Here is a 144,179-nt window from a genome sequence, read left to right as displayed (position 1 = left end):
GTTATCACATCACTTCCACATAAAAAGACAAAGGCAAAAACAAAAACAAAAACAAAAAGAACTTGAACTTCCGTATCATTCTGTGCCACAAGGCCATCTATGTATGTGGACGACAAAAATATGACCTTAACCATCTGGGTATCCCGAACTTCTGCAGCAGTGGAGTTCAGTTAGTAGAATCTCTCTCTCTCTCTCTCTCTCTCTCTCTCTCTCTCTCTCTCACACACACACACACACACACACACACACGCACGCACATACTCACACCTCCTGAGTTAGCACACAAAGAGAATTGGATTTGGCAAGAGAGGACCAATTGGATTAGTTAGCCATTTAATTGGCTACCAAAACATAGTGTTAATGGCCATGGCAAGGCACCACCACCACCAGCACCGCCTCCTGCTCAACACTCACACAGTGGCACCACCACCAAACATCGGAAGCAGTACTTCACATGGCAGTGGTGGGAGTTTCGACAACAACATGATGTTAATTCTGGCAGCCTTGCTATGCTCGTTAATAGGTGCACTTTTGATAAACTCAATCATCCGTTGTGCCATACGGTGCAGCCAAAGACTTGCAATTGAGGACCCCGATCTGGTTCTATCTCAATTGGCTCCCACGGGGGTGAGTAAAGATGCACTGGGCCAGATTCCGGTGGTGGCATATCAGCCGGGAAGCGATATTCCGGCTAAGGAATGTTGTCCGATTTGCCTCGGAGAATTCGGTGGTGGAGAGAAGGTTAGGATTTTACCTAAATGTGGCCATGGTTTTCATGTGAAGTGTATAGACACATGGTTGTTGTCGCACTCGTCGTGTCCAAATTGTAGAGTCTATGTTCTTTGAACATGGTTTATGGAAATTTAGAAATAATGGATAGAATTTATTAGTCACAGAAGCTGGCAGTCTTGTTTTGGGATGAGCCGAACAAGTTTTGGGCCTTGTTTATGTGAAGGAAATTATGTATAGCTATCTTTTTACTTGTTTGGCATAATTTACAAGTACGAATTTTTCCGTCTTTAGTCAAGTTTTGGGCCTTGTTTATGCGAACTTTTCACAGAACGAAGACTTTTTCTGCTGTGGTTTGGAAGTTAAGTCTTGGCATCTCAAGGGCTATTTTGCCTCTGTCTCGGGGGCTGTACGTGTTGGGTAGTTCAGTATAGAAAGGGCAAAGGTTTAAGGAATGCCATTTATAAGCTTTTCTTTGTGAGGGTTAGCTCTTGGTCTTCTACGATTTCGCATCCCAGAATAGGAGGCCTCCTTGATTCTCGAATCTTTCTGATAAACAATTGTACTGTATATAGTTTTCCCCGTCTTGGTTGTTGTGGTGCTTTGGGCTTTAGGGGATTGTTGGGACTTTTGTGGTATAGGTTGTCCAGGGGATAGCCTCTGATTTTTTTTTTTTAGTGAATTGAATTTTTTGCTTAACAGAAAACGAAAGAAAGAAGGATTGTGTTCCCCAATATTAACTCTACTCCTACATAGGACTTGTGGAGGGAAAATATTAATTTCAGGGTCATAAGTGGTATTACAAATACCAACGATTACATCACTTTTTTTTTTCTTTTGGTCACATTATATACATCAGCGGGATTGGAAGAGTTAGTATGTTAGTTCACAGGGGGTCCAAAGGCTGTCTATAGCCCTAAACCCCACCCACACCCCTCGCGGGACTCGAACCCCTGCCTCCATTGAAGAAGAGGGTGAATTTTACCATCTAGGCCAGCATGGCAGTTCAACGATTACATCACTTGACTTCCCCTCCATTTCCTCCTATTTTTGGAGAAGTCATGAGCTCAAAATGGTTGTACTCTTCTCCCCTCCATTTCCCTTCAATCCCCCTCCTTTCCCCTCCTAAAATGCAATCCAAACAAGAAAATCACCCCTCAAATCCCTCACTTCCCCTCCGAATCCCTCAATCCAAGTGGCGTGCATGTCTTGGGCTCTTGATATTTGTGATTAATGGCGGAGGGAAGGGGATTCAAGAGGAGCCACAAGCCTTCTGGAATTGCATTATTCATTGGCGGGAGGTGACAGGGAATCATACCTGCACGATCAGTATAAAGCATAATTGTTTGCATTTTTGCGTATAATTCTCTGAGTCATCCACAAGTAAACCTTCCAACAATTATGTAGACTCATCCATCAAGAATGGGATATCGATGGATTAAAGACAATGTTAAGTTATGAATAGTAGACATGGAAGTAAGAGAGGTCGTCATACTTTTGCATGCTGAGTGCATACCATCAAGAGAAGTCCTCTCTCCTCTGTCAATCTTAAAATAATAAAATTCATTGCGAGGATGAAACTAATAGTGAGGAACGTGGTTACCGTACATGGTACGCACCCAAATAGTTTATGGCATGCCCTCTTGGATTTAGAGCCACGAAAATTCATATCTTCTCACAAAAAATCGCAATCAAACTCCATAAAATTCGTAAGTTGAACCACAAAGTTTCATTAATTGGACCACCACAAAAATTTAAATGTTGGACAACAAAACTTCGTGTGAATTTACATGTTTTTTTGACCACAAAAATCTCATACAGTACTTAACACGACCCACAAAAATTTATATGTTGAACCACTAAAATTCATATGTTGAATCACGAAAAAAATTCATAACGTTGGGCCACAAAAGTTGATATCATGAGCCACAAATGATAGCAAAAATCAATTTGTTTTGGCTTCTCTGAATGGGGTTTCAGCCTAAAAGCAAAAGAAAAATAAAAAAAGCTTGTTGGAACGTCACACCAAATAAAGAAAGATGACTTTGAATCACCCTAGTGGCAGTGGACAAAGCCTTTTCCGACAATCTAAGGATTAAACCCAACTAAACCAACTAGATCTGCGAGGACAACATCTTATATATTTATCACGCGCGTGTTATTAGAAGAATACAACCTTACTGCACCTGAGTGCAGCTACATAATTGTTTGGCTAAATAACTCGATTGGCGCGGGCAATTTGACACAGTTAAATTGTCATGAAACCGCCACAGTTCACAATACTTCTTGATTATTTGGGATCTTTCTCCCCAACCCGCTCTGTTTGAAGACTAAATATTTATGCGTACATGCTTTAAATGGGTAAATATGTCGCCTAGTTACAGATGACTGTCATGTGTATTTTTATCTCATTTTGATATTCCCATTCAAGTTGAGTTTGGCTGCTTCGGTGTATTATCTATGGAGAGAGAGAAACTAGAGGATTTTTCGCCAAATTGGTGAGGATTCATCTGCCCTTGGTAGAAGAATTGTGGATGAAGACTTGAAGTGAAGTTAACTAGTTAAGTATGTGCTCTTGGAGGAACCTGCCACGTTCTGGAGCCAATTCCTCTTTTTGTCAGGAATGGGGGATCCCTTCAAGTGCTTTTCTTCAAGTTAGCTTGAGTTTTCTTTGTTACTACTAGTATTGTTCTTTTGTATTCAGTTCCTTCTTCTTCTTTTTTTAACAAACCAGATTATCCCAGATGTTATATACGAGAAAAAGACAGTACAATAAAAACGGACACTATCAGTCCAAACATACAGAAGATAACAAATAAAAACAAAATACACCAAAAAAAAGAAAAAAAAAGGAAAAAAAGTTGTGTAGTTAGCCTGTTTGATAAAACTGAAAATTGAAAGTTGAAAGCTAAAAAATTAAGTACTGAAAGCTAAATTTTTTAAACTGAAAAGCTGTTTGATAAACATATTAAGTATTGAATTAAAAAATGATGAATTAATTTTAGTTTCGATTCTCTCATAATTTACTAATGGTCACAATGTACTTATAATAATGGTTGAGTGGTGATTTGTGGTAGTGGTGGTGTGCTAGTGGTGATGGAGTGAGGGTGGTGGTGGTGGTTGAGCGGGAGTGGCGGCGATAATGTTGTAATGGTGGTGGTGGCGGCGGCGGCGGCGGTGGAGTGATGATGGTGTAATGGTGGCAATGAGTGGTGTCGGTGGAGTGATGGTTGTGCAATGGTGGCGTTGTGATGGTGGTGGTGGTTGTAGAAGTGGTGGTGGTGGTGGTGGGAGCGGTTGTGGTGGTGATATGGTGGTTGAATGTAAGTACACAAGAATTCAGTCAGGATTAAGTAGCTCAAAGCTACTTAATTTTTTTCAACTTTTTAGCCAACATTTTAAATAATACTTAATTTATTAAGCAATGTAAAATGTCGTTATCAAACCTATTAAATCACTTATTACTTAATTGATTCAATTTTCACTACTGAATTTAAGTTATCAAACAAGCCCTTAATTTTGCAATTCAGCTGCTGGGCTGCTACTTTGTATTGTTGTCCAATTTTTCCTCCTTGGATTTTGGGCTTGATCTCACCCGGTTCCAAAAAAAATAAAAAAGAAGAAGTAGTAGGCTAGAAATTTACCTGTACTAAAATTTTCATGAACAAAGCCTTAGCCCACTCACCAAAAATCATTGGTCCATAGCGAGCTCAAAACAAACCCAAAGTTTCTGTAGATCCTACAACCCACTAAATCAATGCCAGCCCATGTTACCAAGAGGCCGATTCTTAACAAGCAACTTGGGCGTTAGACTTAAGGTTCCGTTTTGCTAAGATTTTTACTTTTTAAGTATATATTTTTCGTTTTATAAGATAGATCATTCTCTTATAATACATCACTTTTAATTCAAAAAATAAAACAATCTTTGAGCAAGGTCGTCGTTTGACGAAGGCGTGTTTTGGTTCCCGTCAGAGATTGTGGATGGGCCTGTGTTGGGGCTGGTGATCTGAGTGTGTATAGTTCGAAAGATGGTGTTTTGGGTGTTGACCCCGCGAGGATATATCTCGCAACTCCTGACCGTTCCATGTCTGTTTTTTTTAAAGACGATGTTTTGAGTGCTAACCCGCTGACAGATGAGGTTTAGGAGCTGATTGAGCTTTTATTGTTGGGTTTCACTCTTGTTTGGGTTTTCTTAATTTGCGTTTGTTTTTGCAGTCAACTTTTTTTTGGATTTCCCTCCTCTCCCCAGACTTGATGTACTTTTTGTCAATAAACCTTTTGTCTATCCCAAAAAAAAAAAAAAAAGATCTAACTTTCTCACCCTCAATTTTTGTTTTACGCCCTCGTTCTTAATCTTCGTTCTTGTGAATTTCAAAGTTTGGTATCTTTTCAAAAAACGCTTCCAAAGTAGTGCTCTCGCTCCTCGCACGAGCATTATCTGATTTAGCGTGTGAAAATGGAGAGATTATATTCGTCTTCAGTCATTGTCCCGCACCGGCACCATTCAACAGCTTGTTACGTGGGAGGGAGTCCAAAACTTAAAAACCTCATTCGCTGGCTTTAGTAGGTGGCCGACCGCCTCTTTCAGTAGCCTTGGATTGTGATTCAAGAATTTGAGTGCGATTCCTCTAAAAAGATCAGAGCCTTTTTGTTACTCCATTTGAGCAAAAGCTGCAAAATAATAGTTAAAACGCGGTCTACCTTATTGTTTTGAAATTTCTAAGGTATCCCGTATCCCCCCACTTTATGGTGTTCCTAATCATAACAATTTGAGGGTAAACTAACACCCCATGAGATTTTTCTTAATGAGATATATATACTCACATCACGTCGTATGAGAAATGACTATTAATCTCCATAATTTTGATGTTTATTTTACCGATACCCAAAACTAACATCTATCAATCAAACACGTGATGGAATCAACCAAAGTGACTTATATTGAGTACTCCGAAATTCAGTCTTTTTGAGAATAAAAAGCACTTAATACTCAATTATTTTGGACCCATGCCCTTACCACTTGCTCATGAAAAGTTATTCAATGGCTCTGGATACCGTCACGTGGTGCCTCAACCTCTTTTTTCACTACAAAGTATGTGGAGCCCACACCGTGTAATAGAAAAGAGTTTGGGGGCACCGCCACACGCATGGTGCCATAGACTCTTCAAACTTTAAATGCTTGAAGTATTATTTGTCATCTTATATACTAGTTGGTTGCGCAAACTGCAAGTCTTCAAACTTAACGAAAATTGGTATTCCAGTGTTGCTTCTCACGTACATGTCAAATTGGAAGATAGAGAGAAAAAATAATTAAGAAGGCGGTCAAATTTTTATCGGCTGGATCAACAAATTAAATACTATCTCAATTTGCAGTTGTCTTAAAATTTAGTAATATTTGAAGGGTCCAATCTGTTACAGTTTCTTGTATATACATGGAAATACATTTCGCTCAAACTTTAGACCACACTTGGCCTTTATTCATGTAGCTTTCAACTTTGGTAATTCAGTTTGCCCCTAAGCGCGGTAATTTTCTAGAAGCTGAACTTGTTTGATGGGCATATAATCAATTAATACATCAATTAACCACTTGTTTGATGGTAGGCCTTGAATGTGACGTCTGAATTTTATGTGTACATGATACCAAGTATTCAGGACCACACATTCCTGAGGTGGACGACTCGGCCGGCCATCCAATTCATCGCACCATATCAGATATCTAACCAATAAAATCATATGTTTGCTGATTATAGGAGTAAAAAGAAGTGGAATTAATCCATCTAGAGGTAGAATTTAGTCTCTGGAAGGTCTTCTCCTTTACATATTGTCAAATAGACTGTCGATGTCCCTTTCAACTTTCTTTTTATGCATTGCCTCTGTCCTGCACCCCACCAGATCCCAAATTCTTACAACTTCTCCAACATCCTTCGAATAGGCATGTTTATGGCTTGATTTCTTGCTCTATATATAGTCTCACGAAACGCTAGCTAAAGCAGCCACTCAAACACAAAAACTAGTGTAGTATTAGAGTAGAGATGTCTCCGATTGCCTTAGCTGCAATTATTGCTTTGGTTTCATTTCTTTTTCTTTCCAAGTTTCTCAAGAAAGTTCACGGTTCCAAGAATCTGCCGAAAGGATCTCTGGGCTTCCCTTTGATCGGAGAAACGATAAGCTTTCGCCGTGCTCACAAAAAAGAACAAGGCGCTGAATGGATCAACAAGAGGGTAGCAAAATACGGACCAATATTCAAAACATCCTTAATGGGTACTTCAACTGTAATCATCGTCGGTGTAGCTGGAAACAAGTTTGTTCTAGGTTCCGGCGACGATGTCTTTGCTACTAACCGACCAAAGCGAATAACTGCCCTCCAAGGAAAATACAACATTTTTGAGCTCTCTGGTTCAAGGTAATATCACTATGGTAGACCTTAATAATTTCTTGATAAAATTATACTATACTTTAAAGTAATGTCAAAATGATGATTGTTGTGCCGAACACAAAATTGAGAATATAATAAATCAACAAGCAATAAACAAGAACACAAGGATATACGTGGTTCCGTTCAACCACAAAGCAAGAACGTACTCTACGGAAAAAAGAGCAAGATGATTCACTATAAATGGGGAGAGAAACAAAGAGCCGGCTATACTCGTAACTCTACTTGAAGCACCAAACAGATATCTAGGGACAAATATCTGGTGGAACCCAGAAGGGAGACACAAACCCTTGGTGGAACCTTAAGAGCATAAACAAAACCCTAATATCTAAGCTCTTGAACAAAAAACCATAACACCCCCAAGGTCCCTATTTATAGAAAATTACTAAATAAACCTAAACCGAATAGGAATAGAAATCCTAGTCAATTTAGGAATTCTAGTCAATTTCCAACAAATCTCCACATTGACTTGAATTCCATCGAATTCAACACTATAGGCAATCATCTCCTTTAATCACTCATCTCCCTCAAAAGTCCCCCCACGGGGCCATCACCAACGGCACAAACGAGCAAGGCTCAAGCACACCTGCTTGACCTTGTAAACGCGACTCAGGAAACCCAGCCGCACATGCCTTCAAATTGAGCCTCTATCTTCCAACGGGCACCTCCCACCCAACGCATCCCTCCCGAATGCACTCGAAGATCTGCTCAAACTCCACACGGAGTTAATTACCGACTCTACCACAGAGTTAAAAAATCCAACACTGAATCAATCTCGAATTCACCGATGAAGAACCCAAAGATGTAGCACCCACAATCATACTACCATCAAGCATATAGAGGTTATTCGATTTTCGACCCTTCATCAAAACACGAGCACCCTTCAAAACCTTCAAGACTCTACCTTCAGTGGTATGCTTCCAACCCAAAGAGTCAAGAGTACCCAAAGAGATAAGGTTCATCTTCAAATCTGGTATATGTCGAACACCAAACAACATCCTCACAAACCCATTATGCATTCTGACTTTAACTGTTCCAATCCCAACAATTCTACAGGGCATATTATTCCCCATAAGAACTGTACCATAACTGACCGATTCATAAGTAACGAACCAATCTTTATTCGGACACATGTGGTTAGAACATCCGGAGTCCAGAATCCATTCGGTATTTGAACAGACATCACCGACACTCACAGAAAGAATCATAAGTGAATCGTCGGAATCTTCTTCAACAATACCAGCAACAACCTTCTCTTCAAAATTATCCTTATTTTTCAACCTAGGATAATTTCTCACCATGTGCCCGTATTTCCTACAGTAAAAATACTTTACTTCCTGATTTGTGGAACGAGAGCCAGAAACCCCTCTACTGCCATAATCCCTCTCAGAAGTTCTTCCTTGCACCATCAAACCCTGAGCATCAAAATCACCTCCCTCACCGGATACTTTTTTCCTCAATTCTTTCGAATACAAATTAGACTTAACGTTCTCCATGGAAATCGCATCTCTCCCATAAAGTAGGGTAGTAACAAAATGCTCATAAGATACAGGCAAAGAACATAACACAATAAAGGCTTGATCTTCATCATCAATCACAACATCAATATTTTTTAAATCCATAATAATTCGATTTAACTCATCTAGATGGTCTTTTACGGGTGTACCTTCCCTCATACGAAACGTATAAAAGCGCTGCTTCAAATACAACCGGTTGGTAAGAGACTTCGTCATATAGATGCTTTCCAACTTCAACCAAATACTGGCAGTAGTATCCTCCTCCCCAACCTTGCGAAGCACATCATCGGCTAAACACAACTGAATCGAACTGAGCGCCTTCGCATAGAGATCCTCAAACACACTATCCTGCATATCAGCAGGCTTCTTCGATTTTCCCAACAAAGTCTTGTGTAATCCTTGTTGAACAAGCAAAGCCTTCATCTTAATACGCCATAAACTGAAGCTAGTGCTCTGCCTATCGAACTTCGCAATTTCAAAACGAGTCGCCATTGAAACGATCACCAATTGCACAATACGCAACGGAAAACGAAAGCCTCGAATTGAAAACCCGGAGCTTTGATACTAATTTGTTGTGCCAAACACGAAATTGAGAATATAATAAATCAACAAGTGATAAACACGAACACAAGGATATACGTAGTTTCGTTCAAGCACAAAGCAAGAACGTACTCCACGGAAAAAAGAGCAAGAGGATTCACTATAAATGGGGAGAGAAACAAAGAGCCGGCTATACCCGTAATTCTACTTGAAGCACCAAACAGATATCTAGGGACAAATATCTGGTGGAACCCAAAAGGGAGACACAAACTCTTGGTGGAACCCTAAGAGCATAAACAAAACCCTAATATCTAAGCCCTTGAACAAAAGACCATAACCCTAGAAACCCCCAAAATCCCTATTTATAGAAAAACACTAAATAAACCAAAACCGAATAGAAATAAAAATCCTAGTCAATTTAGAAATTCTAGTCAATTTCCAACAATGATGACGCTCGTGAGCTTTGTACGCACAGGTACAGATTGGTTAAAAGGGCGATGCTAAGTTTCTTACAACCTGAAAGTTTACAGAACTATGTCAAAAGGATGGATGAATTGGTCACCACCTCGTTGCTGAAAGAAATAAAAGAGAAAGACAGTACCATCAAGATCGTGAATTTCATGCAGAAGCTCACATTCAGCGTTGCCTGTGACATCCTTTTCGATATCAATGACGAGGCAACAAAAGAGGCATTCTTAGATGATTTCCGTATACTTTTCAAAGCACTTGGCTCTTTTCCGATAAAGTTTCCCGGGTCGGCTTACTCTCGGGGATTGGAAGCCAGAGCAAGGATTTCTAATCGACTCTTACCGATTCTGAGGAAGAGAAAGGAGGAGCTCTCTACGGGTGTTTTGAGTTCAACGAACGATGTCGTGTCTTGTCTACTTGCACTAAAAGGTGAAAACGAAGAATCCATTTCAGAAGCAGAGGTCGCGGATAATTTCAGCATCCTTTTAATTGCCAGCCATGATACAACTGCTATTCTTTTGAGTTTGGTGGTATGGAAGCTATCTAGAGATAAAGAAACATACACCAAAGTTCTGCAAGGTAAAGGTTCTTCCACATGGAAATTAAACAAAAGAATGCATGCACATTTATATATGGACTACAATGCACACTCATTATTTGGATGTGTATAATATGCACCCCTAAAATATTATGAATTATAAAGAAAATGTTATGAATCGTATTGCTAAAAAGTTATGAATCGTATAAAGGTTACGAGATACACCAAAATGTTATGAATCATAATGAAAATGTTACGAATCGTATTGTTGAAAAATTATGAAGTATAGAACAAAAATTACGAAACATACTAAAATGTTATGAATGAACCATAAAATAGGTGCATATAGTACACCATTTTAAGGAGTGTATTGTAGACTTTTCCTTTATTTATATAGGTGCATATATATTTGCATTTATACTCTACGAGTAATTTCAATCACAAATCATCGATCCGTACTCTTTTAGAACAAATGGACATATTAAGAGACCGAGAAGCAGCAACGATAGAAGAAAATTTAACCTGGGTTGACATACAAAAGATGAAGTACACATGGCAAGTTGCTCAAGAAATGATGAGGATGATACCCCCTGTTTTTGGTATCTACAGAAAAGCACTTAAAGATACTAACTTCGGTGGCTATGATATCCTCAAAGGATGGCAGGTAATCAACCTTTTTACGTTTTGTTTTCTCGAATTTAACGTAATCTAATCTAACAGAATCGTACTCATTGTGAAACGAAATGTGTTTTTACAGGTCTTTACCGTAGCCCAGGGAACGCATATGGAAAAGGATATATTCAGTAGTCCCATGGAGTTTGATCCATCTCGTTTCGATAAGTCATCAAAACCAATACCACCGTACGCTTTTATTCCTTTTGGAGCTGGACTTCATAGCTGTATCGGGAATGAATTTGCCAGGATTGAAACCTTAACTACCATACATAAGTTGGTTACAAAGTTCGAGTGGTCACCAATGCATCCTGATGAAACCATTACTCGTAAAGCAATGCCGTATCCATCAATGGGTCTCCCGATCAAAATCAAACCAAGGATTCCGACATGAATGGCTTGTTTCCGTCGGTGTTTCGTAGCTTGTACTAATGTTCGATATACTCTATTGGTGGATTTAAGTTTGCAATTTGGTAGTGCTAGACTATCATCTATTGAATAAAATCCAATAATCAAGTGATCCAGTTTTGCTCTGTCGTACATGGTGTTTTTCTTTGCCACCGGGACAAAGAGAACACGATGCTATAACTTCCTAAGATCTCAGGTTCACAAATTCTAAAAACTGAATCCCATTATTGTTCTCTGTTGATAAATTCAAATTATACGTGCGAAAAATGAAGTTAACTTGAATGTGGTAGTGTCAGATCGGGCCATATGAGGTATATATATGTGGGCCTCCGGTTGCGTTTATGGACCAACCTTGCAAGTGTGAAGGTCGCCGTTACGCCATGGGCCTTACTCATTTCTTGGCCCACTGGGTTGTCATTAGTAGGACCATATTAAACTGATGGTTCTTCGACATTGCAAGACCCTTGTAGGCCCAAAGTCACCAATTGAGCCCACTAGAATATTTGAAATTTGAGCATTGTTAACGATCACCTCCACTCCTTTATTAGGACGCGGGGCTCTGATGTGCCAGGAGGCACAACACCCCCTACCCATACCCAGAAACGGTAGCGTTTTGGCGGGGGAAAAATTTTAGCCTTCCTATTTGCAATTTTATGGAGCAGAAACGTGATTATAAGAGTCTTAGAGATAAAATTTAATTATGTTTCTTTAGAATAATATGATCAAAATAATAAGATCTTCACACTGGTTTAAACGAATTGAAAATTGGAGTATTTTTAATATATAAACAATCTAAAAAAATTAAGTGTTCCAATTTTTAATCCGTTTGAATATGTGCGAAGATCTTATTATTCTGAACATATTATTATAAAAAGACATAATTAACTTTTGTCTTTAAGGCTCTAATAATCATGTTTATGCTCCATAGGATCCTAAATAAAAAGTAGATACTTAATTATGAGAGTTTTAGAGACAAAAGTTAATTATGATTCTTTTGAATAATATGTTCAGAATAATAAGATATTCGCACTTGTTTAAATGGATTAAAAACTGGAGCACTTAATTTTTATAGACGGTTTATATATTAAAAATACAGTTAAAAAATTATCTGCTCCAATTTTCAATTCGTTTAAACCAGTGTGAAGATCTTATTATTCTGATCATATTATTCTAAAAAGACATAATTAAATTTTATTTTTAAGACTCTTATAATCACATTTCTGCTTCATAGGATTGCAAATAGGAAAAATAAATTTTTTTTTTCCTCCAAAGGTATCATTTTTGGGTGTGGGTAGGGAGTGGGTGTGGGTAGGGAGTGTTGTGCCAAGAGGCACAACAGAATCCCCGCGTCCCCTTTATTAACTCTTCCGCTTCCGCAAGCAAGGGTAACCAAGTTGGTAGACACCATATATCCTCTTGCACAAGATCAATGGTTTTCACCAACAACTAAAAACTAACATTTCTTGCATATCTGAAAACAAAAAACTTCCCACCACAGATATTTCATTCCCGAGGCGCTAAGGCTCCGTTCCCGCTAAACAAAAAACTACAAGTTGTAAACTATAATTTTTTTTTTTTTTGTACTTATTAAATTTTTTTTCCTCGCTTTTGTTGATTTCATCATAGTTATTTTGCAATAAAAAAGACGGATGTAATATATATATATATATATATATATATGTATATGTATATATATATGTATATGTATATATATATGTATATGTATGTATGTATGTATGTATGTATCGTAATGGACCAAATAACATCTCCATTTCATCACACCGTATCTAACAAAACTTGAACTTACGTGGCGTATATATATTTTTTGATTAAATACGTGGCGTATATATTTGCTTTTACTTCTACATCTAGGAAAAAAAGTGTACATCATATTGTTTTGTTCCATTTTTTGTTTGTTTGTTCACTACCTTTTATTATCCCCTATATTTATGTTGCTTCAATTTCAAGCTGATATTAATTCACTTTATTTCACCACTACGCGTGGACTTTCTAGAAACCGGATTTGCAATGAGTGCATATATGTGACAAAATACATACTGTCTTTACGTAAAGGGTTTTGTTAACATATGCCCCTAAGGCACATTATAAAGAGTACATTAACTCCTTCATTTATTATATTTTGTATGGAAAATCTAAATTTGAAACAACAACCATTATTTCTTTTTGAAATGATTAACTTTTTACCGTTGGGACAGAAATACCCCCAGTTTCACTATTTAAATTTTCAGCCTTTTTTTTTGGTTTGTTTTTGCCTTTAAGAATTCCACATGCTTCCGGACTTTCACTGTTTCACAATTCCACCAAACACTCCACCAATCAAATAGGTAACCATTTACCTCCAAACTCTTCAGCAGCTAATTTGACTAATTAGCATTATCGAAATTCTTTCAAAAATTAAAAAACACATATTTGATTTTTTTTTTTGTCTTTATTTAATGCCTTTCGCATTTGTTTTTTTACGCATCAATTTTTTTAGATATTTGGTTTATCTCGATGCGAGCATTCATAAACAGTAAAAAAATGATGATCGGAACTCAATTTTTTTTGAATAAAGACAAAAACAAGGGAAAAGAAACTGTCTTCTTAGCTTATTTTGTATTTTTTCAAAAAAAAAAAGAGTTCCAATCATAATTTTAAAAATTTTCAATTCCTCTTATCAAGACGAAGTAATAATTGGCCACTTATAATTCATTAGATTGAAATCAACATCCAAATCATGTATGATTCTAATATTTTATCAACTACTTATATGCAAGGAGCTAATATTGTTCCAAAAGAAAACACAAACACTTTTTCATTTTAGCAAATATTTTTGATATGAAGAGAGACAAACAAGAGGTGGAGGAGGGAAAAAGGAAAAATTTTGATCAATTACTTTCACAAAAGTGGGGGTTAATTAATCAAACATGATAGGATTAGAAGATGGAAACCCAATTTTTTGGTTTGAAGTACTAGATGAATGTTTATGTTAATATAATTTTTTTTGAATAGATATTGCATTTGCTAATCTTTCTTATCTGATGACATGAGTTTGTTGAATATTGTATTCAATTCTTTAAAATAAAAAAAAAACAATTCGTATGAATATAATGGTCGTGAGATGGAAATATTTGCCGAAAGTTTTTGGAGGGAATCTGGTATGTTGGATTGGGGTACTTTTGTCCAACATTAAAAAATTACTCCTTTCAAAAAGAATTAATGAAAGAGTTTATGGCTTTAACTTCAACCTTAGATTCCCCATACAAAAAGTGTTAAATGAAGGAGTTAATATGACCTTATCATATGCCTTAGGGGCACATATTAACAAAACCCTTACGTAAATAGGCCTCTAATTAATTAGTCTATTGTCCTGATATCCACAACGTCACGGGCATCTTCGATTAATTCTTCCACCACCGTATGTAGTCTTCCAACAAATAAAGAATTTGCTATTGAGGTGGCCGCGTGTAATATATATAATCGGATAATTAGGAGAGAGATATGATATGTTAAATGTGAGAATTGAACTTTATTAGTGACAATATTGAGGTGGGAGTTTTTTAAGCTTCAATTGATAACACTAATTGCTGCACATTGAAGTCAAGAGCCGGTGCATTTTTATATGCAAATTGTAGTTTGTTTTTTTTTATTCCCTTCCGGTAATAGAGGATCATCCTTGCCCTTCCATTAACAAAATATAGTAATGATACTCCACTTTTCTTCGGTCCATTGTGAGAATTAACTTGCCGGTGAAGTATCGCCAGCCTCGATGCTTGGATTGCTCAAGTCCGATATTAAATTTGTGTTTTTTTTTCTTTTGTTGTTGTTGCCTACCTACTAGTATTAATCTATAATAATAAAAAAACATACAAGGCGAAAAGATAAAACAAAATTAAGGTAACAATGTGGTTTTAGTTTGGATTACATCAAAAAATCAAATTCAAAATGTAACCCGGGTGGACTGCTGCCGAAAGATTATTTTTATTGCCCTATGATGGGGGTTGCCCAAACCAGAGGTCTTGTGGGGCTTACCCCGGATCCGAGTGTGGTGCGTGTGGGATTCCATCACTGGGCATATTTAAAGTATTAATTCGAGCCATTAATTTGATAGTCTCTTTGGTAATTTTTTAGATGAGTGACGAGAAAAAATTTGAATCCTTCTAGAAGTAGAAGTCTCTGGGACAGGTAGCCACTAGTTAGAATATCCCTGTATAAGGATATATACTTGCCCAAAATTCTTCTAGAATGACTTGTCTAGAAGGAATTTTTTGGGTACTTTAAAAGGTTGGACAAGCTTGCTTGTAATTTGGATAGTTTAGTTTATTGGACCGTCACTTACAAATATTTTTTATTGAATGATGCGCTGTCATTCCAGCAAATTAATTTCTTGACAAAATAGTTGAACTTTTTTTAAAATACCCAAATCGGGCCCACCAATTGCAACTTTAGGTTGCGTGACCGGACTGTACTGCGTGACCGCAAAAGCGTAGTTGAATTTGTTCGATTCTTTCTCACGAGGCATACTTTAGCTCTCTAGCTACTCCTAATTGATTTCGTTACTTCTCTTTATTTGCGTACAGAAGCTATAATGTCTAGGTACGTCGTAAATTACAATTTTAACTTCCTCTCGCCTCTATCACCGTCAAATTAATACACACACAATCAAAAACACAAATGCGTACATTATTTTTACACACACACATATTTCAGTACTGATTATACATGGTATGAGGCAAGCAAGTTTCGGTACTGATTGCTGTTCAAAAAAAAAGTTTCAGTACTGATTATGAAGCTTCTTATATACCCCTCAAAGGAAATTACAATGAATAGGATATACGGAGTATATGTTTTCCATTCCATTTAAAATTAAAGGAAAAGCTAGGGAAAAAAAAAAAACGAAGAAATATGAAGTTTCCAATCCATTCCTCCTGCTTCCAAGAAATAGAGAAACACTTTTTTTTTTTTGACAAGAAATAAAGAAGCACTTTGATTTTCCTCAAGTCTGTTCTCTTTCAGGTCCTTGAAATGGACTTTTGAGAGATCGAACTTGAAATATATATATATATATACACGGACCTGAGAGGACGAAGTTGAGGGAATCGTACAGCTCACCACGAGTTTTGGTTCGATCATTTGTGCTATTAAATCTCTTAATAGTTTGAATCAACTCATGTACACATCGACTAATTCTGAGACCATCAAACCATCACTAAGTACTCTTGATAACTGCTACTTAAAATTTTCTTTCCCACTCGCCATTTAAAGCAGGTGAAAATCATTCTTTTGAGGTTCATAAAAACTAAATTAACTAATGTTATGGTAATAACGAAGTATCGTAGAAAAGCATCTAATTACGAGTTAACACGTGAGCTTGGAGTCGAAGTCGTCCCCTCCCCTCCCCTAGCCTAAACAAAATATAATACTTAGAGCCCGTTTCAAAACACTTTCTTAAAAAATAAGTATTTATTTTACATTTTCAAACTCAAAAATAATGTAAATAAAAAATAATTTTTTAATTTTTTTGCACTGTATAAAAGATCTCTTTCAAACAATATCCATATTGTATATTTTTAGATTTCATTAGGCCTATTATTTTTGAGCTTAAAATTATATTCTTAAAAAATAAGTACGTACTAAAAACCCGTTCTGGAACGGGGCCAAAATGCAATATAAATATTGATGTTAGACCCTTTTGAGATTATTTTTAATTGTCTATATCTTTCAGTGTGAATGTTAAAAAATATGCAATATAAATCTTAATTGATAGATTTTAATTAATTGTGGAAAGGCTCATATTTGTATGTGTAGACAAAAATCGCTCTGTTTTATAATATAGATAGATTCTCTCACCATTTTAACAAAAATAAAATAAACGAAAATCACGTGTTAGCAAAGTCAATTAATTCCACCACTGGACTACACAAATTAAAATACGAGAAATGATAGATGTACCGACCAAGGGGAGGGATTTCGTACCGACGGCCACCGGCGGGCCATCTCCGGCCACCAGACATCCGATCCGAGCCGTCCAAAAATTCTAAAAAAGAAAACCGAGGGGCCCTGCGCGGGAATCAACGGCATCCGAGATGTGTAGATACTTGATCCGAGCACCTCTTTTTCGTATGTATATGTATATACGTGTATATACACAAAAAAGGAGTGCTCGGATTAAGCATCCTACACACCTCAGATGTCATTGATTCTTGCGTAGGACCCCTCGATTTTTTTTTATAGAATTTTTGGACGGCTCGGATCGGCCGTCCGGTGGCCGGAGATGGCCCGCCGGCGGCCGTCGGTACGAAATCCCTCCCCCCAATCGGAACATATAGCAACACTCTTAAAATACTATGATAGTATATGTGTTACGACATATTAACACATAAGTATATCACACCTTCTGACCAATCTTCGCGGCCCATTCCAACTTTTCTTATGCAATTTATGTTCTTTCGTTAATGGCAAATGCTACAAGGTGTCCTGGGGCATAAGTTTGGGGCACTAGTTTGAAGCACTTTAAATGCTTTAATTATATTTTTTAAAACCCATTCTGACATTTACTAATAATGACGTCATTGAAAATATAAACTACTCCATTAAAAGAAGTTGAACAATATTTTAAATGACAAAAATGACTATGTGACTCTTCTCGTTCTTCACTCTATAAGGTGAGAAAAACAATTATTGTTTTGGAGGGAAATTTTAGTTCAACATATGACTCTTCATATGAAAGTTATTCGGAAGGATAATTGGCGCCAGTTTCTTTCTATAATAGCAGGTAATTGGAGCAATCTTTAGTTCCTCCCTTTGGTGCCAAACCGGGTGTTACCCGGCTGCCGTGGGTGGGCCTAGGAGCCGCGGTTTCAAACCAAAAAAAATTACTGTGTTCTTAAGGTCAAGTTGTTACAAATTGTGTTCTCAAGCTCGTTACATTTCTTTTCCTAAGGACATTACAAAGGTATGAACTTTTTCTTATGTTAATTTAATTTCTTTTTTTTTTTTAGTTATTTGGAAAGAATTTTATATTATTTGACTGGATAAAGACTTTTTTTTTTTGCTATTTTCACCAAATATTGGTATTTTAATTTGTAGGATAATAGACGATGAATGTTTGGACTGTGAGTTAAACCAAATGAAAAGAAGAAATATTTTTGACTTGAATGAAATTCCTCAAGAATATGGAAATATTGAATTCGGTGAAAGTATCGAAGAGATGAACAATTTAGTGAAAAATGGCTTTAAACCTTTTCCCGGACAATGTTTTCTCAGTGAAGAGGAGACTTTCGTTTTTTATAAAAATTATGCCAATAGAAATGGTTTTGCCATCCGAAAATACCAATTCATCACAAAAAATAGAGAAGTTAAAAGACGAGACTTTTTTTTGCCACCGTGAAAGAAAGACGCCTTCGAAAATTATGGACCCTTCCAAAGAACAACGTAACAGACTATAATTGAATTGTGGATGTCAAGCTCATATGCGTATCAAATTACGAAAGTCTTCTTGTAAATTTGTGAAAAAATGATTTTACGACTTCTTGGCTTGTTCAAAAGTCAAAACCATTAAGCAGTGGTTGAACCATTACTACGTGACCTGTCCGGAGAAGGTTAGGTTTTTTTTTTCCGATCATTGTTTTGATGTAGTTGACCCAACTGATCGAGCATCTTTCTCATATCACCAAATCGAAAAGTATTTTCCTCTCCTTGTAGCTGACCAAAAAAAAAAAAAATTGAATTCTTTTGCATAGTACGTAATCTTTTTATTTGCACTGAAAACCTTTCACCTACCTAATTTTTACTAAAAGGAAATGAGGGTAGTATTTTACCATTAAAAAAATGGTATTACAAACATTTATGGGTAGTTTAGAAAAGAGAAATGATCACTACAAGAAAAATTCAATTGGGTGACGAATGAAAATCGTCACAAATTGCATGTTTTTCGTCACAAATAATATAGGTGACGAAAAAAAAATTGTTGACTAACGGTTGTCGAGGATTCCTACCTGGTGACGAAATCTCGTCACCTATAGTGTCTTTTGATGACGAAATATTTTGTCACCAAAAAGTGAATAATTGGTGACAAAATTTTTTTCCTCACTTGTTGTGCTTTTTGATGACAAATTTTTTTGTTATCAATTATTCATTTTGGCGATGAAAAAATTCGTCACTGATGGGTCACATCGGTGACGAAATTTTTCGTTACAAAATATGTTTTCATATGAGGAAAAAAATACTTCTTTCTTGCTCCTATTGGGTTTCGAACCCGAATCCCTTGAGTTTTACGCGCACGTTCCAACCAACTGCACCACACACGCTTTTCAATATATAGTTGAAATATCTAATATATAACACATATGTTTAACATGAAAATATATTTTGAATGTAATTTTGAATCTTTAAACATTAAAATTAGTAATTTTGATAAACATGAAAGTTGTAGGCAATTGAGTTATTGTTCAAACCCAATTTGAATTATCTTAATCGGAGTTTTTAGTAAAGAGTTATGTCCGAAATACATTTAGTGACAAAGCGCAATTCATAAATTTCGTCATGAAAGGTATCCATTTGACGACGAAATATATTTTTCGTCGCTTAAAGCGTTAAAATGGTGACGAAATTATTTTTCGTCACCAAAGTTAAGCATTTGGTGACGAAATAAATATTTTCTTACTAAATTGCTCTCATTTGGCAACGAAATATATTTTTTGTCACCAAATGATTATTTTTGGCGACGAAAAATAATTTCGTCACATTTTTTAAGCTTTCGGCGACGAAAAATGTATTTCATCGCCGAATGGGTACCTTTGGTGACGAAAATATTTTTTTCGTCGTTAAACAGGTATAATTGGTGATGAAATTATTTCGTCACGGAAGTTGTCAAAACAATGACGAATTTATTTTTTCGTTGCCAAATATACTCATTTAGTGACGAAATTAAATTTCGTCGCCACTTTTTCGTCACCGATTTTCATTTTTCTTGTAGTGGATATTGGCACTCCAAAAATTGATACAGGCAGTTCAAAATCAGTGTAACACCAAAGCCACTTTCCTTTGTTTTTTGGAGTGTCTGTATCAATTTTTAGAGTGCTAGTGGTGAAAAATAATGTTTTGTGAGTACCCATAAACACAACGCATGAATTAAGAATATTTATTGCACCTAGAGCATTTAAGAAACCGTAAACTAGTGCCCCAAACTTATGCCCCAGGGCACCTATTAGCGGAACCGTAAATTAATACTAGTTGTATAGTGAACAATGAGAAAAAAATGGATTAGGTTTAAGAAAGGAATGTGATTTATGAAATCCTCCACGTTACTGTTGGGGGTATGGCCAAACTAGCAGGGAAAACGCGAAGAATAATCAAGAACATAAAAAAATAAAACACAAGACACAGAGATTACTAGCATAGTGAACAACTAATGAGAAAAAAATGGATGAGGTTTAAGAAAGTAATTGGTGATTACTTATCCAAAAAAAAGAAGTAATTGGCGATTAATGAAATCCTCCAAAAAAACACTGTTGAGGGTACGAACAAACCAACGAATACGAAACGCGCTTAGAATAATCAAGAACATAAAAAAAAATAAAACACAAGACAGAGATTTTACATGCATGGTTCCCCAACTGCATAGTTTAGTACATCCACGCCTCACACCAATTCCACTACGTAATTCGAATTAAAAGATAAGCATTGAGATCGACTAAAATAAAAGAGCAATGCTACCTAGGTACATTGATTTATGTACACAAATTTGAGCACAGATGCATCTAAAATCTTTCGATGCACGTGGATCCCTAATTATGTCGAACATACATACATGCATCGAAAGGCTAGAACACACCAATTTTTATTTTCCGTCCACATCGACACTCTAAAATAAAAATGAGAAAAAGAGTAAAGGTACTTATATGAAATATTTTTATTTCATATATATTTTTTCCAAATTCTCCCTAGCTAAATTCTTTGTGAATTATTCCAATTGTCAGAGGCGGATGCATGAATTAGCGAGAATGGAGCACCTAGTAAATACAGTTCACAATGACCTGTAATGAAAAAACAATCACATTAAAACTACTTTGTAATCACTAATTGCAACCTCAAATGGACGGGTGTGGATGGTGTCGTGGTCGAGCGTTGCATCCCCATCATTAACCGATTTCCCATTCCTGTCATCCACGTGGACCACGTCACAACTGATCATGTCTTGTTTGTATTGTTCTTGTCTCTGACTAGTAGTATTAATTACTTGCTCTTTTTACCTGGTAAAGGTCCTTTCTTTTTCGAGACATGCGCTGGTATCGGTTGCTTTTATTAAAAAATTACTGACGCATTCTAGAAAAAAAATTAAATGGCGTTAATTTGGACTCTAATTAATATAGAATCTGTACAGAAAAGGACATTAAATTATTGTTTTAATCTCCCCTAAAAGTCTTTTAACAGAAATGCTAGGGATACAGCAAACTTTGTACAGTAGTCGCGCACAGATCCATTTTACGTCCGTCTCGGATTTTACAAAGATGATCAGAGCCGCTTATTTTGTTCAAAATATTTTGTTTAAGATCCCTATAAGAAATTATCTAAATTTGATATCGATAAGAGCGTTTATGAATCATACAACTTTGCTTCAGAATTTGGCCTGAATTTCTGAAGCAAAGTTGGATGATTCGTAAACGCATTTACCGGTATCGGATTGAGATGATTTTTTATAAGGATTCTAAACAATTTATTTTGAACAATGAGCGGCTCCGATCATTTTTATAGGATCCGAGATGGACACAAAATGGATCTGTATACGGCTGCTGTACGGAGCTTGATGTACCTGTAGCACTACTGGTCCTTTAAATAGGGGTACCCATGATTGCTTCCTGTACACAAAAACATAGCCAAAGAATAAAGAAAAATGGAGATGTCTTTGATTGCCTTAGCCGCAATTACCTTGGTTTACGTTATTTTCCTTTTGAAGTTCCTAACGATCAAGAAAAACCGTGGGTACAGAAATCTGCCGAACGGGTCTCTTGGCCTGCCGCTGATCGGAGAGACCCTAAGCTTTTTACATGCTCACAAGAAAGAACAAGGCGCCGAATGGATAGACAAAAGGGTGGCGAAATATGGACCGGTATTCAAAACCTCATTGTTGGGTTCTCCGGTTGTATTTATTATGGGTATTGCCGGAAACAAGTTTATACTTGGCTCAGGCGAAGATGTGTTTGCTACTACCCGGCCGAAGAGAATATCTGACCTCCAAGGAGAAAATAACATCTTTGAGCTCTCCGGGTCGAGGTAATATACATCTCTCCGCTTGACTGATCTTTTAGGTAAAAATTTCTAGCTACCTCGAGACTGTTCTTTTACAAGTTCTGAGAAAAACTTTTTACTCTTTGTATGGTTCTCAATAAATTTATTTATTTATCTATCTTCACTCATTACCATCTATTACATGAATTTTTTTTCTCAAAACCGAACATAGTGTTTTCATAGGTTAAATTTTTATAAATAATGTTGGTGTTGAGATTTGTGCACGCAGGTATAGATTGATTAAAAGGGCAATGTTAAGCTTCCTAAAACCTGAAAGTCTACAGAACTACGTCAAACGGATGGACGATTTGGTCACCGCCTCATTACTGAGAGAGATAAAAGAGAAAGGCAGCACCATTAAAACTGTGAGTTTCATGAAGAAGCTGACATTTAACGTCGCCTGCGACATTCTTTTCGGCATCCATGACGAGGCAACGAAGGAGGCATTCTTGGATGATTTCCATATCCTTTTCAACGCGCTCGGGTCTTTTCCCGTAAAGTTCCCAGGGTCTGCCTACTCCAAGGGCTTGCAAGCCAGAGCAAGGATCTGCGATCGACTCTTGCCGATTTTGAGGAAGAGAAGGGAGGCGCTCGCCGCAGGCGCTATGTGTCCGACAGACGACGTAGTGTCGTGCCTGCTAGCACTGAAGGATGAGAACGAAGAACCCGTTTCGGAAGGCATGGTGGTGGATAATTTTACAATCCTAATAATTGCCAGTCACGACACAACTGCTGTTCTTTTGAGTTTGATGGTGTGGAAGCTATCCAACGATAAGCAGATATACTCCGAAGTTTTAAAAGGTAATGGTCATGCTTGATTTGTAAGCTAATTATGTTCTGCAACTAATTTCAATCGATCGTCACAATTCATTTGTCCTGTTTTAGAACAAATGGATATATTGAGAGACAGAGAAGCAGGAACAGAAGGAAAGTTAACATGGGTTGACATTCAAAAGATGAAATTCACATGGCAAGTAGCTCAGGAATTGATGAGGATGATACCCCCTGTTTTTGGTACCTTCCGAAAAGCACTGATAGATACTAGCTTTGGTGGCTATGATATACCCAAAGGATGGCAGGTGAGAAACTTCGTTACGGCCGTGAATTGTTGTTTACGGAGGTGCATCGCGGCCGTCCGTTTTGACATTGGACGGTTTGGATTTAATTGAGATTGGCTTATTCACGGACGAGCCATGAATAAGCCATTTGCGAAACTGAACGATCTTAGTCGTCCGTTTTGACATTGGACGGTCCGGATTTAAATTAATGTCAAAACTAACGACTGAGATCGTTCAGTTTCGCAAATGGCTTATTCATGGCTCGTCCGTGAATAAGCCAATCTCAATTAATTAACCTTGTTAGTAAATTTCATTTTCTCGGATACAAGACGATCGAATTATATTAAAAAAAATAATAATAATAATTGTGGGCGTATTGAAATGAAATGTGTTTTCCCAGGTGTTTTCCGTAACCCATGCGACACATATGGAGAAGGACATCTTCAGTAGTCCTACGGAGTTTGATCCGTCCCGTTTCAACAAGTCCGCGAAACCACTCCCACCGTACGCTTATATTCCTTTCGGAGCTGGACTTCATAGCTGTATCGGGAACGAATTTGCCAGGATTGAAGCCTTAACTACTATCCACAACTTGGTTACAAAGTTCGAGTGGTCACAAGTGCATCCCGATGAAACCATTACTCGTAGAGCAATGCCGTATCCATCGATGGGTCTTCCGATCAAAATCCGTCCAAGGGTTACAACATGAATGGTCGTTCCGATAGCTGCTCGTATACAATTTCTTCTATAGTGTTCAAGTTCCTGTGTTGTCCCAATAAATTTGCTTGTTCTTAGTCACATATATGCTACTTCTTGCGTAGCCAACTTTTCTAGATTTTATTGTTGTGTTTTTCATGACAAAGGCATGCGTGCGATCCTAGTGTACGTCATAGCAAGTATCATTGGCACGTTTAATTCTTAGATTAATTTTGGAAAAAATTGGATAAGATGATATTAGAAAGTAAAATAAAAAGGATATGTAAATGATTAAGTTTAGAGGAGCTTTACTCAGAATTTGATTCTGAGTCAATTAGAAGAGTTTAGGACCAGTGATGCTCTAGTAAAGGATTAACTTTCTTTTTATCGGAACTGATAAATTTACAATCCTGATATACGTAAATACAACTATACAATAGTTAGGTCAAATGGGTCAAGAATAACCCGGTGATGTCTAGAATCAAAATGAGTGGACAACGCTTGCCGCTACTTTGCGTTATGAACTTGAGAGGGTGCGCCGGCCTATGGCCTCACTCTAATTATCCTGCCCTAGCTCAGTCAAGGAAAAAATCGAATCTCCCCAATTCTCGTAATCGTATGATGTTGGCAAAGGTGTCTTCATAACAAATGAACAAGTAACATTAATTTTAAAGTTAAACCATTAAAGATCTGAAGAAAATCACGATCAGATCAAATAACCACGATTTTGGAATCAATACACGGTTTTATTTTCCATTAATTATATCAAAGAGATTTATAAAATAAATAACTCGGAGAATTTCGTTAAAAAATTTATTTCTATACAGAAAAAAAAAATGAAAAGAAAAGAAATTAATCACCGTTGAAGGCATCTAGAAATCTGCAAGGACAAGTTGAAACTATTAAGAAATTACTAAGTATATTTTAGACTTGTTTGGGGTTCTATTTGGATAGGTAAGATAATCTTCGTAAACAAAATAGATAAGTCAACTAATTAATGGCCCTTCTCAATAGGCAATCAATATGATTAATATAATCTTTTTTGGGTGGAGGGTTTCGTTTTCAATTACGTTCTTATTAACCGAAATAGTCAAGTCAACCAATCTCCCTTAATAAAAAATAAACTTATCTCCATTTAATCAAAAAAATTGGCTTAACCAATTAATCAAGAAAATTGGCTTAATTACGATTGTGTAACTGTACGTAAACCATGATGTCTTACGATATGAGTTAAACAATTCAATTGGTTTTTTGCCACTAACGAACAAGAATTTTATTAAACCGAATCGAAATGGGGCCAGAGGCGCTAACATCATCAAGGGCTAGGCCTCTAGGGCCTACCCTATTAGTACAATAGAAAAATTAATTCACAATTAGAAAAGAGTAAAGAGTGATTTAGGAGCCTCGCGATTCATGTGTGCGGGTTTATGTGCCTTTTTCTCATTTACGCATTTACTGACAGAATTGAAATATAAGAATATGTAACGTGGACATCTCAGAGCATTATGAAGGCAAGATAGGATTTTAATTTATTTGATAGTGTCATCACATAATCAAGTTGCTCTCATGTGATATCTTCTATCACATGTAACTCTCATGTGAGATAAATTGAGACTAGGGTGGAGCTAGGAGTTACACAGAGGAGAGACTGGAAACTTAGAAGTGGAAATTCCACATATTCACATGGTTTGAATTATTTAAGTTTTCCTTACATATATAGTTTGAAAATTAAAGCTTGAAATCTGACGAGCAATAATATTCCACAAGAAAAATATAGCCTTTATACTTGGCAAAACACATACGTACAAATAGTCGGTAGTAATTATTTTTCACTACATTACCACTTTTAATTTTATTTTGAAGGTTTGGAGAAGCGCTTTTTTTTTTTGAATGGCGAAGCAAAAATATTTTTGATAAGAAAAAGGAGTAAAAAAAAGCTCTTGTTGGCAAGAAGCCAACGAAGAGAACCTCTAATGGGCCAAGCCCAAATCACATAAAGGGTCTAAACAGTGATAAATATAACATTAAAGCCCATAAGAACCCAAAACCCAAATACAACAAGAAGCCCAAGATGCCGAAATACTAGTCCCAAAACTAAAGGAAAAATGACGGCCAATGAAGTGTTTTGATAATTAATACCCGCCAAGGACTTGCTGAGAACACTTGTTAATGTGGAAAATGTTGTTGGCAGGTATTAATTGTCAAATCACGTCCTGGACCGTCATTTTCCCAAAACTAAAAGGCATAGCCCATGGATAACATAAGCCAAGTTGGAGACCAATCCATAGACAACATAGGTCAGCCTAAAACAGCAACCCTACTCCACCACCCACCGCAGCCACCTGGAGTAGGATAGACCGCTGCCACCACCGTTGCCGGAACCCGGGGAACGAGCCCCCTGTTACTACCCCGAAGAACAGCCCGACATCCCCACTACAAGCAGCCCCACCAGAACCAGCCACCTCCAAACATGGACAACCCAAACCTGGCCGCCGCTGCACCACCACAACCACCTTAACTTCGCAGTCCCTTCACCTCCACTGTTCCTTCACAGCCCCTCTTCCTCTGACACCACCCAAACAGATCCACACCAGCACTCGATGGGAAGCCAACGCCGTTAAGCATCGCCGAAGAAGCTGATATAGTACATTGTGAATATTTAATGTAAATTTTATACTATATACTAGGTTTGGCCCGCTCCAAGGACAAGGAGAAATCACTCAAATTCGATCCAAACGGAAACAATGGAGTTTTGCGACGTATAGACTCTCTCTGGATTAAAAACAAGCATATAAATAGGCAAAGCAGAAGGAGAAAAGGCCAGAGGCATTCAAGGCTCCGTCAACGAGTGGGTAGCAGCAGATGGCACTGAACGGCACAGGTTGGGCAGCTTGACTGATAGCTGGAGACCCATGTGCTATTTCTCCACATCGATCCTCTCACTCCTCTCACACTTGAAAGGTAAATCAACAAACTGGTACCTACCAGGCTACCACAACTTCATGTTGTTTAGTGAGTTCGCGGAACCTAATACAAAATGTCAGAGATATGAACACAGAAGAAAAAGAAAACCAAAGCACAATCTTAAAAGGAACAACATTGGATTTATGTGGGTTCATCTATGTAGGCTTTGGCCACCATAGCTGCAGCAGTTTCACTATAATAAAGAACAACGGAAGGCATTCCTCTCCCTACAATGTACTATATAGCTAGGTGAACAATAATATCCTATTGTTTCATGTGATGTATTATCCAACTTTTTGTTGGATTTCTCTTTCCCTTTTCCCCGTTTTTAATAATTTTTTTGCCTATTAAAAACAAAAAAAAAAGAATAATGTCCTATTGTTCCCGTTGTTATTAGATTCTAGAGACATGCCTTGCTATACCATACTAACAGGCTCCACATTCCATAACATTTCAACGAGAACTTAACATTTTCAAAATCAAAATTCTGGAACGACGCTATCGTAATCGGATTTTTCTCAAATCCCATAGCTCAAGGAAATTTCTTACCAGCCTGAGAAAATAAATTAAAAACACACAAACCATTCGCAAGTAGCTCGAGGCTTGTTAAAGGTTCAATTAGTAAATGAGCCAAACTCTGGTTAACTGTAGCTCGACTCGTTGGAAATGCACTCACCTTTTTTATAGAGGCTCGTTTAGTACTCGAACCGAGCTCAAGCTCTTAAATACCAATAGAGCTCAAATATTTGGCCTCGACTAACTCATTAAATTTAAACTAACTGAGGTCTAACACCTTAACAACCCCTTTGGATGGAGTGATTTTAAGAGAAAAGAAAAGAAAGGGTTTTGATTTCTAGCTAATTCACTTGTTTGGATTGACTATTTTGGTGAGAAATGGAGAAAGAAGTACATAAATGAAATATTTTGACTGGCTTCTCCCATTTCTCACCCAATCTCACCAAAAATGGCGAGATTTTGTGAGAAAGGACTTCCTTTTCTTATCTCACCCTTTCTCACCATCCAGAGGGGCTGTAAAGCTCATCCTAACTAACTACTCAAAGGCATTAAAGTCACGAATGAAAATAAATTCACGAAATCGCACCGACTTAAAATTCAATCTGTTGGAACTTGAATGTGTATTTGTAAAACATTGAGTTTTTCACTAGTCCCACATTGGTTAGTCACAAAACTTTTATCTACTTTAAATGACTTTGCACACTAATGGGTTTGTGAATGAGGACCCAATGAGAGGTCCTGCGCGCTCAGGAAAATGGGCGGCAATTTGGAGAATTGACCCGGAAACCAATTAACCGGGTGTGTGTGCGTCACGAGTTATTCGCGCAGGGGGGTGCAAATCCGGGATTTGAGCCTCGCAAACATACTAGTAAAACCCACATTTTTGCTAAAGTAAATTCGGAATTTGAGCCTCGCGCATGATCAACGGGATTTTGATTTGTGGCTGATTAAGAAGTGATTTTTGGATTGATTAATCAAGCCCAGCCTGCTCCTATAAATTCAGAGTTTTGGAATTGGTTTTACAACAGAAAAAACAACTCTTACTTCCACCCCAAAAATGTTTTCTGAGTTCGAGCAATAAGTCGATTGTGTGTTTTGTTTTCGGTTTTCGTCTGTGCACAGAAGGCCGAGCAGAGGTGGTGAATTCTGGGCTGTTTTATCCTGGGGACGACGTGGTGCTCAACGAACTGCTTGCACAATCTGGACAGAGCCGTGAAACGTCTTAAAGAGAGCGACCTAGTCCGCGACTCAACCCAGCCGTCGTTCTTCATTTTGGTATTCCATATTTCAGTAGCAGATTCTGAGGTAATACGTTCTTGTTTTTTCGAGCAGTCAATCCAACACAATCAATCAATGAATCCACAGGAATTTTCTTTTATCTGCGAATGCACAAGAATTTTACCAAAGCCCCAAACAAACAACAGTTAACAATAAGGAAAAAATGTTAAGAAATAGAATCAGAAGATGTCAAGAATCATGCCTGTTCGATCAAACAGTGCACAGGGCTACCATTCGAAGTGAGATTCAACGTCTCTCTGTACGTATTCCAGAACGTCACCAGATCGTACGTGAACTTCTTCGGCATCTCGTAAACGTAAACCCTAAGAGGAGGAAGAAACAGATGGCCGTAGAGCCTTTCGGTCTCTGTTTTCCAAATCATATCGTCCAGCTTCTTCACGTCTTGTTCGCTCGCTGAAGCCACGGCGTCATCCAATAGAGCGCGAGGTTTTTGGCGAGGAATTTCTCGAGGGAGGCGACGAAGGAGTAGTCGGCGCTGGGGTTATGGTTTGGGGAGGAGCGGAGCGGGATGGGATGGAATCGGAAGGAGATGTGAAGAGGGAGATGGTGTAGAAGAGGAGCGAGAGGAGGGTGTTATAGAGGAGGAATGTTTTCTGGCCATTTTGAGAGAGAGAGAGAGAGAGATGGGGTTCTTCCGGTAAAGTGTAGAAACAGAAACACGCGTGGCTTGTTACCGCATTATTTGGAAAGCGTGAAACAGAGCAGCCAAGAGGCATGTAAACATACGAGATTCGTGAATGAGAATCAAATACATCAATCATTATACAAAAATGTTCTACTCCGTATCTCTCTTCCTTTTTCTTATCTCTCTTCTTTTCGAACAATATTTTTGAAAAAAAAAATATTTTACTAAAAAATTATTTTTGTTTTTTCGAAAACTGTTTTTTAAAAAGAGTTTTTTTCCAAAAAAAGTTTCAAAAACTATTTTCTATTTCAAGTAAACAGTTTTTATTAGTTTTAAAACTATTTTAGAAAAATTATTTTCTATTGTTCACAGTTTTTTATTTTTTGTAATTTGATAATATGATGTGATAAATTTTGGTTATGTCATTGTAGATATCTATATTGCTAATTTTAACAATTTCTTAAATGAATAATCAAAAACTGATATTACAACTTTTGGTTATTAATTTTTGATTATAGCATTGTAGATACCCTTACACGTAAATAGGTAGTTGTTGTATAAATTTTTTTTTAATCATTATTACCTTTAGATAATCAATCTCGGCCGATAAGGTTGCAATATGTTGTATTAAAGGTAACTTTAGATAAAAGTCAACCGAAGATTTGTACCCTCATTAATTTGTTCGAAATTAAGGAAGGTTTCCTTTCATCCTTCATTCTTTTCATTCTTTCCAAATTTATCTCTAGCTCTATTACCCGTGAATCTTAGCTATAGAAAACATATGTACCGATCTAAGGATAAAAAATATAGGGAATTTGAGCCCATATTACATAGATTGAAAACCACTCTCCCATATTATATAGATTTAGGCAATCCTAACAAGTTTGGAGGAGGCCCAGGCCTACCCTCCGTCCGTGATTGAGACCGACGATGGTCACACTTGGCATCCAAACCATTCATGTTACAAATATAGATTTGTTTGTAGTCTGTCAAAAAAAAAAAAAAAAAAACAAGTTGATCAGACATTGATAAGGACTTGATCGAATCAGTATCGGGATCATAAGAGAAATGGACAGCTTGAACAAATTAATATTGGTCATAAGAGAAACGACGGTCAAACACTGATCATCGTTCCTTTCTTATGTGCCAAATATAAATGCTTCTTTAAGTGGATACTGATGTCCAATGAATTCAATGTTTTTCATAGACGAAGCATGCATATGACTCACAAAAAGCCGATGGTTTTGTTAAGTAAGACCATAATTAGTCCCTTTTTTGCATCACATTGGAATTACTGGAGATGAGAACCTGTGCTGTGATTGTCCGAACTCCGGATCGTCATGACACAGCACCCTTGTCCTCTCATTGTATATGCGTGTCTACCCTAATCCAGAATAGGATTTTGAGCAAGCAAAATTACTGGGTCGGAAATGTAGGGGAATTGTGTTAAAATTAAGGGAAAATGACGGCCCACGACGTGTTTTGATAATTAATACCCACCAAGGACATGCTTAGAACAATTGCTAATGCTGAAAATGTCCTTGACGGGTATTAATTATCAAAACACGTCTTTGGCCGCCATTTTCCCTAAAATTAATGCTTTATTATCTTTTTGTAATTGGACCAAGTGTTATGTATGTGTTTGGACTATATTTTATATTTGTGATGGGCTAGTTTTCTTTGTTTTGTTATGGGCCCAATTGTTAGGTAAAGCCCAAGTCTATGTTATGTAATGAACCTAGTATATAAAGTGAAGTTGAATGAGAAAGGCATTAGAGCTGCCCTATTTTTTTGTTTCTTTCCTCTGATTTCCAGGGGAGCCCTCTTTTCTCCCTGTTTAGCCGAGAACAGTGACTGCATTTGAGCAGTCCATTTCCTCCCATTTTCTCTTGGTTCTTCCACTAAAATCAATAATAGCATTTAGGGAAAAGCCAACAAATTGTTGGCTTTCAATTCAAATTATGTAGGTATCGTAGGATCAACTTGACCCGACAATTGCGTACGTATGTACGTAGCGAACGTTATCAACCTCGTAGGTTGTCTAACAGGGACAGATCAAGATTATTTTGTAAGAGACCTGATATATATGTATAGTTTCCTGTTAGAGGGTGAGCAAAGCATATAATAGAAGATCGTGAGCCATGGCCCTGGTGAGGGTTCTGGGGGGTTACTGGGCTTCAACATCATAGCAGTACGTACTTCTACTGTGCTGTCTCTCGACATTCTTCTTGAGCCTTTTTTCGGACCACTTGAGCTGAGCTCTTAATTACCACATCACCCTGTGTGGGCACATGAACATCGATCGTGCAACAGGCTCTTGGTACGTACCTGCATTATCGAATTCAATAAAATACAATACAATACAATACATAATTCTTTTCGCTTTTCATTGTTGAATCAACTGGAACTAGTACGAGAACTAATAAACAAATTAAACTTGAACCCGAGTACGTAGTTTGATTAATTCTTCAACAAATATTATATATCCAACTATGAACCGGACTCGATCGATTAGTCCAGACTCCAGTGTACTATATATATAGAATGAAATTAATCAACATGTAGGTCAATTAGGATGATCAATACCTTTGGCTGAATCTTCTTCCTAAGCACTCGATGCACTTTCTTCCTTCTGTCATCTCTCCCATTCCTATGCCCACACATCGCCTGCAGTAGGCTCTCCCACATACCTGCACCCACCACGTTTTTAATTTTTAGACAAATTAAATCCACCACGGATGAAAAATTGGAAAAATCGAGTCTTTTTCTTGGTACAAGACTAAAGACGCGGTACTGATCAAGGTTTTTTTAATACTAAAATTATCCAAGTACAAAAGGGTACGGTCACGGTGCAATAATTTCGGAAGTACCAAGCGATAAGCATCAGGAATCAGTTTGAATACTCGTGAATTTGTAAAAAGGAAAATTTTAAAATTAATAAGTGTGTGAATGTGTATTAATGAACTTAAAAAATACACAAATTACATGTTTTTCTTGTCTTCTAGAGTACTTATCGTCAACCTAGTGGGTTGACAATAGCAAAACCATTGTAAAAATCATTTTTCATACAAAAAAAAAACCTGCAGTGTGTGACTGACTGAATCAGCCGGTGGAGTATTGGATATGTAACGTCTGTAAATGGGTCCTTAAATTAGAAACACATAGATGTGACTCTTAGCCTATTTGCTTGTACTCATTAATTGCCTTGCAAGGAAGAGAGGTCTAGGTTTCAAGTTTATGGAGAGATATCGAACCTTATTTGATTGTTAACACATTAATTCTCCGCTGATGTAAACAAATCTGAAAAAAAAACAAAACTAGAAACAAACAAAACTAGAAACAAACAACTATATACGTGTCGGAAACCAGTCCAATATATACTCGTGTTTTTCTCAGTGATATACTGCGATGTAACGGTGTATATCAAAAGGCGCGAGATGTAGTTATGTGTAACCGCCTATATTTAAACCTCATATTTAAACAACATACTTCATTCGTCCCATTTTTATTGTTCATTATTCTGCTTGTCTCTTTTATGTCTCTTGCCTACATCTTTTAGTGTGAATCTTGAAAAATATGCAATATGAATCTTATTTGATAATTCTCGATTAGCTTTATAATACAAAATTTTCAAAATTATCAAAAACATTATAGATTAAAAGATATAAGCAATTCAAAAATGACATGTAATTCAAAAATGAACGATGAAAATGAGACGGATGGAGTATATACCAGGAGAAAAACTTATTTACAGAGGAGCCATAAATTAGTTTTACGGCACTCAATCTCGACCGTCCATAAGTGTTTTGGACGATTCAGATTGAAAATAATTATCTATTACAGTTAATAGATAATTATTTTCAATCCGAATCGTCCAAAACACTTTTGAACAATTGAAATTGCGCGAAGTCATGAATGAAATTAAGTTTTTCTCAGAGAGTACCAGGCACCGGGTACGGAAAACAAAGATGTAATCGCAGCAAATAGTGCATATATTTGAGTGAGGAATCCCTGGCTGCCTCCGTCCCTCTTCCCCTCTCAGCGGATACCGGCTCATGGACCCCACCCTAGTCATCCCGCTCATCTCATCATAAACCACGCTACTCTCCACCGCGTGAGATCTAAACCCTCCCCTGCCCTCTCTTCTCGTACAGAGATTGTTGACTGCATGTGGTGCTCTAGATCCTTTTTCAGCCGCACATTGCAGTGGCGAGACCCATATGGTTTGTCTCGGAACCAACACTATCTGTGATGGAAAAGAAGTCTGAGGCACCACATGGCCGAGGGATACTGCATCATTTATCCTTTGGGAACTAGAAGGTGGCGTGCTTCCGTGATCGTCCTCCCTATGAGGGTACTGATGTGGTCCTTGGGAGGCGCGACGTTCGTTGCTGCCACTGGCACGGTGGTTCCGAAACGAACAGCCGTTTGAGTCATTGCTGACGGGGCGAAATTGGGCGGATTGTTCTTGTTTTCTGGGATTAGTTTCCGCGGTAGGATCCGATGGGCCAGACTTCTTTATGTCGGATGATGGGCCGGCCTTTCGCTGTTGCGCTTGGGCAAGGTAATCGAAACTGAGGTCTTCGGAGTCATCCGGGACTCCGAGATAGAAGTCCTCCAGCTCTTTTCTTGCCTTCTCCAAATGAGATAAGTATTCCATAACTACAGAGGTAATGCAAGTTCGAGAGAGGGGGCAGTCTGTGGGATTGCTGAACTTAAGTAGCAAAAGGCCATACGGCAAAAACACGTCCCGTCCCGTTGCCATTTCTATTGGCTGGTCAGATTTTTCTATGATTCTCATGTAACAGCAAATTGACGGTACATTGGTTGATCAGTGCAAAAAGTCTAAAAAAAATAATGCTGGATTTCATTTCACGATCAATGGTTATGTGAGAGAACCATTAGCAAGTAGCTGAGAGAGAAGACTCAAGACTACGTTAATGTCTTGATGCTTTCGTCATGAGATCAAGTTTAGTTTGACTATTATTATTTGTAAAAGAGATCAAGACTACGGTAATGTAATGAGGCTTTCGTCATGAGTTTTCTTCATTGGCTTAAATCGAGTTTGTCTAGTATTAAAAGTATGGGCAGGACAACTGTAATATGTTTTGTTACTTTTCTACGAAGCAACGACACTAATATTTTTCTTCCTGCGATAACGACACTTAACATATATCTTATATCTATATCTATATAATATGATAGAGAGGAGGAAGTGTTTGAATTCAAAAGACAACCAACGGTCCAGATTTATTCCCTCTTTCTGCTTAAATCTAGACCCTTCATTCATTATTTTTTCTTCTTTCCTTATTTTCAGAATCCTAAATTTCTAAGATTTGTATTACTGTAGAAGAGAACAAGAAGATCGGCCATATTTACACCCTAAAATTAAGGAGATAGGTAAATAAAAAGGAAACATCTCCTAATATGGTATATGTGCATATCTATATAGTAATAAATATTCTTTTTCTTCTATTCTCAGCCTTCATTCCAAAACAAGAAATAAAGGATAACTGCGTCTCTCCCTCATTCATTCAAACGAAGACCTCTCTTTCTCTCTGTATTTTCAAAATCAAAACGAAGCTCATCAACCCATGCACGTTTGCCCCGTCTTCTCTCTCTCTTGAAGGGAGATGGTGTGGGAAAACCCATGCACGCTTGCTCTAATTTTTTATTTATTTTTATCTCTAGGGATTTTATGATCTGATTTGTGCATTTTCCTTCTCCTAACTGCAGATTTGCCCATCTTCGCAGCTCTCCCAACGTTGCAGCTCTCTCACAGTACCAATAACATCGCGACCGCGTGCAACAATGCTTTGGAGGGTTTTTGTTCTCTCTCTCTCTCTCTCTCTCTCTCTCTCTCTCTCTCTCTCTCATATTATATACTGTAGTTCCCTTCCCCATTGTCGTGTGGTGAATGTTTGGTAGCCATAGCCTTAATTACTACAGTATTTTGGGTTCTCTGCATTTTTGGTTTAGTTTGTTGGGACTACTTTTGTGTTTTTAATTTTAAGATTGTGTCTAGCCACATGTGAGTCTTTTTCTTACCCAAATAGAGACCTCTTATTTACGTGTTGAAGTTAAAAATTTTCACTGGAATTGTAAAAATGAGCATCCATACAAAGTGAGCTCCCATTTTTATTTGTATCCTTTGTGTTTGAAAAAATATGTGAGCGACATAGGTGGGAATAATTTTGTTGCTTACATTCTACTTGGGTGTTTGGATAGCACCTTTTCCCATTTTCCACTTCTCTGTTTTTGTGTTTTGGGTGTTTGGCTGAAAGAGGCAAAATGGGTTTTGAGGAAAATGAATTCTCCATTTTCACGTTTCTAAAACAAAAGGCAAAAAGAGCTCAGAGGAGCTTTTCCCATTCTCGTTCACCAGCTGCGGCAGAAGACCTATATACCCTCTCCATTTTTTGATTCTTTTCACCGTACGAACAAAATCTGATTAGATAAAAAATCAAACAAAAGAGTGTTCGAAAACACTTGAAAACCACCGGGGTCTTGTTCGTCTGGTTGAGACGTCGACACTGGTGGTGGTCCACCATGGAGGAGGAGAAGCCGGAAAATACATCTCGGAGTCTCTGTTCAGTTTGACCAGGAGAAAAAGTTGGTCAAAAACAACTTTGGACCACAGATTCCTTTTCGTCAAGGTGAGACGAAGAGATTGGTGGTGATCTGCCGTCGAATATGATGCCAGAGGAAGGCTCATGCGCCGATTGGATAAGGCGCGTGGCCGGCGAGTGAGATCCACTCTCAGTGTGTTGTTTACGTGCGATTCCCATGAAGAAAAGGCCAGGCGGCGAAGGGTTTAAAAAAAGTTAAAAAAGAAATTAATTTCAAAATACAATAAAACTTAAAACAATTAATTAAAATATTATTTATACACATTATACAAGAGTATTATATATAATCAGGGGCAACATAGTAAAAAATCAACCCATAATTCATTTTCATTCTATATCTCCCAAACACTACTCCTGCTGCAAAATCCATTCTGTACATATCATCCAAACACTTTACCAAATTAAAAACACATTCTAATCATAATTCAAAAAGTTAAAAAGCCAAAAAATTAAAAATGAAAAACCAAAAAATAGACTCCCAAACACCCGCTACGTGTTTGGCAAAATATGAAAGACAGACACATATATGGCAACATACCTTGCTTCTTTGCCCTTTTGTGTTCGAAAAAGCATACCTTGCTTTGGTCGGTTATGTTAACGAATTCCGGTTTTAATTGAACTTAGCTGTGTTGATTATATTTGGTGGTTTTTCAGCATACCTTGCTTTTTTGGTGGTTTTTCAGCTTCCTTAATAATTGTGTTGATTATATAAGCCTTGAATTATTTGAATTTCAAACTGTTTGTGACTCCGAGCGTGTTGGATTTTTTGTCCTTGGCTATTTGGTTTGTGCGTTACCGTTCTTAATAGACAGGTAATGTTTAGTTACAAATTTTGGATAATGTCATTTCTTAATTGAATTTGGGGCCAATGAGATTGATACCAAGCCACCGGGTGTGGAGACACTTAGGGGGTGTTTGGTAATCTTTTTATTTTTAATTTTTAATTTTTATTTTTATTTTCATTTTTTTAAAACTAAAAGAGAAAACTTGTTTGGTAACATATTTTTACTTTTTTGTTTTTAAAAAATATTTTTAGAATTTCTGGAAATTGTGAAAACTAGAAAACAGAGTTTTACACAGTTTTCAAAACAAAAATTATTTCATCCCGTCCCGATTTTTTTGGGAAGCCTCCTATCCCGATCGTTTCTTCTTCTCCGTACGCTACTCCCTCCCTCTCTCTCTCTCTCTCTCTCTCTCTCTCTCTCTCTCTCTCTCCTGGAGCTACAGCGGCTGTGGCGCTGTCTTCTCCCCAGCATCTCAGCGTTACAGCAATCGGAAGAAACGCAAACGACTTGATCGTCAGGGAATGACGATTCGGATACCGACGGAGATGACGACAAAATTACTACTGCGAACCAATAGATAAGGGGCAAATCTGCAATTTAAGTGTCAAATCCTAAAACCTTACAGCTAACCCAGTGAATGCTGAGAGAAATTGGTGCTCCCTAAGTATATTAACTCATTAGGGAGATGAGTTCCAAACTATCTTTCGTCCGGCGAAACGGAGTTCGGAGAGATTTCAGGACGGGTCGGAGCGCCAGTGGAGCTTGGTGGTGGGAGGTGATTTCGGCCGGAGAGTGTTCAGTGGAGGAGGATGGAGGTGGTGACGCTGATCGGCGGTGGTGCGGACCGGAGGTTTTGCCGGCTGCGTCCTCTCTCTCTCTCCTCTGCCGTGTGATGCTGGGAAACAGAGAAGAAAATGAGGAGTGCTGCTATTGGTATACATACATACAATGTACATATAGATTTTGTAGGGCTCAATTCGGGTCCCATAAAGATGATACGAACTGCTCATTATTTTTAAAACATCTTTTATGGAGCCCTAAAAAAATCAGCTCAACTCGATATCGGTAAGGATTTTTTCTGAATTTGTAGGGGCGAAACTAAGCAGTTAAGTAGTTTCCCCTCCACAAATTAAAAAAAAATCCTTACCGATATCGGGTTGTGCTGATTTTTTACAGGGCTCCATAAAAAAATGTTTGAAAAATAATAGACGGTTTGAATCATCTTTGTAGGACCCAAGGTAGGCTCCACAAAATTGATATGTACATAATATGTACATTTCATATGTACCCCTAGCATTTTTGAAAGAGAATGGTAGAAGGAGATATAAGAGTGGGTTTGCATGGGGTAATGACCCATGGACAATATAGTGTTGTCGCATTGGGAGTGAATCAAGGAGAAATTTGTGGGATTATGGTACTCCCTCCATCTGCCGAAGTAAAAAGAAATGGGGAAAGGTTGGGTTTGAAAAAGAAATGGGGAAAGGTTGGATTTGGTCCGACCATGTTTCTACCGAAGTACAAAATATGTACCTTGTTTTCAGTTTTTACTGTTTTCAAAAAATTATTACCAAACACGTTTTTTATTTTTGTTTTCATGAAAACATAAATCTATTTCTACTTTTAGTTTTTTAAAAATAAAAAATTGAAAACCGAAAAGATTATCAAACGCACCCTTAACTTTCCATCATATACGAGATCGATTTGAGGCCACCGTCCTGTTGTTTATTTTCAATAACTATACAAAATATCATATCAATTTGACTTTGTCCATAAACTCCATAGGCGAAGCACTTCATTTTTCCCTTCAAACTCCAACCTCTACTATGATATTTCTACATATTTTTTCAAATACATTTCGTTATGGATGGTGAGGATGCTCTGTTTTGATATCATTTATTCATCTTTGTATCATCAAGAATAGTTTGCTACTACTGACAATTTGCTTGGACGATAATAGACAGGCGATACTGCACCTTTTTGGTTACTGCTAATTTTGAGCAAGTATGCTTCCTTGATTGACTTGCTTTTTCTAACAATATTACCTCAAGTAATCCCTTTTAACCATCCATATTTCCTGCGTGAATCTTCTTCGTTGAATATTTTTTGTGTGTGCCTAATTGGTTGGTTCAATTTCATTATCAATTACTAGCTAAACCTAAGCAATAAGGATGGAATTGGCTTTCTGCTCTTTCCTTGAGCAAAAAAATAATAGGTTAATTGAGCTATATGACAGAGACAGTTGTCAACAACATCTTACGCTGTATGTTCTTATTGTTTTTGTTTTCGTCCAATTCGTAAGAGGAAATATAAAGCTTTGATTTGCTTTCTTTTTTGTCAAGATTTATTGTTGCGGTGGTACCGTAGGCATGCAAGGTTCAGTAACTATAGTTGCCGGGAGAAATCAACCATGAGGTTGTGCCCAAGCAGGAAAATTACTTGGAATTGGTATATGCATTGGTTAGTTGTGTAAAGCTAATTGATAAAATTGATTTATTGTGGCCGGCCCAATCCCCCAAGCTATTATGCTGCCATTTTTTTTCTTCTTTTTTGTTTCCTACTTTTGTAGAGTTAGAAACTCAAAATACCCTGTACAGACTAATTCTTATGCAAGTGTGAGATCACTAATTTCTTCAGGCATGTCGTTGGTGCGTCATAGGTATTGAACATTGATCTTTTTAGACATTTCCTATAGTTTTCATGCGCAATGCAATCGTAGTAGTGTAATGTGGTTCATGGTTAACCTATTAAAAATCAAGTTTTGTATATCTGTAGGGTATGGCTTAGTTGAATAGGTTGTTGGAAGTTACCATATTTATTGGTGTAGGTACTTGATTTGGTTTGGTGAAATGCTATAAAGCACCAACGCTCCTAGAAATTGATGTGTGAGTGTTGGACACTCTGAAGACACGTAACACGTTGGGAACACATTCATGTCCATTAAATTTTAATATTTTTAATGGTGGCAAAGCCGGGGACACGACAAGATGAATTATAAAATTTCAAAGGTTTTGTGGTGGAGTAAAATCTATTTGTTGTGTCCTTGGTCATGTTAGAGCAAATATTGAATCTTCAAGAAATGTGAGTTTTCATTCATTCCATCAAATTCTATAAGATTATTTTTTTTTATCAGAAAAAAAAATTTCATTAACTCATAACACGAAGTATAGAGATAATAGGGACTTGGGTACACCGATCTAACCACCCAAGACCCTCTTCTCTTAACCACACAGAGAAAACTGATTTAGGCCCAATAGGCTGAGCCTAAATCAGGAGGAAAAACCCTAAAAAACCAACGGTTCTATAACATTGTTTCCATAACTCTTTACTTATTTTCAATTTCAGCTATAGTTGCTAATTATTTTTGATAAATTGTTTTTTACTTTCCATGGTAGCAGGAAGGAGATGATGATCATGCTTTTTGAGGGAGTCCAACGAGTTGAACGAGAAGTATTCTCAGTAGTGTTTTGTTGTGTTTTTGAATAAATTTTTTTTAAACAATACTCAAATTACCCTATTTAATACCGTTGCACCAACGTTTAGATTCGATATGCAGGTGTCTAGAGATGGAGGTCATACTATTGAATATTCTCTTCCTAATCGTTTAGGTCTTCCGAATGACTCCCATTCTATCTTCTTTTTCCACTACAAGAAAAAGTATGTTTAGTGACGAAAAAGTGGCGACAAAATTTAATTTCGTCGCTAAATGAGTATATTTGGCGACGAAAAAATAAATTCGTCATTGTTTTGACAACTTCCGCGATGAAATTATTTCGTCACTAATTATAACTATTTGACGCGGCGGAATTCACGAGAGACTAGTTAGCGTACTAGTCCAAACGAGATTAACAACTCGTCGCAACGAGCAATTCTTGCGCACAAGAAAGAAAGAGAAAATCTCTGTAATATTATTGATAAAAATTTAAAAGTCTTCTTAATTGAATAGGTTACAGCCCTTTTTATAAGACCCTAACCCTAGAAATCCTATTGTAAAAGAAATAATAAATCATGCCAAAACAAGCGGCATTAAATAAAAGATATTTCTTAATTAATTAAAATAAAATCCTAATTCTTGTAGACCAAGAATCCTAATAAAGGCAGAAATCAAAATCAAACTGAATACGGAAAGTTAATAATTCTAACCTAAATGAAAATATTCCTAGCTAAAATCTTATTCTAAAACAATAAAAATAAAATACAAAAACTCTCCATTTTTGTCCTACATCAGTCTCCTTTTCTTCAAAAGAACTCGCCCTCGAGTTCTCATTAGAAACTTGCCATCTGCCTTTCCAAATAAATAAATATTTGGAATACTTCAACTTCTCGCTCGTCTTCCAATAAAAGTACACTCGCCAAGATAGTTTTTTTGCACACTTCAATTGATTGACAATTTTCACAATACGAGAATTGAGTGAAAACTCAAACTGCTCCAACCCAAGAAAATCAATAAATTGAACGTCATGCAGAAATTCCAATTTCTCTTTATGTTGATCCATAGCAGAATTAATTGGTACATCATGTATGAATGATGTAGCATTAAGAGATCTTGTACCAAATTCACCATTGGGACCACTCATACTTCCGTGTGGCTCACAAGGCTCAATATTAGGGAAGACATCATCATGTCGAGAAATTATAGGTCTTGATTTATGACTTTCCTCTTCCTTTGGTTCTCGTACTTGATACAATGTTGCGATATTTTCATCCTTGCTTGCATTTACCTCATTGGTTGCACCTCCATCTAAATCCAACCGATGTTCGAGCATAGGGGCACTCAAACATTCCTCTTTGCCACCAACTTCTTCATCGCCAGTTTCTTCTTCGTCACCAAGTTCAATCCGATCTCCCTCCTCTTTTGCAACTTCTTCAACATCTTTGACAATAATGGTTGTATTCTGTTGCTTTGGCCCATATTTTTCCTTCAGTAATTCCTCATAGTTCCAGGGCAAAAATCTCTCCACCAAAAGTCTTTTAATTCTCGACCATGCATGAATTCGACGCTTGCCCAATCGATCTCTTGACGATTGTAATTTTAACCACCATTGTAGCGCCGGGCCCGTAAGCTTCAATAATAAAAACCTCCACCTTTGTTCAAAAGGAGTTTTCGTATACTCAAAAAAATCATCAATGTCCAATATCCAATCCAAACGATCTTCAAAAAATTCAAGACCACTAAATTTTGGCAACTTATTGTAATACTTGAAATTTGTTTGTCGCTTTATCGACTGATAATCATCATGGCCCTCGAATAACTCGCCTTCAAATTCATTCCTACTATCGTAGTGATAATAAGAATATCCTCCGGAGACGTTTTGGTGAATAGGTTGGTTGCGGGCAAATCCCTCAACGCGGTTCCTATTCTGGTTAAGAGGTTGGCGATGGGCAAATCCCAACGCGCGATTCTTCTCAACCCTTTCTGGCCTTTGGCGAATTTGTAGAGTCAACCCATGCAGTAAATCACGGATCTCTGCAAACTGAGTGCGAGTATCTTGACGGATTTCGGCTAACTGAGTGCTTCGATCCTGCATTTGTGTTCGGGTATCCTCCATCATCTTCCTTAGGTCAGCACGCCCACGACCAACGTCAATGGGTGTGTCTTCAACTTTGTTTGGTGACATCGAACCAGGCAAAGCCTTGCTCTGATACCACTTGACGCGGCGGAATTCACGAGAGACTAGTTAGCGTACTAGTCCAAACGAGATAAACAACTCGTCGCAACGAGCAATTCTTGCGCACAAGAAAGAAAGAGAAAATCTCTGCAATATTATTGATAAAAGTTTAAAAGTCTAATAATTGAATAGGTTACAGCCCTTTTTATAAGACCCTAACCCTAGAAATCCTATTGTAAAAGAAATAATAAATCATGCCAAAACAAGCGGCATTAAATAAAAGATATTTCTTAATTAATTAAAATAAAATCCTAATTCTTGTAGACCAAGAATCCTAATAAAGGCAGAAATCAAAATCAAACTGAATACGGAAAGTTAATAATTCTAACCTAAATGAAAATATTCCTAGCTAAAATCTTATTCTAAAACAATAAAAATAAAATACAAAAACTCTCCATTTTTGTCCTACATCACTATTTAGCGACGAAAAAGACATTTTTGTCACCAAAGGCACCTATTTGGTGACAAAATAAAATTTTCGTCTCTAAAAGAGTAAAAAAGGAGACGAAATTATTTTTTGTCGCCAAAGATAACTATTCGGTAACGAAAAAAATATTTTGTTGCCAAATGAACCAATTTGGCGACGAAAAATATTTTCGTCTTCTTTTTACGTTTTCAGTGACGAAAAATTTATCCTTTGATGACGAAATTTATGAATTACGCTGTCACCAAATATATTTCTAGCATAACTCGTTGATCAAACTCCGATTGAGATAATTTAAATTGGATTTGAACAATAACATAAAGAGCTACTACTTTAATGTTTATCAAAATTGTTTATTTTAATGTTTAATGGTTCAAAATGCCGTTCGAAATATATTTTAATGTTAAATATATGTGTTATATATTAGATATTTTGAACATATGAATTACGCTTTGTCACCAAATATATTTCTAGCATAACTCGTTGCTCAAAACTCCGATTGAGATAATTTAAATTGGATTTGAACAATAACATAAAGAGCTACTACTTTAATGTTTATCAAAATTGTTTATTTTAATGTTTAATGGTTCAAAATGCCGTTCGAAATATATTTTAATGTTAAATATATGTGTTATATATTAGATATTTTGAACATATGCTGAAAAGTTTGTGTGGTGTAGTTGGTTAAAGCTTGCGTGCAAAATTTAGGAGACTCGGGTTCGAAACCCAGTTGGAGCAAGAAAGTGAGATTTTTTTCACATATAAGTATGTCTTCTGTGACAAAAAATTTCGTCATCGATGGGCCACCTTTGAGGAGCCAAAGGGAATAATTTGTGACGAAATTTTTTGTCGTCAAAAAAGCACAATAGGTGACGAAGAAAATTTCGTCACCAAGTCATTTTTCCGTGACGAAAATTTTCGTCGCCAAAAGCCACTATAGGTGACGAAAAATAGATTTCGTCACCAGGTAGGAATTCTCGACAACCTTTAGTCAACAAATTTTTTTTCGTCACCTATATTATTTGTGACGAAAAACATACAATTTGTGATGATTTTCATTCATCACCCAATGCAATTTTTCTTGTAGTGTTCTTTTTATACTATTGGCTACCATTAGTATCATTTTTGTTAGTAGCTGTTAAGTGCTGCATCAACTATGGTGGCTTCAAATTTGTTGGGTAGTCCCCCACTATGCACTAAATGCAATAATCTTTAGTGATTGAAAACTCTTTTGATTGACTTAGTGAATGCTTTGTGATTTGAATAGCAGCTTCAAAACGGTTTTGATTCCTTAAGTAATATCTTTGGTTGAGAGTAGGCAATTTTATTATTGACAGTGCAGGAAACCGTTACATTAGGTTAATGCTTTTTAATAAGTGCCTTCAAGCACGGGCTCATTTGTTAAGAATGTGTTGCGTCGTGTCTTTAGGCACGGACCCAATCGCTAGGGATCAGAAAATTGTTTGTTCTTTATTGATGATTCAAGTTAAATAAGTAAATGAATATGCTTGGGTTATTATTTTCTGCATAGTTAGATTCGTTGGGCAGGGGTTGATATATTGCACGTGAGTCCAGTATTGATTTATGTGTGCTGATCGTTTGAGCCGTGCTTTCAGGCACGAGCATGCACTAGTATATATATATAGCTTAAAATTTGTTGATAGGATAAAACCTTTGATTGGTCAATTTTTTTTTTTTCAAAGATCATCTTGTAACGGTGAATTGAGGCTACGTACGCGGGTGCATATCAGTGCAAAGAGTGTAGAAAATTGCCAGACACATTGCATGATCAATGGTCGTAAGATATCATTAGCGAGTCATAGACAGAGGAAATTCAATACAGCATACGTTGAAGTCATCAGGCCAGGCTTTACTCTTCATTGGATTAATTGAGGATATTAGTATTTGTAATGAACGGCCGGGAATGTACTAGCTAGGTTAGCCTTAGTCCTAGTTAGAGGTGACAAATTGAGCCCAGACTCATTAAGAAATCCAAATCCACATATTAAAAAATAGACCCAACCCAACCCATTTATTAGTTGGATTAGAATGAGTCCAAACTTATATAACCTATTTATTATTGGGTCAACTTAAATGTCCAATGGGTCATAAACATTACCGAACAAAAAAATAGAACTACCACATAAATGAAAAAAACAAAAGTAAACATGTTACGTGAAACAAACCTTTTTCTTGGTCAAATCGGAAATTGGTGGCTCGGTTTGAACGGTTTCATGTTACGAATTCCAGTTACAGTACAAGCCGAGTTGAGCCGAGTTTTGAAGTGAACTCGTACACTAAATGAACCAAAAATTCAAACTCAAACTTCGTTTGTTTGTAAACGAGCCGAGTCCGGTTCGAGCCGAGCTTATACAAAACTAGCCGAGGATTTAGAGTGTTGAGCTCGACTCATTATTGTACGAGCCTGAAACTTGAGTTTGAACTCGACTCAATTACTAAACGAGCAACGAGCTAAAGTGCCAGCAGGCGTTCCATCCCCTTCAAAATCAAGGGCCCCGAACCTACTTCCATCATACTCCAGCACAATTAAACACCGAATTTCCAGATACAATTGTTAAGGCGAAAGATGAATCCTGTAGTTGCATTATTTAGATCCTACTATCAAAATAGGAGAAATTTTTGGGTGCCAACCGGGTACTATATGGCGGTACTTTTCGGCAATTTTAGTCGTCTAAATGTGTTTTGAACGATAAAAATTTTCTCCATTCTCTCTCACCCGACCATTCTCTCTCCTCTTTTTCTCTCTCTACACTTTTCATCTCTCTAAAATCCGGACCGTCTGGAATCAGCGATTGGGTAACACAGGTGTGGCATCTGGCCGACACCCAAAAACTTCTCATTAGAGTGTTGAAAAGTGTCGCTTTTGCGAGTAAACTCCCCAACTCCTCCACCATATATAGCATCCACTCATTTCATCTTTCACCGAATTTCCAGATACGATTGATAAAGAAGAGCTTGTGGAACGAGGAATCCTGTAGGGGCTCCCCAGAACAGATTTGAGCTATTCATCTCGACAATATACGGCATGGATTTTAATTCGATCAATGAACGGTCTAGATTAATAGGAGCTTAGATTAAATCTGATCAGTCCGTGCCAAAATGGACTGCCAGATCAGCCACTTATAATTTTTCGATATGCGTGTAAACTGATTTGGACATCTGAGTTATTATCAAAAAATGAACAAATGCGCTATTAGTTAGCTTGTTTTTCATTAGGTCTTGTTCCAACTAAGCTTTTTGAACTTTATTTTTTATTTTGTCCTTACTCAATTCTTTTTCGCGTTTGTTAGTTTTGCACCTAACGTTTGTGGATTATTGATTCGTCTCGAAAATAGGAATCGGAAAAGTAAAAAATAATGACTTTTATCCAAATTTTTTTGAAAATATCCAAGAAAAAGCTCCAAAAGCCGGTTTTTTGGGCTTTATCTTAGATATTTCCAAAAATATTTGAATAAAAATCACAATTTTTTACTTTTTCAATTTGTCTTGACGAAACGAATCAATAATTTGTAAAAGTTAGACGCAAAATTAACAAATGTGAAAAAAAAATTGAATAAAGACAATAAAAAAAACTTGAACTGCTAAGTCCAAAAATTTCTAAAATTTCAGTAGAATCTCCATTCGGTTCAGCAATTTTATCATACAGGGGTAATTTGAGTATTTAATACGTACTATATGTGCTGTATCTCCTCCTTCATTTAAATGTACATGTGTGATATGGTCATTCCAGTGTATATGGATATTTTAGTCATTTTAAATTTTAATTGGGTTAATGGGCGGGTTGTGTTTGATTTTAAATAAATGGGTTGGGTTGGGTATGGATAATTAGACTCCTAACTAATTGGGTCTAAATGAGTCAATGACCCATTAAAGACCCAACCCACATATAAGTTACCCAATTTAGCCCAAATCCGTCCATTTGACACCTCTAGACTCCTAGCTACTACTTTCCTATGAAACCTTAGACATTTCAGAAAACTATGATTTTAAAGTGAGATAACGTCATGTTAACATATATAGCTTCGATCCTTGAGGATTAATGGAAGCCACGTATTTTGAAGAAGAATCAGACGAAGAAATTACCCTACGCTTTCATCTTCCTTCTGCTTCAATAGTATGTCATTTATCCGCAATCCGATTCAAGACTGGGTCCACGTACATATCTAAGCTAGGTTGTGGGTCCTTGAGGTGGCCTGTGTTGGGTTTTGCCCATGTGATGTTGAAAACGAAAAAGAGAATAAAAATGGATGGTTTGTTGGTTGGCTGGTTATGCATTTATTGGCTTCTGCTCATTGGAAGAGGGTATTGCCGGCTGTTCATGTTTCGGATCTCAAAAGGAATTTGTGATGCTTGAAATTTCAAGAGTCAACTGTGTAGATCCTTCTCTTGTTTTTTTTCTCTATTTAAATGAGGCAGTGCTTGATTGCCTTGTGTGTGTGAGACTAAAGAAAATAGATGAGAGTGAAAGCGGCAGAAAGCATAGCGTGAGAGAGTGAGAATATTATTGGTGAGTGTGGGAGAGATAAAAATATCGAGAGCTTGAGAGTTAGAGTATGATATTTTATATCTTTTTGTACTCATTCAATATTAGTGGAAGTTGTTCTTTCTCCGTGGATGTACTCGAGTTTAGGAAACCACGTATTTGTGTGTCTCTTTAGTGTGAGATTGTTTTTCGTTACGCTTCCGCTGCGCGGGTGATCGGGTATTTTATTCAATAGCCTGCGATGGGTATTAGGAGTCAAGGCTTACCCAAATCCTCAACCAGACCAGCCCTGATCGTAGTTAGCATTTTGTGTACATAAAATCCTCAGCCAGACAGCCCTGATCGTTATTTTTTTTTTTGAAAGGCAAAAAATTTATCAATCTTTGGAAACAAATTACAAAGATTAAAAGGATCCAAGACAGCTTCAAGCTAGAGAAGAGAAAACCCATGCGGGAAACCATAGCTCTAGCAATCACAAGCCAACTCAAACCTAAGGGAGAGAATAACAAACCAAGGTTGACAAGAAACCAACAAAAATACCACTATCAAAGAGACACCTAACAGCGGATCAAAAAAAAGAGACACCTAACACCTAAGACCCAAAACAAAAACTCAAAGGGGATACACAAACCTCAACCAAAACAAAACAACAAATACGGAACCTAAAGCAACAAGACAACTCCTAAATAGACACTTAAGAGTCAATCCTTACGTTGAAAATCATGCGCTTTAGCCCTTTCCTCATCTTCGACTTCCATAATCGCGATTCGACGAATAAAACCAGTCCTGATCGTAGTTAGCATTTTGTGTACATAAGGGTAGTATCGAAGGATTGGAAGAGACTAAGTGTTCGCGTGGTGCGATAATATGTGATTAAGACGAATACTGCATAGAAATAATTTAGCAAAATTCCTATCAAAAAATAATAATTTATCAAAATATAAAAAAGAATTCCGCAACAATATCCAACTTTGAATATAGATTCCCATTTGCCAACGTTACAATCATGCATCCGTACGTGCACTTTGGGTAGCTGCATACAATTACAATCACAATAAGCGTTATAAATACGCCAATTTTGCCAGGCAAGCATTAAACTGTTAGCTCAATTATTTGTTCACATATTTTATTTTATTTTTTGGGTCAAACCGAAATTCTTCACATATTTCATCTGGATTTAATAGAACCCATATTGTATCAACTATTATTCTCAAAGTTCACCCATATCAACAGGTCCAAATCTTTCACGTTTCATGAATCCTGAATCCAAGTACTTAACGGTCAAAAGAAAAGCATTTTCAACCGAGATTAAATTCTTTTCACCGGCGGTGGAAAATTTCACTTTTTCACCATCACCTTTTTCGGTCCTACCGTGTGTTTATTGTTGATCTGAACCGTTCATCTTGTAGACCCCAAATAGTAGTGTATCCATGCAAAAAATAAACTTGATCGGACATAGATAGGAGTATCAAAAATTAAATTTTGCTTTGTAAAATGGATAGTCTATCTTTATTATTATTGACAGAAATCAGATCATTCATTTTATAAATCAAAGTTCAAATTTTGATATATTTATCGACTTCCGATCAAGTTGGTTTTTTGTATGGCGATACTATATTGCGGATCTTAAAATATGAACGGTTTAAATCACAACAATAGACACTCGGTGAGACCTATGATAGACGGTGATGAAAAAATGAAGTTTTACACCGGTGGTAGATAGAATTTATTCTCTTTTCAACCTTCTCTCTACTAAACAGTGGCTAGGAATTCTTCTTCCTCTTCTATCCTCCCCCCCCCTTCCGTTTCTCTTCGCCTTTCCGGTGTGGAGGTCCAAGAGGTCCAAGATTTGTGTAGATTAGCGAGTAGGTTACCAGCTGTGGGCCGGCGGTTGATTTGTCTTGGTTCTGGCTCCTCTTTGTCCTCTCAGATCTGGTAGTGGAAAGGCGGCATTGGGGTTAGGGTTTGTTTTCGGCTAGTCTCGGTTTCTTTTCTTCTTCTTCCACCAGCTCGTTTTCCCAATCCAGTTTGATTCCGGTTTGGGTTTTCCCATGAAAAAAAAATTTATATTCTCATGTAAGATTCTTACAAACGTTTTATTTTAATCAAATGGATAGGTGAAAATAAATTTTCTTTTCAGTTCACTTTCTCTCTCATTTTTACTTCCTAACATAATTTTATTTATAATTAGAACGGACCCTGATGTTTTGCATGACCCTAGATTCACTTATCATAATTGAACAGCATTTACTCAAGGTTAATTTATCCGTATATTTGTTTACTAGTAGTAATTTAATGAAAAACCATCATATGGTTATTTCTGATGATGAATGAGCTCACGAGAAAAGCTTCTTTCATTCAGTAATTCCAATTCAACTACCAAAATATGAAGCAAAGTTATAGCAAAACAACAAAAAGTCACAACTAGATGCTTACCATTGTAGTGCAAGTGATGAAAAGATAACAACAAAAGAAAAGAAAAGCTGGTGTACTTAATTAACAAGTGTCATTAATAAGTGGGAGCGTACGTGGGTGCCAATTTTGCCTTCAGAATTTTGCGCGGCGACGTAATCCTTGTAATCTCCACAAACTTTTTTGGAATTCATAAAATTTTCTCTTTTCGCTGTTAAATGAAAGAGTTCCATAAATTAAATCTGTCGGCGAAATCAACTTTTGTATCTCCTATAAAATGATCCTGATCTCCATTCCCCTTACCATTACCAATTACCCATTAATCTTCCCCATAGCCATAGCCACAGCACTCAATGGGCTTCTTCTCATTTGCTCAAACCTTTCCCCCATGGCTTCTCACAGCCATCTTCCTAATCCTTCCTATTCTCTACACCTTGTTTTCTCTTCTGAAACCGAAGAAAAATTCAGCCAACCAACCCCCAAGCCCTAGAAAACTCCCCATCATAGGCAACCTCCACCAACTAGGTGAGATCCCTCACTATTCCCTATGGAAACTCTCACACAAATATGGACCCATCATGCTTCTGCAACTGGGTCGGGTCCCGACCCTGGTCGTCTCAACCCCGGAATTAGCTAAAGAAGTTCTAAGGACACATGACCTTGATTGTTGCACTAGACCTCTTTCCCGTGGCCAAAGAAAACTGTCCTACAATTTCCTAGACCTGGCCTTTTCCCCTTACGGGGAATACTGGAGAGAAATGAAAAAGCTTTGCACTATCGAGCTCTTAACCAACAAAAGGGTTCAATCTTTTTGGTACGTTAGGGAATCCGAGGTGGCCCACTTGATTAGCACCGTATCGCAATCGATCCCCAACCCGGTTGATCTAAGTGACTTGATCTTTTCTCTAACGAACAATGTTATAGGGAAAATAGCATTCGGGACGAGCCACAGGGGGAACCAGTTTGAGTATGGAAAGCTGAAAGATATCGTTGACGACGCCATGACTTTGCTCTGTGGGTTTTCAGCATCAGATTGTTTTCCGGGTATCGGATCTGCTCTCGATTTGGTCACGGGGCTGCAGTGGAAGCTTGAGAGGTGCTTTCGAAATCTTGATACGTTCTTCCAAAAGGTGGTGGTCCATTTTTTTTCATATCAAAATTTTTTTTTCCAGCTTTAGACTTCTTTTGCTCTCATTAGTTCAAATTATCTTCCTTTTGTGTGTGTGTGTGGGTATTTTTACAATGAGAAGGTATTGGAAGAGCATCTTGATCCGGCTAGGCCGAAGCCACAGCGCGAAGATATCATTGATGTTATGCTTGGATTGGCTAAGGATCGAACCACTGTTATACATCTTACAAAGGATCATATGAAGGCAATCCTCTTGGTAAGCCACTTCTCTACCTTTCGGATTTGGAATTTTAATCCCACGTTAATTAAGGCTGCATTTTTGTATTTGCCAGGCCAGAACTTATTTTGGTTTTTTTATTTTATTTACTTTTCGTAACTTTTTTTTAGCTTTTCGTCGTAATTTTTAGGATTAATCATTCGTCTCGATGAGACGAATTGAAAATTTTTAAAAATATGGACCGATTTTGGAAAGTTTTCATATAAGATGACACTTTAGGCAAAAAGAAACAGTTGTTTGATATTTTTTCATCTTTAGTGAACATTTTTATTGCTTTTGATCATAATTTTTTTTTTCAAGACTCCTCTTGTTAAGACGGATGATTTATCCAAAAAGTAGAACACAAATATAAAACGAAGAAAAAAAATTATGTTTACAAGAACTCACCCTAATGGCTAAGACACAACGTCAACACACATTCACACCACACTTAAATCAACGTGTGGGGTTTAAGCAGTATAGGGGGGGTACGCCCTCTCAAAATACTACTTACTTCCAACTTTCATAAATACTCTCGTTAATGTGTATCTACTGGACACACTTTACACACATAAGTCATGTTTGGTAACCATTTTATTTTCTGTTTTCATTTTCAGAATTTTCAAAAATTAACTTGGGAAGTTTGTTTGGTGCACTATTTTCACTTACAAATTTTGGTAATCACTTTCACTTAAGGGTCATCATTTAGCCCGAAGGCCCGTAGTTTGTAATGGGTGGGCTCGAGCCTATGAATTTTTACTCGGCCTGTCTGTAGGCCCAGCCCGTGAGCCCGCCCGGCAGCCCGCCTGTGGTACCCGCCCAAAAGCCCTCCAGCGGGCCAGCCTATTAGCCCAAAATCCCACAAAACCCTTTCTTTTTTTCCTTGGTTTAGTTTTTCCAAGGAAATTTAAGCCCGCCCGTTGGCCTGCTCGGCTTTCGGCCTGCCAATTGGCTAACCCGTGGGCCGGGCTTGGGCGTCAATTTATCGTAGGTAGCTTGGCCGCCCGGCTGCCCAAAAAAAAAGCCCAGTCGGCCCGGCCCTTGGATGGACTTGGGCAGCGACTTGGCGGGCTGGGCCGGCCTGGCCCGATGATGACCCTTGCTTTCACTATTTGTGAAAATTCTGGAAGTTGAAAAACCACGCTTTCACTTTTTGCAAAAGTAAAAACAAGCTGCCATTTTCTTCCACTACAGTGCCAATTGAGCACCTTACCCACGCCAGACGCAGTCTTGGCTGGAGGAACTTCCTTTTTTTTAAATTTATTCTCCGGGTCTCAAACCCAGGCCAAGGTTCTCTCTTTCTCTCTCTCGAATCTGTTGAAAGAAATCTACAAAGAGTTGTGGTTGTCACTCTCGATCTGATTCTCTCACCCTCGATCTGATTGACGAACTCCATACAAGGCTTGGATTCTCTCTCTCTCTGTGATTAAAACTCTGTCAGTAGATGCGATTTTGCAAACTCTTATAACAACTTATCCATCCTTTTTTTGCTTATTTGAGCTTCTTTTCATTCCCTGTGAAATCGGCTTCAATTCTTTTCAATAACTAGGCCAGATTTATAATTTTCAGTTTGCCTGAATCAATTCATAGCCATAGGATGTCCATTAGATAATGGGTTTCAATTCTTCGAAGAGAGTAGTTGTGGCCTTGTGGCTTTAGGTAGAAATGTCTACGGTAAGATGGTAGTGGCCGGCAATGGAAGGCTTATTTTATTCATTTCAACCATGTTCACGTATTTTGTTTTTTTTGGAAAATAGGTTCACACAAATATGTTTTTCGCTTTCACTTTTTTTAAGAAAAAATAGAAATTGATTTTAGCAAATAGAAAATAAGAAACAGAAAAGTGGCAATGTTACCAAACATAGCCATAATGTGCGGGGTCCATATTAATTTGTATACTCTAATTAATGGAGTTCATTGTTTGTGGACACCACACATTAATGATCAGATACTCTCACTCGGTAAAATGTATGAGTTCAAATGTTATTCCTGCGAAATGCAACATCCCTTTCCCCTATCCCTTCCAATCGATTGACAAATTAAAAAATAAAATAAATAAAGATACGCCAAAAATATATGCAGTTTATGAGCTCTTTCCGGACCAACTTTTTTTTTTATCATCTTTCGAGACCCACATTAATGGAAACTGTTCACTGTCTAGAGGTAAGCGCGCTGACATGGTACAACAATTGCATCTAATTAATTTCTCTCATTTTCTGGGAAAATTAATAAATGGAAAAACTAAACCTCATATCAGCAAGCTTACCAAAAACAATTGCCGAGCAAAAAAAAAAAATGCTTACCAAAAACAAATGTACGTCCTCATTTCAGGACATTTTTCTGGGTGGCGTAGACACCAGTTCTGTTAGTATAATTTGGGCAATGGCCGAACTTGCCAACAACCCAAGATGCATGGAAAAGGTCCAAACCGAAATCCGAACCTGCATCGGAAGAAAACCAATGGTGGACGAATCCGAACTAGACAAGCTCAAATACCTGAAACTAGTAGTCAAGGAAACACTCAGGCTCCACCCTCCTGCCTCCCTTTTGATACCCCACGAAACCATAAGGCAGTGCAACATTGGGGGTTATGATATTGCCAAAAAAACAAGAATCCTAGTAAACACGTGGGCAATCGGGAGAGACCCCAAGAGTTGGGAAAACCCAGAGGAGTTTTACCCGGAGAGATTTGAGGGCAGCGCAATTGACTACAGGGGGCATAATTTCGAGTACCTTCCGTTCGGGTCGGGCCGGAGGATGTGTCCGGGGATTAACATGGGTTCCACTTCTTTAAAGTTTACTGTGGCCAATTTGCTGTATTGTTTTGACTGGAAACTGCCTGATGGGATGAAGGAGCTTGATATGGGAGAGGAGTTTGGGCTGAATATAAGGAAGAAGGTGGCTTTGAAGCTTGTTCCTGTGAAGTATAATTGGGAGGACTACAAATGCTGAAGGAATGTGGAAGGGGACTTTTGCTTAATTTTCTAGTGCTTTGGTGCTTTTAAGTTTTAACTAATGAACATCCTTCTGTTATTTGGTATATATGTATTTATGTGCTCAGATGATCTGATTTGAGTTCAGTTTATTCTATGTTGTGAGAATATTAAATATATGTTGGCTACAGAACTTAATTGATTAAGTCATCTCATTTTAGGAATTGGCTTTGTTCACTGGGGTTTCCAGAACCACCATCTATCTCTCAGATTTTCAATAAATTTTCGCTCCATTTGTAATTGTTATCTCTCTATCCACTTATTATCATAAAAACCTCTCTCAAAACTTTTACCAACAAAATAGCCTCACCACAAATATATTCAGGTGCACTCATGCGAATTGAGAACCGTGATTATCTTTGAGCGGGGAAGTTAATTAGTACTACTCCATGCGTCCCACAATGTTTGGGCTTTTTTTGGAATTTTATCTCTTCAAGAAACATCCTCATTACAAACTAAAACTAATTCAACTTTGAAACAAACAATCAAATTATTTTTATAAGTCAAACAACTAAATTAAGGAGCGGGAATATGGCAATAGAGATTGTTAGCTGGTGTGCTCTTAGTAAAGGCTTTTTTTTTTAATTAGCCTTTTGTTTCTTTGGTTTGTCTACTTGCATGTGAAATATGCATTATCTTAATTCCCAATTTTACTAATTTCTTTTTCTAAGCACTATTCACTTTCAGTTATTGCTAATATATTAACTTCATGACAAAAGCGGTTAAGGCGACAGCTTTATACTCTCTCCGTCCTAATTTACTTGTCTCAGTTCTATTCTAATTGGATAAAAAAAATTAGTTATATCTTTAAACTGGTAATGAATTTTATATCCAATATGGATCTTGTTTGATAGATCTCGATTTGTTCTATAATACAATATTTTCGAAATCACCTAAAATATTATAAATTACAAGATATAATCAATTGAAAAGTGGCACGAACTCCCAAAAAAGACAATTAAATTAGGACAGAGAGAGCAATAAATAATTTTTCATTAAACAGTGGTTATTTGTAATGCCATCTCATATGGAGTGCATTTTAAATTCAAATGTATAACGGCAAGTCATATCTGTCTCATATATATATATATATATATATATATATATATATATATATATATATATATATATATATATATAATCCCCCTTCTCCTAAGGACCACATTAACTTAATAAAATGAGGACCTCCTTTTTTCGATAGCGATGATCCAAGCAGCTCAATGTGTTTAGAACGTGATTTTAAGAGTGCACGCGAGAAATCAGCAAAAAAAACAAGAACGGAAAAGCTTCATCCAAGCAGTTTTTGTTTGTTTTTTTATCTAATGGTTCAAATAAAAATTGCTCGGATGAAGCCTTTTCTGGTCATTTTTTTTGCTGATTCCTCGCGAGTATTCTTAAAATCACGTTCTGAACACATTGAGCGACTCGGATCATCGAAATTTGAACGGAAAATGAGAAAAATGGAGAGGTCCTTATTTTAATTAAAATAAAGACCTTCTCATTTGAAGATGACTATGTGTGTGTGTATATATATATATATAATGAGTTTGGAAGGGATTCCATCTCCAAACGGTAGAAATTTTTGGTTGTTCTTCTAAAAAAGCCAATGGCTTTTCCGCCAAAATAAGCCAAATAAAGCTACATAAAGATGAAAATAAGCCAATAAGCCAATTTTTTCGTCTTTATTTTAAAAAAATTGAATTTCGATCAAAATTTTTTAGTTTTTAGATTTCTCTTGTCATGAGGATGCAATAATTCCCAAAAAAAATGATGCTAAGCCAAGTGATACGAAAAAAATTTAAATAAAAACTAAAAATAAGCCATTTTGACTTTTTTATCCAAACAGGAAGTTAAATAAACTCATCCATATTCAAACTCCATTAATTACCGGCCTTTTTAATGGTCATGTCATCACAAATGATCACTTCGGAAAGATTCTTCCACTTCCTGAACTGTACGCTTGTTGTCGAAATGAACTTCATGACAAAAGCGGTTAGAACTCCGCTTAATTAATTAACTTCATATTTCCAGCTTGTACGAATGTGCTTTTGAATGTAACAAAGATTAACACGTGTCAATACAAACACATAGTAATTCACACAATAACACGCACACACAAAAATTGCAGTTGAGTTCAAGGATGGAACTAATTGGGGTCTAGTGGCGGCGGCCGCCACGTCAATAATTTTAGAAAATACAATTATTATATGTGATAATTTTTTTTATCCTCAACTTATATAGTCTCGCCACTGCTAGGTTTTTTTTCTTATTTTTTATTATATTCTAGTCATAAATCTTCTATTTTTTTTTTCAAGAAAGGAGACCTAAAAAAGTATTTCAAAACTAAATTCAATTGGCCAAAGTGAAATAATATAAATGATGATGTGTAATTAAGAAAAAAAATTCCACACTCAAACCCTAAAACAACTTAACCTAAAAAAATTAAGAAAATTAATTATTATGCCATTATCAATGCCCAAAATTAAAATTAATCATTTTTCATACTCCATGTGTAAATGATAAACATCATTTAGTTTAGTTTTTGTTATATTATTTTAATTTTTTTCTGGAGCCGATGACTATTAATATTGTAATGCATTTTTGTATTGAGGATCAGTCTTTATGAACTTTATCTCGACTTTAATTGAATCCCCACTAAAAAACAGTGGATGAGATCTATCTCCAAATTAGTTGTTCTATTAGGTTGGATATCGAGTAATGCAGAAAGATACCCCATTGAGTCTTCAAGTCAGTAAGGAAATTAATGAGTATATATATATACACACACACACACAAACAGATTTTTCAGTGCTTCGGGAACACAACCACGTGGATATTCTTGTATTCTTAATTTATTTTACTTTTGCTTGAACCTAATCAAATCTACAACTATGACTATGCAACCAAAACTAATGAGCTAACCAAGATTAAGAGTGACCAATCTGATTCAAATATAGCTCGGTTCATTAGAAAACATTATTTGGAGACAGCTGCATTCCTTACTTTTTATAATCACGTATATCTCAGTGTCTCGTGCCACTTTTAATTAATTAGTTGGAGATAGAATTCTTAAATTGTCTTTCGAGACCATTCCAACTATAACATTCACGAGATCGAGAATTAAGAACCAGGTCAGAAGTTACTATGGGAGGATTTCTTGACCTGGGAATTATCCTGCTGACAACTATGTATGTGTACTATTCAAATAGTCTTGGTCTCTCTTTTTGGTTTTATTTAATTGAGAATGATGGTTTGGTGTCTAATGAGAGAATATTATCAACTTATTGTTTAACGAGGGAATCAAAAGGATTGAATGAAATTCATTTCCCACTGAATTAATAGGTCCCCACTTTATCAGCTGGTGGCAAACAAAGGCCTCATACGTTGTTATTGAAGCTGACTGCAGGAGTCTTCACTAAAAGTCTGCTAAAATAAACAAACGAAATGTCTTAATTACACATTGAATGAGCTTATCCCCACACACAGTCATTCTTGTATTTGAGAAGGATTGTGTGTGGAATTTTTTTGCTCAAATCCAATATTGGAAGACTCCGCACTTCATTAATTTGTTTGTTTGTTTGATTGAAGATTCGTCCATTTGGATTGGAGAAGCCAGTCAATGTTGTTATTTATTTATTTTTTTTGTGTGGAAATTAGTATTTTGCAAGACTTGATTTAAGAGAGGGTTTTGGTTAAGAGTTTCTGATTGCACTTTTGGTGAGAGAATTTATAATAAATGGCCATACACTATAATATTGCAAAATGAATGAGCATTGGACCCACATTATAATATTGCATCATTATAATGTATGACCTATAATGACTTGCGCCAGCTGACATGCTAACTAAGGATGGAACAAAGAAGGTCTAATAGTGGCGACCGCCATGACAAGAATTTTAAAAAATGCAATTATTATATGTGACAATTTTTTTTATCCCCAACTTATATAGTCTCGTCACTGTTAGGTTTTTTTCCTCATTTTTTATTATATACTAGTCATAAATCTTCTATTTTTTTTTCATGAAAGGAGACCCAAAAAAGTATTCCAAAACTAAATTTAATGGGCCAAAGTGAAATAATATAAATGATGATGTGTAATTAAAAAAAAAAAATTTCCACACTCTAACACTAAAACAACTTAACATCGATGCCCAAAATTAAAATTAGTCTTTTTTGTACTCCATGTGTAAATGACAATCATTTAGTTTAATTTTTTCTGGAGCCGATGATTATTAATATTGCAATACATTTTTTTTTTATTTTTTTAGTATACATTTTGCCACTGCTAGGGTAAAATCCTGGTTCCGTCCTTGGTTGAGTTTAAAGCTTGCATGCGTCCACACAAGTACGTACTAAGAAAAGCATAGAAATTTGGTTAATTTTGCTACGAAAACAAGAGTAGAACGAGCTAGTAAGGGGAAGTGCTACAATACACACCCCTTATTTGGGTGTGTATCATATGCACCCTTATTAAAATACATCAAAATGTTATGAATTCCAAAATGTTACGAATTTATTGCTAAAAAGTTACGAATCATATTGTTGAAAAGTTACGAATTTTTAGTATAAAAGTTACGATACAAAATAAAATGTTATGAATGACCGGTCCTACAAGTAATTTTTTATGAGGTGGCACAATATGAACCACACAATAGGTGCATATGGTACACACCTTAAAAGGGTGTGTATTGAAGACTTTTCCGCTAGTAAAATATGAAACTCTCTAATGGAAAACTCTCTAAAGCCTCGAAAAATCCGTATCTCTATAGGAAAAACCCAACATAACGAAATATGATCTTCACCAAACTGGACGAATTTTACAACCTCGATCAAGTTCTCGTTTTTCAATCCTCAACTGCAAATTTCACCTCCGCGAGTTACGAGTTAAAATTTTTCAATCAAGACGAATAGGGCTGGGGGCTGAAAACAATGGATCTATCCCTCTTTGTTATTTTCTCAATTTTACTAGAACCCAATCCACTTAATTTGGTACTCGGGCTCTTACGTATCCGTTAAAATTCGGAAGTGTCTCTTCCTCAACTCAAAGGTCATTCGACTCGACAATGAAAACAGTTGAAGTAAGTAGCTCTTTGTTATTTTCCCTATTTTGTATGGGAATTAGTAACCCGTTTTACTTAATCTTGTATTTGGGCTCTTACTTATCCAGTAAAATTTGGGAGTGGCCCTTCCTCACCTCAAAGGTTATTCGATAAAAAGCCCAAAATTAAAGTTCCATCTTATTACATGAACCCATACACTTCTGTAAATAAATATAGTACCAATTTAAGTCGAAGTATAACTAGCCTGGTTCAACCGGGTAATATGATGTATACCTCTCCCTAAAAAACGGGACCACTTCTCTCTGACCCTAAAACAGCCGCTGCACTTCCTCTTCTTCTTTCCCTCCTTTTCCCTTGGGTTTATATCCAAATTTGGGCGGCGGGAGGGGAGGGACCAATCCCTTTCTTCAAATCTGGTTTCTCTTCTCCCTTCTCTACCAAAACTGCTTGCCGTTAGCCGCCGCACTGCTTTTGGGTTTGTAGCCACGCGGTCGTTGGTGGCTTCATGGGTCGTCGGCTCGGGAGCTTGATCGGTAGGGGACTAGGTAAGAGAAGAACTGCTCAATGATAGAGAGAAGTGTATTTTTTTTGCTTTATTTCATTTTTTTGTCCGAATTTAGTCTGGTTTATGTCTAGATTTAGTCCGGTTTATGTCCGGATTCAGTCCGGTGGTTTGTTGGTCATGTGCTTAGTATTAGTTTAATTTTCTACGAACTTGATCCCGGTATGCAAGTTTGAAATAGGGTTGCACATGCTCTTTAATTGCCCTCTCTAATGATTTGTTCGGTCTGTGGACGCTCATTTGCCCCCATGAGATTCCTTTCTGTTGTGTAGGCTTTCGTTTCACAGTTACTTTCGCCTCATAGTTAAATACAACTTCTCATATTTGAAAAAAAAAAAAAAAAACTAGGGCGCCCCTGTTTTTTTGTAGCTCAAAAGCACAATAGGTATATTATACAACAAAATTTCGCTATATTGGCACCTCGTATACAAGGCTCAATGCCAATTAGCGACATATAGAAGAAATTCGTATTGGTTTTTGATTTGGGTCTAACCTCATAAGTTGGGCTTTTATTTTGTTTCTCTTAAATTCTAATCTTTCCGTTTTAAATTTTTTGAGCTTCATATTTTGGCACTGTGAAAACTTTACATCTAACTCAAAATGGATTAATAATGAGTGAAGAGATCCCAACAGTTATATTAAGTGATCACCGATTTCACTCCCAAGCAATGTGGGACAGTTTTTCCTTAACAAGCGCTGCCTTAGCCATAAGGAAATCTTGGTTCCGCGGCTTCCGCCACTGCACGCAACCAACCCCACCAAATAATACCTGGCTCTTGAGATTATAATTATTAATTCGGGTTTCATTCGAGACAAGCCGTGTGATCCTATAACTTCATCGAAACAGAAAGATATCATTTTCATGATAGAGATCCCTCACTACTTTCACAGGTACTTTGATGATCAAAATCCTTCAAATTAAAACTCAATATAAGTACTAGAACCCAGCATGTAATTGAGCACCTGGCCTGAGCTACCTAAAGTACTGAATACATTGCCATGACCAAAACATTCATGGATTTCCTCTCTCCTACCTCTCTCATCCTCCTACTTCTTTCTTCCCTAATCTCCATCTGGTTTTCCATCAGAATATTCAAAAAACCATCAAACCTCCCTCCAGGCCCGCCGCAGCTTCCGATCATAGGCAACTTGCACCAACTCATGAGTAATCTCCCACACCGGTCTTTGTACGAGCTATCAAAGAGATACGGGCCAGTTATGCACTTGAGGCTCGGCCAAGTTCCAACCCTCGTCGTTTCCTCCCCTGAAATGGCCAAACAAGTCCTAAAGACACATGATCTTGTTTGTTGCAGCAGGCCGGTCTCCCGTGGCCCAAAAAGACTTTCTTACAATTTCCTGGACGTAGCTTTCGTGCCGTACAGCAATTACTGGAGAGAGATGCGTAAACTTTGTATCATCGAACTTTTCAACGTCAAAAGGGTACAGTCATTTGGGCACGTTCGGGAGGAACAAGTTGGTCAATTGATAAAATCTCTCTCTAAAGGGTCGGGAGATCCGGTTGAGCTTAGCGAGAGGATATTTTCTCTCACCAACAATGTTCTTTGTAGGATTGCATTTGGGAAGAGTTATGAGGGGAGACAATTTGCGAGTGGTAAATTTCAGGCGACTATTGACGAGGCCATGGCTATGTTGAGTAGCTTTTGGGGGTCGGATTTTTTCCCATATGTTGGGTGGATTGTTGATGTTTTAAGTGGGCTCCATTCTAGGCTTGAAAAGTTGTTCCATGATTTTGATGGGTTTTTCGAAAGGGTAATTGAAGATCATGTTGATCCTACTAGGAAAAGGTCTGAGAATGAAGATTTTACTGATATCTTGCTGGGACTAGCACAAGATCAAACGGCTTCGTTTCGTCTCACCAGAGATCACATAAAGGCAGTTCTCATGGTATGTTTTCCTTTATTTATTTCTGGCTCTCTAATGGAACTGTCTGGCATTTAAACTACTTTCATCTCGTGTAAAAGTTATAAACCCATAAACAAATTTTTAAAAATTTTCAAGAAATTTGGGGTCGTGCGCATATGCTTCCATACCATTTGACTTATGCTTCTATGAATTTTGCCTATAAGTGTCGTTGGTAATTGAAGTGATTTCAAAATCACAACCTTCCTCCAGCTTGGACAATGTGTTGGACATGATACAAGTCCAATGATTTAAATTATTTCACGTCCATACTCTCTGTTTTGTGTTTCAGAACATATTCCTCGGTGGGATAGACACCAGCTCACTCACTGTGGTATGGGCCATGACCGAACTAGCCAGGAACCCAAGAGTGATGCAAAAGGTCCAAGCGGAAATCAGAAGTCACGTCGGTAAGAACTCAAAAGTAGACGAAACCCTGGTCGAAAATCTCAAATACTTGAAAATGGTAGTAAAAGAGACCTTCCGTCTTCACCCAACAACACCACTCCTAATCCCTCGCGAATCAACCCGACACTGCCAAATTTCCGGTTACAACGTTTACCCAAAAACAAGGATCCTAGTTAACGTGTGGGCGATTGGAAGAGACCCAGAGGTTTGGGAAAACCCAGGTGAATTCTGCCCAGAGAGATTTGAGGGGAGTGAAATTGATTTCAAGGGCCAGAACTTTGAGTTGGTGCCATTCGGGGCGGGGCGGAGGATATGCCCCGGATTGACTATGGGCGCGACGGTGGTGGAATTTATACTGGCTAATCTGTTGCACTGTTTCAACTGGGAACTGCCTGAGGGGATGAAGAGGGAAGATATTAGCTTGGAAGAAGGGGGTGGCTTGACTGTGCACAAGAAGTTACCCCTTTACCTTGTGCCTGTTGGATATAAGTGGCAGGACTACAAAAGCTAATGTGGTTGCTTGATTTTTCTATCTATGATTCGATAGAGAATAAAAATTGAGCCAATTATGTGGGTTGTTCTTTATCCAGTGGATCAATCAAGACAAAGCTCTACGCTGTGCTCAGGCTCAGTTTGGTGTGTTTTTCAGTCTCTCTATCTAATGTTGTACGCCTAGCAAATAAAAACAATAAATATGTGTGGTTTAAGAATAGAAATAAAGTTCTTATTCTATGAAATAAACTTATGAGATAATAGCATCTCCAATCTTCTTAGCTAAATTGTGTCAAAAAATGAATTGTTTTTTTGATAGCTATATCATTATCTTTCTGTCTAGAAATGTGGATCTCTCATTGTCAAATTTTGCTCAAGGTTATCATTATCTTTCTGTCTAGAAATGTGGATCTGTCATTGTCAAATTTTGCTCAAGGTTCGGCAAGTGGTAATTGACAATGTGATGTCCAAATCCGAAACAAAAGGGAAATAGCTTACAGCTTCCCAAAACTAAAGCATTGTTTAACTTGCTGTATTATCGAAATTTTGCTTTGATAGCTTAAATTGCTCATTGTTAAACGTCTTGGATCCTATTGCTTGCTTGCAATGTCCGATCACGCAAGTAAGCACCTACCAAGCACCTTAGACATATGGTGTCAAGCAAGTAAAAGGATTGCAGGAAATAGAACAGAAGTAAGGAAACGCTGATAAGAAATCAACCTAAATAGCTTTGGGCGGGGCGCACAAAACAAGTAGCCACAAAAACCAACACTAGCAGCAGCAGCAGCAACAGCAATAGCAACTGACTGAGCAGGAAGGATGATCCAAAGCAGCAGAAGCAGCAACAAATTAACTGAACCAACTTGGTATATATAGCAGCAATAGCAACATATATATTGAACCAATGTATTGGACCCTCCCAGCCGTAGAAGACTTTAGACAAATAGCAGAGCTTGCATGATTCAAAACAGTAGGCATTTAAGCACTCTTTATTGCCACATACTGTGAAATTATCGTGTTATTGTGTAGATGAGAGTCATGAGAGACTATTAAGCCATTATTTGGGCTGTCTAAATGGTCTGACATAACAAGCTACGAGCATTTCGAATGGTTCAAGTGATTTTTTTTTTTTTTTCTAGTCAAACTAACAACGTACCTTTTAAATTCACTGCAGTTTTATTTTGTCAAATGTTTTGTTTTCTTGAAATAGCAAAATCTTATTAGGAAAAACTTGACAATTGGTACATCAACTTGGGGAGGGAGGAGAAGGGATCTAATCAAAGGTAGGATAAAAGAAAAACACCTAGAGGGCCGAAGCCCAAAACACCCAACGGGCCAAGCCTAAACATCTATGGGCCTCAATCCGCCAGATCAGAAACTCTTTAAGTCCAAAGAAAACAAAAAAGCAAAACCCATACAAATAATGGGTCAAGCCCAACCCAGAATCCCAAACCAAAGCCTAATCCTAAGCAGACCAAAAGCGCCGCTGCCATCACCAGAACTCCACTGGCCACCACCCCAAGCAAAAACACACCACCATTGAAGAAACCCCACCTAGATCGTGAATCAAATTCACCGGACACGAACACGACAGCCAATGCCGCTGATAGCCCCAAACGATCCCGGACCCAAAAAATGTATTTTTAAAGCATCCAACTCCAAATCAATTGACAAAAAGTGGAGAGGCTATCCAGGCTCATATACTAGTTTTGGAAGAGATTATTAACCGATGTGGGACAAACTCCAACATGTCAGATGTTGCAACAGCCATTTTTAATCTCAACCCATGTTGAGCCACTTGAGAGTAATTTTATAAGAAAAAGCAACACACAAATGTTGATGCGTCCATAAATGATTTTGTCAAATCTTTAGCTAAATTTTGCATGAGTATTGGGAAAGCTATTTTTGGACTTGAAAAATAGCTAACTATTGGAGATCATTCTTTTAAGGCCTCTTGTTGAATTATAACTTTGGATTGAAAATGACTCATATATCGCTCCTCCTGCATATTAATCATAGGTCAAGAACCAGATTTAAATTGTTGACACGGGAACACTCAGTCCTCTACTCCACTTGCTACACTATCATGCATGGCCATAATTCTAGATGCATTGAGGCACGTATTGCTAAAGTAACTTTATGATTTCTGTCTTATGCTCAGCAAGCCAGTTGCGCTATTCTGACCATCATTAGAGATACTTTAGCATGCATTGGGCACGTATTGCTAAAGTAACTTCAAGACAAAGGCGGTTAAGATTCTTAATAAAACTTGCGACTCGATGATCACTCCTATACTCTGCCAGTTGTGCTACGCTAGTCATCAATTGAGATGCTTTAACATGCATTATGACACGTATTGCTAAAGTTACTTCATGACAAAGGCGGTTAATTAAGATTCTTAATTAAACTTGTGACTCGAGGATAACTCCTCTACTCTGCCAGTTGTGCCACGCTAGTCATCAATCGAGATGCTTTAACATGCATTATGGCACGTATTGCTAAAGCAACTTCATGACAAAAGCGGTTAAGATCCTTAATTAAATGCACATACAAGCGAATCTCATTAACTGCAGTAACAAAGAATAAGGTATAGTAGAACCTATCAAAATACACAGTGCGATCACTTGCAAGGGAAATCACTAAAAATCCCGATCTTTCATTGCATCTGGATTTCGCGACGCGGTGCCCCAGGCGCACTAAATAATCACTTCATTGAAGGGGTGTATTACTGCCTACTGGGAAGAACCTCACTTCACATGATTCGATCAAAATCGTTCTGTTTATTGGGTGCATTGAGTTGATTGTTTGAGCAAAAAAATAAATTGTAGATTGAACCTTCTTAGTCATATGTGTTGAATTTCCCACGTGGAATTCATGTTTGTTGGCTCAAATTGACCCAGATTTAGCATAGCCCCTTTTGTGGACCTTGGGAGCTTTGAAGATAAAAACTCCATTAATGAAGAAGAACTCATTTGAGAATTCCCTTCTCTGGCATGGCTCATGAATCGTTTGGTTTACGCCTATAAATTATTGGAGCCTCTGTCTTTTGTATTTGTATCTCTCTTGAGTGAGAGACCAGAGAGGGAAATTTGTGAGGTCTGTTTGTCGTAGCAATGTAGGTTAGAGATGAGAGAGTGTGGTAAGGTGAGGTGAGAAACCTCACTTGTAAAGCTTCCGTAGTCTGAATAATTGCTCCGGTTTACCTTCGTAGATGTACCCAATTTTGGGAAACCGCATATATTCTGTGTTTGGTGTGTTTGGTTTTGATTTTTGGGGCACAACAATATGATGAAAGCACATTTATCTTAACAATTGAACGTGCATAGCTTGATTTTGAGAGTAAATGAAGAAATCACATTTGCCGTTACAATATCACATGACTATTAATGTTCGATCCACTTGATTTTTTCGTACAGAAAAAGTCTACACGACTTGCAAACCTATCATCTTTGTACACTTTGTTGATACAAACATGGTTTTGTTGATAGTTGTACTACATAGTACTCTTAGTAACACATATCGTACGCATTAACTCATCTGTAACAACTTTTAAAATCGTTAATTACACCTTAATTACCAGGTGCATGCCTCGGTGTCACTTGTCAGCATTAGGCTGGATGGAAAACAAAAGGATTAGTTACAAAAGATGATAAGCATGCTCACATTTATTAGATATTAACCGTTCACTTTTAATTTCACATCTACTACTAGATTTACTAAATTAGTATTAACAAATGTTCAAATCATCATTTATAACAATAAGACTGGGGATGGTGCTGTGAACGGTATTACAAAATACGCCTATCACTTGTTTACATTAACCTCTAACAAATTCAAAGGATTTGTCACAAAAGATGCATGCATGGTAGTAAAGACCAAAGACTAATTAGCTAGGCTCTGTTTGGCTTGGTCTAAAATGACTTCTTTTTTTTTTTTATCGGAGCTTGGTTTAAAATGTTGCCTTCTCTTTTTTTTTTTTGGGGAAAAAAAACCATCTGAGGACATAGATAGCCCAAACAGCTAAGCAAAAAACCACTTAAAAAGCCTCTTCAAATATTAAAAAACTGGACCTTTGATACATGCGAACAATGTAGAATTTTAGCTTCACTACTTCTTATAGCAAAAAGCCGACTATTTGCACATCCAAAACGAAGCTTTCGCCTGAAATGGGCAAGATTTTTTTTCCTCGAAAAAGTATGATACCCTAGTGAAAAAATTAATGTGTGATTATTTAGTAATGAATTGAACTAATTTCGGAGGATAATGCTGCAATCAAATCTCCAAAACGTGATTTGTGTGAAACTAAATGAAACAAATACTGTACATGTTCAAACAAAATGAGTTATCTGTAATTTGTTTGAATCACACGTTGCATTGATTTGTTTTGGCCGTGAATGCATGCAAGCACATTGCTATCGGGCTGTGGAAAACCTCTATAAAAAGGCACCACAGGAAAAAAATTTAGAACAACAAAAACTTAAATCTTCACTGATCACTGCAAAAACATAGATCTTCACTTCACTGCAAAAACATACATCTTCACTTACTCAAAATGGCAAACTTTTCCATCTTACAAAATTTCTCGAGCTCCTGCTCCACTCTTCTTCTCCTTCGCATGGCAATGGCTTTCTTCAGTCCTATACACACTGCAAACCCTGACATTGCCTCCTCAACACTCGAAATGCCAACCAGCGAAAGCATTGCACCATTTCTCTTGAGCTTTTGCTCAACTCTGCTTCTTGCGGCTTCGCTTCTCTTCATCCTTTGGAAGAGACGAGCAACGCCCCTCGCGCTTCCACCAGGCCCAAAACCATGGCCCATTGTCGGAAGTCTCCCAGGACTACTTCTCACAAAGAAGCCCGCGTTCCGTTCGATACACAAAATGATGGAGGACATGAACGCCGAAATCATTTGCATCAGCCTATGGGGTGTCCACATCGTCCCCGTCACCTGCCCTGAAATTGACGTCAACTTCCTGAAAAGACATGACGCTGTTTTCTCCTCAAGATCGGATGTCTTATCGGCAGACATCACGAGCAGAGGATATCTAACAACGGCCTTAACCGTGGGTGGAGAACAATGGAAGAAAATGAGGAGAGTCCTCGCTTCCGAAGTTCTCTCAGCACAAAGGCATCGGTGGCTCGAGGGCAAACGAACCACGGAAGCTGACCACCTCGTTGGGTTCGTGTATAATCAGTCCATGGACTCGACTACCGGGGGTGTGGTGAATGTGAGATTCGCAGCCCAACATTATTGTGGGAATGTGATAAGGAAGATGGTTTTCGGGAAGAGGTTTTTTAGGAATGGAAGGGCGGATGGAGGCCCAGGAGTAGAGGAAGAAGAGCACGTGAGTGCCTTGTTCACAATTCTTGCATACCTCTACTCCTTCTGTGTGTCTGATTATCTCCCATGCTTGCGTCGCCGTCTTGATTTGGACGGTCATGAGAAGATTATCAGGACGGCCACAGCAAGTGTGGCTAAGTATCAAGATCCTGAGATCGACGAGAGAATCAGACATTGGATAGAGGGTACCAGAACTGAGCAAGATGACTTGCTTGACGTCCTCATTGGGCGCAAAGAGAAAGATGGTAGTCCCTTGCTCTCACCAGATGAGATCAAAGCCCAAATAGTTGTAAGATCTCTCTCTCTCTCTCTCTCTCTCTCTCTCTCTCTCTGGCACAAACATAGAGTGTATGCCTCATTCGCCCCCTCCTCCTCCCCCACCCTCTCTCTCTTAGACACACGCAGAGTATTTTCCTCCTCCTCTCCCCTCCTCCTCCCCCCACCCACCCACACCACCACCCCCCCCCCCCCCCCCCCCCCCCCCCCCCCCCCAAAAAAAAAAAAAGGACAAAAAGCCCTACGTTACACTCTAGAAACCTCACTTTCACCACTCACTCACTATGATACTAGGAGGCAGGTTTTTATAGACTTACAACGTACGACTAAGGCCACAATTTTTAGTAGTAACTTAATATACATTTAAGCTTGTTCAACTTTTAGTGTAGTACAACAATAACAAAGAATAAGTATAACGTTCAGCGCATGCAGTACAATCGGAGTACTGTTTAAACTAGTACACACACACATATAGCACGTGGCGTGACTGGAAAAAAATGTCACATTATCTATTAACCTACTCCGATCCTAAATTATCCCCGTGGCATGCGATTGTTTCATTCTTCAATTTTCATGTTACTAGATACTTAAATTAAGTCACGAACATCGTTAAAAAGTTTTTTTTAGACTCCTACGAGGTTTCAATACAATTGATGCACGTAAATACTTGTCTTTGAAGGAAATTAAATATTTTGCATGTTAACGTTAGAGCCTATAAAGTACAATGTGGTTTCCACCTAATTAAGAGTTTGATCCTAATAATTTATCGTAATTTGAACACACTTTACATTTCTGTCCTCTAAATGATTTTTCAAATTTCCATAATTCGCCAAGTTGTAGTACTTAGTTTGGTTCAGACTTCAATAAAGTTGTTTTTCATAAGCTGATTAAGTGACTTTAGATGCCGCCACTAGCACAAGATATTAATGGCTGGTAAAAAAATTTATGAGATCGAATGATGCTAATTAAACTTCTCTACAATCATTATTTGAAACGTATCAAGAAACTTCAACAGAATCCAAAACATGGTAGCATTTGCTTAAAAGAATCAAAAGTCTTCGAATATTTTGACAAAAAAAAACTCGCCTTTCGGAATCGGTCGACCTGGGTGTGTATGCATTCTATACCCAAAATGCATGACACATGCAGTTTATTACATCATTTGTTCCATAATTTTAAAGGATCATGTAATTAGGCTGGGGTCTGAACACCAATTCTTATTCCAAATTCGAGTTTGAAACTCATGAATTCAAATTGAGATGTATTAACGCTTATAGAGCTCTTTTGATTTCAAAGTTTTTGTGATCATGTGAGTCTAGAAAGAAGAACATAAGTCCATATTTTCATTGCGTAATAAACAAGAGGAATATCTTTGCACTATACGATATATTTTTGAAAAGGTATTCCGTTTCAAAATAAATAAATAAATAACTAATTAAAAGTATTACTTTACGACATGCAACCCATAGGCGTTTAGCGGATCTGGTCCGATTGTGGAAGAGAAGTTATGTGATAGACATAGGAGATGAAAACATGAAATGCAACCAAATGGAAAATGGGTATTTCGGCTCAATTGAATGGTTTTATATAGTAGCATGCATATCGATTCTTCCCTTTGAAGAAGGAAATTAATTAAGACTCAGAGAGGGACCCTTCATGCAATATACATAGGTAGGAAATCTGAAAGTTATGTGACTGTAGATGCATATATATTCTCTAACACATTATCACTCTCATACTCTCAGGAGTTGATGATAGCAACGGTAGACAACACTTCAAATGCAGTGGAGTGGGCACTTGCCGAGATGATAAATCAACCAGCACTACTTAAAAGAACCATGGAGGAACTGGACAGAGTGGTGGGGAGGAATAGACTGGTCCAGGAATCCGATCTCTCACAACTCAACTACGTCAAATCATGTGTGAGAGAATCGTTCCGCCTCCACCCCATCGCTCCCTTTAATGTCCCCCATGTCTCCACAGCCGACGCCATTTTTGCTGGCTACTTCATCCCCAAAGGTAGCCATGTTTTGCTGAGTCTCCCTGGGCTTGGGCGCAACCCAAGAGTTTGGGATGAACCTCTCCAGTTCAGACCAGAGCGCCACCTCAAGAGAGACGGCTCCGATGTAATGCTAACGGACCCCGACTTGAAAATGTTGTCGTTTAGCATTGGGAGGAGTGGTTGCCCAGGGGTCACTTTGGGGTCCACAATGACAGCCATGCTCATGGCTAGGCTCTTGCAAAAGATGATAAGCATGCATTTATTAGATATTAACCTCCCACTTATAATTCCACATCTACTACTAGATTTAATAAATTAGTAACAAATGTTCAAATCATCATTTACAACACATTACCAAGTGCCTCGGTGTCACTTGTTTACATTAGGCTAGCTGTAACAAATTCAAAGGATTTGTCAGAAAAGAAGCATGCTAGCTAGGCTAGGCTAGGCCAATTAGCTAGCTAGGCTCTCTTTGGCATGGTTTAAGGATGCATAAGGATCATGCTGCTATCAAATGCTCCAAAACGTGATTTGTGTATACTGTACATGTTCAAACGAAAATGAGTTATCTGTAATTTGTTTGAATCACACGTTGCATTGATGTGTTTTTGCCGTGAATGCATGCAAGCACATTGCCATCGGGCTGTGGAAAACACTCTATAAAAAGGCACCACAGGAAACAAATTTATTACAACAAAAACTTAAATCTTCACTGATCACTAGCTGCAAAAACTTAAATCTTCACTTCACTGCAAAAACATACATCTTCACTTACTCAAAATGGCAAACTTTTACATCTTACAAAATTTCTCGAGCTCCTGCTCCACTCGGGCAGTGGCTTTCTTCAATCCTATACACACTGCAAACCCTGCCATTGCCTCCTCAACACTCGAAATGCCAACCAGCGAAGGCATTTCACCGTTTCTCTTGAGCTTTTGCTCAACTCTCCTTCTTGCGGCTTCTCTTCTCTTTATCCTTTGGAAGAGACGAGCAACGCCCCTCGCGCTTCTGCCAGGCCCAAAACCATGGCCCATTGTCGGAAGTCTCCCAGGATTACTCTTCACAAAGAAGCCCGCATTCCGCTCCATACACAAAATGATGGAGGACATGCATGAAGGCCGAAATCATTTGTATCAATCTATGAGGTGTCCACGTCATCCCCGTCACCTCCCCTGAAATTGACGTCGACTTCCTGAAAAGGCATGACGCTGTTTTCTCCACTAGACCGGATGTCTTATCGGCAGACATCACGAGCAGAGGATATCTAACAACGGCCTTAACCCCGGGTGGAGAACAATGGAAGAAAATGAGGAGAGTCCTCACTTCCGAAGTTCTCTCAGCACAAAGGCATCGGTGGCTCGAGGGCAAACGAACCACGGAAGCTGACCACCTCGTTGGGTTCGTGTATAATCAGTCCATGGACTCGACTACCGGGGGTGTGGTGAATGTGAGAGTCGCAGCCCAACATTATTGTGGGAATGTGATAAGTAAGATGGTTTTCGGAAAGAGGTTTTTTGGGAACGGAAGGGCGGATGGAGGCCCAGGAGTAGAGGAAGAAGAGCACGTGATTGCCTTGTTCAAAATTCTTGCATACCTTTACTCCTTCTGTGTGTCTGATTATCTCCCATGCTTGCGGCTTGATTTGGACGGTCATGAGAAGATCATCAGGACGGCCACTGCAAGCGTGGCTAAGTATCAAGATCTTGGAATCGACGAGAGAATCAGACAATGGACCGAGGGTACCAGAACTGAGCAAGACGACTTGCTCGACGTCCTCATTGGGCTCAAAGAGAAAGATGGTAGCCCCTTGCTCTCACCAGGTGAGATCAAAGCCCAAATAGTTGTAAGATTTCTCTCTCTCTCTGGCACAAACACAGAGTATAGCCTCATTCGCCCCCTCCTCCTCCCCCCACCCTCTCTCTCTTAGACACACACACAGAGTATTTGCCGCCGCCCCCCACCCCCCCCTACAACTAAAGCCACATTGCTCGTACAACAATTCGTGTAGTACAACTAAAGATTAGATTAACGCTCGTACAATGTTTAGTGTAGTATGGCTGAAAGAATCTTTAGGCTTACAAAATTTTTAGAGCAGTAACTAAATATACATTTAAGCTTGTACAACTTTTAGCGTAGTACAACAGTAATAAAGAAAAAGTATAATGTTCAGCGCATGTAGTACAATCGGAGTACTATTTAAGCTAGTACATATATAGCACGTGGCGTGACTGGAAAAAAATGTCACGTTATCTATTAACCTACTCCGATCCTAAATTATCCCCATGGCATGCAATTGTTTCACTCTTCAATTTTCATGTTACTAGATACTCAAATTAAGTCACGAACATCGTTAAAAAAAAAAATTTGGACTCCACATGGGTTTCAATACAATTGATGCACGTACATACTTGTCCTCGAAGGAAATTAAATATTTTGTTCTTTTTTTTTTGCTCGGTGTATATTTTGTACGTTAAAACCTGTGAAGTATGATGTGTTTTCCACCTTAAGAGCTTGATCCTAATTTATGATTTTTTAAAGTTCAATGATTCACCAAGTCGTAGTACCTAGCTAGTTTGGTTCACACTTCATTAAAGTTATTTTTCATATGTTGATTAAATAACTTTAGATGCCGCCACTTGCACGAGATATTAATGGCTAATGAAATGACACCACGTCAACATGATAACAGTGGTGTTACAGTTGCGTCCAAAGTTTTAGAGATTACATTTTCGTTGCACCAAATGTCAATATGATAGATATGGTTTAAAGGGACACATACGTGCAGTTTATTACATCATTTGTTCAATATTTTTTTTCTATTTTTTTTAGAACTTTTTGATTTTAAAGGATCATCAAGTAATTAGGCTAGGTTCTGAACACCGATTCTGATTCCAAATTCAAGTTTGAAACTCATGTATTCAAATTGATTTGTATTAATGCTTATAGAGCTCTTTTGATTTCAAAGTTTTTGTCATGTGAATCTAGATATATAAGAAGAACAACAAGAATATCGTTGCACTCTACAATATATTTTGAAAAATGACAGTAACTAATTAAAGGTTTTTACTTTACGAAATGCAACCCCAAGGCGTCTAGTAGCGGATCTTGTCCCATTTTGGAAGAGAAGTAATTATGTGAATAGACATATATAGGAGATGAAATGTACAATGGGTGTTTCGACTCAATTGAATGGTTATATATAGTTGCATGCATATCGATCGTTCCCTTCGAAGAAGAAAATTAATTAAGACTAAGAGAGGGACCCTTCGTGCAATATAGGTAGGAAATCTGAAAGTTATGTGACTCAGTGACTGTAGATTCATACATATATATATATTCTAACACATTATCACTCTCATTCACTCAGGAGTTGATGATAGAGGCAGTGGATAACCCTTCAAACGCAGTGGAGTGGACACTTGCTGAGATGATAAATCAACCGGCACTGTTTGAAAGAGCCACGGAGGAACTGGACAGAGTGGTGGGGAGGAATAGACTGGTCCAGGAATCCGATCTCTCACAACTCAACTACGTCAAATCATGTGTGAGAGAATCGTTCCGCCTCCACCCCATCGCTCCCTTTAATGTCCCCCACGTCTCCATAGCCGACGCCACTGTCACTGGCTACTTCATCCCCAAAGGTAGCCATGTTTTGCTGAGTCACCCTGGGCTCAGGCGCAACCCAAGAGTTGAGAATGAACCTCTCCCGTTCAGACCAGAGCGCCACCTCAAGAAAGACGGCTCCAATGTAATGCTAACGGACCCCGACCTGAAAATTTTGTCATTTAGCATTCGGAGGCGTGGTTGCCCAGGGGTCGCTTTGGGGTCCACAATAACAATCATGCTCATGGCTAGGCTCTTGCAGGGGTTTTCTTGGGAGGTACCACCAACCATGTCGAAGATCGAGTTGAAGGAGTCTACAAAAGACCTATTTCTTGCAAAACCACTCTTTGCAAAAGCACGACCACGGTTGGCTGAAACCTTGTACCATCAACTCTGAAACTTTGATGGGTTTAATAAGATAGTTGTACATATATATTTAATTTTTTTTGGTAATTAATAGTTGTACAAATTAATATTATTTGCTTTGATTATGCTATTTTCTTCTTATGAAGTCTAGTTGATTGATAAGTGCCAAAATATACATATTTTGAAGCTCTAAACTATATTTGTTAGTCATTCATTTTGGTTAATTGATATTTATTTATGTTCTTTTGTGTTTATTGGTTGTTCAAGCTAGTTTTCAAGAATTTTGGATAAAAACAGAAGTTAAAGAAAGTTTGAGGTTAAAAGTGCAAAGTACTTTAAAATTGATTTTGTGAATTGTTATTATACATAGCCCGATGGAGCTTTGTGTAATTAAAGCATGTTTACCCTATATGAGGAATAGAATAATGACTTCAGCAGCAAATTGGAAAATAGGGGAATTGGGTTTCAACGAAAAGTCGTGAACAACAGTTTGGACGCAAAGCTTACGACAAAAAACAGTGAACGAAGAACGGGGCTGCCAAGATATTGTTTTGAATATTGTTAAGTTTTCTTCTGAGTTTTTTTTTCTTCAAGTTATTTTAAGTTTTGCTCAATTACTTGCACTCCGATCAGTGGCGGAGGGAGTAAGGGACGAGCTGGGACAAGTGCCCCTGCTGATTTTTTTTTAATTCAAAATTTAAAAATTTATATTTGGCATTTTGTCTTGGTAATTGTATTTCATAAATTTACTTTTAATTACTCTAAGACATTTCGAATATCATTCATTCTCAATCTTATTTCACATATTAGAATAATGTCATTACACTTACGAAATGAGATATCTAATGCAAATAATAGCGGCCACTTACTCATTGAAACTCTTTAATGCATAATGTCCACGGTTCAAAAGTGCCTAAACCATGAGCTATGGGTTTTATACTTTAGAATTATTAACAATGGAAGCAAGATTGCTAAATATTGTGTAGTAAATCGCTCTTAGACTTGATCCGCTAAGACAATTCAAATTTGTTTGTTTTATATTTTATGTATGTTACTTTCTTAATAAATAGGTTAGGTTTTTCAATTCTCAGCACAAACGTTAATTATTTATTATTCTAACATTGTTTGGTATGAATTTTTTTGGTTGAAATGTGTTCAAAAGATGCATCCACTTGTATAGATTCCTGGCTACGCCATTGACTACGATAACTTGTTTTAATTTCTGTTCTTAATAAAAGTTATTTGTTAGTATATGATTAGTTGATATTTCTTATTTATTTTTTTATGCCGCGTAATAGAAGTATGTTTCAAACTAAGATTTCTTTTGTTTCTTGCTTAATAATGAGTGATTAGTCATATAGGTAGGATCGCGGGGTGATTAATGTTTGAAGAAAACGTCTTGATCGCAGCCCCCGTTTTCCATCTGCTGCGTCCTGTTCTTCGTTCACGTGCTCGAAAAAAGATCCTGTTGTCAAGAATCGTCGCTGTCCCCCTTCCCCCCGCCCCCCGCGCGCACGCACACGCGATCCCTATAAAAGTTTAAGAATAATTCTAATACCACACCCATTTATACACCTATTTACATACCCACACTCACAACAAGAATGCAGCTCACACACACAAGTATGTAAACATGTGTGTAAATAGATGTGAATGAGTGTATAAATGAATGTGGCGTTAGAATTATTAAATTTTAAAACCCTTGCCGTGTAACACTTGTAAAGGTCTTTCCTTCCTATTCTGGCCCACCATATCAAGTGCAAGGCCAATACATAGTACTATGCCTTTTCCCTATCGGACCCACCAACACATGCATGTGTACTTTGTACCCTATCGAACCCACCAACACATGGATGTCTATTTGGTAAACCAATTTCAATTTTAAAAGCACACGGACGTACGTCGATGGACAGCAGCAGTAAATTTCAAAACCCAATTCATGATTCAATCCTCTCAGCTTTGGCCGCGTTCATTGATTTAATAGGCTTTCACAATCTAAACTTTCAAACACCTACAAGACAAAAATCACATTACTAATCTCCAAATAACAATATAAATAAATTTAACAAAAATAAATTAGGGAGCGCTAATGTGAATATTTACGCGCCTATCAACAACGTCGAAAAGGTTCGCATTTTCTATATCTGTCATTATTCTAAAATCAAGTACTCCTTCCATCTCATTTTCATCGTCAAATCTCGAAATACTACAAATTTAAGAGAACATCATGATGACCTTTCCAAAACTTCACATTTCCAATAATACCCTTTGAGTAATTTTTCTAGCCTCAATTTGAATTTCTCACTCATGCACTTAAAGTTAGAGTCAGAAATTTTGGTGGTATCAATCCCTAAATTTCGGTAACAATTCGGAGGTGCCACATTTGACCATTCCTTGCTTATTTTGCCGGGGCACTTAAAAAATCACCTTCTATAATTTTTAAAAAATTAAACGATAAAACTAATTGACATATATCAATGATCCTTAATACATAGAACTATAAATAAAAAAAATGGAAAACATTTTAAAATGTCTAAAATAATGAAAAAAGATCGACAAATATATATCGAGTTGTATGGGACCAACTTCGGGTTTCATAACCTGTGTGATCCTATGACTTCATTAATGGAAACAGAAAGATGTACTTATCATTGTAGAGATCCCCCACTACACACTTTGATGATCAAAATCCTTCAAATACTCGTTAGAGCATCCACATTGTAATAAGTAAATTGGTATGGTTAACAAACTTAACAACAATGCTAAAAAATACCTCATATTGTAATAAGCAAAGTTACAAGTCTTTTAACAAATAACCAAATTCCATTCATTCCATAACCAAACTTAACAACTTTTACCAATAACCAAAACTCAATAACCAAACCCAATAACCAAATTCAAAATTAAAAAACACCTCACATTAGAGTCGTCTCATCGAGACGAATAATTTGGTGTGGTCGGGTGCGTGATTGGAACTCGTTTGCAATTGGACATAGGTGCATTGCGTATTGTGGGGGGATTTTTTATAAGGATACAAAAATAACCAATGTGGAGGTCAAGTTTGTTAAGTTTGATTATGAACTAAATGGATAATCAAATGCTGACGTGACACATTTTGGTTATCGATTTTGATTATTCCCATTGCGGATGCTCTTATAAGGGAAATTTTTTAAGTGCCGATCGAGCAGGTACCACGTGGTGCCCGTTCGAGCATCGAGCCGTATATTGCGTGTTTGAACGGCTCAGGTTTGGAGAGAAAAAGGAGAGAGAAAGTGTTTGGTGAGAGGAGAGAGAGTGTTTCAATCCGAGCCGTCCAAAAGTGTATTGGACGGCTCAGATGCGCTGAGCGGGTACCACGTCGGATATACCCGCTCGGCACTGAAAAATCACTCCATTATAAGTACTCGAACCCAGCATGTAATTGAGCACCTGGCCTGAGCTACCTAAAGTACTGAATACATTGCCAATTTGCCATGACCAAAACATTCATGGATTTCCTCTCTCCTACCTCTCTCATCCTCCTACTTCTTTCTTCCCTAATCTCCATCTGGTTTTCCATCAGAATATTCAAAAAACCATCAAACCTCCCTCCAGGCCCACCGCAGCTTCCGATCATAGGCAACTTGCACCAACTCGGTAATCTCCCACACCGGTCTTTGCACGAGCTATCAAAGAGATACGGACCAGTTATGCACTTGAGACTCGGCCAAGTTCCAACCCTCGTCGTTTCCTCCGCTGAAATGGCCAAACAAGTGCTAAAGACACATGACCTCGTTTGTTGCAGCAGGCCTCCCTCCCGTGGCCCAAAAAGACTTTCTTACAATTTCCTGGACGTAATTTTCGGGCCTTACAACGATTACTGGAGAGAGATGCGCAAACTTTGCGTCATGGAGCTTTTCAACGTCAAAAGGGTACAGTCATTCAGGCACGTTCGGGAGGAACAAGTTGGTCAATTGATAGAATCTCTCTCTAAAGCGTCGGGAGATCCAGTCGAGCTTAGCGAGAGGATATATTCTCTCACCAACAATGTTCTTTGTAGGATTGCATTTGGGAAGAGTTATGAGGGGAGACAATTTGCGAGTGGTAAATTTCAGGAGACTATTGATGAGGCCATGGCCATGTTGAGTAGCTTTTGGGGGTCGGATTTTGTCCCATATTTTGGGTGGATTGTTGATGTTTTAAGTGGGCTCCATTCTAGGCTTGAAAAGTTATTCCATGATTTTGATGGGTTTTTTGAAAGGGTAATTGAAGAGCACGTTGATCCTACCAGGAAAAGGCCTGAGAATGAAGATATCACTGATATCTTGCTGGGACTAGCACAAGATCAAACGGCTTCGTTTTGTCTCACCGGAGATCATATAAAGGCAATTCTCATGGTATGTTTTCATTCATTTATTTTGGCCTCTAATGGAACTGCCTAGCATTCAAATTACCTTCATCTCGTGTAAAATTTATAAATCCATTTGGGGTCGTGCGCATATCTGGCATTAGGGGTCATATAGCTATGTGTCTTTTCTTTTGTACCAAATTTTTTGATAATCCAGTTTAGAATTCAGATTTCGCGCATCTCGACTAGTCGTAAGGCCATTCCCACCCCCCAAAAGTTTCTCTTGTCGTACCATTCAAGTAATGCTAGGGTGATCACCTACATGTAACAGTCACGAACCGTTTTGACTTGTGCCTCTATGAATTTTGCGTATAAGTGTTGTTGGTAGTCGAAATTCGTTTAAAAATCACAACCTTCCTTCAGCTTAGACAATGTGTTGGACATGATTTCGATTATTTCACGTCCATAGTCTTTGTTTTGTGTTTCAGGACATATTCATCGGTGGGATAGTCACTAGTTCACTCACTATGGTATGGGCCATGACCGATGTCACGCCCACGATTTTTAACTAAAATAATAATATATTTTCTACAAACCAAAGTCTTTCTCTCAATTATATTTACCCTTGAATGTCGTGTAAAACCAAACAGCAAATCAAGTCGCTTCTTCTTCTCTCTAAATTTTTTTTTTTTTTTTTTTTTACATAAAGTCTCCCAAACGTTTACACTTAAATGGGTTTCATAATCATCAAGGAGAGGAGTTTGTACATAGCTTTACATATGATCTAATCAAAAGATACAACCTTCAATTGCAAGTAAAGTACATGACATGAATCAAACTTGATGATAAACCACTCCTTAAAGGTTCCAATGAAGCGCTCAAGAGACGTCTCAATGTGCACTCCATGCAATCCAAGCTACGTGTCATGACAAGTACCTGAAAGGATAGGGTGAGCTACACTAGCTCGTAGAGATATCCATACCTAAATTATATGCACAAGTGAAGACAGACATCAAGGAAAAACATATTTTTTTTTCAAAAGCATATTTGTTTTATCAAAGGTGAAACTCAAAATACTATACTCACGCTGGGAAGTATTTAACTCCATTTCTCAAACATTGACACTCTCACCTACACACACAAATATTCTTAAAATCTCAGCTTACCATTACGGCATTACCCAAATCAATCCTTGCTTTTTCATTTCCACATTTCAGAGACCTAAAGGTTAATCTGAGTTCTTTAATGGAAGCATCATTTTTCTTGTCTCAAGTAACGAGCCCACCACTCACCAAAAATACACACACTATGCATAGTTAGAGTACGAAATAACAATGACACATCGAATAGTACCGCACCTCGACAATAAGGAAACTCACCCGTAAATCCCAAATCCTTTTCATACACCACAACTCCATGTTTTAAGGTAAACAAAATATAACAACTCTAGTAGAGAATGAACATAACTCCTTTGAATTTCCTCGTAGTTACCAATAACGTCATCGGTGTTCCACATTAATTGCTCCTCATTCAAAATCATCTTTCACTCTCCAACTCTCATTTATGTTTTCATGAGTGAATGCTCCTGCCAGGCGTTATGGGACCCGCTTCCCCTGCCCTAGCACCACACCCGTTGGTGGGCCTAGTTGGTATCATGAGCGAGTGCTCCTGCCGGGCGTTATGGGACCCGCTTCCCCTGCCAAGCACCCACCTTGAAGGTTAGGCCTTGAAAGTTCAATACGAGCGTTAGCTCCTGCCGGGCGTTATGGGACCCGCTTCCCCTGCCAAGCACCCACCTTGAAGGTTAGGCCTTGAGAGTTCACGCATCGTTCACATTCTCAATTGTATCGTTGTGCAAATGTCGTGCAAGAAACTCATACTTATCATGTCATAGTTCCACTTATTTGAACAAATTCATTAGACTTTTCCCACAATTCTCATCATTAATCTCGTCACCAACCCATTTACTCTACTACCAAGTATTTACTAAGTGGTCACAAGTTCAACTTCATGCAAGTTGCTAGGCACAACGACTTCACCTTCCGATTCATAGTTCAAGAGGAAATTAATAGTTGTAACTCACATTTTCAATTCATAAATATAATCAATCATCGTCATTCAAGTATTCCCAATCCAACATTAATATACAATCAACCATCTCAACCTCATACTTTCACTAGGTGTCGACAAACATTTTTCAAGTATAATAGCCTACTACCCTAAAGCTCGGTAGACCATTCAAATAGTTAAACGCACATTTGTGTCTCACTCAAATGATTCTAAGGGCAAAGGATGCCCAATGCATATAACGTATCTACCTCGAGCACTTAGGAGTGTACCAAATCACCCGTAATATTCAAATACAACATAACCTCCAAAATCGGTATGGATTCCCACAACCAACCTACCGTACTTTAACTATAACTTCTTATAGGCTTAGAATTTAATTATAAGGCTACCACCATTAGAAAGTATAGTTTTCCATACATCAACTTCGATATATAATATGCCCCAAACGGAGTACAGATGTTTAAGTTATGATCGTCCGAAGTTTTAAAAAAATGGATTTTTCATTCCCTACCGGTAGGACACAACCTCCTACCGGTAGGAGACCAGAATTTCACAAAAGACACTACTGGACAGCACCTCTACCGGTAGAGCCAAAACTCCTACCGGTAGGACTTGGGTTTTCAGCATACGATTTCTAGTTTCGACAGATTTCTCTCAACAACAAATACGGACGTTTAAACATTCTTAAACACATCAAACCAACTCATAAATGCATAAAGGAGGAGAGAAATCCCTACATGTCAAATTGGCGAAGTTAATCATTCACATTAGACTATATCCAATTAAACAACATGAATTCCAAGACGGAAACAAGTAAAATTGATTGAATAATCATAACCCTTTTATCTTAAACCCAAAAATATTGAAACCAACGCCAGAAGTTGCACAACCACAAGCCCTACGCTCAGTAAAAATCCCAGGTTCAAAAACGAGAGGAGATTAACCCAAAAATCAAAGGAAAAACAGTTTCGCAACCATTTTCGCCCTAGTCGACTAACCCTACTTTAGAAATTCACCAAAAATTGTATACTTAACCGAATCACTTGATTCCAACGCCAATCCCTTCCTAACTTAAATATGCAGCTCCTGTAAAAGACCCAAAGCCACCAAATTGTTCATCATACCCAGAAAATTAAAAGAAGACAGCCACGCACAGATTCGCGTATCCAGGGGAAACAGCCGGTATTCAAAAATTCATAACTAATTGTGTGATTATCGGTTTTTCATGATCTTGGTACCGAAATGTTCGTATTGAAACGTACTTTAACTGTTATGAAAGCACCAAAAATTAATTCCTAGCAGAAAGGCTCCAAAAAGACAGATTAGCAGAACCCACGAAATTTTCAGCATACAAGATTTATTCAAGACTCAAAATAGATGATCAAACTTGATTCTTGTACATCAAACTAACACTTAGACATGTAAAGAAGGTAGGAGATCCCTACCTCGAGGGTTAGAAGCAAGCCCGAATATGGAGGAAACTTCGAAGTGCTCCGATCGTGAATTTTCTTCGATGGATAGGAAGCTCTCGTCGCGTAGAACAACTTTAGTACTTGGGATTTTTCAAAAGTCTCACTCGTGGTCGATGAAATCGAAGAGAGAAGGTGAGAGAGGTGAGAGCCGAGAGAGAGAGAGACGCCAGAGAAGAGAAAAAAAAAGAAAAGGGAAAGTGAAAAAAAATGGTTTCCTGCCCCATTTTTTTTGACTTATATAGCACAAATAACACTTACACCCTTTCACTCCTATTGTATTACGTCAACTCCCACAACTTACAAGTCATCTCACATTGACCCAACTCATATCTACATTGTTATCCCAACTTTGATAATCCAAATACATATTAAACATTTAAAATTTGAAAAACTAATTATGGGTCTCTACAACCGAACTAGCCAGGAACCCAAGAGTGATGCAAAAGGTCCAAGCGGAAATCAGAAGTCATGTTGGTAAGAACTCAAAAGTAGACGAAACCCTGGTCGAAAATCTAAAATACTTCAAAATGGTAGTGAAAGAGACCTTCCGTCTTCACCCACCAGCAACACTCCTAGTCCCTCATGAATCAACCCAACACTGCCAAATTTGCGGTTACAACGTTTACCCGAAAACAAGGATCCTAGTTAATGCGTGGGCAATTGGAAGAGACCCCGAGGTTTGGAAAAACCCAGGTGAATTTTACCCAGAGAGATTTGAGGGGAGTGAAATTGATTTCAGGGGCCAGAACTTTGAGATGCTGCCATTCGGGGCGGGGCGGAGGATATGCCCCGGATTGAATATGGGCGTGACGGCGGTGAAATTGACACTGGCTAACCTGTTGCACTGTTTCAACTGGGAACTGCCTAAGGGGATGAAGAGGGAAGATATTAGCTTGGAAGAAGGGGGTGGCTTGACTGTGCACAAGAAGTTACCCCTTTACCTTGTGCCTGTTGAATATAAATGGCAGGACTACAAAAGCTAATGTGGTTGGTTGAATATTTACCAGGGATTATGTGGGTTGTTCTTTATCTAATAATAGACCAATCAAGACAAATCTATCGTTCTCAGGCTCAGTTTGGTGTGTTTTTCTGTCATGTTGTCTCCTTAATGCATGTTGTATGCCTAGTAAAGAGAAAAACAATAAACATGTGTGATTTAAGTACTACAGAAATAAAGTTCTTCTTCTCTTTAAATAAAGTTCTGAGATAACGTACAGCATCTCCAATCTTCTAAGATAATTAATTGTCTAGAAATAATTGATTTAATTTTGGATAGCTGCAACATTATCATTCAATGTAGAAATGTTGATCTATCAGTGTCAAGTTCTGGCTTAAGATTCAACAAGGGGTTGACTTGACGATATGATGACCAAACTTGAAACAAAAGGGAAATAGCTTACGGCTTCTCAAAACTAAAGCATTTTTGAACTTGCTATATTGTCGAAATTTTGCTTTGATAGCTTAAATGCATGGCTCATTGGTAAAAATCTTGGCGTTTGGCAAATAATATGTTTTGCATTAATAACTTGAAAGTAGTTCTTTTCCTGAACGGCAAAGAAAAATATATTGATAAGAGTGGAATTAGGACTACATGAAATAGAGCAAGTAACGAAAGGCCGATAAGAAATCGACCTAAAATACATTTGGGCGGGCAAAACTATTGTAGCCACAAAAAACAAGACTAGCAGCAGCAGCAATAACTGACTGAGCATGAAGGACGACCAAAGCAGCAACAAACTGAACCAATGTGTTGGACCCTCACAGCCGTAGAGCTGGATTCAAAACTGTACTAGTATTTAAGTACTCTTTATTGCCACATACTGTGAAATTAATTATCGTGTTATTGTGCAGATGAGACTCTCGAGACTACTAAGCCATTTACTTGGGCTTTCTAAAAGGTCGACCGACATAACAAGCTGCGAGCATCTCTAAGGGTTCAAGTGATTTTTTTTCTAGTCGAAGTGACAAAGTACCCTTTTTTTTTTTTCTCAGCAAAACGAAATGATTTTATAAAACTCGAAACGGGGTAAATCGAGGGGAAGAAAGAGAGAAAAACAAAAAGTACCATCCAACCGAAAGGTGGATGTTACAACACCACAAGGCCAGACCTCAGAGCTTTAGTTTACGGATTCCACCTAGAAAGCTCTTAAACTCCTCCACCGAGTACATCTTGATGTCGAACTTTGTTTTCATCCACATAGTCACCCTCGTTTTGACTAGATCCCCTACCTCACTCGCTAACCTTATTACATTGTTGAAAATGAGGTCATTTCTCGCAAGCCACAAAGATCACAAAGTAGCAAAGAACGTCACCTCGTAAATGTGCCTTTCAAAATTTCGAAAGCTGTTGCCAAACCACCAAGTTGCTAAGTCTGCCAGAGAAGAGGGGCATACCCATTCCAACTGCCACGACTGCATTATTTTCGACCAAATGTTCCAAGAAAACAAACAATGCAAAAACAGATGCTCAGGGGTTTTCTTTTACAGAGAGCAAAGATGGCAGAGAAGCATTTGACCATCTAGAATTACATTTCTGCTAGTAAGAATTGATCTAGTAGCTACCCTACCTTGTAGAGCCAACCAGGAGAAAATTTCCACCTTTGGTGGACTTAGGTTCTTCCATAATGACCCCAACACCTCATCTCTAACCTGAACAGCTTGCTCCCATTGTCCATAAGCTGATTTCACCAAGAAACACTTATTTGCTGTCCATTTCCATTGCAGCGAGTCCTGTTTAGATGGGTCCAAAATCGTACTTTGCAATCTTTGTTGCAACTCCTCTTCTTGGCATTTTTCCCAATCATACAAACGCCTTTTGAATAAAAGATTCCATCTACCAGCCCCACCCTCTTCCTTCATAGCGTTGACCACTTGCTCTTTTTGGGTAGATATTAAAAAGAGTCTAGGATATACTTCCTTGAGTGCTACCTCCCCGAGCCAAACATGATCCCAAAACTTCGTTTTCTGACCAGAGCCCACTTGCACTTGAAAGCCCTCTTGAATTATAGGACCAATAGACAAAGAGACATTCCCTATGGAGCAAATATCTCTCCATATGTTTGTGATTTGACTTGAAGCAAGAAGATGAGGAAGCCAGCAGCCCTGAGCAAGATTGTACTTCCCTCGAATGACCTTCACCCATAAAGAATCCTTGTCGTTCCTAAACCTCCACCACCGCTTTGCCAGCAGCACTAGGTTTTGAATCTACAGGTTCTTCACTCCCGATCCTCCATTCACTTTCTTCTTAGTAATCACCTCCCATTTTACCAAGTGCATCTTTTTCTTGTCCACAGAATCACCCCAGAAAAATTGTCGCTGCAATTTCTCAATAGAATGTGCTACAGCCACATGCATTTTGAATAAAGACATATAGTAAATAGGTAGATGACCAAAGTTAGAGTTCAATAGAGAGAGTCTACCTCCTGTTGAATTAAATCTCCTTCTCCAAATGCTCAATTTCTTACCCCTCCTGTCCAAGACTCGTTCCCATGTTTTATTAATCCTCTTCAGATTAGCACCCAACGGCAATCCCAAGTATTTGATTGGCAAAGACTCAATTTTACACCCCATCATCTAAGCAAGATCTTTCACATCCTGATGACAAATCTTAACACCACACAAAGAGCTTTTGGAAAAATTAATTTTCAAGCCTGACATAAGCTAGCTGGAAACATCTGAGCACCATTTTTATATTAGCCAACTGATAGGCACGTAATTGTTCACATAAGCGCCTCCTAATCTATCTTTGTTAAGTCCATTTATATTGTTATTTGGAGATCAATAATGTGATTTTTTGTCTTGTAGGTGTTTGGAAGCTTAGATCGTGAAAGCCTATTAATTATTGAACGTTGCCAGAGCTCAGAGGATTGAATCATGAATTGGGCCTTGGGATTTACTGCTACCGTCCAACAACTTCCATGTGCTCTTAGAATTGAAATTGGTTTACAAAATACACATGTTGGTGGGTCCAATAGAAAAAAGGCACATTCGATCATGTATTGGCCTTGCTATGGTGGGCCAGAATAGAAAGAAAAGGCTTTTTTCAAGTTTTACCTGGCAAGGGTTTTAAACTATTATAAAAGGAGAAGAAAAAGGTAACGGAGAGGGAACAGGGCTGCCGAGAACGTAGAACGGGGCTGTCGAGGTCAATATTGTTTAGTATTCTCTTTTCCTTTTAAGTTTTTGATGCTTGTTCAATTACTTGCACTCTGATAACTAGTTTTAATTTCTGTTTTCAATAAAAGTTATTTGCTGGTATTTGATTAATTGATATTTCTTGTTTATTTTTCATCTTACTTGATAGAAGCATGTTTCAAATTAAGGTTTCTTTTATTTCCTGCTTAATAATAAGTGAGTAGTCGTATAGGTAGGGTCGCGAGATGATTAGCACGCCGTGATCAGTTTGGGTACTGCTCCTATTTTCAAACAATAAAGAAAAAGCAATTTTAGGTTAATAAAGAATATTCGTTAGATGAACCCGGGCATTATCGGAGCCTATGTGAACGGGAGAACGGGGGTCCAAAATTCATTCTTCGCTATACATGGGTGAACTGCGACCATAAGGATTTGCATCTTTCAGGGTATCTTTTTCTCACTAAAATCGAACGTTTTAAGAACACTGAATGGAGCAGGTTAATCTGAACTGGTTACGAGTGTTATGAATCCTACGACCTTACCTTATTTTTAATTATTCGAAAAATCAAACAATTTCTTAATGTTAGTTAATCTCAACATCAAACTATAAGGGGTGGCTACCTAAGAGTCCGTTTAAATTATAACAACCCGAGTTTTTAAGTCAGCACACATCACCGTCTTTGTGGATTCGACTCCGGTCTTACCGGATATTGTGCTGCGTCGGTTTTAGCCTTACGCTTGGGGCAACCCATTGTTTTAGGACTAGGAATTTGTCAAACACCAACTCCACTCTATCATTGTCACAAAAGAGAATTGTATCATCCGCAAATTGGAGATGAGATAAGATAACACCATTAGCCCAAATCTGTGTTCCTTTGATTAAGTTTAATTCTCTAGCTCTTTCAAACAAGATATTCAAAAATTCAACTACAATATTGAAGAGAAAAGGGGATAAAAGATCCTCTTGCCTGAGACCTTTCTGAGTTTGAAATTCCTTAGTAACTGAACCATTTATTAGAACAGACATTGCCACGGTAGAGATACACTCTTTAATCCAGCCACACCATTTTTCCCCAAAGCCCATTTTCACATGCAAATTTAGTAAAAAGCCCCAGTTAACACAATCGTATGCTCTTTCAAAATCAATTCTAAGAATTAGGCCACCTTGAGAACTGTTTTTCCAGCTATGTATCACCTCATTAGCAATAAGAACTCCATCCAGAATTTGTTTCCCCCCAGTAAAGGCAACTTGAGACTCACCAATTAAAGAGGGGAGATGCATTTTAAGTCTATTAGCCAATACTTTTGAGAGTATCTTATAGACCCATCCCACCATACTAATGGGACGAAACTCTTTAAAAGTATTGGGGCAATCAACCTTAGGGATCAAAGAAACAAAAGTAGAATCAACCTTAGGGATCAAAGAAACAACGTACCTTTTAAGTGCACTATTTTTGTCAAATGTTGCAAAAGCCATTTTTAATCTTAACCCATGTTGAGTCACTCGAGTAAATTTCATAAGAAAAAGCAACGCACAAATGTCGAGGCGCCAATAAATGATTTTGAGAAATCTTATGCCAAATTTTGCTTGAGTGTTGGCAAAGCTATTTTTGGACTTGAGAAATTGCTAACTATTGGAGATCATTCTTTTAAGGCCTCTTGTTGAATTATAACTTTGGATTGAAAATGACTCATATATCGCTCCTCCTGCATATTAACCATAGGTCAAGAACCAGATTTAAATTGTTGACACGAGAACACTCAGTCGTCCACTCCACTAGCAAAACTATCATGCTGGCCATAATTCGAGATGCTTTAACATGCATTGTGGCACGTATTGCTAAAGTAACTTCATGATTTCTGTCCTATGCTCAGCAAGCCAGTTGCGCTATCCGGACCATCATTAGAGATACTTTAACATGTATTACGGCACGTATTGCTAAAGTAACTTCATGACAAAGGCGGTTAAGATACTTAATTAAACTTGCAACTCGAGGATCACGCCTCTATTGTACCAGTTGTGCTACCCCTAGCCATCAATCGAGATGCTTTAACATGCATAACTTGCAACTTGAAGATCACTCATCTACTCTGCCAGCTGTGCTACCCTAGTCATCAATCGAGATGCTTTAACATGCATTATGGCACGTATTGCTAAAGTTACTTCATGACAAAGGCAGTTAAGATTCTTAATTAAACTTGTGACTCGAGGATCACTCCTCTACCAGTTGTGCTACGCTAGTCATCAATCGAGATGCTTTAACATGCATTATGGCACGTATTGCTAAAGCAACTTCATGACAAAAGCGGTTAAGATCCTTAATTAAACGCACATACAAGCGAATCTCATTAACTGCGTAGTGGTTATGCCATGTTTGTGTCTCTTTAATGATGATTTTGGAAGGATTCCACCTCTTGATCCTGATATCCTACACAGTTGCACCACGAGAAAAGACACAAGTTAATCGCATATTTGGCAATAAGTTAAGATTATCAACAGGTGTTCTTTAGTTAAGATACTCATAAAAGGAAAAAAAAAATGGAGGTGTGACAGTTTTTTTGGTCAACATGGTTTGAAACTTTCATTGATAAAAGAGAACAGTACATAAAAAAATACGATTATCATTCCATAAATGATTCAGTAGCTAATCAAAAGATCTAGCTTTCAAATATGAATACCAGAACCTCGTAACCTCACAGTTGATGGGTAAGTAACTGCAACATTTTCAAATCGAATAGCATCAAACAAAGCATGAACTTATGGACGTGAACTCTTGTCTTGTACTCTAAGAGCCAAAATGTGGATTTGTCGTTCTTTCGTTATCTTTGTATACAAAAGTAATCCCGTGATCATCGACAGGTGTTTTCCGTTACAAACCTGATCGTACTATTTATATGGGATCTGTATTTCCTTCAGAGTCTCATCCATCGAGTGAAACAATTAGACACAAATCACACATACAAGCAGTCACACTGGCCGGGCGGCAATATGGCGAGGCCCCATAGGAGCCTCGGCCTACTCGACGACGTCAGAAAGGTAGCTGAATAGTTGATCACAAAGTTTCTTTTTTATTTTTATTTTATGACAATGCAGTTACCACTTTATCCCCACTCAATGCTTGCCTTCCATGCATGTTCGACAATTAAGCATTTTGTGTCATTAGAGATTCAGATAGCCGTGTTGTTTTCAAGAAATCGTGACGAATGTATCAATTAAGGTAGAACCTATCAAAATACACAGTGCCACTTGCAAGGGAAATCACTAAAAATATTGTTAAGGAAATAGAATCCCACATTGTTTGGGAGTGAAATATGTGATCACTTAATAACATCTGGGACCTCTCCACTCATTGCCAATTGGTTTTGAGATGGATATAAAGTTTTCACATGGTATCAAAGCGGGATCCGTTCCACCCCACATTTTAAAAATTAACAAATCCAGACCCTACGATGACAGACCAGCAAAAAGGCTGCACGATGATAGGACCCAAAAGTGGCCACACGTGACAGACCTCAAACGCGGCTGCACGTGAGGGGGGATGTTAAGCAAATAGAATCCCACATTGCTTGGGAGTGGAATGGGTGATTACTTAATAACATCTGAGACCTCTCCACTTATTGCCAATTGGTTTTGAGATGGATATAAAGTTTTCACAAATATATCCCGATCTTTCATTGCACCTAGATTTTGCGATGCAGTGCCCTAGGTTCCTCCATCTCCACACATTGATGGAGGCCAACAATGTGCGGTGGTGGAGTGGCCTGGTACACCGCGGCGATGCCCCAGGCGCAATAAATAATTACTTCATTGAAGGGGTGTATTACAGCCTACTCATGGGAAGAACCTCACTTCACATGATTCGATCAAAATCGTTCTGTTTATTGGGTGCATTGAGTTGATCGTCTGAGCAAAAAAATAAATCGTAGATTGAACGTTCTTATAGTCATATGTGTTGAATTTCCACATATGGAATTCATGTTTGTTGGCTCAAATTGACCCAGATTGAGCATAGCCTCTTTTGTGTGTGGACTTTGGGAGCTTTGAAGATAAAGATTCCATTAATGAAGAAGAACTCATTTGAGAATTCCCTTCTCTGGCATGGCTCATGAATAGTTTGGTTTACGCTTATAAATTGGAGCCTCGTCTTTTGTATTTTTATCTCTCTTGAGTGAGAGACCAGAGAGGGAAATTTGTGAGGTCTGTTTGTCGTAGCAATGTAGGTTAGAGATGAGAGAGTGTGGTGAGGTGAGGTGAGAAACCTCACTTGTAAAGCTTCTATCGTCTGAATAATTGCTCTGGTTTACCTTCATAGATGTACCCAATTTTCGGAAAACACGTATATTCTGTGTTTGGTTTTGATTTTTGGGGCACAACAATATGATGAAAGCACATTTATCTTAACAATTGAACGTGCATAGCTTGATTTTGAGAGTAAATGAAGAAACCACATTTGCCGTTACAATATCACATGACTATTAATGTTTGATCCACTTGATTTTTTCGTACAGAAAAAGTCTACACGACTTGCAAACCTATCATCTTTGTACACTTTGTTGATACAAACATGGTTTTGTTGATAGTTGTACTACTTAGTACTCTTAGTAACACATATCGTACAGGCCTTGTTGTGCATTAACTCGTTAATTACACCTTAATCACCAGGTGCATGCCTCAGTGTCACTTGTCAGCATTAGGCTGGATGGAAAACAAAAGGATTAGTTACAAAAGATGATAAGCATGTGCACATGCATTTATTAGATATTAACCTCTCACTTTTAATTTCACATCTACTACTAGATTTACTAAATTAGTACTAACAAATGTTCAAATCATCATTTATAACAATAGGACTGGGGATGGTGTTGTGCACGGTATTACCAAGTACGCCTATCACGTGTTTACATTAGCCTGTAACATATTCAAAGGATTTGTCACAAAAGATGCATGCATGGTAGTAAAGACCAAAGACCAATTAGCTAGGCTCTGTTTGGCTTGGTCTAAAATGTCTTCTTTTTATTTGTTTATTTATCGGAGCTTGGTTTAAAATGTTGCCTTCTCTATTTTTTTTGGGGGAAAAAAAACCATATGAGGACAAAGATAGCCCAATCAGCTAAGCAAAAAACCACTTAAAAAGCCTCTTCAAATATTAAAATTTTAAAAAACTCAACCTTTGATACACGCGAACAATGTAGATTTTTAGATTCACTACTTCTTATAGCAAAAAGCCGATTATTTGCACATCCAAAACGAAACGAAGATTTTGCCTGAAATGGGCAAGATTTTTTTTCCTCGAAAAAGTACGATACCCTAGTGAAAAAATTAATGTGCGATTATTTAGTAATGAATTGAACTAATTTCGGAGGATAATGCTGCAATCAAATCTCCAAAACGTGATTTGTGTGAAACTAAATGAAACAAGTACTGTACATGTTCAAACAAAATGAGTTATCTGTAATTTGTTTTGGCCGTGAATGCATGCAAGCACATTGCTATCGGGCTGTGGAAAACCTCTATAAAAAGGCACCACAGGAAACAAATTTAGAACAACAAAAACTTAAATCTTCACTGATCACTGCAAAAACATAAATCTTCACTTCACTGCAATACATCTTCACTTACTCAAAATTGCAAACTTTTCCATCTTACAAAATTTCTCGAGCTCCTGCTCCACTCTTCTTCTCCTTTGCATGGCAATGGCTTTCTTCAATCCTATACACACTGCAAACCCTGCCACTGCCTCCTCAACACTCGAAATGCCAACCAGTGAAGGCATTTCACCATTTCTCTTGAGCTTTTGCTCAACTCTCCTTCTTGCGGCTTCGCTTCTCTTCATCCTTTGGAAGAGACGAGCAACGCCCCTCGCGCTTCCACCGGGCCCAAAACCATGGCCCATTGTCGGAAGTCTCCCAGGACTACTTCTCACAAAGAAGCCCGCGTTTCGTTTGATACACAAAATGACGGAGGACATGAACGCCGAAATCATTTGCATCAGCCTATGGGGTGTCCACGTCATCCCCGTCACCTCTCCTGAAATTGCCATCAACTTCCTGAAAAGACATGACTCGGCAGACATCACGAGCAGAGGATATCTAACAATGGCCTTAACCATGGGTGGAGAACAATGGAAGAAAATGAGGAGAGTCCTCGCTTCCGAAGTTCTCTCAGCACAAAGGCATCGGTGGCTCAAGGGCAAACGAACCACGGAAGCTGACCACCTCGTTGGGTTCGTGTATAATCAGTCCATGGACTCGACTGCCGGGGGTGTGGTGAATGTGAGATTCGCAGCCCAAGATTATTGTGGGAATGTGGTAAGGAAGATGGTTTTCGGGAAGAGGTTTTTAGGAATGGAAGGGCGGATGGAGGCCCAGGAGTAGAGGAAGAAGAGCACGTGAGTGCCTTGTTCACAATTCTGTGTGTCTGATTATCTCTCATGCTTGCGTCGCCGTCTTGATTTGGACGGTCATGAGAAGATCATCAGGACGGCCATTACAAGCGTGGCTAAGTATCAAGATCCTGAGATCGATGAGAGAATCAGACATTGCACAGAGGGTACCAGAACTGAGCAAAACGACTTGCTTGACATCCTCATTGGGCTCAAAGAGAAAGATGGTAGCCCCTTACTCTTACCAGATGAGATCAAAGCCCAAATAGTTGTAAGATTTCTCTCTCTCTCTGGCACTGCTTGGCCTTCAAACCTCGCCTTCAAATGTAAGGTTGAAAACCCCAAGCGTAGGGCTAGGTCGTCGGTAGCATAATATCCGGAAGTCCGGGATCGTACCCACAGAGAATTCGAATATAGCTTAATTGGATTGTAGGTTTTATATGGTGGTTTCGGCGTTTAAGACGGCCAACTTGGTTTTCCTTTAAACGGTGAAAATTGCCAAGGCAAAAGACTAGGATAACGCTTAATAAACTCAAAGGAGGCAAGTCTAGGGATCGTCTAACCCTTGACAAAGGATGTTACCGGTTCTCAATTTAACTCAGGCGAGAGTCACGACCGCGTGCTCACGCCCGGAAGATTTAGCTTTAATGACTACGTTTATCAAAAGATGTGATTAACCGGAATTAAATCAACCTATTTTTGCTAATGTATCTAACACATAGGGGGCCACGAGCCCTCAATATGTCGCTTGCCAAGACTGCTTGACTAAGCTTCATACCAAGGAGTTAACACGCCTCGCTTAGACCAAAAAGACTAGGTTAATGAAATTTCGAAAATCAAGATTTTAAGCCCGAAGGTTTGAGAACCAAATAACCACCTAAGTACTCGGGAAAGATTACCCCGAGACTTGGCCTATCAACTACTCATACATAGCTAAAGCATGGAAGAGAGCATAAAAACGAGACATGACTATTAACCGATAAAAACGAAAACAAACTTGATATTATAAAAGATCTAGTCCGTAGGAACAACTTTAATAAACGAGAAATTAACAAACGAGAATTACTTACTTGAGTTCTAAAGGAAATAACTTGAAAAGCTTAAAAGACCATTAATGGAGGAAAAATAAAAGCTATTAAAGACCCTAGATCACAAAGGGGAGAGAGGAGACCCCTATTTATACACAATGGGTTTCTCTCTCCTCAAATATCTAAAAACATACTATAAAAGGCAAGTATTCCATAAATGGAAAGCCCAAAAAGCAGCAAAATATTTGGCCGAAGGCTCTCCGTATCGATACAGAATAAGCAAAGTATCGATACCACATCGTTAAGCTGAAAAGGCCAATCTCCCGTAACAATCCCGTATCGATACAGATTATGGCCGTATCGATACGGGAAGCTCTGCTTGGAAAGGTAACAAACGCGTATCGATACGCCTTAAATCCGTATCGATACGGAATGCTTATCTCTGGTTCTTCAAGCCAGCCTCCCAATCTTGACACCCGACGACCGTTGGCTTGCCCGATACTCCTCGCCTTCGTTCTTTGGTCAATTTGGCACAAGTTCCACCGGGCGATGATTCTTGAATTAACTTGGGGGTTGACTTTGCACTCAAAATACGCCTTTTAAGGGCGTTTTGCCTGAAACACTTAACAAACTACCTTACGAGCAATATTGACTAAAAATTACAAATAATAGCTAGAAGCACTTCTAACTAACGGACTTAAGCACCACGATCAAGCAATCTTAGGTGCGTATCACACCTCCCAACTTGAGCTTTGCTAGTCCCTAGCAAACTAAAGCAAAACATATTTAACTAAGCTACGCAATCTTCCCGAGATTCAAGATACAAAAATTATGCTCAACTACTACAACTAGGCAAGAGTCCAAAACACCCCTTCAAATCCGAGTACGTGCAATCCACGCACAAGCATGCCATTAACTAGGACGAACAAACTATGCCATATTAGAGTAGTCAAGCACGTATGCACCACAACGAGTTTCGACTCCAAAACTCACAAGGATACGCTCTTATTCAACTTTTTACTCAGTGAGATACAAGTTACATCCCATGACAAGCGCTAGCGAGTAAATGCAATAGCCAGAGACAAAAAGCTATGCATGCTATCGAAGGAGCGCTAAGAACGAAAGAAAAGCTAATTATTCACAACTATGCACGTCAAGGAACAAATCATACTCAAAAAGTAATAGATATCAATCATGCATCAAACGGAGTTAATTAGCTTACAAAAGATCAACGGAGGACTTTATTAGCTTATAACGACCTTGGATACAAAGAGAAATGGACTACAAAAATGTAGTGGCCATATACTAGCTCGGGTCAACTACCTTTGGCCACTACTGACCCTAAACTACCCAAGGCATGACCACATATCGGCCAAACACCAAACAAAATTATGAAAAAGAAATAAAGAAAAACTTCTACCACCGACTCTACCACACATACTTGTCATCCTCATCTGGCTTCTCATGGTATTAAGCATCGAGCTCCTCCTCCTCATCGGACTTTTCCTCCTCCGGAATGTAAGCTAGCCCAGAGGTCACACCAATCCTCTCATCATAGTATTCAACCCTCTTTCGGATATGATTTTGCTTTTTCATAGCATTTCTTTGATTTTTCTTTGAGGAATATGGTCATTTGAGGTGAGATTTGTAAGGAGAAAGATTGAGGGGTCAAAGTTGAGGGCTTGGAGAGCGAGATGAAAATTTGGAGTTTTAACATTTGTAGTGGAAGAGGAGAGATAAGGAATCATGTACCAATTTTTGCCTTTTTGCATCCCAACCACTTCTATCACATTCACACTACCCCCAAACCTTCTTAAAACATTGAAAACTATAGACACACAACCCTCCGAACATCCGGTTACCTAGGTTTGCACAACGAAAGAGACTCGGACTATGGTTCAAAATAAGGACAAAGTGACTCTTATGTGGTTTAATCAAGCAAAAATGCCTTGAATCATTTCCTAAATACGCTAACAACTCCAAACAAGATGCACAAGAGATATAAACACTACTCAAGCATGAACAAAAGATATTATTTACGCAAATGCGGAAAATGAAAGCAAAAAGCATGGGATGCTTAAGAATGAATCTCTACTCTAGCGATGCACAACACTTGACTTGACTTTTAGGCTAAACTTGTTCATTAAAATTCATGTATATGCACGCGACATGGATTCAAACACATAACCAAATTCGACGGGATACACGACTCTTGCCATTGACACAATTGAGCATAATTAAAGTATCTAGCAAGCGAAATCACTACTAACAAGGGAGAATTGCAAGTAAAAGCAAAAATTTTAAAATTTTAACGAAAACAAAAAGAGATAAGTCTCAACAACAAATATATAGCATATATATATATATATATATATATATATCCCTCCCCCCAATTTAAACGATGCTATGTCCTCATAGCATGAAGAACAACAATATTGAGAGGAAAGAACAAAAGATTGTACCTCTGGAGGAATGTCAACCCCCGTATACCTCGACCAAGTTGGAGGCTTTCTTGTCAGTGCTTCCCTTCGTCATTGGAACTGCTTCCAAGGCTCACTCTTTCGGCTCCTCTATTGGAACCACAGCTAGTCACACAAGGTCATCGCCGGGGCTTTCTTGGTCTTACAACCGCGACACATAATCGCACCCATGCTTAGGGCTCCTGAATGCCTCACTCACCCTAGCTTTTAGACCTAAACCACCAAGGCTGGTGTGGTAGCATGCTTACCCTGCAAAAGACTTAAGAACCAACTACCTACTAAGAAGCAAATGACATTAGTACCGCCCGGCTCTTGTTATCCGACCCCAACAACTGACAAGTAAAATTAAATCCACCAAATCGTCACGTGATTACACGGGTACTACTTTTCTCCCAATTGCTCGCCGAAGAGGCAAGAAACGGGCGGCTATACCAGACCATCAAGAGCAAAATAGAAAAAAGAGAGAGGGAAAGAAAGAGTTTATGTACGTTCAGCCAAACGCGGGCTCCGAATGTTTATCATGCCAACTAAAGCTAATAAAATGAACATAGCACTGCATTCCACACTTTGCTTCAAAAATTGAATCCGACCATGCCACAAAAATAGATACTTTGAGTAGCACATTTGCCGAATTCGTTTAAGACATTTAAGGTCAACCAAGTGCGCATTCCAAACTAGATTGATTTTCAACGAGTTGACAAAATCCACAATGCAAGGATGATAAACTAAATCAAATTCATCAACACCAACAAAATCAATCCATTCGACTTTTAAAAGCTCTTGCACTGGTGGAGACTCGGTACGAATGGTGGCTTCATCTAGAGCCGAGAGTATTGGATGGTTCAAAATTTCAATGGAATGTATCTCCTCAAAGGAAGGAGACAAACGCTCAGGTCTAGACACATTCTTTTCATCTTGCTCATTTAGTAGAGCATACAAAAAGTCTACCTCCACATTTGTTTTCTCAACAATGAGAAATTTCTCCCCCGGATCATCACACAGAGAGGGATCCACAGGGGGAGAACACTGGACATCAGGCTCAACATTTGGCTCACCACCCCAATCAGACTCTGAGGAGTTGTCAGAATCTAAACTAACATCTTCAGCAAAGGTATGCAGCTCAATTTCCTCTTCCATGGCATTTGAATTGGACTCTTGAAAATGTTTAACAAAAACTCTAGATTGCAAAGTTTGAGCCAATAGATCAAAGAAATCTAATGCTTCAACGGGTTCTTTATCAAATAATTTATCATCGCACAACACATCTATGAAAGCATGACTCATGTGAGAAAGTCCATCATAAAAATAGTTAGTAATTTGAAAATTTTCAAAGCCATGATTCGGGACCGCAATGAGTAAGTCCTTGTATCTTCCCCAACATGCATAAAATGACTCGTTCTCTCTTTCAGCAAAAGTTTGAATTTGGTTCTTGAGATCAAACCAATTGGTAATGGTCATACGACTTTTAAAAACATTAGCGTCAGGTGGGGCTATGCAAGAAGGTGTGAAAATTTGATTGGGACAAAGATAATCCCGCAAAGTCTTGTGCAGTGTGATGATTTGATTAGGACAAAGGTAATCCCGCAAAGTCTTGTGGGGTGTTTCCCACTTTGCTGCCGCCATTCTAGCAGATAAATAAGACAAAAAGTAGACAGGCTAGAGGGGCTATGCCGCCACCTCTTTTCTCAAAACAGTTCCGTGGGGTTATGCCACCACCACGTTATATAGACAATAAAAGAAAAGGCAATTGATGCTCAATCTAGCTTCGTTACACCTCAAGTCGAATTGGTGGCTCGGTTAGAGGTATCCGCTAAGTCGAGTTCAAATTACACAAACAAAAAAATAAAAAATACAAAAAAATAAACGGAGTACTTACAGTGGTTTGTCGATCCTCCAAATAAGCTATAAAAGAGATCCCCGGCAACGGCGCCAAAAATGCTTCGCCTTCAAACCTTGCCTTCAAATATAAGGTTGAAAACCCCAAGCGTAGGGCTAGGTTGTGACGTCCCACTTTTTTAGTAAAAAATAATAATAATAATATTTTTGACGCAAATAATTAAATCTTTTATTTTTCTTTTCAAACTTTTTGCTAAAAAAAAAATATACGATGGGCTGCTTATTTTTGGCATCAGTTACACGTATTGCTTAAAATGCTAAATTTGGTTAAACTCGGAATGGGTCCCCGCAAGTGATTAGTTAACGTAAAGAATAATGTTGGGTAGATTGTGTAATTAGACTAGATAAGTTTTTAATTTTGAACGTGGACAGTTTATTAGGGTGAGGAAGCGTTTAGGGTTATTTTATTCCACAAAGTTGAGAACGAGAGGGAGGAAGAGAGAAGCCACAGTTGAGAGTTCGCGGTAGTTTTTGGATCGGTGAATCTTCGGGTAAGGTTTTTATCGTCTCTTTTTCTTCCTTGTTAAGTATATAGTTTATGGTTATACAAACACATAGAAATAGGGGCCTTGATTTGGAAAAAACCGTGGTTTTATTTGGTGGTGCCGAGTGAATGGAGGAGAGAGAAGGAGGGGCGGCAATGGTGACGAGGTTGTGCGCATGGGGTGTTGGTTGTAGTGTGTGTTGTGCTTGGTTTACAAGTGTGAGAATATGTATATATATTAGTATATTATGAACCTGTATGCATGTGGAGTGTGTGCGTGTGTCGAGGCGAGAGAATTGAGAGATTAATGGTGGTTCCTGGTGTTAACTTAAGGGAAGTCAATATTAGAAGTAACTATATTGGTATTAGTTTCACTGGTAACTAGCGTAGTCAATTTCATTGGATTGATTTCCGTAATGCATTCTTTTGTTCAGACTAGCAGAGTACTCGAGCAATATTACGTTTCGCGATTTATCTATCCAATCGAGGTGAGTGGTTAAGCATGTGATCCCTTCTTTTGGAATCCTTTTGAGCCTATCGATTCTTGACAATTCGTTTTTGGTTGTGATTCGATGATAATTATTCCTATTCGTTGCTCTCATAATTATTGGCAATTGACGTACCCTTTGGCATACAAGGTTCATTGATAAAAATTAATAGGATTGTTGGATTGCCTATATTTTTCTTGTTGCTCCATAATATTATTGTGACTCTGCAACGGCACGGAGAATAATCCTGGTGCAGGTGCCTCCGGCTCGCCGTTGTTCTATTTGTGTTTGGGACCATAGACTGTGTTGATATTTATTAAAGTCCAAGGAAAAGACCCGTGAGATATCGTGGTGACTTTGGCCACTAGGGAAAAGACTTGTGAAATACCCTGTGACTCTAGTGCTCAACGGATAGGGAAAAGACTTGTGAAATACCCTGTGACCCTATTCCGGATCGGCTTAGGGAAAAGGTCCCAAGCGCCATCCTGTGGTGACTCTAAGTATGGTGTTGGATCCAACGGGCAAAGCCCTGAGAAAATATTTGGCATTTGGAAATTAGTAATTATGGTTCTCACTTTGGTTCATACTTCTGTTATCGTTGTTCGTCGTTCAGATATTATTGGATTCATTGTTTGGTATAATTATTGTGGTGATTCGATTATTGTTGTTGCTATTCGTTAATCCGTTATTCATCTTGTGGATACTATTTGTTGAGTTGTTGATCTCTTTGTTCAATATTCAGTTTGTTGATAGTATTCGTTGAACCATCGATCTCTATTATTAATTTGAAGCCATTTCTTTGAAGCCCACAATAATCTTTTGTTGAAAGTATGCCACTTTGTATTACCCTTAGCATGCTTAACTACTCACTGAGCTCGTCAGCTGACGGATTTATTCCATATTATTTTTCAGGTTAGTTCATGGAGCATTATAGTGGACTCTGCGGCGTTGTCGGGACCTTGTGATTGGACCTCTAGGGCGTTTGCATTTTTATTTCTTTTATCGTGTCAAAATGCTTTCGAACGTTTATTTATTAGCTTTCGCACTTTTATTTATTGGCAATTCTTGGGGAATTTGGAGTTAGAGAATATCGGATATTGTGGCCATCTTGTTATGGAAAAAAATTGATTTTGGGTTTGCACATTTTGCTTTAATAAAATATCCAGTTTTTACTTTATTTGGTTTAAGTTGCTAAAACTATTTTTTTTTAATTAGGCTTCGTGTCCCATGATTGCTTCATGGTACACGGCCGGTCATGCTCCCGAATTTGGAGCGTGACATAGGTCGTCGGTAGCATAATATCCGGAAGTCCGGGATCGTACCCACAGAGAATTCGAATATAGCTTAATTGGATTGTAGGTTTTATATGGTGGTTTCGGCGTTTAAGACGGCCAACTTGGTTTTCCTTCTAACGGTGGAAAATTACCAAGGCAAAAGACTAGAAAAACGCTTAATAAACTAAAAGAAGGCAAGTCTAGGGATCGTCTAACCCTTGACAAAGGATGTTACCGGTTCTCAATTTAACTCAGGCGAGAGTCACGACCGCGTGCTCACGCCCGGAAGATTTAGCTTTAATGACTACGTTTATCAAAAGATGTGATTAACCGAAATTAAATCAACCTATTTTTGCTAATGTATCTAACACGTAGGGGGTCACGAGCCCTCAATATGTCGCTTGCCAAGACCGCTTGACTAAGCTTCATACCAAGGAGTTAACACGCCTCGCTTAGACCAAAAAGACTAGGTTAATGAAATTTCGAAAATCAAGATTTTAAGCTCGAAGGTTTGAGAACCAAATAACCACCTAAGTACTCGGGAAAGATTACCCCGAGACTTGGCCTATCAACTACTCATACATAGCTAAAGCATGGAAGAGAACATAAAAACGAGACATGACTTTTAACCGATAAAAACGAAAACAAACTTGATATTATAAAAGATCTAGTCCGTAAGAACAACTTTAATAAACGAGAAATTAACAAACGAGAATTACTTACTTGAGTTCTAAAGGAAATAACTTGAAAAGCTTAAAAGACCATTAATGGAGGAAAAATAAAAGCTATTAAAGACCCTAGATCACAAAGGGGAGAGAGGAGACCCCTATTTATACACAATGGGTTTCTCTCTCCTCAAATATCTAAAAACATACTATAAAAGGCAAGTATTCCATAAATGGAAAGCCCAAAAAGCAGCAAAATATCTGGCCGAAGGCTCTCCGTATCGATACAGAATAAGCAAAGTATCGATACCACATCGTTAAACTGAAAAGGCCAATCTCCCGTAACAATCCCGTATCGATACAGATTATGGCCGTATCGATACGGGAAGCTCTGCTTGGAAAGGTAACAAACGCGTATCGATACGCCTTAAATCCGTATCGATACGGAATGCTTATCTCTGGTTCTTCAAGCCAGCCTCCCAATCTTGACACCCGACGACCGTTGGCTTGCCCGATGCTCCTCGCCTTCGTTCTTTGGTCAATTTGGCACAAGTTCCACCGGGCGATGATTCTTGAATTAACTTGGGGGTTGACTTTGCACTCAAAATACGCCTTTTAAGGGCGTTTTGCCTGAAACACTTAACAAACTACCTTACGAGCAATATTGACTAAAAACGACAAATAATAGCTAAAAGCACTTCTAACTAACAGACTTAAGCACCACGATCAAGCAATCTTAGGTGCGTATCAGGCACAAACACAGAGTGTATGCCTCATTCGCCCCCTCCTCCTCTCGCCACCCTCTCTCTCTTAGACACACACGCAGAGTATTTGCCTCCCCCTCCTCCCTCCCCCCCAAAAAAAAAAAAAAAACAAAAACAAAAACAAAAACAAAAAACAAAAAGCCCTACCTTACACTCTAGAAACCTCACTTTCACTACTCACTCACTATGATACTAGGAGGCAAATTTTTATAGACTTACAATGTACGACTAAAGCCACAATTTTTAGTAGTAACTAAATATACATATTTTTGTCCTCCAATCTATATTTATTAGTTATTTATTTTTGTTAACTTATTTTTATTATGTGGTTTTATGTTTATAGGTTGTTCGGACCCGTTGTCCGAGACTTTGGGTAAAGAAAAGAATTTATAGAAGTTTTGGATCAAAATGCAAAGTCCTTCGAAGTTGAATGGCTAATGTGTTATAAATGTGAAGTTCAAAGGGTTTTTATGTTATTAGAGGATTAAAAGTTAAAACCCTACTCCTATAAAGTCAATGGTACTGACTTCAGAGAAAATAAGGAAGCGGCTGCCGTGGATAAAAATGGGAAATCGACAGAAAATGAACGGGGCTGTGCATGGGTAATTTTAGATAATTTTAGATTGAAAAAGATGAAAAAGATAATTTTAGATTGAAAAAAATACTTCCCGCAGACGAACCCAGACATTGTCGGAGCCCATGTGAACGGGAGAATGGGGGTCCAAAACTCATTCTCCGCTGCGCATGGGTAAACGGCGACCATAGGGTCTCGCATCTTGCGGGGTATCTTTTTCAATTCAAAGTTGAACGTTTTTAAGAATACCGAATGGAGCAGGTTAATCCGGTCTGGTTACGAGTGCTATGAATCCTACAACCGTACTTCATTTTAATTATTTGAAAAGAAAAGTTATTTTCTTAAGTTTTAGTTAATCTCAAACAAAACAACAAAGGGTGGCTACCTAAGAGCCCGTTTAAATTATAACAACCTGAGTTTTTATTCAACACACATTACCATCTTTGTGGATTCGACTTCGGTCTTATCGGATATTGTGCTGCATCGGTCTCCGCCCTACGCTTGGGACAACCCATTATTTTAGGTCTAGGAAAACGGTCAAGCAACAAGCAGCCACATGCATTGGGCGGCAATATAGGACACCCGGCCTGCTCGACAACTGATAGGTGCATAAATGTTTACATTAGCGCTCCCTAATTTATCTTTGTTAAATCCATTTATATTGTTACTTGAAGACTAGTAATGTGATTTTTGTCGTGTAAGTATTTGGAAGCTTAGATCGTGAAAGCCTATTAGCTTAATGAACGTCGCCAACGTGGCCAGACGTGGGAGGATTGAATCATGAATCAGGCCTTGGGACGTACTGCTACTGTCCATCAACATCCATGTGCTCTTAAAATTGAAATTGATTTACAAATACACGTGTTGATGGGTCCAATAGGACAAAAGGTTGCCATGCTATGGTGGGCCAGAATAGCAGGGAAAGACTTTTCCAAGTTTTACACGGCAAGGGTTTTAAGGATGCTAGGGACCCTGAGTTATACATAATTCAAGTACGTCTGTCATTTTAGTTGTTTCTTTCTGTTGATAAAAAGGACGGCATGGGCTACATGTGTGCATTTTTACATAAAATTGACGTGGAAATAACTTCTGTGATACGGTTTCACAAAATATGTTCAAACCGAAAGGGGTTGGGTTGCTGACTAGGATGTGGAGAACCGGAGGAGGTATTTTGGTCAAGCATGTGAGTCCCACAGCGCTGTCCCAACCTCATATCCTGTTCAAAGTCCAGTTCTGAGTTTTGCTAGAGTTCAGTTCAGTCTCGAAAGAACGTCCCGTGCACCAGGTACGACCTTCGTTGTACATCATGATGACAAGTTGGGAATGGCATCGTTGCCGGGACGGTAACGTGTCAAAAATGCTTAGCGATTTTTTAGTTTTAAATTAATGGGTTGTCCCAAATTAATGGGTGTTTTTAAATAATTAAAAAGAATGTATGGTTGTAGGGTTCATAGCGCTCGCAATCAGTCCAAACTTATCTGCTCCATTCGTTGTTTTTGAAAACGTTCAACTTTAGAGAGAAAAAAATACCCCGAAATATAACTTAAAATTGCCTTTTTTTATTGTTTGAAAATAGGAGCAGTGCCTGAACTGGTCACGACGTGCTAATCACCTTGCGACCCTACCTAAACGACTACTCACTCATTATCAAGCGAGAAACAGAAGAAACCATAATTTGAATCATGCATGCTTCTATTAAGCGATGTTAGATAAAGATAAGAAGAGTTAGTTTAATTATCTAATCTTTGTATCCTTATCAGTTGTATGTATCCTAGATCATGGTGAAGTTTATCTCTTGTAACTAATTGTATTATAAATACACGGCAATCTAATGGCTCTGTGTGTGAGCCTTTATTCTCTAAACACTTGCAATATTATTATATGCGAGATGAAAAATAAACAAGAGATAACAACTTGAATACCAACGAACAACTTAAATTAAGAACAGAAATTAAAACGAGTTATCGGAGTGTGAGTTATTGAACAAAACTTCAAAAACTTTAAGAGAAAAAAAAAAACTCTGCAAAAAAAAAAAACGTGAGTTAAAAGCTCTAATTAATGTTTGGAGAAAACGTCTTGATCGCAGCCCCCATTTTGAGTCTGCTGCGTCCCGTTCTTTGCGTCCCGTTCTTTGTTCACTGTTGCCGTGTAAAACTTGGAAAAGCCTTTCCTTGCTATTCACACACCCCCCACCCAATAGTTTAAAACCCTTGCCGTGTAAAACTTGGAAAAGCCTTTCCTTGCTATTCTGGTCCCCCATAGCAAGGCCAATACATATTGGATCCACCAACACGTGTATTTTGTAAACCACTTTCAATTCTAAGAGCACACGGACGTTGATGGACAGCAGCACTAAATCCCAAGGCCCAATTCATGATTCAATCCTCTCAGCTCTGGCCACATTCATTAATTTAATAGACTTTCACGATCTAAGCTTGCAAACACCTGCATGACAAAAATCACATTACTAATCTTCAAGTAACAATATAAATGGACTTAACAAAGATAAATTAGGAGGTGCTAATATGAATATTTACGTGCCTATCAACGACGTCGGAAAGGTTCGCATTTTCTGCATCTGTCCCTGTTCTAAAATCAAGTAGGTTTTTTCATCAAATATGCTTGATAACTAAACACTTAAAACATGAGTATTTTCTAGGGTTCTACAATCCGGAAATGCTGAATATATACTAGTTGATTTCAAAGTTTCTTTTTTATTTTTAATTTATGACAATGCACTTACCACTTGATCCCCACTCAATGCTTGACTCCATGCATGTTCGACAATTAAGCATTTTGTGTCATTAGAAATTCAGGTAGTCGTGTTGTTTTCAAAAAATTGTGACGAATGTTTCAATTAAGTTTCTCAAACTCCTCCGATCCACCTCCACGCATTGATGGAGGCCAATAACAATGTGTGGTGGTGGAGGAGTCTGGTACACTGCGGCGGTGTCCCAGGCGCACTAAATAATCACTTGATTGAAGGGGTGTATTACTGCCTATTGTGAAGAACCTCACTTCACATGATTGGATCAAAATATCGTTCCATTTATTGTGTCACGCCCTCGATTTTCAACATAATAAAGTAATACATTTCAATAAAAGAGAAACCTCGCATATCATATACGTTACCCAAATGAGTTTCCCACCTGTTTAATTTACAAACAAGTCCTTAAGTTTAGATAATTACAACTTTAGTCAAAAGAAAATTCAGTAATAATTAGTTACAAAACCACCTTTAACAAAAAGAGATCTTCACAAAGATGACGAAATAACCAGTGAAGTCAGCTTCCAAAAGTCTTTTACTGTCAAGCACACAATGCATGCAATCTATTGCCCGGCATCAGAACCTGAAAAGAAAGATTTGGTTGAGCTACACTAGCCCAGTAGAAAATTCTAAACTCAAGCTATATGCAATTTGAATGAACCATGCACCGAGAATGAATGAGTACTGACAGATACGCCTATACCACAAATGACTACCAACAAGCTGCGAATTATCGCCTAAGAGTCCTAGACTTCACATCAATGTCACTAGCCGTTTACTTCTTTAACTAGTTACATTATTAAACTCATGTCATCTCACACTTATCTATAATCAAATCAAAACATCTTATTATTCTCCGTATGATAGTACAATCTTTCTCGTGTCCACATTGATCTTCATTAAATCCCTTAATTGCAAAACCTTTCTTTTCCTTTAATCCGGTATTTCCCATCAAATAATCACTAGGGTCACCTCGGGTCTAGTTCCCTCGAGCGCAGGGACACCCCGAGTCTTTTCCCTCAATAACAATAATCGGGTGGGGTCACCTTGGGTCTAGTTCCCTCGAGCGCAGGGTCACCCCAAGTCTTTTCCTCCAATAATATGAATCAGTTGGGTCACCTCGGGTCTAGTTCCCTCGAGCGCAGGGTCACCCCGAGTCTTTTCCCTCAATAACGACCACTTGGGTCACCTTTCACACTTTTCACAATCGACATCATTTCATAATTAATTTCATCATCCCTTTAACGGTTATACCACTGAATTTTAATTAGTCATTATGTGACTCCACAAATATACATGTTCATGCCTCCTCTTTTGTTTACATACCCGCATCTTACATGACGTACTAAGCCCATACATAAATTCCTACAATACTCTGTCCATTAGTTATTCACTTTCATTCCGCTTCCCATTTCACAAACATCCATTCATTCAATTAAATCCAAAGACCATTTGATCAATCGCATGGTATTATAAGACCAACAATCTACCATATCGCATATACTCAAATACACACGTCCTCACCGTACCCCTAAGTACACCCCCGTACCTTCGCATACCACATTATTAACCTGCGACTAGACTCTACAATGCCTAATTATCTTGTTTCTATACTCGGAGTCTGTAAAAGCATGTACCAAAGGAATCTGAGAATCTTACGAGTCAAGAGAGAAAACGGATTGCAATAGTACTCGTCGAATCTCTAGACATGTTCACTCTAGTCCATTGGATGCCACTTTAAGTGAGGAACAAGTAACATTCACCAAAACACTTGGAAGGATGTGTAAACAAACTCATTATAGTCAATGAAAAGCTTCGACATGTGAATTGAAAGATATAGGAAAGCAGCTGAAAGATACTGCAGCAGCTCAAATAAGCAGGTGAAAGCAGGTGAAACTTCTAGTCTCCTACCGGTAGGCAAGCAAGTCCTACCGGTAGAACTTGAAAACAGAAAGGCTAACATTCCGGTAAAACCTAGACCTACCGGTAGGTGAACAAGTCCTACCGGTAGAAACTCCAATTCACGCAACCTACCGGTAGGCAAGCAAGTCCTACCGGTAGAACTTGGAAACAGAAAGGTCAACATTCAAATTCGAGCGTGACCTACCGGTAGGCAAGAAATTCCTACCGGTAGAAGTTCGATACATGCTTGACCTACCGGTAGGTAAGGAATTCCTACCGGTAGAAGTTCGATACGTTGAGCAGCTTTTGAGCTGCTGCTGTACGTTTGAGCTGGTTGACAAAATTTCTCAATCGTTCTACCGGTAGGGTAAAAGCTCCTACCGGTAGGAGGAGTTACTTACAGACGATTTCAACAGATTTCGACAGAAAATTTTAAGTTTCGATCCAATCTCAACGACAACCAATACCAGCTCGAATAAGGCATAAAAACACTCAAATAGCATATAAAGTGAGGTAGAATTCCCTACCTCGAAGTCGGAGCACGAAACCCAAGAAGTTACAAGCCCTAGCTTTCCGAAAACCTTGTTCCAACCGGAATACAACTTCTCCGAGCTCGAACCGGAGCGATACGGACCACAATACACGAGTAGAAGATGGAATGGAGGTTATTTGTTGTGGGTTTTGAATTTAGAGGTGAGTTTTTGGGTGAGGGAGTGAGAGAGGTAGAGAGAGCCGAGAGAGAGAACGGGAGAGAGAATGGGATGGGGTTTTGGGAACTATTTTCCCCTGGCACACACACACTTATACACACATGCACCTTATCACACTAACACCCACATCTTTCAAACTCTTCACATTGACCCACAACTAAAATAAACACAATCAATTTCACATTCTATTTTATTTTATTTTTATTTATAAAACGTTTAAATAATATCCGAAAAATACGGGTCCTTACACCCTACCCTCCTTAAAGAAATTTCGTCCTCGAAATTTGCTAAACCTAGCTCAAACAAACAAGCAACACATAGATACGCCTCAATCGTAACGGTATTCATCATGGAACAATTTGATAATCAAGAATATCTACATCAATGATTCATATAAGTCAAATCACAACAAGCACGAGTGTATCTTTCTAACTTCGTTCTCCCTTCCCATGCCAACTCGCGCTAACGGCATCGGCTTACCTCTTAACACTTGACTACTCAATTTAGGATACGTGTCGGATTGTCACCATGGGACACGCCAGCTTCCAACTCAAATTCGGACCGTTCTAACATATGCAATGGATTTGATTCGTAACTCCTTAATATCTACACATAGAGCAAATCACACATACCTGAAAATTTCAGTAGCAATGCCAAACGGTACACAATTTTGAAGCCTCTATTTATTGCAAAATTTCTATATACGATTATCTATCCAAGCACAAAGGTCTTGCCTCTAAACGTAACTCGATAGTCCAATTGACTTCCCGAGACTTCCATCTAGAAGGTGCGGAGATCAAGCGCCTCTTCCAACTGGATTTCATCGGTTGTCGCCTGGTTATCCAAAAGACACACGCCGTATCCGATACTTAACCTATCTTTCTAGCGATTAAAGCCTCATTTTTCACCCAAGACGAGACAAACTCCAACGCAGTGATGATTTGCAAAATACATGATTTCCTTTCTTCAAATGACATTGGGTGAGGACAACGGTCAACATGATTCCTTGATCGGCCCTACACGGTTAGTAATCTTTGACGATTTTCACCCTCCTCTTTTTGGTCATTCTCTCTCGAGCTTCCAAATATCGTTGGCGAATCGAATTAATTGTTTTAGCGGTTCCTTAACACAAGCCAATTCTTCAAAAAGTAGCACCAAATTTTCACTCTAGGTTGGGTCATTCTATATTACGAGAAGGATTTGATTCGTCATCTCAAACGAAACGAATAAGCTACAAAACTCAAGCAGCGTTAATCAAGAATTGGAAGAATGGTAACGAGGCATCCGAAATTCAACGAACACGTGGAATCTTCAGGGCGGTTTGGCAACAATTCAAAATATCTTTTTATGATAACCCAAGAAAATTGAAGTGACAGATCATAACTCTCTTATTGCTCTGCAAGTCACGGGAGTCAACAGATAACGTTTCTCAAACGAAAGATTTTGATATTAAGAATAAGTACTAGGTAATGAGACTGATCTCTCGCAAACCAATTGATCTAAAATAGGAAATTTCCCATACTAGAAATGAGTAGAACCTTCAACAATTTGAGACTAAGCATTACGAGATGAATCATGTGCCTCCAGAATTGAGGAACCACGACAGAGTAAAATACCACTGAAAGTAATTTTCACAATTGAATTTGTATTGAAAGGTGTCATTGAATAGACATCAATAGATATGTCACCACAAGATTGACTCCAACAATGAAAATTCGAACCAACCGAATAAGCAAAGGCAAACAAATAGATACAAAGCGGATATGAGCTCAAATCGTATGACTTCTTAGTCATGGGATCAAAATGGATGATGGCCCAAGCAGGCAAAAATGGAAACAAGGTCTAAATTTTGATAGTGCTAACAAATTTGTACTTCATACGGTACATAGCCAAAGGTTGGGTTCAATAGATTGATGTTGGAAATTAAATACTCATATGGAATAACGGTTACAAGCAACGACGAAAATGATAATCGCATCAAGGAAATCTAGACTGACCATTGAAAATTTATATCAAGCAGGATGATGTCAAAATAAGACCTTGAATAAGGAACAAGAAACACTTGTCAAATTGGATTGCAACAGTGTCACAAGATACTTCGCTACAAAAATTTAAATATGCCCAAGAAAAAATTAGGAAGGGATCGCATGACAATTGACTCAAATACTGAGAATCATAACGAGTCATCAACCCACTGGATTTCACGGAAGAATAAATTACGATACAATTCTAACAATATCCAGTTTGGCCAATGAGAGATGGTAAATAAAGAAACAACTCTTCGAAAATCACATTTGAGATGTCACCAATCATCATAGATACAACCAATCCCTGTCCAAATCAAATCAAATCTCGATATAAGCTGTTTAAAGAGGTCAAAGACAACACTTCAACATGGAATGATTAACCCCGAATCTCGGCAAATATGATCTATCGATATTTCTCAACACACGTGGACTAAAATTTCTTATTTTCTATTCCAAACATGGACAAGAATAGGATTCTCAATGAGTGAAATGCTTCCAAATCAAAAGTATTGTAGAGAATGAGTAGAACAACTAGGAATAAATGATACCTCAAACAAGTGACGCTTCTACGAGTTAGAGAATAGGAGGGGGGTGGTAGTTTAGCGGCGGAACTGCATCTGTTGTTGTTTCGACGTATGTGTTTCCTGCTGCATTGAGCTCGACTCACCATGTACTCCCAATCCCCGAGGACAATTCCTTGCCATGTGGCCACGTTCATCGCAAGTATAACAAGATCCCCCACGCCGTGGACATTGAGAACGAATATGGCCAAACTGACGACATCGATAACACATAGTCTGACACTTGAGGAGAGCTCTTGGAGTCCCGATATAAAGAGGTGGCTTAAAGCCCTGCTGGTCCTGAGTAAAGTGATTTGATACTCTAGGTTTCTTCCTTTTTGAACCCTCAACACTCTCTGAAGATGATCTGGTACTAACGACTCGATGCCTAGTTTCTCCCACATTCACACCACCTTGCGCACCTTCCAGTGTCTCGACACCTTTTCCGCACTCAGCAATCTCAGGAAACATCGCTTCATCCCTGGTACATTGACTCACTTCATTCTCCCCGTTTGCACTACAACCCTGGTGCTCACGATCCCTGGTCTCACCACACCTATCTCCACGTCTCGAAGACATCCTACTATGGAAGCATAACAAATGAAATCATCAACATTAGCCACCTAATCGTGTGCTACAGGTCTCCAACCTTTCCAACCGAAGTCAACAACTTTGTGCCACTCTATGTGATATATATATGCAATGTCACATCGATATACTGACTCTTCATGCAAGCACACATGTGATTTTGTAAAAAGATGCATCGATTTTTGAACCCCTGAGACTAAAAGTCTCCCCACGGTCTCAAGGTATTCTAAACTTATGCTCTGATACCAAGTTGTCACGCCCTCGATTTTCAACATAATAAAGTAATACATTTCAATAAAAGAGAAACCTCGCATATCATATACGTTACCCAAATGAGTTTCCCACCTGTTTAATTTACAAACAAGTCCTTAAGTTTAGATAATTACAACTTTAGTCAAAAGAAAATTCAGTAATAATTAGTTACAAAACCACCTTTAACAAAAAGAGATCTTCACAAAGATGACGAAATAACCAGTGAAGTCAGCTTCCAAAAGTCTTTTACTGTCAAGCACACAATGCATGCAATCTATTGCCCGGCATCAGAACCTGAAAAGAAAGATTTGGTTGAGCTACACTAGCCCAGTAGAAAATTCTAAACTCAAGCTATATGCAATTTGAATGAACCATGCACCGAGAATGAATGAGTACTGACAGATACGCCTATACCACAAATGACTACCAACAAGCTGCGAATTATCGCCTAAGAGTCCTAGACTTCACATCAATGTCACTAGCCGTTTACTTCTTTAACTAGTTACATTATTAAACTCATGTCATCTCACACTTATCTATAATCAAATCAAAACATCTTATTATTCTCCGTATGATAGTACAATCTTTCTCGTGTCCACATTGATCTTCATTAAATCCCTTAATTGCAAAACCTTTCTTTTCCTTTAATCCGGTATTTCCCATCAAATAATCACTAGGGTCACCTCGGGTCTAGTTCCCTCGAGCGCAGGGTCACCCCGAGTCTTTTCCCTCAATAACAATAATCGGGTGGGGTCACCTTGGGTCTAGTTCCCTCGAGCGCAGGGTCACCCCAAGTCTTTTCCTCCAATAATATGAATCAGTTGGGTCACCTCGGGTCTAGTTCCCTCGAGCGCAGGGTCACCCCGAGTCTTTTCCCTCAATAACGACCACTTGGGTCACCTTTCACACTTTTCACAATCGACATCATTTCATAATTAATTTCATCATCCCTTTAACGGTTATACCACTGAATTTTAATTAGTCATTATGTGACTCCACAAATATACATGTTCATGCCTCCTCTTTTGTTTACATACCCGCATCTTACATGACGTACTAAGCCCATACATAAATTCCTACAATACTCTGTCCATTAGTTATTCACTTTCATTCCGCTTCCCATTTCACAAACATCCATTCATTCAATTAAATCCAAAGACCATTTGATCAATCGCATGGTATTATAAGACCAACAATCTACCATATCGCATATACTCAAATACACACGTCCTCACCGTACCCCTAAGTACACCCCCGTACCTTCGCATACCACATTATTAACCTGCGACTAGACTCTACAATGCCTAATTATCTTGTTTCTATACTCGGAGTCTGTAAAAGCATGTACCAAAGGAATCTGAGAATCTTACGAGTCAAGAGAGAAAACGGATTGCAATAGTACTCGTCGAATCTCTAGACATGTTCACTCTAGTCCATTGGATGCCACTTTAAGTGAGGAACAAGTAACATTCACCAAAACACTTGGAAGGATGTGTAAACAAACTCATTATAGTCAATGAAAAGCTTCGACATGTGAATTGAAAGATATAGGAAAGCAGCTGAAAGATACTGCAGCAGCTCAAATAAGCAGGTGAAAGCAGGTGAAACTTCTAGTCTCCTACCGGTAGGCAAGCAAGTCCTACCGGTAGAACTTGAAAACAGAAAGGCTAACATTCCGGTAAAACCTAGACCTACCGGTAGGTGAACAAGTCCTACCGGTAGAAACTCCAATTCACGCAACCTACCGGTAGGCAAGCAAGTCCTACCGGTAGAACTTGGAAACAGAAAGGTCAACATTCAAATTCGAGCGTGACCTACCGGTAGGCAAGAAATTCCTACCGGTAGAAGTTCGATACATGCTTGACCTACCGGTAGGTAAGGAATTCCTACCGGTAGAAGTTCGATACGTTGAGCAGCTTTTGAGCTGCTGCTGTACGTTTGAGCTGGTTGACAAAATTTCTCAATCGTTCTACCGGTAGGGTAAAAGCTCCTACCGGTAGGAGGAGTTACTTACAGACGATTTCAACAGATTTCGACAGAAAATTTTAAGTTTCGATCCAATCTCAACGACAACCAATACCAGCTCGAATAAGGCATAAAAACACTCAAATAGCATATAAAGTGAGGTAGAATTCCCTACCTCGAAGTCGGAGCACGAAACCCAAGAAGTTACAAGCCCTAGCTTTCCGAAAACCTTGTTCCAACCGGAATACAACTTCTCCGAGCTCGAACCGGAGCGATACGGACCACAATACACGAGTAGAAGATGGAATGGAGGTTATTTGTTGTGGGTTTTGAATTTAGAGGTGAGTTTTTGGGTGAGGGAGTGAGAGAGGTAGAGAGAGCCGAGAGAGAGAACGGGAGAGAGAATGGGATGGGGTTTTGGGAACTATTTTCCCCTGGCACACACACACTTATACACACATGCACCTTATCACACTAACACCCACATCTTTCAAACTCTTCACATTGACCCACAACTAAAATAAACACAATCAATTTCACATTCTATTTTATTTTATTTTTATTTATAAAACGTTTAAATAATATCCGAAAAATACGGGTCCTTACACCCTACCCTCCTTAAAGAAATTTCGTCCTCGAAATTTGCTAAACCTAGCTCAAACAAACAAGCAACACATAGATACGCCTCAATCGTAACGGTATTCATCATGGAACAATTTGATAATCAAGAATATCTACATCAATGATTCATATAAGTCAAATCACAACAAGCACGAGTGTATCTTTCTAACTTCGTTCTCCCTTCCCATGCCAACTCGCGCTAACGGCATCGGCTTACCTCTTAACACTTGACTACTCAATTTAGGATACGTGTCGGATTGTCACCATGGGACACGCCAGCTTCCAACTCAAATTCGGACCGTTCTAACATATGCAATGGATTTGATTCGTAACTCCTTAATATCTACACATAGAGCAAATCACACATACCTGAAAATTTCAGTAGCAATGCCAAACGGTACACAATTTTGAAGCCTCTATTTATTGCAAAATTTCTATATACGATTATCTATCCAAGCACAAAGGTCTTGCCTCTAAACGTAACTCGATAGTCCAATTGACTTCCCGAGACTTCCATCTAGAAGGTGCGGAGATCAAGCGCCTCTTCCAACTGGATTTCATCGGTTGTCGCCTGGTTATCCAAAAGACACACGCCGTATCCGATACTTAACCTATCTTTCTAGCGATTAAAGCCTCATTTTTCACCCAAGACGAGACAAACTCCAACGCAGTGATGATTTGCAAAATACATGATTTCCTTTCTTCAAATGACATTGGGTGAGGACAACGGTCAACATGATTCCTTGATCGGCCCTACACGGTTAGTAATCTTTGACGATTTTCACCCTCCTCTTTTTGGTCATTCTCTCTCGAGCTTCCAAATATCGTTGGCGAATCGAATTAATTGTTTTAGCGGTTCCTTAACACAAGCCAATTCTTCAAAAAGTAGCACCAAATTTTCACTCTAGGTTGGGTCATTCTATATTACGAGAAGGATTTGATTCGTCATCTCAAACGAAACGAATAAGCTACAAAACTCAAGCAGCGTTAATCAAGAATTGGAAGAATGGTAACGAGGCATCCGAAATTCAACGAACACGTGGAATCTTCAGGGCGGTTTGGCAACAATTCAAAATATCTTTTTATGATAACCCAAGAAAATTGAAGTGACAGATCATAACTCTCTTATTGCTCTGCAAGTCACGGGAGTCAACAGATAACGTTTCTCAAACGAAAGATTTTGATATTAAGAATAAGTACTAGGTAATGAGACTGATCTCTCGCAAACCAATTGATCTAAAATAGGAAATTTCCCATACTAGAAATGAGTAGAACCTTCAACAATTTGAGACTAAGCATTACGAGATGAATCATGTGCCTCCAGAATTGAGGAACCACGACAGAGTAAAATACCACTGAAAGTAATTTTCACAATTGAATTTGTATTGAAAGGTGTCATTGAATAGACATCAATAGATATGTCACCACAAGATTGACTCCAACAATGAAAATTCGAACCAACCGAATAAGCAAAGGCAAACAAATAGATACAAAGCGGATATGAGCTCAAATCGTATGACTTCTTAGTCATGGGATCAAAATGGATGATGGCCCAAGCAGGCAAAAATGGAAACAAGGTCTAAATTTTGATAGTGCTAACAAATTTGTACTTCATACGGTACATAGCCAAAGGTTGGGTTCAATAGATTGATGTTGGAAATTAAATACTCATATGGAATAACGGTTACAAGCAACGACGAAAATGATAATCGCATCAAGGAAATCTAGACTGACCATTGAAAATTTATATCAAGCAGGATGATGTCAAAATAAGACCTTGAATAAGGAACAAGAAACACTTGTCAAATTGGATTGCAACAGTGTCACAAGATACTTCGCTACAAAAATTTAAATATGCCCAAGAAAAAATTAGGAAGGGATCGCATGACAATTGACTCAAATACTGAGAATCATAACGAGTCATCAACCCACTGGATTTCACGGAAGAATAAATTACGATACAATTCTAACAATATCCAGTTTGGCCAATGAGAGATGGTAAATAAAGAAACAACTCTTCGAAAATCACATTTGAGATGTCACCAATCATCATAGATACAACCAATCCCTGTCCAAATCAAATCAAATCTCGATATAAGCTGTTTAAAGAGGTCAAAGACAACACTTCAACATGGAATGATTAACCCCGAATCTCGGCAAATATGATCTATCGATATTTCTCAACACACGTGGACTAAAATTTCTTATTTTCTATTCCAAACATGGACAAGAATAGGATTCTCAATGAGTGAAATGCTTCCAAATCAAAAGTATTGTAGAGAATGAGTAGAACAACTAGGAATAAATGATACCTCAAACAAGTGACGCTTCTACGAGTTAGAGAATAGGAGGGGGGTGGTAGTTTAGCGGCGGAACTGCATCTGTTGTTGTTTCGACGTATGTGTTTCCTGCTGCATTGAGCTCGACTCACCATGTACTCCCAATCCCCGAGGACAATTCCTTGCCATGTGGCCACGTTCATCGCAAGTATAACAAGATCCCCCACGCCGTGGACATTGAGAACGAATATGGCCAAACTGACGACATCGATAACACATAGTCTGACACTTGAGGAGAGCTCTTGGAGTCCCGATATAAAGAGGTGGCTTAAAGCCCTGCTGGTCCTGAGTAAAGTGATTTGATACTCTAGGTTTCTTCCTTTTTGAACCCTCAACACTCTCTGAAGATGATCTGGTACTAACGACTCGATGCCTAGTTTCTCCCACATTCACACCACCTTGCGCACCTTCCAGTGTCTCGACACCTTTTCCGCACTCAGCAATCTCAGGAAACATCGCTTCATCCCTGGTACATTGACTCACTTCATTCTCCCCGTTTGCACTACAACCCTGGTGCTCACGATCCCTGGTCTCACCACACCTATCTCCACGTCTCGAAGACATCCTACTATGGAAGCATAACAAATGAAATCATCAACATTAGCCACCTAATCGTGTGCTACAGGTCTCCAACCTTTCCAACCGAAGTCAACAACTTTGTGCCACTCTATGTGATATATATATGCAATGTCACATCGATATACTGACTCTTCATGCAAGCACACATGTGATTTTGTAAAAAGATGCATCGATTTTTGAACCCCTGAGACTAAAAGTCTCCCCACGGTCTCAAGGTATTCTAAACTTATGCTCTGATACCAAGTTGTCACGCCCTCGATTTTCAACATAATAAAGTAATACATTTCAATAAAAGAGAAACCTCGCATATCATATACGTTACCCAAATGAGTTTCCCACCTGTTTAATTTACAAACAAGTCCTTAAGTTTAGATAATTACAACTTTAGTCAAAAGAAAATTCAGTAATAATTAGTTACAAAACCACCTTTAACAAAAAGAGATCTTCACAAAGATGACGAAATAACCAGTGAAGTCAGCTTCCAAAAGTCTTTTACTGTCAAGCACACAATGCATGCAATCTATTGCCCGGCATCAGAACCTGAAAAGAAAGATTTGGTTGAGCTACACTAGCCCAGTAGAAAATTCTAAACTCAAGCTATATGCAATTTGAATGAACCATGCACCGAGAATGAATGAGTACTGACAGATACGCCTATACCACAAATGACTACCAACAAGCTGCGAATTATCGCCTAAGAGTCCTAGACTTCACATCAATGTCACTAGCCGTTTACTTCTTTAACTAGTTACATTATTAAACTCATGTCATCTCACACTTATCTATAATCAAATCAAAACATCTTATTATTCTCCGTATGATAGTACAATCTTTCTCGTGTCCACATTGATCTTCATTAAATCCCTTAATTGCAAAACCTTTCTTTTCCTTTAATCCGGTATTTCCCATCAAATAATCACTAGGGTCACCTCGGGTCTAGTTCCCTCGAGCGCAGGGTCACCCCGAGTCTTTTCCCTCAATAACAATAATCGGGTGGGGTCACCTTGGGTCTAGTTCCCTCGAGCGCAGGGTCACCCCAAGTCTTTTCCTCCAATAATATGAATCAGTTGGGTCACCTCGGGTCTAGTTCCCTCGAGCGCAGGGTCACCCCGAGTCTTTTCCCTCAATAACGACCACTTGGGTCACCTTTCACACTTTTCACAATCGACATCATTTCATAATTAATTTCATCATCCCTTTAACGGTTATACCACTGAATTTTAATTAGTCATTATGTGACTCCACAAATATACATGTTCATGCCTCCTCTTTTGTTTACATACCCGCATCTTACATGACGTACTAAGCCCATACATAAATTCCTACAATACTCTGTCCATTAGTTATTCACTTTCATTCCGCTTCCCATTTCACAAACATCCATTCATTCAATTAAATCCAAAGACCATTTGATCAATCGCATGGTATTATAAGACCAACAATCTACCATATCGCATATACTCAAATACACACGTCCTCACCGTACCCCTAAGTACACCCCCGTACCTTCGCATACCACATTATTAACCTGCGACTAGACTCTACAATGCCTAATTATCTTGTTTCTATACTCGGAGTCTGTAAAAGCATGTACCAAAGGAATCTGAGAATCTTACGAGTCAAGAGAGAAAACGGATTGCAATAGTACTCGTCGAATCTCTAGACATGTTCACTCTAGTCCATTGGATGCCACTTTAAGTGAGGAACAAGTAACATTCACCAAAACACTTGGAAGGATGTGTAAACAAACTCATTATAGTCAATGAAAAGCTTCGACATGTGAATTGAAAGATATAGGAAAGCAGCTGAAAGATACTGCAGCAGCTCAAATAAGCAGGTGAAAGCAGGTGAAACTTCTAGTCTCCTACCGGTAGGCAAGCAAGTCCTACCGGTAGAACTTGAAAACAGAAAGGCTAACATTCCGGTAAAACCTAGACCTACCGGTAGGTGAACAAGTCCTACCGGTAGAAACTCCAATTCACGCAACCTACCGGTAGGCAAGCAAGTCCTACCGGTAGAACTTGGAAACAGAAAGGTCAACATTCAAATTCGAGCGTGACCTACCGGTAGGCAAGAAATTCCTACCGGTAGAAGTTCGATACATGCTTGACCTACCGGTAGGTAAGGAATTCCTACCGGTAGAAGTTCGATACGTTGAGCAGCTTTTGAGCTGCTGCTGTACGTTTGAGCTGGTTGACAAAATTTCTCAATCGTTCTACCGGTAGGGTAAAAGCTCCTACCGGTAGGAGGAGTTACTTACAGACGATTTCAACAGATTTCGACAGAAAATTTTAAGTTTCGATCCAATCTCAACGACAACCAATACCAGCTCGAATAAGGCATAAAAACACTCAAATAGCATATAAAGTGAGGTAGAATTCCCTACCTCGAAGTCGGAGCACGAAACCCAAGAAGTTACAAGCCCTAGCTTTCCGAAAACCTTGTTCCAACCGGAATACAACTTCTCCGAGCTCGAACCGGAGCGATACGGACCACAATACACGAGTAGAAGATGGAATGGAGGTTATTTGTTGTGGGTTTTGAATTTAGAGGTGAGTTTTTGGGTGAGGGAGTGAGAGAGGTAGAGAGAGCCGAGAGAGAGAACGGGAGAGAGAATGGGATGGGGTTTTGGGAACTATTTTCCCCTGGCACACACACACTTATACACACATGCACCTTATCACACTAACACCCACATCTTTCAAACTCTTCACATTGACCCACAACTAAAATAAACACAATCAATTTCATATTCTATTTTATTTTATTTTTATTTATAAAACGTTTAAATAATATCCGAAAAATACGGGTCCTTACATATTGGGTGCATTGAGTTGATCATTTGAGCAAATAAAATAAATTGTAGATTGAGCACATTTAGCTTAACAATTGAACGTGTATAGCATGATTTTGAGAGTAAATTAACAAACCACATTTATCACTATACTATATATCACTTGACTATCAATATTTGATCCACTTGATTTTTTTGTATGGATTCCGATGACCCAGCAAAACTAGGTGTTTCCATCAAATCATCGGTCTTAGGGTGGGCTCCATTTTGCACTTGGAACACACGAGCTATGACTTGGGGGCACAATGCGGCCCCCACAAGCAAGAGTAGATGTGAAAGAAAAAAAAAAATGACTTGCAAACCTATCATCGTTGTAGATGATAGGTGGTGATAACGGCACACTTTGATGCAAACAAGGTTTTGTTAATACTTGTACGTAGACGTATCAATAAATAAGTTTTTCCGGAGGTTAATAGTGTGTGTCTAAAAGTATTTTGGTCCGTCCGGATTTTAAACAATTTTTTTCGGAGAAGAGTTTGTTTAAAATCTAGACCATTAATTGCTGAAACAGACGAATGAGATTGTGCAAGTTCCGTTTTTAAATTTACGTGCATTAACTCCGTGAATAAGTTTCTCTCTTTTAAAATTTACGTGCATTAACTCATCTGTAACAACTTTTGAAATCGTTAATTACACCTTAATTACCAGGTGCATGCTTCGGTGTCACTTGTCAGTATTAGGGCGAGATGGAAAACAAAAGGACTAGTTAAAAAATATGATAAACATGCATTTATTAGAGATTAACCTCACTTAATTATATGGGGTGCACGTGAAAATAAATTATTCTGAATCTTTTATTTTTCTAAATGCCGATTTTGATATCCGAATTTAGACACATGAGATGTATTTTTTGTTAAAAAAAATCACAAACCATATTATATTTAGTTCAACATCTTACTCTAATTATATAGTACTAGCGGATTTCTCGTGCCTAAGGGCAGGGACGGAGCCAGGATCCGACCGCGAGGGTGGCACCGTTTAATGAAATTTAGTTACATGTTATGTGACAAAAATATGCGGAAGAAAATTAATTGTAGAAAGTCATAAAATTAGGTTTTGTCGTGGTTTCTTTTGTGTGTGAAATATTACGATACTAATTTTTCTCAATCTGAACTGATCATTCTCTAAATTGCATAAACTCCCTCAAGGTATTTTTCACTAATTGGATAGGTACATGACCCATTTGAATATTAAATTTTTTCCCAAATTTAATACAATTTTTACTGCATGTTTCTTTATGAATATTGGTGTGTGTGAATGGGCATATAAAATAAATTCACGAAAATGTTAATTTTCATATTTGTAAGAATAAGTTACGTATTACCCCTTTTTTAACATTTAGAGTGAAAGAGGGATTTCCCACTGCCTCTGGCACTCCTGAAACTTTTCAATTTAGTCATTCGAAACTTGTTTCTTTCGAATGCATAATTTTTTCTTTAGAGTAATGTGCTTCGACTAGGTATTTACGAGTATGAAAAGAAAAAAACTAATACCTTGTATATAAATAATGTAAAAATTGCAAAATATTAACAATGAGAGAGGCAGAGGGCGCTGATAATTTTGCAAAGAAGGAGAAAAATTGCCACCGACCGGAATCAAACTCTCGTGATCGAGGTCCAAGATATGGCAGCACGCTTATTAACCAACTCTGCCAAAGTTTTGTTTGATCAAAATTCTCATATCTTTTATTTGACATGTTTCTCTGCAATTTTTTTATTCTTTTTGGTTTATATTTTTGAAATGGGGTGGCACGGTTTGATTGGTTCGGTTTATATTTCTCCGTCAAACCGCGAATCCAGTCCAAACCAATTCAAACTGAGAGGTTAATTTGGTTCGGTTTTCAAGTAGTATGGTTTGGCCATGGTTTGAAAAAATTAGAAACCGCATTATATAGTTTAGCTTCTGGATTCACGTTCGCAGCTATGGTTCCTGTAGAAACTTTATATTTATCTCAAAGTCAATTGGCAATGAGTGGAGAGGTCCCAGATGTTATTAAGTGATCACCCATTCCACTCTCAAGCAATGTGAGATTCTATTTCCTTAACAGTTCCGAACCGATCGGAATCGTATAATACATATATATACATATTATATAAATAATTTAATTATGGTTCACCAAATAAATATGGGAGCCTTAGTCAACTACTTTCCTAATTTATTGATCCTATTAAATCCACCGCCATATTTAGTTTTCCTTCTATGTCAAGATAATTTATACAAATTTTCTATGTATCCACCGCAATATTTAGTTTTATTCTAATTAGTAGATTTATGTTAGTGTGTTTTGGTAATTTGGAGGAAATTGATTTTAATATAATTCAGTTCAAATCAAACTATGGTTTATAACCGAAACTGAACCGTATTTTTTTGGTTTGAATTGGTTTGGTTCTATGTTTTTGGTAGTTTGATTTGGTTCTTCAAATTCATAATCCATAGGTATTGATTTGGTTCTTAATTTACTATAAAACCGAATTAATCCGGATCATGCTCACCCCTAGTTAAAACGGTGCCAAAAACGGTAGGGTGTATGTCATCATCAATCAAAGCAAACTGGGCCTTGGCAACTACTCTTTTCAACCTAAGGGGAGAGGTAATTAACATGGGCATCGATTGGTTATCAAAAAAAAAAAAAAAAACATGGGATCGATCGAAATGGTCCCCCCCACCCTCCCTACGTGTCTAACTTTATTTTTTTTTCCGTTTGATAACCAGAAATTTAGGTCAGCATGCGCACACCTTGATTAATTCTAGGCTTCTAGCAGGGCACTGAAGTTAATAACTGGATAAACTCACCAGTACTGACCCGAATGTTTGATCAATCTCCATGGAATTCGAACAGCCGATTTCATGGAAGACAATCGCTTATTGCTTTTTTATGCCCATTTTACCATGCAAACCTCGTGGGTTCACAAAACATTTTGTGATCAAATTGTTTGAAATGAATCATTTTGCTCTTGGAACACGTGAGCTGTGACTTGGGCGCACAACGTTTTCCCCAAACAGCTCAAAGTCCCAGTCAAAGCAACTTTGAACAAAGAGGATCTAAAGCTTTTACCTTTGACACGGAGGCTAGCCCAGCCAAGCTCAAAGTCCCAATCACCACAAGATTAGATGTTAAAATAAAAAAATAAACTACTTGCAAACCTATCATCGTTGTAGATGATAGGTGGTGATAATGGCACACTTTGTCGATACAAACTATAGGTGAGCATGGACCGGATTGGTTTGGTTTTGTAGTAAACCAAGAATCAAGTCAACACATACGGATGATGAATTTGGAGAATCAATAAAAGGTATAGAACCAAATCAATCCAAACAATTAGACTATAGTTCAGTTTCGGTTTCGAACCACGGTTTACTTGAAACTGAGATATCATCTTCGTAAATGATTTAAAATACTCAACATTGCAGAGATAAACTAAGAACTCATTTTCATTTATAGAAATATAAGAAAATTTAGAAATTAATTAAGCCGTGGAATCACTATTAATTAAATGGACAATGGAGCATTACATTTAGGGGTGTGCAAAAAACTCCCGACCCGACCCGAAGGGTTTTCGGGCAGAATCGAACATGTGGTTTAGACGGGTGTAGGTTCATTTTTTTTGGTTAAAAATCAATTTTCAGTTCGGGTTGTGCATTCCTTACCCATGGGGTCAGACCCAAACAGCAGGAGAAAAAGTGCAACTCCCCCCGCAAGATTAGATGTTAAAAAAAAAAAACTACTTGCAAACCTATAATCGTTGTAGATGATAGGTGGTGATAACGCAGCACACTTTGTTGATACAAACAGTGCCTCGGTGTCACTTATCAGCATTAGCAGGTTGGATGGAAACAAAAGGATTAGTTATAAAAGATGATAAGCATGCATTTATTAGAGAGATTAACCTCTCACTTTTAATTTCACATCTACTACTAGATTTAATAAATTAGTAACAAATGTTCAAATCATCATTTACAACACATTACCAAGTGCCTCGGTGTCACTTGTTTACATTAGGCTAGCTGTAACAAATTCAAAGGATTTGTCACAAAAGAAGCATGCATGATAGTAAAAGACCAAAGACCAATTAGCTAGGCTCTCTTTGGCATGGTTTAAGCATGCATGAGGATCATGCTGCTATCAAATGCTCCAAAACGTGATTTGTGTGAAACTAAAATGAAACAAATACACTACATGTTCAAACGAAAATGAGTTATCTTTAATTTGTTTGAATCACACGTTGCATTGATGTGTTTTTGCCGTGAATGCATGCAAGCACATTGCCATCGGGCTGTGGAAAACCTCTATAAAAAGGCACCTCAGGAAACAAATTTATTACAACAAAAACTTAAATCTTCACTGATCACTAGCTGCAAAAACTTAAATCTTCACTTCACTGCAAAAACATACATCTTCACTTACTCAAAATGGCAAACTTTTACATCTTACAAAATTTCTCGAGCACCTGCTCCACTCGGGCAATGGCTTTCTTCAATCCTATACACACTGCAAACCCTGCTATTGCCTCCTCAACACTCGAAATGCCAGCCAGCGAAGGCATTTCACCATTTCTCTTGAGCTTTTGCTCAACTCTCCTTCTTGCGGTTTCGCTTCTCATTATCCTTTGGAAGAGACGAGCAACGACCCTTCCGCTTCCGCCAGGCCCAAAACCATGGCCCATTGTCGGAAGTCTCCCAGGATTACTCTTCACAAAGAAGCCCGCATTCCGCTCGATACACAAAATGATGGAGGACATGAATGCCGAAATCATTTGTATCAATCTATGGGGTGTCCACGTCATCTCCGTCACCTCCCCTGAAATTGCCGTCGACTTCCTGAAAAGGCATGACGCTGTTTTCTCCACTAGACCGGATGTCTTATCGGCAGACATCACAAGCAGAGGATATCTAACAACGGCCTTAACCCCGGGTGGAGAACAATGGAAGAAAATGAGGAGAGTCCTCACTTCCGAAGTTCTCTCAGCACAAAGGCATCGGTGGCTCGAGGGCAAACGAACCACGGAAGCTAACCACCTCGTTGGGTTCGTGTATAATCAGTCCATGGACTCGACTAACGGGGGTGTCGTGAATGTGAGAGTCGCAGCCCAACATTATTGTGGGAATGTGACAAGGAAGATGGTTTTCGGAAAGAGGTTTTTCGGGAACGGAAGGGCGGATGGAGGCCCAGGGGTAGAGGAAGAAGAGCACGTGAGTGCCTTGTTCACAATTCTTGCATACCTCTACTCCTTCTGTGTGTCTGATTATCTCCCATGCCTGCGTCGCCGTCTTGATTTGGACGGTCATGAGAAGATCATCAGGACGGCCATTGCAAGCGTGGCTAAGTATCAAGATCCTGAGATCGATGAGAGAATCACACAATGGACAGAGGGTACCAGAACTGAGCAAGATGACTTGCTCGACGTCCTCATTGGGCTCAAAAAGAAAGATGGTAGCCACTTGCTCTCACCAGATGAGATCAAAGCCCAAATAGTTGTAAGATTTCTCTCTCTCTCTGGCATAAACACAGAGTATATGCCTCATTTGCCCCCTCCTCCTCCCTCCAACCTCTCTCTCTTAGACACACACTCAGAGTATTTGCCGCCACCAACCAACCACCCCCCGCACGCACGCACGCACAGATATATATATCAAAAAGCCCTACCTTACACTCTAGAAACCTCACTTTCACCACTCATCGATCACTCACTATGATACTAGGAGGTAGATTTTTATAGACTTACAACGTACAATTAAAGCCACATTGCTCGTAAAACAATTTGTGTAGTACAACTAAAGATTAGATTAACGCTCGTAAAATGTTTAGTGTAGTATGGCTGAAAGAATCTTTAGGCTTGCAAAATTTTTAGAGTAGTAACTAAATATACATTTAAGCTTGTATTAACTTTTAGCGTAGTACAACAGCAATAAAGAATAAGTATAACGTTCAGCGCATGCAGTATAATCGGAGTACTGTTTAAACTAGTACATATATAGCACGTGGCATGCACGTGGCGTGACTAGAAAAAAATGTCACGTTATCTATTAACCTACTCTGATCGTAAATTATCCCTGTGGCATGCAATTGTTTCACTCTTCAATTTTCATGTTACTAGATACTCAAATTAAGTCACGAACATCGTTAAAAAAAAAAAATTTGGACTCCACGTGAGGTTTCAATACAATTGATGCACGTACATACTTGTCCTCGAAGGAAATTAAATATTTTGTACGTTTTTTTGCTAGGTGTATATTTTGTACGTTAAAACCTGTGAAGTACGATGTGTTTTCCACCTTAAGAGCTTGATCCTAATAATTTATGGTTTCTTCATTTGAACACACTTAACATTTGTGTCATCTAAATGATTTTTTAAAGTTCAATGATTCACCAAGTTGTAGTACCTAGTTTGGTTCACACTTCATTAAAGTTATTTTTGCATATGTTGATTAAATGACTTTAGATGCCGCCACTTGCACGAGATATTAATGGCTAATGAAATGACACCACGTCAACATGATGACAATGGTGTTACAGTTGCATCCAAAGTTTTAGAGATTACATTTTCATTGCACCAATTGTTAATATGATAGATATGGTTTAAAGGGACACGTGCGTGCAATTTATTACGCCATTTGTTCAATATATTTTGTCTACTTTTTTTAGAACTTTTTGATTTTAAAGGATCATCAAGTAATTAGGCTGGGTCTGAATACTGATTCTGATTCCAAATTCAAGTTTGAAACTCATGTATTCAAATTGAGATGTATTAATGCTTATAGAGCTCTTTTGATTTCAATGTTTGAATCTAGATATATAAGAAGAACAACAAGAATATCGTTGCACTCTACGACATATTTTGAAAAATGAAAGTAACTAATTAAAGGTTTTACTTTACGAAATGCAACCCCTAGGCGTTTAGTAGCTGATCTTGTGCCATTTTGGAAGAGAAGTAATTATGTGAACAGACATATATAGGCGATGAAATGTAAAATGGGTGTTTCGACTCAATTGAATGGTTATATATAGTTGCATGCATATCGATCGTTCCCTTTGAAGAAGGAAATTTATTAAGACTAAGAGAGGGACCCTTCGTGCAATATAGGTAGGAAATCTGAAAGTTATGTGACTGTAGATGCATATATATACTCTTAACACATTATCACTCTCATACACTCAGGAGTTGATGATAGAGACAGTGGACAACCCTTCAAACGCAGTGGAGTGGGCACTTGCCGAGATGATAAATCAACCGGCACTGCTTGAAAGAGCCACGGAGGAACTGGACAGAGTGGTGGGGAGAAATAGACTGGTCCAGGAATCCGATCTCTCACAACTCAACTATGTCAAATCATGTGTGAGAGAATCGTTCCGCCTCCACCCCATCGCTCCCTTTAATGTCCCGCATATCTCCACGACCGATGCCACTGTCGCTGGCTACTTCATCCCCAAAGGTAGCCATGTTTTGCTGAGTCGCCCTGGGCTCGGGCGCAACCCAAAAGTTTGGGATGAACCTTTCCAGTTCAAACCAGAGCGCCACCTCAAGAGAGACGGCTCCGGTGTAATGCTAACGGACTCCGACTTGAAAATTTTATCATTTAGCATTGGGAGGCGTGGTTGCCCAGGGGTCACTTTGGGGTCCACAATGACTGTCATGCTCATGGCTAGGCTTTTGCAGGGGTTTTCTTGGGAGGTGCCACCAACCGTGTCAAAGATCGACTTGAAGGAGTCTGCGAAGGACCTATTTCTCGCAAAACCACTCCTTGCAAAAGCACGGCCACGGTTGGCTGAAACTTTGTACCATCAACTCTGAAACTTTCATGGGTATAATAAGATAGTTGTACATATATATTTAATTTTTTTTTGGTAATTAATAGTTGTACATGTTAATATTATTTGCTTTGATCATGCTATTGTCTTCTTAAGAACTCTAACTGATTGATAAGTGCCAAAATATACATATTTTGGCGCTCTAAACTACATTTATTAGTCATTCATTTTGGCTAATTAATATTTATTTCTGTTCTTTTGTGTTTATAGGTTGCTTGAGCTTATTTTCAAGAAATTTGGATAAGAACAGAAGTACAAGAAAGTTTGGGGTTAAAAGTGCAAAGTACTTTAATGTCGATCTTGTGAGTCGTTATTATACATAGCCCAAGGGAGCTTTGTGTAATTAAAGTATGTTTACCCTATATAAGGACCAGAATAGCAGCTTGGAAATTTGGGGAATTGGGTTTTCAACGAAAAGTCGCGAACAACAGTTTCGACGCAAAGTCTACGACGAAAAACAGTGAACGAAGAACGTGGCTGCCTAGATATTGTTCCGAATATTGTTAAGTTTTTTTTTTTTCAAGTTATTTTAAGTTTTGCTCAATTACTCGAATTTCGATAACTCGTTTTAATTTTTGTTCTTAATAAAACTTGTTTGTTGGTATTTGATTAGTTGATATTTCTTATTTATTTTTTTATTTCGCGTAATAGAAGCATGTTTCAAACAAGGATTTCTTTTGTTTCTTGCTTATTAGAGTGATTAATCATATGGGTAGGGTCGCGGAGTGATTAGCATACCGTGGTGAGATTTTTATGCATTCTGCTCCTATTTCGAAACAATAATGAAAAGCAATTTTAGGTTAATAAAGTACGTCTGTTAGACGAATCCAGGTATCGTCGAAATCTATGTGAACGGGAGAATGGGATCCAAAACTCATTCTTTACTGCGCATGGGTAAACGGCGACCAAAAAGGTTCGCATCTTTCAGGGTAGCTTTTTCTCTCTAAAATCAAATGTTTTTAAGAACACCAAACAGAGCAAATAAGTCTGGAACTAGTTGCGAGTGCTATGAACCCAACGACCGTACCTCTTTTTAATTATTTGAAAAAATCAAATAATTCTGTAAGTTTAGTTAAATCTCAACACCAAATACAAGGGGTGGCTACCTAAGAGCTAGTTTAATCAGTAACAACCCGAGTTTTTAATCAGCACACATCACTGTCTCTGTGGATTCGACCCTGGCAACCCTTTTATTTTAGGACTGCTATGAATCACAGAATAAATACGCAAGAGAAATCAAAAGCAAGAAAAGACAGCAAAATACAAGATATACGAGGTTCAGCAACTTGCCTACTCCTCGGTAGCCACACCAGTTCACTATTGATTGATGAAAAAATCTTACAAGTTCTCTCTCAAGCTCTCTCAAGAGTTACAACAATTTTTCTCTCGTTTTCAAAAATCCCCGAACTTCTCATCACCCTAAAAGACAATTTAGGAACGTATTTAGGGCACAACCCGGCTTTAGGCCACACCAATCACAAGGTGCATGCATGGCAATGGCAAACGAATTTTCAAATGCATGCATTTACAGCCAAACACAGAAGGTGCATGCATTCACAGGGTGTGCCCAAATATGTAATCAAATCGTTACAGGTGGCCCAAACACAATTTTCAAATGCATGCATTCACAACCCGGCTTTAGGCCACACCTTGTGATTTGAAGCTCATTACGGGTCCTACAAAGATAATTCAAACCAGAAGTTATTCTTAAAATATTTCTTTATGTGTTTTTAAAAAAATTAGCTCAATCCGATATCAGTTAGAGGCAACGAAGTTTAAAACACCTTACGAATTCTGAAATAGCCTTTATTGATATCGGATTGTGCTAATAATTTTTAGGGAAATTTTTAAAAATGGTCCCTCTAGTTTGCATGAGTTTTCATTTTCGTCCCTCTACTATTAATTGTATCAATTTTAACCCTATAGTTTTTATTCCATCTCAATTTCGTCCTTCTCCCTGACGCCGTCCATGAAACAAACGGAATTGAAGGGCAAAATTGTCATTTTCTCTCACAGAGGGACCAAATTGAAATTTTATGCAAACCAGAGGGATTATTTTTAAAATTTTAACCATAAGTAATGTATTTGACAACGGAATTATTTTTTATTGGGTAATCAAACTATATTGAAAAATTTATATTTCATTACACATTACAAAAATATTAGAAAATGCACAAATCAACCCCTTAGCTAATGTCTTTGTATCATGTTCTTATATTCTTCTTATTTTTTCACCCAATAAAAAAATGTTTAAAATCCGCGTTTATTTGTTATATGAGTGATCTTATGAGTAAGTCCCAAAATAAATACACTTATACCCATATTTTAATGTATTTGATCTTTTAATATTTAATAGTGTTTTATTGCTTAATTAAACACAATTGCAAGATTTCTAAATACTACTGAACAACTTTTTCTTTTTAATCATGTGACAAAAAAAATAATGATAGTGAAAATTCAATTGAAAAAAAAAAATACAAGACCAAGACAATTAACATAAGGGTTGTTTTTCGAATTTTCTCATATTGTTTGTGATGTATATAATAAAAACTTTACAAAATTTCAACATATTTTTTATTATTCAATATAAAATGAGATGAGAAATATATTATATATGATGTATTTTAAATTTATTTACAAAAACAAAAGTAAAAAACAAAATTATAGAAATAGTCTCTCTAGTTTGCATGAAATCTCAATTTAGTCCATCTGTGAGGAGAAATGACAATTTTGTCCTCCAATTCCGTTTGTTTCATTAACGCCGTAAGTGAGAGGGACGAAATTGAGACAGAATGCAAATTATAGGACTAAAAGTAACACAATTGATACTGGAAGGACGAAAATGAAAATTCATGCAAACTAGAGGGACCATTTATAAAAATTTCCCTAATTTTTATGAGTTATTTTTTACAGAAACTCATAAAAAAAAATTTAAGAATAACTTAAGATTTGAATCATCTTTGTAGGATCCATAATAAACCACACAAAAATTTAAAAAAAATCATTAATTTCTTGACCATTTAATGGGTTCCAAACATGGCATAAAATGATGGAATTTCTTGCACCAAAACGGTGCCATGTTTGGTACACATTAAATGGGCAAAAAAAAAATAATTTTTATGATTTTGTGAGACCCATTACGGGTCCTACAAAGATTATTCAAACCGCATGTTATTCTTTAAAAAAAAAACTGATTCTTGAAAAAAATTAGCACAATCCAATATTGATAAGGCCAGGACTGTTTCAAAATTCGTAAGATATTTCAGAGTTTGTAGGGTGCTCTATGAATTACGAAACATCCCTAACCGATATAGAATTGAGTTAAATTTTTTTCAGAAACTTGTAACAAATATTTTAAGAATAACTTGCTGTTTCAACTTCAGTCTATTTTTTCATAATTTTTATATTCATTTCATCAAGACGAATCACTAATCAGAATTACACATATGGTGTGTATGTGTACTCTAGCTAGAACAAGATTTCAAATCAAATGATACGGTCATTTGAGTAAAATTTGTAGAACTTCAAATTGGTAGTCTATTTTACATAGGTGGGTGTGGCTCGTTAAAACTCTAGGAAATCGAAACCTTAAATTGGTAGTCTGAATTTACTTAGGTATGTACATGACTTTTCACACTCTAGCAACTTTGAACTGCACAATTGATTTTATTAGAAGTATAATTAAAAATTTTGTTGTCATAATTTAGCCATATTTATCCAATTTTTTAGTCCATCCCGTACCGTCACTTGGCTTTGTTCTCTCTCTTTTTTACGTTCTTGAACCGGGAAATATTATGATTAAATAAATGTATTGTGCACAAGAATCACGTGTTGCGCGCATATGTGTGTATATTTCGTATATTTGTGTGTGTCTATATATATATATATATATATATATATATATATATATATATTTATTTATTTATTTATTTATTTATTTATATATATTTATTTATTTATTTATTTACATGTAATGATACTTATAGTATTATAAGACTAGTAAAAGATTAGTGTTATAGACTTTCTAATGCAGGGTGGTTTATATCTTATACGGAGTCAACTACTCCAAGCTTTGATAAATAAATAAAAAAAAACAGGAAAAAACTATTCTCAACTTATATCAAGAAATCGAGAATGAAAATTGAGTACCATTAAGTCAAGGTGGCTACGAGGTTGGTGCTTGTGGGCAGAAATATGATCTAAGAGGGAAAGTCCTCTTCTTGCCCCCTTTGTTCGTTGCTCATGGAAACTCCACAACACCTGTTTTTGCACTGTCAATTTTCATGGACTGTTTGGTCTCAAATTTTAGAATGGTGGCATGTTCAATGGGTTTGTCCCGATTCTCTAAATGCCCATCTAAGGTGGTGGATGGACTCTAAATTCCGAAATTTGGAGAAAAGCCTTTGGGAAACTTCCTTCTTTGCAACGTTGTGGTCGTTATGGTTGGTGCGAAATGAGCATGTGTTTAACAATACAATGGTGACAACTGAGGTCGTGGTTGACAAGGTAAAGACTAGAGTTGCTATGTAGGTAAAGACCAAGTTCGATATTAAGGTGTATACAGTGGAGGAATTTAAGGTTTTTTTGGATGAAATTAGGTTGTTAAAACTGTGAAGAGTGCTTTGTGTTTAGGTGAGGTTCTTGTCGTTCAATGTTCTGTTGGAGGCCGAAGTCAGGTGTTCTCTTTTATTTCCTGTTTTCTGCTTTATCGCGTAAGTCTGTTTACTTACTGTGATTGAGCCCTCGATGTACCCCTTCGAGTTTGCAATAAAATTTCGTTTGCCGAGCAAAAAAAAAAACCTCCATAGAACGAGGCTAATTACTTGTATAATTTTCTGATCTCTGTTATTGCCACCACTAAAGCCGTGCACTCCGCCGAAGATAAATTACTTCCTCCGTCTCATTTTGGTTGTCCGTTATTTCTTTTGTCTCTTTTATGTCTACTGCTTATATTTTTCAATGCGGATTTTGAAAAATATGTAATATGAATCTTGTTTGATAATTTTTGATTAGTTCTACAATACAAAGTTTTTAATTATTATAAAAATCTTTATAGATTGAAAGATATAAGCAATTAGAAAACTACACGAAATTCAAAAATAGACTGTCAAAAGGGAACGGAGGAAGTAATTTGGTTGGTTGTAGTGTAAAGAGAAGTTGTGAATAGCAAATCAATTCGCCTGTTTGCAAATAAAAAAGATAATGATATATCGATTTTACAAATCAAAAAGGAAAATAATATGTATCTTATTATCTTACGCCTACCACACACGGGAGGAGGACCAGAGGTGTCATGGCGTGATGGAATAGAACAAACGTATGCTGGGACGAAAAACGATTTTCCGGAATTTAACACTCCTTCCGTTCTAATTTGTTTGTCTCCTTTTTGATTTGTACATGTCCCAAATTGACTGTTCAATTTCAAAATCAATAGACGAGATTATATAAATTTTTAAATCAATAAATTAGATTTAGTTCTCTTAATAAATTAGAAACTCAAAATTGAACGAACAAATCGGGACGAATTGATTACTACAAACAAATGAAGGTCAACGGACCCAACTACCAACGAGCAAGCCACGTATGTGTTTTGGCCGTGAATGCATGCATGCACATTGCCATTGGGCTGTGGAAAATCTTTATAAAAAGGCAACAGAAACTTAAATCTTCACTTCAGTACTACAAAAACTTAAATCTTCACTTACTCAAAATGGCGAACTTTTCCATTAGATACAAAATTTCTCGAGCTCTTGCTCCACTTTTCTTCTTCTCCTTTGCATGGCAATGGCTTTCTTCAATCCTCTATGCACTGCAAACTCTGCCAGTGCTTCCACAACACTCGAAATGCCAACCAGCGAAGGCATTTCACCATTTCTCTTGAGCTTTTACTCAACTCTCCTTCTTGCGGCTTCGCTTCTCTTTATCCTTTGGAAGAGACGAGCGACACCCCTTGCGCTTCTGCCAGGCCCCAAACAATGGCCCATTGTCAGAAGTCTCCCAGGACTACTTCTCACAAAGAAGCCCGCATCCCGCTGGATACACAAAATGATGGAGGACATAAATGCTGAAATCATTTGCATCCGTCTAGGGAATGTCCACGTCATCCCCGTCACCTCCCCTGAAATTGCCGTCGACTTCCTGAAAAGGCATGACGCTGTTTTCTCCACTAGACCGGATGTCTTATCGGCAGACATCACGAGCAGAGGATATCTAACAACGGCCTTAAGCCCGGTAGGAGAACAATTGAAGAAAATGAGGAGAGAGTCCTCGCTTCCGAAGTTCTCTCAGCACACAGGCATCGGTGGCTCCAGGGCAAACGAACCGAGGAAGCTGACCACCTTTTTGGGTTTGCGTATAATCAGTCCATGGACTCGACTACCGGGGGTGTGGTGAATGTGAGAGTCGCAGCCCAACATTATTGTGGGAATGTGATAAGGAAGATGGTTTTGAGGAAGAGGTTTTTCGGGAATGGAAGGGCGGATGGAGGGCCAGGGGTAGAGGTAGAAGAGCACGTGAGAGCATTGTTCAAAATTCTTGCATATCTCTACTCCTTCTGTGTGTCTGATTATCTTCCATGCTTGCGTCGCCGTCTTGATTTGGATGGTCATGAGAAGATCATCAGGACGGCCACTGTAAGCATGGCCAAGTATCAGGATCCTGAGATCGACGAGAGGATAAGACAGTGGACAGAGGGTACAAGAATTGAGCAAGATGACTTCCTCGACATCCTCATTGGGCTCAAATATAAAGATGGTAGCCCCTTGCTCTCACCAAATGAGATCAAAGCCCAACTAGTTGTAAGATTTCTCTCAATCTCTGGCACACACACAAAGTATTTGCCTCATTCACTACGATAGGAGGCAGGTTTATATAGACTTGCGACTAAAACCACATTAATTGCTCGTACACCAATTCCTGTAGTACAAGTAAAGTAAAGATTAACCCTCGTACAATGTTTAGTGTAGTATGGCTAAAAGAATCTTTAGGCACAATGTTTAGAGTAGTAACTGAATTATACATTTAAGCTTGTACTACTTTTAGTGTAGTGCAACAATAACAAAGTAATATTATAACGTTCAGCGCAGTATAATTGGAGTACTGTTTAAGCTAGCACATATATAGCACGTGGCATGCACGCCCCCTGCCATGCGATTGTTTTACTTTTCAATTTTCATGTTACTGGATACTTTTTTTTTTTTTTGAACAGCAAAGAAAATTTATTAATATTTGAAAACAGATTACAAATATTAAAAGGATTCCATAACATGAGGCATCAAAGCAGAGTAATGAGAACTCCAACAATCATATGCCATGCCGCTAGGTACTAGAAGGGAAAATAACCACCCATGGATGGCAAGAAGTCAACCCGGCCAAAAACACCAAAAAGAGACAAACGCACCCAAGACCCAACCACCCTGAGATGACTAATGATCAATCATGAGATTACTTAAAACTTCCTCATCGTCACCCAAATAATCTTCGCCCAAGATTTTGTCAATAGACCGAGCAGCCTTTGCATCATCAAGATGTGACCTGTTAGTGTCTCTGGAAAATGCGAATAAGGCCACAGCAGCAATAGCAGATCTAAACATAACGCATTTTTTCTTCTTTCTTCCCACTTTCTTCTTAGATTTAGGAATGCCCAACATTTTCGCAGCCGACTTATGCTTCGAATTTCCTTTCCCCATGTTTCTAGATATTTGATCAAGTCACGAGAGAGTATCATCGTTAAAAAATTAATTAATTTTTTTTTTCTCCACATGAGGTTTCAATACAATTGATGCACGTACATACTTGTCTTCAAAGGAAATTAAATATTTTGTACGTTAACGTTAGAGCCTATAAAGTACAATTTGGTTTCCACATAAAGAGCTTGATCCTAATAATTTATGGTAATTTGAACACACTTTACAGAATCCAAAACATGGTAGCATTTGAAAATTCGTTTCTATGTTGTAAGCAATTAGTATTTGGTAAAATGATTAGTAATTTGCTTAAAATAATTAAAAGTCTTCGAATATTATGACCAAAAAAACTCGCTTTTTGGAATCAGTCGACCCGGGTGTATATACATTCTATAGGCTTTTTGACTTTTTTGGTCCCCAAAATATTTTCGCTGTGCCACTTTGGTCCCCAATATTTCAATTGCTAACATTGCATCCCCAAAGTATCAATTTTGTATTTAAATGGTCCCTAGGGCTCACGCCGTTCATTCCCTCCGTCAAAACCAAGGGCAAAGTTGGTATTTCACCTCAAAACGGTGTCGTTTGGTTGGAAATGGCTTTTTGACTTTTTTGGTCCCCAAAGTATTTACGCCATGCCAATTTGGTCCCCAAAATATTTTCGTCATGCCAATTTGGTCCCCAATATTCAAATTGCCAACATTTCATCTCCAAAGTATCAATTTTGTGTTTAAATGCTCCCTGCGGCTCACGTCGTTCTTTCCCTCCGTCAATTTAGTCCTCTGGGTTCCGAGGTTTTGGTTTTTATGACCCTCTAGAATAAAATGATCAGAAAATTAAAATTTCGCACCGGTTCAAACGGGTTGAAAATTGAAACACTTGATTTTTTGAGGTTGTTTATATATTAAAAAATATGGTAAAAAAAATTAAGTGTTCAAATTTTCAATCTGTTTGAACTTGTGCGAAGATCTTAATTTTTTGATCATTTTATCCTAAAGAGTCATAATTATTTTTTTGACTTTAAAGTTTTCAATGAGAACCCTAAGAGAATTATGAATAAGAAAAATATATGTTTCCAACAAAACGACACCGTTTTGAGGTAAAATACCAACCTTGCCCTTGGTTTTGACGGAGGGAAAGAATGGCGTGAGCCGCAGGGAGCATTTAAACACAAAATTGATACTTTGGAGATGCAATGTTGGCAATTGAAATATTGGGGACCAAATTGGCATGACGGAAATACTTTGGGGACCAAATTGGCATGGCGGAAATACTTTGGGGACCAAAAAAGCCGTTTCCAATCAAACGACACCGTTTTTTAGGTGAATACCAACTTTGCCCTTGGTTTTTGACGGAGGGAAGGAACGGCGTCAGCCGCAGGGACCATTTAAACACAAAATTAATACTTTGGGGATGCAATGTTAGCAATTGAAATATTGAGGACCAAAATGGCATGGCGAAAATACTTTGGAGACCAAAAAGGTCAAAAAGCCTCATTCTATACCCAAATGCATGACACACGCAGTTTATTACATCATTTGTTCCATAATTTTTAGTCTTTTTTTTTTTTGAACTATTTCCTTTTAAAGGGTCATGTAATTAGGCTGGGGTCTGAACACCGATTCTTATTCCGAATTCAAGTTTGAAACTCATGAATTCAAATTAAGATGTATTAACGCTTATAGAGCTCTTTTTATTTCAAAGTTTTTGTGATCATGTGAATCTTGAAAGAAGAACATAAGTCCATATTTTCATTGCGAAATAAACAAGAGGAATATCGTTGCACTATACGATATATTTTTGAAAATGAAAGTAACTATTTAAAGGTATTCCGTTTCAAAAAAAAAAAAAACTAATTAAAGTTATTACTTTACGACATGCAACCCATAGGCGTTTAGCGGATCTGGTCCCATTGTGGAAGAGAAGTTATGTGATAGACGTAGGAGATGAAAACATGAAATGCAACAAAATGGAAAATGGGTATTTCGGCTCAATTGAATGGTTATATATAGTAGCATGCATATCGATTGTTCCCTTTGAAGACGGAAATTAATTAAGACTGAGAGAGGGACCCTTCATGCAATATATATAGGTAGGAAATCTGAAAGTTATGTGACTGTAGATGCATATATATACTCTAACACATTATCACTCTCATACTCTCAGGAGTTGATGATAGCAACGGTAGACAACCCTTCAAATGCAGTGGAGTGGGCACTTGCCAAGATGATAAATCAACCGGCACTGCTTGAAAGAGTCACAAAGGAACTGGACAGAGTGGTGGGGAGGAATAGACTGGTACAGGAATCCGATCCCTCACAACTCAACTACATCAAGTCATGTGTGAGAATCATTCCACCTCCACCCCATCGCTCCCTTTAACGTCCCCCATGTCTCCACGGCCAATGCCACTGTCGCTGGCTACTTCATCCCCGAAGGTAGCCATATTTTGCTGAGTCGCCCTGGGCTCGGGCACAACCCAAGAGTTTGTGATGAACCTCTCCAATTCAAACCAGAGCGCAACCTCAAGAGAGACGGCTCCGGTGTAACACTAACGGACCCCAACTTGAAAATGTTGTCATTTAAGCGTGGTTGCCCAGGGGTCACTTTGGGGTCCACAATGACAGCCATGCTCATAGCTTGGCTCTTGCAGGGGTTTTCTTGGGAGGTGCCACCAACCGTGTCGAAGATTAACTTGAACGAGTCTGCGAAAGACCTATTTCTCGCAGAACCACTCCTTGCGAAAGCACAACCACGATTGGCTGAAATCTTGTACCATCAACTCTGAAACTTTCATGGGTATAATGAGGTGGTTCATACAAATATGTGTGTGTGTGTATATATTGGTAATTAATAGTTGTACATATTGATATTATTTGCTTTGATTATGCTATTTTCTTCTTACGAACACTAACTGATCGAAATGTGGTATGCTCAAAACTAGAGGTAGGCACAAAAAAGACAATACTATCCCTTTTCCCCTTTTCGGGGCAACCGGAAGTTGGGATTTTCACGGATCAAACTATGCGTTCAATCTCACCAATACACAAGAAACACGGGATCTTAGATGCTATGAATCACAGAATAAATATGCAAGAGAAATCAAAAGCAAGAAAAGAAAGCAAGACACAAGACATACAAAGTTCAGTAATTTGCTTATTTCTTGAAAGCGACACCAGTTCACCATTGATTGATGAAAAAACCTTACAAGTTCTCTCTCAAGAGTTACAATAATTTTTCTCTCATTTTCCGAAAACCCCCGAACTTCTCAGAACCTTAAAAGACGATTTAGGAACGTCTTTAGGGAACAACCCGGCTTTAGGCCACACCGACCACAAGGTGCATGCGTGGCAATGGCAAACGAATTTTCAAATGCATGCATTCACAGGGTGTGCCCAAATATGTAATCAAATCGTAACGGGTGGCCCAAACACAATTTTCAAATGCATGCATTCACAACCTGGCTTTAGGCCACACCTTGTGATTTGGAGCTCATTACGGATCCTACAAAGATTATTCAAACCAGAAGTTATTCTTAAAATATTTTTCATGTATTTTTTTTAAAAAATTAGCTCAATCCGATATCAGTTAGAGATGTTTCATAATTTGGTAGAGTGTCATACAAACTTTAAAACACCATACGAATTCTGAAACAATCCTTATCGATATCGGATTAAACTATTTTTTTACAAAACTCTTAAAAAAATATTTTAAGAATAATTTACAGTTTGAATCATCTTTGTAGGATCCGCAATAAGCCTCACAAAAATTAAAAAATATATATTAATTTCTTGCTTATTTAATGGGTGCCAAACATGGCATAAAATGATGCAATTTCTTGCACCAAAACGGTGCCATGTTTGGTACCCATTAAATGGGAAAAAAAATAATGATTTTTATGATTTTCGTGAGACCCATTACAGGTCCTACAAAAATGATTCAAAGTGCACGTTATTCTTAAAATAATTTTTTTTGGGTTCTTGAAAAAAATTAGCACAATCCGATATCGATAAAGACTGTTTCAGAATTCGTAAGGTATTTCAGAGTTCGTAATGCGCTCTACGAATTACGAAACATCCCTAACCGATGTCGGATTGAGTTAAATTTTTTCAGAAACTCATAACAAATATTTTTGGAATAACTTGCGGTTTCATCTTAAGTCTATTTTTTCATTCCTTTCATCAAGACAAATCACTAATCAGAATTACACACATAGTGTGTATGTGTACTCTAGCTAGAACAAAATTTCAAATAAAATGATACGGTCATTTGAGTAAAATTTGTAGAACTTCAAATTGGTAGTCTACCTTACGTAGGTGTGTGGTTCGTTTAAACTCTAGGAAATCTGAACTTGAAATTGGTAGTCTGAATTTACTTAGGTGTGTACTTGAAAAATGAGTACCATTAAACTCCACAGAACGAGGCTAATTGGAGTTGTATAATTTTTTGATCTTTGTTAATGCCACCACTAAAACCGTGCATTCCGCCGAAGATTAATTACTCCCTCTGTCTCATTTTGGTTGTCTATTATTATTATTTTTGTCTCTTTTATGTCTATTGCTTATATTTTTTAATGTAGATTTTGAAAAATATGTAATATGGATCTTGTTTGATAGCTCTCGATTAGTTCTATAATACAAAATTTTAAAATTTATGAAAATCATTTTAAGATTGAAATATATAACCAATTAGAAAACTGCATGAAATTCAAAAATGGACTACCAAAATGGAACGGAGGAAGTAATCTGCTTGTTTGTAGTGGAGAGAGAAGTAGAGAATAGCAAATCAATTTGCTTGTTTGCAAATAAAAAAGATAATGATTTATCGATTTTGCAAATCAAAAAGGTAAATCTTACTCTCTCCGTTCTAAATTGAGAGTTCCTTTTTGAGATTCCAATTATTTAAGGGGACATGCAATGATTACACCTACAATGCCTATCATTTTCACCATTATTCCTGTATTTTACCTACTTTATAACATTTATATTAACCTATGAGGGACACTTTTGGAAAATCACAAAATTTTTCCTTCCATTTTTGGAAAAGGACCATCATTTTCGAACAACTCAAAATAAAATAATAGACTCTCAATTTGAAACGAAAGAGTATCTTATAATCTTACGTCTACCGCACACAGGAGAGGGGTCAGTAGACCCAACTACCAAAGAGCAAGCCACGTTATGTGTTTTGGCCGTGAATGCCAGAGCCAGCTGATAGCATAGGCGGGAGAAGCATGGGCTTCGGGCCTCCAAAAAATGCTAAAAATGAGAGCTCTAAAATTCTACGACTCCTATATATATATGTATGTATATATGGCCCAAAAAAAATTTTGCACTAAACCTCCTTTACACAAAATAAGCCCAATTAAAATTGAGAAACTACAAAATAAGCCTCACGACTCAAAAGAGAAGGGAACCGACGACCGTGGACGGAAAATACTTGAATACAGAATACCTTGAGACCCCTCTTTTGTAATGGGCTTTTTTTTTATTTTTTTTTATGAAACTTTGTGCAGACCAACTTTTTTATGGAAGATATAGAGAGGCCTAATTTAAGAGGTTCGCTTCCGACTTCCAAAACTTATAAGCTGGGCCCTGGTGAATGCATGCAAGTCTTCTTCTCCTTAACGTATACTATTAATGCTAGAAAAAGGCATAAACATCACAATTTTTAGCTGTGATGTTCACTTTCCATCTCGGTCCCAAAAGCGTGGTTGATCCGGATGAGATCTTATGTCCATGTTTTCGATCATGGTTTTTCACTGTCATGAAAACTCTCAGAAACTGAGATTAAAACTACAAAAGCGTGATTAACATATAATAATATAACAAATAGATCACACTTTTTTGAAACAACCATGCATGGTGTTCTTTTTGGTTACAATCTCACTTTTTTGAAACCGTGATATTAACATATAATAAAAAAAATAAAAAAAAAGCAAGCCACGTTATGTGTTTTGGCAGTGTAAAAAAAAAAAAGCAAGCACATTGCCAACGGGCTGTGGAAAATCTCTATAAAAAGGCAACAGAAACTTAAGTCTTCATTTCAGTACTGCAAAAACTTAAATCTTCACTTTACTCAAAATGGCGAACTTTTCAATTCTACAAAATTTCTCGAGCTCTTGCTCCACTCTTCTTCTTCTCCTCCTCCTTCTTTGCATGGCAATGGCGTTCTTCAACCCTATACACACTGCAAACCTTGCCATTGCCTCCACAACACTACTCGAAATGCCAACCAACGAAGGCATTTCACAAATATTTCTCTTGAGCTTTTGCAACTCTCCTTCTCGCGGCTTCGCTTCTCTTCATCCTTTGGAAGAGACGAGCGACGCCCCCTCGCGCTTCCGCCAGGCCCTAAACCATGGCCCATTGTCGGAAGTCTTCCAGGATTACTTCTCACAAAGAAGCCCGTCTTCCACTCGATACACAAAATGATGGAGGACATGAACGCTGAAATCAGTTGCATCTGTCTAGGGAATGTCCACGTTTTCCCCGTCACCTCCCCTGAAATTGCTGTCGACTTCCTGAAAAGACAGGATGCTGTTTTCTCCTCTGGACTGGATTTCTTATGTGAAAACATCACGAGCAGAGGATATCTAACAACGGCCTTAAGCCCGGTAGGAGAACAATGGAAGAAAATGAGGAGAGTCCTCGCTTCCAAATTTCTCTCAGCACACAGGCATCGGTGGTTCCAGGGCAATTTAGTAGATAATAGTAATATTTGCCGACTAAATTACATTTAGTCAGCGAATATCAATTTTTTCCCAAATTTAAGAAATTAATAAATGAAAAACATTTTCCAACTAAATAATTTAGGAGGGAATAGTAATATTTGCCGACTAAAATTACATTTGGTCGGCAAATATCAATTTCTCCTCTCTTTTAAATAAATTTCAAGAAATGAAATATTTGTTCCGATGACATTGATCACATGATGAAACCTTCTCGATCGAAACCGTTAAATTTTTTTCCTTCTTAATCATAAGATTTTCATAAATTTTTGGCTCGATCGTGTTAAGGAAAGCCGTTTATCAGCACGCAAATTCTTAAATAAAAAGAATTTTGTTATCCGATTAAGTGTCTATCCAAATGGGGTTAACTTCATTCTTGGTACGAATAATCTAATTCGTATTACGTCAAAGATAGATGATTTGGATTGTCAAATAAGGCTTCAGGCGAGGCTCAATTAGTGCACTATAACACTTAAACATCTCCAAATGCATTAAATATTTTTTTGATCATGTGGTCACCGATATTGAATGATCTTCAATTTTGGTGACAATCCTATAATTGGTAAGACATGAAATCCTAATGGTTCAAATCGAGTATTATAAAAAATTACTCGGCAGTTATGTTTACAATCTATGCTTTTTTTTATTTACTTGATAGTCAACTAAGTCTTATGTTGCACTCATTGTTACAGAAGCCACATGATCACAAGAAAATTATTATGATCGAGACTGTTCAGTTTGCTACACTTGGTGAATAATTCGTTCTCGTAAATTTGCGGCTCAATCAGGTTTAGAAAACCCCTTTATCGAGACATGAACTCATTAGAATAAATAATATTTTCGCTCAATCAATTGTCTAATAAAAAACAATCAACTATAATCTCGGCAAGAATGATCTTTTAAACCATATAATAAAAACAAAGATAAGATGGTTCTAACTGAGAAAAAAGACCTCAAAGTGGGGCTCGGATGATAATGTTCTAATTTGCACATTGGAGAAATAGGTTCTGTTTGTGAACGTGTAATTGAAATATTTTCTTTTAGTGTGTAAGTCCTAAAAAAAAGATTAAAAACTGCTGTAACGATATTTTTGTATTTTTAAGAAAGTAAATTTAAAGAAGATAAAAAAAAGTAAATTTAAAAGCTTATCAAAGAAAAAAATAAAGTAAATTTAAAAAATAAAGATAAAACAGACGAAACCGAATAGTATAAGTATTTTTATTACCGAAAAGTAAACAGAGTACAGTGGTGGCGGAGTGGTTTTTTTTTATAGGCAACAAAATCTATTAAGAAACTCGACAAAGGGTATATCGAGGAAAGATCAAATACAGACCATGGAGGAAGAGGTACTGTAAAGGCCTGCAGAAAGGAGAAAAGAAAAAAAAATTACATTCAATGGAAATTGAATAAGCCACATCCAGTCAAAACAAGCATCTCTGGACTGAACTCAATCAAAATTTCTTGAGGGTTCACGTCATCTTTCATCTCAAGACCATCGGCCCCAAATGCACCAAAAAATCCCATGAGAACATGTGGCTAGACTTCTTGACCAAATCAGACTCCAGCTTACTCTAACCTCTTAACCCTCCAAATCAGTCTGTTAGCCCTCCAAATCAGTCTGTTGGCAAACATATATTTCATAGCTTCTTAACAATTTGACAACCTGCCCATCCGTATGTTGGTGTATTCTCCCAAGCTTCTTTGGCAATTTAAAAACATTTTGGACTAATGAGCCAAACATCCATGATTTAAAAGGCTTTGGTCCCCAATTCCAGTTGTTATCAGAGATCATGACAGGAGCATGATCTGAAATTGGTCTTGGTAGTCCCCATAACACCTAATTAAATTAAATTTTTCATCAGTACCTCCACCGAAATCAGGATTCTATCAATCCTGCTATGGATGGCATTGTTCTTTTGAAAACTGGTCCAAGAAAATTGCCTTCCCATCATTGGTAAGTCCTTCAATTCTGATTGATTGATAAAATCTTTGAAACCACTCATGCTTCTCTCGACTCTTGTACACCCTGTTCTTTCACACATTGCCTTAATCTCATTAAAATCTCCTCCAACGCACCATGAAACTCAAGAAGTAGACTTTAGCTGAAGTAACACATTCCACAATTCTTCTCTACGTGTTGTTTCACTTGGAGCATACACATTTACAATGACACA

At 38.0% G+C, this 144,179-nt stretch overlaps 8 protein-coding genes, 1 long non-coding RNA gene and 3 pseudogenes across 9 annotated transcripts; 11 read left to right on the top strand and 1 right to left on the bottom strand.

Annotated features, from left to right (window-relative positions):
* Positions 1-36: 36 nt before the first annotated feature.
* Positions 37-1,027, top strand: LOC131314216 (RING-H2 finger protein ATL73-like). Its single transcript, XM_058342719.1, has one exon. It carries the CDS (start codon positions 361-363, stop codon positions 844-846), a length of 486 nt encoding a protein of 161 aa, XP_058198702.1. The 5' UTR covers positions 37-360; the 3' UTR covers positions 847-1,027.
* A 5,632-nt stretch (positions 1,028-6,659) lies between these two features.
* LOC131314214 (taxadiene 5-alpha hydroxylase-like) lies at positions 6,660-11,430 on the top strand. The gene is made up of 4 exons (XM_058342718.1): positions 6,660-7,132; positions 9,695-10,266; positions 10,693-10,889; positions 10,983-11,430. Exons 1-4 carry the CDS (start codon positions 6,762-6,764, stop codon positions 11,289-11,291), a joined length of 1,449 nt encoding a protein of 482 aa, XP_058198701.1. The 5' UTR covers positions 6,660-6,761; the 3' UTR covers positions 11,292-11,430.
* A 10,736-nt stretch (positions 11,431-22,166) lies between these two features.
* Positions 22,167-24,514, top strand: LOC131314213 (taxadiene 5-alpha hydroxylase-like). The gene is made up of 4 exons (XM_058342717.1): positions 22,167-22,579; positions 22,824-23,395; positions 23,480-23,673; positions 24,053-24,514. Exons 1-4 carry the CDS (start codon positions 22,200-22,202, stop codon positions 24,359-24,361), a joined length of 1,455 nt encoding a protein of 484 aa, XP_058198700.1. The 5' UTR covers positions 22,167-22,199; the 3' UTR covers positions 24,362-24,514.
* Positions 24,515-50,297: 25,783 nt separating this feature from the next.
* Positions 50,298-54,714, top strand: LOC131314212 (2-methylbutanal oxime monooxygenase-like). Its single transcript, XM_058342716.1, has 3 exons — positions 50,298-51,302; positions 51,423-51,557; positions 53,889-54,714. Exons 1-3 carry the CDS (start codon positions 50,526-50,528, stop codon positions 54,507-54,509), a joined length of 1,533 nt encoding a protein of 510 aa, XP_058198699.1. The 5' UTR covers positions 50,298-50,525; the 3' UTR covers positions 54,510-54,714.
* Positions 54,715-60,995: 6,281 nt separating this feature from the next.
* On the top strand, positions 60,996-63,280 carry LOC131314211 (cytochrome P450 71B10-like). The gene is made up of 2 exons (XM_058342715.1): positions 60,996-62,078; positions 62,386-63,280. The coding sequence occupies exons 1-2, from the start codon at positions 61,173-61,175 to the stop codon at positions 63,010-63,012; spliced, it is 1,533 nt and encodes a 510-aa protein (XP_058198698.1). The 5' UTR covers positions 60,996-61,172; the 3' UTR covers positions 63,013-63,280.
* Positions 63,281-67,495: 4,215 nt separating this feature from the next.
* Positions 67,496-70,933, top strand: LOC131313820 (phenylalanine N-monooxygenase CYP79D16-like). Its single transcript, XM_058342324.1, has 2 exons — positions 67,496-68,625; positions 70,358-70,933. The coding sequence occupies exons 1-2, from the start codon at positions 67,546-67,548 to the stop codon at positions 70,931-70,933; spliced, it is 1,656 nt and encodes a 551-aa protein (XP_058198307.1). The 5' UTR covers positions 67,496-67,545.
* Positions 70,934-71,394: 461 nt separating this feature from the next.
* Positions 71,395-74,614, top strand: LOC131313819 (phenylalanine N-monooxygenase CYP79D16-like; annotated as a pseudogene).
* Positions 74,615-78,019: 3,405 nt separating this feature from the next.
* Positions 78,020-83,666, top strand: LOC131314209 (cytochrome P450 71B10-like). The gene is made up of 3 exons (XM_058342714.1): positions 78,020-78,959; positions 79,399-79,457; positions 82,868-83,666. The coding sequence occupies exons 1-3, from the start codon at positions 78,057-78,059 to the stop codon at positions 83,433-83,435; spliced, it is 1,530 nt and encodes a 509-aa protein (XP_058198697.1). The 5' UTR covers positions 78,020-78,056; the 3' UTR covers positions 83,436-83,666.
* On the bottom strand, positions 79,548-82,820 carry LOC131314210 (uncharacterized). The gene is made up of 2 exons (XR_009196329.1): positions 82,426-82,820; positions 79,548-79,846 (listed from the first exon to the last, which is right to left on the bottom strand). It is a non-coding gene; the product is annotated as an uncharacterized LOC131314210 (long non-coding RNA).
* Positions 83,667-92,196: 8,530 nt separating the features above from the next.
* LOC131313818 (tryptophan N-monooxygenase CYP79A68-like) lies at positions 92,197-95,737 on the top strand (annotated as a pseudogene).
* Positions 95,738-124,160: 28,423 nt separating this feature from the next.
* On the top strand, positions 124,161-127,965 carry LOC131314208 (isoleucine N-monooxygenase 2-like). Its single transcript, XM_058342713.1, has 3 exons — positions 124,161-125,261; positions 126,944-127,587; positions 127,804-127,965. Exons 1-2 carry the CDS (start codon positions 124,197-124,199, stop codon positions 127,574-127,576), a joined length of 1,698 nt encoding a protein of 565 aa, XP_058198696.1. The 5' UTR covers positions 124,161-124,196; the 3' UTR covers positions 127,577-127,587; positions 127,804-127,965.
* A 3,996-nt stretch (positions 127,966-131,961) lies between these two features.
* LOC131313817 (tryptophan N-monooxygenase CYP79A68-like) lies at positions 131,962-138,063 on the top strand (annotated as a pseudogene).
* The last annotated feature ends 6,116 nt before the right edge of the window (positions 138,064-144,179 follow it).

Source organism: Rhododendron vialii, chromosome 13a (genome assembly GCF_030253575.1).
Source record: "Rhododendron vialii isolate Sample 1 chromosome 13a, ASM3025357v1".
NCBI lineage: Eukaryota > Viridiplantae > Streptophyta > Magnoliopsida > Ericales > Ericaceae > Rhododendron > Rhododendron vialii.
This window is presented reverse-complemented; position numbering and strand designations above follow the sequence as displayed.

What these genes read in the sequence shown, in the direction of transcription:
- LOC131314212 (XM_058342716.1), top strand. Translation starts at nt 50,526, where the DNA reads ATGGGCTTCTTCTCATTTGCTCAAACCTTTCCCCCATGGCTTCTCACA. An exon ending in TTGATACGTTCTTCCAAAAG is followed by an intron (nt 51,303 to 51,422) that starts GTGGTGGTCCAT and finishes TACAATGAGAAG; the next exon opens with GTATTGGAAGAGCATCTTGA. An exon ending in ATATGAAGGCAATCCTCTTG is followed by an intron (nt 51,558 to 53,888) that starts GTAAGCCACTTC and finishes TCCTCATTTCAG; the next exon opens with GACATTTTTCTGGGTGGCGT.
- LOC131313820 (XM_058342324.1), top strand. Translation starts at nt 67,546, where the DNA reads ATGGCAAACTTTTCCATCTTACAAAATTTCTCGAGCTCCTGCTCCACT. An exon ending in AGATCAAAGCCCAAATAGTT is followed by an intron (nt 68,626 to 70,357) that starts GTAAGATCTCTC and finishes TCATACTCTCAG; the next exon opens with GAGTTGATGATAGCAACGGT.
- LOC131314213 (XM_058342717.1), top strand. Translation starts at nt 22,200, where the DNA reads ATGGAGATGTCTTTGATTGCCTTAGCCGCAATTACCTTGGTTTACGTT. An exon ending in TTTGAGCTCTCCGGGTCGAG is followed by an intron (nt 22,580 to 22,823) that starts GTAATATACATC and finishes TTGTGCACGCAG; the next exon opens with GTATAGATTGATTAAAAGGG. An exon ending in ATATACCCAAAGGATGGCAG is followed by an intron (nt 23,674 to 24,052) that starts GTGAGAAACTTC and finishes GTGTTTTCCCAG; the next exon opens with GTGTTTTCCGTAACCCATGC.
- LOC131314214 (XM_058342718.1), top strand. Translation starts at nt 6,762, where the DNA reads ATGTCTCCGATTGCCTTAGCTGCAATTATTGCTTTGGTTTCATTTCTT. An exon ending in TTTGAGCTCTCTGGTTCAAG is followed by an intron (nt 7,133 to 9,694) that starts GTAATATCACTA and finishes TTGTACGCACAG; the next exon opens with GTACAGATTGGTTAAAAGGG. An exon ending in ATATCCTCAAAGGATGGCAG is followed by an intron (nt 10,890 to 10,982) that starts GTAATCAACCTT and finishes GTGTTTTTACAG; the next exon opens with GTCTTTACCGTAGCCCAGGG.
- LOC131314211 (XM_058342715.1), top strand. Translation starts at nt 61,173, where the DNA reads ATGACCAAAACATTCATGGATTTCCTCTCTCCTACCTCTCTCATCCTC. An exon ending in ACATAAAGGCAGTTCTCATG is followed by an intron (nt 62,079 to 62,385) that starts GTATGTTTTCCT and finishes TTTGTGTTTCAG; the next exon opens with AACATATTCCTCGGTGGGAT.
- LOC131314208 (XM_058342713.1), top strand. Translation starts at nt 124,197, where the DNA reads ATGGCAAACTTTTACATCTTACAAAATTTCTCGAGCACCTGCTCCACT. An exon ending in AGATCAAAGCCCAAATAGTT is followed by an intron (nt 125,262 to 126,943) that starts GTAAGATTTCTC and finishes TCATACACTCAG; the next exon opens with GAGTTGATGATAGAGACAGT.
- LOC131314209 (XM_058342714.1), top strand. Translation starts at nt 78,057, where the DNA reads ATGACCAAAACATTCATGGATTTCCTCTCTCCTACCTCTCTCATCCTC. An exon ending in ATATAAAGGCAATTCTCATG is followed by an intron (nt 78,960 to 79,398) that starts GTATGTTTTCAT and finishes TTTGTGTTTCAG; the next exon opens with GACATATTCATCGGTGGGAT. An exon ending in ATGGTATGGGCCATGACCGA is followed by an intron (nt 79,458 to 82,867) that starts TGTCACGCCCAC and finishes CTCTACAACCGA; the next exon opens with ACTAGCCAGGAACCCAAGAG.
- LOC131314216 (XM_058342719.1), top strand. Translation starts at nt 361, where the DNA reads ATGGCCATGGCAAGGCACCACCACCACCAGCACCGCCTCCTGCTCAAC.